The 144,179-nt window shown below is 41.4% G+C and overlaps 3 protein-coding genes and 1 pseudogene across 8 annotated transcripts; all 4 read left to right on the top strand.

The window, feature by feature from the left end:
* Positions 1-53,647: 53,647 nt before the first annotated feature.
* LOC147633888 (uncharacterized) lies at positions 53,648-97,287 on the top strand. Its single transcript, XM_086805601.1, has 4 exons — positions 53,648-53,845; positions 53,936-53,947; positions 54,011-54,510; positions 97,077-97,287. The coding sequence occupies exons 1-3, from the start codon at positions 53,648-53,650 to the stop codon at positions 54,485-54,487; spliced, it is 687 nt and encodes a 228-aa protein (XP_086661727.1). The 3' UTR covers positions 54,488-54,510; positions 97,077-97,287.
* On the top strand, positions 74,127-76,010 carry LOC147633889 (uncharacterized; annotated as a pseudogene).
* A 3,697-nt stretch (positions 97,288-100,984) lies between the features above and the next one.
* On the top strand, positions 100,985-103,836 carry LOC147633887 (uncharacterized). Its single transcript, XM_086804505.1, has 2 exons — positions 100,985-101,107; positions 101,234-103,836. The coding sequence occupies exons 1-2, from the start codon at positions 101,036-101,038 to the stop codon at positions 102,785-102,787; spliced, it is 1,626 nt and encodes a 541-aa protein (XP_086660631.1). The 5' UTR covers positions 100,985-101,035; the 3' UTR covers positions 102,788-103,836.
* A 9,351-nt stretch (positions 103,837-113,187) lies between these two features.
* LOC147633886 (glutamate--cysteine ligase A, chloroplastic-like) lies at positions 113,188-132,091 on the top strand. Of its 6 annotated transcripts, none has more exons than XM_086804953.1 (16): positions 113,188-113,301; positions 113,460-113,901; positions 114,867-115,017; positions 115,136-115,243; positions 115,327-115,419; positions 115,528-115,611; positions 124,521-124,589; positions 124,685-124,755; positions 125,319-125,387; positions 127,816-127,909; positions 128,035-128,124; positions 128,237-128,317; positions 128,440-128,532; positions 129,933-130,013; positions 130,134-130,203; positions 131,441-132,091. In XM_086804953.1, exons 2-16 carry the CDS (start codon positions 113,582-113,584, stop codon positions 131,527-131,529), a joined length of 1,563 nt encoding a protein of 520 aa, XP_086661079.1. In that variant the 5' UTR covers positions 113,188-113,301; positions 113,460-113,581; the 3' UTR covers positions 131,530-132,091. The 6 variants fall into 6 exon arrangements, 5 of the variants coding, with proteins under 5 accessions (XP_086661079.1, XP_086661078.1, XP_086661080.1 ...); XR_015266944.1 differs by lacking the exon at positions 131,441-132,091 and adding an exon at positions 130,690-131,063 and having other exon boundaries at positions 113,288-113,425; positions 113,538-113,901; positions 130,134-130,553; XM_086804952.1 differs by having other exon boundaries at positions 113,288-113,425; positions 113,538-113,901.
* Positions 132,092-144,179: the final 12,088 nt, after the last annotated feature.

Below are 144,179 nucleotides of genomic sequence, written 5' to 3'. Positions count from 1 at the left end.
CTTTTCATGTGACGCCATTAAGGGTCTATAATGGTAATCTTGGCATGGATTGGTTAGAAACAAATAACGACAACTTGAGAATCAAAAAATCTCGAGAAGCAGTAACCGTAGGGAGAATCGGCAGACCTAAGTCACATTTAATAAAAATAGGCAAATTGTAAAAGGGCCTTAGGAAAAAGCAAAGGGTGTTCGTAATTAAACTCATTGAATTCAATGATGATATTAAAAAGAGGTACCCAAACTAACAACAAGAGTTCCTAGAAGAGCGGGAAATTGACCATGAGACATGGCTTCTTCAAGAAGCACACGAGCATATAAAATGTTAGTATTTGAGTGCATAGAACTCAAAGAACATATCTAACAAATGTTGAAGCAAGGATTCATTAGGTTGAGTGTATCACCTTAGGGAATTTTTATCGTCTTTTAGAAGGAGAAGGATGAAACCTTTCGATTATGCATTGCTGATAGGGTCTTAATCAACTCACAGTGAAGAACAAGTATCCTATTTCTAGGATTAATAAACTTCTAGATGACTTCATAGAGCTAAAGTCTTCTAAAAGTTGACCTAAAGTTAGGTTATTAAAATAAATTAGAGTCAAGTAGAGTGATATTCCAAAGATGAGATTCAATTCTAGGTAGGGACTATCATGCCAATTGGATTGACAAATCTCCTAGCCACTTTCAACAAACTCAAGCAGGATATACTCAGGGAGCAACTTGTTGAAATATGGCGGGAACAAGCCCTTAGCAAGAGACTGTAAAAGGGAGTATGCAATTGAGTGGGTAGCAGTGAAAAGGTGAGAGGTATCTACTGATGAGAGAATCAAGGGTAGCATGAGTGAATATAGGGGTGTGGAAAGATTCTAGGAAAAGGTATCCCCAGATGTAGGGAAGGTGGCACAAATCAAGGAGATTTTTAAGTAATTTTAAATAGCTTCTGTACCCCTAGCTGGTGGAGGAGCTCTCTCTCCCTTCACACACCCATTTCCCAAGACCTTTTAGAGGCACATACTAGACTCGAGGCCCTCCACGTAGCTCCAAGGAATTGGCCAATTTCAGTGCAGAACGGGACTGTAGCGTGATTTGCAGCGCAATAAATTTGGGGAAAAAGCTCCATGACGCACCCGCTTCAAATTTGTCTAATTGCAGCTAGGCTTGGGGGGTTTCAAGCATGCTCTACAAGATGGTGAAGAAAGCTTTTGATTTCATCAAGTCTGTACAGTGAGATCTAGCACTGTGCACAGTCAGGGAAGTGTCCCTGTTAATCACTTGATTAATTCTTCATTAAAGCTTCAATCTTGATGGTTGTGGGCTTAAAACATATCTAGACACATTTATCTACTACCATATTGAAGCATTTTGAGATTAGATTTTTGCAAGTGGATCAATTGAAGACTCCAAGTTGGGACAGTCTTCTGCACATGAACAGTGAATTATCTTGGTAAATTGCTTAATTAATTCACCTAATCAAGGTGTTAATTAGGCATTGGTGGATCTAATCCAACATTGGGAAGGTGCTACACATGTCTATGTTTTAAATTGAATTTTTAGTCACAATCCAATTAATCCCTTCAAATTAGTGTCTTTTTTGCACAAAACAGGAGACTATTTCACTAATCAATGATTAATTAGCACTAATCACTAGTTTTTGGTGCAATTGATGGTTCAAATTTACCATTGGTATCTGATACAGATCCCTATCACTTCAAATTGCAATTTGGAGATGGTTTGATACTCCAACCATTCAGTATACAGATCAGTTACCCTTGGCTTTATGTAATTTTTGGTGAATTTATGCTGATAAATTTGTTGTAATCATCATTTAACACCAGATTTGAGTTGTAAAAGGGTAGGCACTGCCCTTGAATCTTGAATTAGATCAAGAGGTAAGGTCCCCTTCACATCATCATGAGCACGGCACAAGAAATAGCTAAATTTAACGGGGAGCAGTTTCATACATGGCAAACAAAGACCATGTATTTGGCATTTGTACAAGCATGGACAGTATACAGCCGTGAGACTTCCTATGTCTTTGGGTTCTTTGGAGATTGAGGGTTCTCTCCCTAGGTGTGTGACTTGCATTCATCCATAGGGAAGGAATGGATGGACTCAGCCAATGCATTTTCCTCAAACATTCTAGACATTGTTTTCGCTTGGGATCCTTCTTTTGTTTCTTCTGGAATTGGAGTAGGTATGCCCAATTCCCTTTCCCTTGTTGGCTCATTTCGTGGATACATTGTATCCCTTTGCTTGGCTTCATGAAGCCATTGGCATTCTTCGACTAAGGCCCTGGCATCTTTGAGCTTTCGCATTTCCTCATCAGCATTGGACTCCTTTAGAAGTTGTTGCTTGCTCCCTTTGCTCCTCTAGGTCCGACCCTTTGTGGGGTTGATCCTTTGATCCCCCTCTTCTCTCAATTGGGTGGATCCGGTGTCGATTGTATCTTCTTTGGATCCATCTTGGATTGTGACCCTTGTGTCACTCTTACCCACTTTCTTCACTCTTCTCCTGCGGCCAGTTCTGGAAATATGCTCGGTTCTTTCCCTTGTCTCCTAATTGAGCTTGGGCTCGTGTTAGGACATTGAGTGGTGTGACATTTTGTTGAGATATCGAGCTCATCTAGTGAGGCGGTGGACACTGATGACCCGCCTGCTGGGGGATAGACCCCATACTTACACCACTCGCATGGTTGGTGAGATCATGGGTGATATGCGGCCAGTGGGATGACAGGATTGAGTACCTTTTCATATTGTGTGTACTCTTATCTTTGTATATGGTGTGCTGAGTGTTGTGTGAAGAAGAAGAAGATTTTCAGCCTCTCACCTTGTGTGTTCTCTTTTAGGCTTTTGTGAGTGTGTGTGTGCTTGCAAAAGCTCAAGCTCTCTTCTCCCCTGTATCTTTTCAATGGTATCAGAGCCTGGTTCATGCTAAGGGCTGAGCTGCAAGCAAGAGAAGCACAAGGAGAGGTACGAGGGTAAGAGCTTCATCTACTCTTCCCTATTTGTGTTGGCGACTACACCCTTGTCGGGAGCTCTATGGGAGGCACCGGCAAACGATCTCTGATGATTGAGGAGCTTTCTTCATGGGAGTAAAGCTATAGGGCAACTATATAGTCCTATCAGATAGAGTTTTTTGGGCCAAAAACACATTTCGGCGCGTTAGGACCTCCGTTTTTTGAAAAGCAGGCGATTTCGAGCACTGCGGCGGGTAAGTCATCGATTCTATGCAAAACTCTGTTTTAAGAACTGCAGGAAGACAGATTGGTTGTGCAGACATTGTGTGTGCTACAAGGAGGTCAAAGAGTTGCCATTGGGTGTATGTATACACATTGAGGTCACTGGTTGTGACATTTGAGTGTAGTACAGTACCGCTATAGAAAATATAGCAGTTTATGCAAGACAAACCAAATGTCATTGGTTGTGACATTTGAGTGTAGTACAGTACCGCTGTAGAAAATATAGCAGTTTATGCAAGACAAACCAAAGTGTTGTTTCTGGTAAATTTATGTGTTTAGCAAGATGTCAAATGATGGCATAAACCAGATTGTTGCTGAGAAGCTTGACAAGAACAATTTCCATGCTTAGAGGTTTAGGTTGACAAACTTCCTGATGGGAAAGGGTTACTGTTGGGACTACATAGAAGGTGAGCATGAAGAGGCACCAGAGATATCAGAGATCAATTCGACTGCTGCTGTGCAGATATGAAAGAGTTCAAGGATTGGAACCAAGGAGCCAGAAAAGTTATGTATTGGCTCAGGACACCATGATTGGGCACATAGGATGCCAAGTCCCCCAAGGAGGCATGGTGGGACACCTTGGTAAAACTCTATGAGAAACGAATACCAAGGCACGAAAGATATAGTTGAAGAATGAACTTCATACTGTGGAGAAAAAAGAGTATGTCTGTGAATGAATATGCATTGAAGATCAAGGGTATTGTGGAATCCCTTGCATCTATTGGTGTTTCAATAGATGATGATGATAAGGTGGAAGTCTGCCTATGTGGTCTCGGGCCACAATACAAGGCATTCAAGACGTCTATTCAGACTCGGGAAAACATTCCCAATTTCACAGATTTGGTGTCTATGTTGATTATAGAAGAGAAGAGCTTGGGTGAAGACCAACAGTCTTTGGTCTTCACAAAACAAAAACAGTTCAGAGCAACATGCCTTCTACACAAGTTCAGGAAGAGGACGAGGTAGAGGAGGCCGTGGACACAGGCAAGGAGGTGGCCGAACAGGTAATCAGAATTATGGCCAGCGCAGCAGCAACAACAACAGTCCCAGAATTCACAACAACAACAACACGCAGGTGGAAGAGGCCAATTCAGAGGCAGGGGGAGTCAAAGAGGTTGTGGAAATTGGTAAAGGCAATATAATGATACACGTGGATGCTTTTATTGTGGTAAGCCTGGACATGTGCAGGCAGATTGTTATAAGAAGCGGGCTGACATGCAAAATGGAAAATTGCAGTAAAACAACTATGCATCCTCGAGTAGAAACAATGATGATAATGAAAGGTTATTTGTTATGCAGCATATCGTTAATACCATGTCTGAAAATGTTGAAGCAGCACATAAAGATGATGTATGGTACGTTGATTCAGGTGCTTCAAACCACATGACAAGTCATGGGGAGTGGTTCAAGGAGATGAAAATGTTGAAGCAGCACATAAAGATGATGTATGGTACGTTGATTCAGGTGCTTCGAACCATGTGACAAGTTATGGGGAGTGGTTCAAGGAGATGAAAACCCTTGAAAGACCAAGTTTTGTGGAAACAGGGGATGACACTGCTCATCCAATTGTCCATGTTGTTGGAGATGTGCCATTGTCTATGCAGGATGGCAAAGTGAAGTACCTTGCAGATGTACTTCATGTTCCGAACATAACAAAGAATCTAGTTTCAGTTGGCTAGATGATTGAGCAAGGTGTTGAGAGCTTTGATAGCCCAAGCTCATCTACATCTTCATCTATGGCAGTACATCATGAGCTTGAGAGGGGCTGTTGAGATTCAAGCTCGATGTCAGTGTGTGCCAGCTGTGATATGTGCTGGCATGTTAGGTAGCAGCATGTGTGAGACATAAATGACCGTGTCCAGCTGGTCATAGTGTGTGGACATTAGCTAGGGTTAGTAGTGTGTGGACACAACACAGTGTGTCTTGTGTATTATGGATTATGGCTTTATGCATTGTGTGAGAAGGGAGTTGGCTTCCCTCTATGGTTAGGGTTTGCTCCTGTGTGTGTGTCTCCTCTCCCTGTACCTGGTTTTCATCATGGTATGAGAGCCTGGTGCTCTCTATTAGGGTTTATGAGTGAGTGAGAGAAGAGGGAGAAGAAGCTATGAAGCTTGCCATTGATATTGTGAAGCTTGGAGCACACCAATTTCTATTAGATCTGAGAGCTTGGCCTACCGGGTAAGGTCTACTAAACACCCTTGAGCAAATTGCAGGGGGTGATTCAAGCAGAAACAAAGCAAATTAGGGTTGCCCGAAAGCAAAAGAAAATTTTGGTTTTTTGGAAGCTTTCCATTGGAGCTTGGAAGCGGTGATGTATGGTGAAAATAGATGCAATCTGGTAAAGAAACATGTATGTGACAAGGAAGAATGTATTGGCAGCTCATGTGCAAGCCCTACACTGAATTTGGAGCAAATATGATGCATTTAAGTGATTGAAAATTACTAGTTTTGAAGCTCTCACAAAATAGAGAAAAAGAGTCACTTGGTGGATGAAATTAGAGCAAGTTTTTCGTAAAAATCAGACAATTGATGGGTTACACACATGCCTTGCAGTGTTAGGCAACTACACATGCTTTCAATTGACACTATAATCAACCCAAATCCCCTCTACAGCAGCAGGCGACGCAGCTCATACAGAGAAAACAGAGTATTTTTGTTGAAATTTTGCAAGAGGAGGTCAATTACAAGCTATTTAATTGGTTAACTTCAAAATTGGCTTAGCAAATTTGTGATTCACACTAGTGAGGAGGTTGCTATATGATTGGTTGGAGAAATTATGATCTATGGAGCTGGAAATGAGCTGATTAAACATGCTGTCTAGTGTCATTAGTGAAACAGAGTGTGATTAATCGGCTAATTACTCTCTCATCTTAAATAATTGGTCTAATTCCTTTTACATGGAGTTAGTGGACATCATTGCTAAGCTAATGAATGCCTGGTCTCTCAATTTGGACAAGCATTGAAGAAATTAGAGCAATTCTACTACTAGTTTTACTGGTTTTTTTGGTTTTTCTCAAAACAAAGAAGGGGGTTTGACAAAATTGGTATGTACACACCTTGGTTGGTGTTGATATGCAACATTGAGCTTGTTTAGGTGTCAATGCAAGCTATCCACACTTGATTGAACCACTACATTGCAATTTGGAGCCTTGGAAAGCATGCCAAAACAGGGTACCTTGGACTGCGTATGCCAGTTCATTTTGGATGAAATCAGTTTGATTTTCTACATCAAAAGTGAAGTTTGTTGACTACTTTGGAGTATCTGGAACACTTGTTAGAGTGTGGTTGAGCTGAGGAAGGCTCATTTACAGATTTGGACGTGTGCGGAAGGTGCATTTGCATTGAGCAAATATGTCAGATAATCCAGTAAAAATTATGGGTGAAAAATTGGATAGGAAGAACTTCCAGGCATGGAAGTACAGGATTAAAAGTTTTCTGAAGGAAAAAGGTTTTTGGAACCTTATTACAGGTGCGGAGCCAGAGCTGGAACTACCCCAACAACCTACACAGCAGCAGGTTGTAGCTCATAAGATGGTCAGAAAGCGCATACAAAGTTTTGCATTATCTGTCTATATGTATCTCGGATGCTATACTGATACACATACATGATGCTAAGAATTGTTGAAATTAGAGGAATGTGATGAGCTATGGTGGATCAAATACTAGAATCAACATCATTAACAAAGTGATTAGACAAGATGCAAATAGCTTAATGTAGGCATGGATAATCAAAAACCATTAGGCCAATGCCTCAATTTATAGTGTTTACATCCAAGCATCAAATCCCACTGATTTCTCCTTGATTCACTCCCCCTCTCCCAGAATATCTCCACCTCTTTTGCTTGATTCTCTCCACCTCTTCACTTTTCCCAGAATATCTCCACACTTCCTAAATCTTCTCATGCTACCCTTTATTCTCTCCCAGTAGATTCTTCTTACCTTTTCACAGGTTCTTTTACATTTACACATTCTCTTTTAAAGCCTCTAACCAAGGGCTTATTCCTGCACACACCCTATTCACTTGTATATTTCAACCTCCCCTCAAGTGAATACTCCTAGAACACCTAGACCCTATACCAAGTTTCCATCCTTACTTGATAGTCTGCAACTAGTGTCTAGCACACCTCCCCTCAAGTTATCTTAGCACACCTGGACCCTATACCAAGTTTCTCTCTTACTTGATAGCCTGTGAGGCCAGCGCCTCAAGTCCCTAAACTCATAGTCCTTGACACTCTCTCTCTCTATGTGTCCAAGGCTTACTATAGTTGCCCGCGACCTTGACTAAAGTGCTCACACATACATCTACCACGTGGGCTACATAATCGGTGGCTCCTCAGAGGTGGTTATGTTGTAGGGTCTCTCTCTCTCTCTCTCTCTCTCTCTCTCTCTCTCTCTCTCTCTCTCTCTCTCTCTCTCTCTCTCTCTCTCAGAGATTTTCACATGGCTCCTCACTCTTTGGAGCCTCACATCTTCTCTTGTCTTCAGTCTTCTTGTCGTGGTGGTAGCTTCTCTCCACGCGTCCGTCTCTTCTTTCAGTCTTCTTGGGGCAGCTTCTCTTCTCATGTCCATGTCTTCCTTTAGATCTTCTTGGTGTGGATCTTCTTCTTGGAAGGAGATGTTCTTCTTCTTTCATGGCTGGGGCCATGAGCTTGTCCGTCCAGCTCTTATTGCTTCATGTGAGCAACATGTTCAAATGTTTTGCTGACAGTTCCTTTGGGCTTTTGATGTTTATCTTGTATCATTATGCAATGCAAACCCAAATTTATGCGGGAGGTCTTACCTCTTGCCTTATTCTGGACAAGGGCAATGTCTGATCCCATATTTACACTGATGCAATGTGCCCAATACATAATGCATATAGCATTCATTCTTATGCATATTCCCAAATGCAACTCTGGCTATGAATAATCTTGATTTTGAGTGAGATTTACAGTCATTAACTAAGGGTTAAATGCAAAATGATGATTATCACAAAATTATCAGCACAGAAATTATATTAAATCAAGGGTAACCAATTTGTACAGGATGGTTGGAGTATCAAACCAACTCCGAATTGCAATCTGAAGTTATAGGGATCTGTATCAGATACCTAATGGTTAATTTGAACCCTCAATTGCACTAAAATATAGTGATTAGCATTGATTAATCATTGTGATTAGCAAATTAATCCATTATTTTGTGTGCAAAAAATAAAGTATGCGGGGAGTCCAGATCTGGTGCCTTAGACTTCAAATGAGCTCAAATGCTTTCAAGGCCATCAATAGCAATGAGTCTAGTAGAGGATTAAGCCAAGAAACACAAGATTTGACCAAATATTGAATGCTTAATCTCTGTTTTACCAAAGTCACCTGTAGATTTGATGAAGAGCTTGGATCTCACTATAGACTTGATCAAATTGAATTCTGACTTCACCAACTTGTAGAGCATGCTTGAAAACCCTTGGAGCTATGAGGAATTAGAGCCATTGCAACTGAGCAAGAAGAAATCTCAATTTTCCTTATGAAAAATGGCACCTGCAAATCGGGCTGCCCTGCCGGCGTTCTGTCCTGAATGGGTTCAATTCCCTTGGGCTGTGTGTAGCCCCTTGAGTCTACTATGAGTACCTAAAAGGGCTTGGGCTAATGTTGAGTATGCAAGGAGATAGAGCTCCTCCACCAGCTGGGGGTACAGAGACTAGTTGAAAATAACTAAAATTTTTAATTATTTCTTAATTATCTCTACTAATCCTAATTAACTAGATAATGGGCTCATAAACTTGATGGATTCTAGGCATGGCTCTGATACCATGTTGAAATTAGAGGAATGTGATGAGCTATGGTGGATCAAATACTAGAATCAACATCATTAACAAAGTGATTAGATAATAATTAAGACATAATTAAGATGTGATTAGATGTATTTAAGATATAATTAGTGAGTAATTAGCAAATAGCTTAATGTAGGCATGGATAATCAAAAACCAGCAAATTCTCATTAGGCCAATGCCTCAATTTATAGTGTTTACATCCAAGCATCAAATCCCATTGATTTCTCCTTGATTCACTCCACCTCTCCCAGAATATCTCCACCTCTTTTGCTTGATTCTCTCCACCTCTTCACTTTTTCCAGAATATCTCTCAGAATATCTCCACACTTCCTAAATCTTCTCATGCTACCCTTTATTCTCTCCCAGTAGATTCTTCTCACCTTTTCACAGGTTCTTTCACATTTACACATTCTCTTTTACAGCCTCTAACCAAGGGCTTGTTCCTGCACACACCCTATTCACTTGTATATTTCAACAAGAATCCCAAGGATGCATGGGATACATTGGTAAAGCTGTTTGATACACTAGTGCTGCTCGCAAGTCTCAATTGCGAGACAACAGGTTCATAATGTGAAACGGAATAGAAGGAGCATCCATGATTATGTTCAAGAGATAAAGAAGTATGCAGATGCATTGGCAACAATCAATGCCCCCATGCCTAATGATGATTTGGTAGACATTACCTTGCGTGGTCTTGGCAAGGAGTATAAGTCTTTTGATACATCCATCTCGGTTCGGAGTACAGGTTTACCAGATTTTGATGAGTTGGTTTCACTCTTGCTTGTTTGAGGAAATCAAACTCAGTGACTCCTCTCATGATGCATCTACTAGCCATGATGATAATTGGCAAAAATCAGGCTTTCTACTCACAAAGAGGATTTAGAGGCAAGGGGAGATTTGCATCACGTGGCCGTGGTAATGGTCGTGGATGGCAGGACAGGTCACCACAACAGAATTTTCAGCCTACATATGGTCCTAGAGGTGGTTGTGGATATACACCTCAGAGAGGCAGAGGTAATCCTCGTGGTAGAGGACGTTGGCAAGGCCAACAAACATCTATGCAAAATGTGGAATGCCATTACTGTGGGAAATTTGGTCATATGGCACGTGATTGTTTCTGCAAACAAAATGATTTGAGAGGGAGTAGAGCACAACATGGTGGACATTATGCACAACATGGTGGTGGAAATTATACATCAAGCAGTAATGATGGCAGTGCAAATCACTTGTTTGCCCCATAAAACATGTTGTGGGATCTACGATGTCGAATGGTGAAAGTGATGACACATGGTATATGGACTCTGGAGCATCAAACCATATGACTTATCATGGTGAATGGTTTCAGCATATGAAGCCTATGGATGTGAAAGGCTATGTGGAGACAGGAGATGATACCCAACATGCCATTACACATGTTGGAAGTGTACCATTGGTTATGCATAATGGTGAAACAAAATCTATGTGGCAGATGTCTTGTATGTGCCTTCTATTACAAAAAGTTTGGCTTCAGTTGGTCAAATGGTGGAACAGGGCTTACAGGTTCATTTCAACGAGCATGGTTGCTTCGTTGAGGATTTCAAAAATGGGTGTAGAGTCATTGCCAAAGGGGCAAGAAAGAAGGCAAGTTATTTAAGCTGGATGAGCTGGGATTCCTGAGTTGAAATCAGCCATGTTCTCTAAAAGCCGAAATGTGGTACAGGACATTGACATGTGGCGTAAGAGGATTGGACATGTGAATATACAAAGGTTAAAGAACATGCAGGCAAGAGGCATTGTTAGTGGGCTGCCTAGATTCAAGTATGATGGGAATATGCATGTTTGTGATGCTTATCAGTTTGGAAAGTAGGCGAGGTTGCCATTTCCTAGAGAAGGCAACATGAGTGGCAGGCCACTTGAAATAGTTGTATGGGGTCCTGCACAAAACCCATCCATTAAAGGCAGTTTATATTATGTGACATTCATTGATGATTTCAGTAGAATGACTTGAATTTACTTTCTCAGAGAGAAAAGTGAAGTGTTGGAAAAGTTTATGGATTTCAAAGATTTTGCAGAGAAGTAATGTGGCTCTTGGATAAAATGTTTGAGGACAGATGGAGGTGGTGAATACACCTCACATGCTTTTGAGCATTTCTTGAGAAAGCATGGCATAAGAAGGCAGTTAACTTGCAGGTGTACAGCTTAGCAAAATGGTGTTGCTGAGAGGAAGAATAGAGTCATTTGTGAAGTGGCCAGGGTGATGCTCACTGAAAAGAGCATGCCAGACTATTATTGGGTAGAAACATGTGCCACTGCAGTGTATATACTTATTAATAAGACACCCACAGCAGCCATACATGGAAGTACGCTAGAGATGCGGCTTACAGGTTTTAGGCTAGACATTGGACACCTCAAAGTGTTTGGATGCATAGCTTATGTACATGTGCTTGATGAGAGAAGGAGGAAGTTGGATCCTAAGGCAGAAAAGTGTGTGTTTGTTGGATATACACAGGATCGCAAGGCATATAAATGTTACAATCCACAAACTAGGCAAGTGGTTATCTCATGAGATGTGGTGTTTGATGAACTTGCTAGTTGGTACAAAGCAAAGGATGAGGGTGTCATTGATTCTCTTGATGCTGATGTGCATGTGAACTTGCCACAAGCAAGTTCTATTTCTATGTCTGGGCAGCAGAGTCTGAGAGTAGCACTATACGTCCATGGTCAAGATGCTTGAGACATGAGAGTGTGAGCACTGGGAGTAGTGCTGTGGATAAAGGGAAAAAGAAAGCTGAAGGAATTGGAATTACAGGTTATGAGTCATCAAGTTCAGAGAGTTTGGATGAGGAACTTGGGGCATACCCGTTTTACGCACACCTAGTGCAAGGCAGGATAGATATGTGCCTCCACATGCTAGAGTGACAGGTGTTCAGAGTGATCCACATGCATTGTGGAGATCCCAAAGAATCAGATATCCAGTTGACAGGTTGACATATCATGATTTTGCTATGCATTACGCATATATGACCTCTTTGGTGAAGCATGTGGAACCTACATGCTATACAGAAGCTATTGGAAAGCATGTATGGGAGAAGGCAATGGATGTTGAGATGGACGCTTTGGTTCATGAAACATGGGACTTGGTTGCATTACCACAAGACAAAAATGTCATTGGTTGTAAATGGGTTTACAAGGTGAAATGCAAGTCAGATGGTTCCATTGAACATCATAAAGCGAGATTGGTAGCTAAGGGTTATGCACAAACACAAGGCTTGGACTATGATGAAACATTTAGTCCAGTTGCAAAGATGGGAACAGTGAGAGCATTCATTGATATGGCTGCAGCAAATGGTTGGAAAAAGCATGAAAATGGATGTGAAAAATGCATTTCTAAATGGTGATCTACAAGAAGAAGTGTATATATGGCACAGCCAGAAGGATATATACACCCAAAGTACCCCACTCATGTATACAGATTAAAGAATGCATTTCTAAATGGTGATCTACAAGAAGAAGTGTATATATGGCACAGCCAGAAGGATATGTACACCCAAAGTACCCCACTCATGTATACAGATTAAAGAAAGCATTATATGGTCTAAAGCAAGCACCTCGTGCTTGGAGTGATAAGATGAGCTGATATCTTATCTCCCTTGGATTTCAAGTTTCTACAGCAAATTCTTCATTCTATGTGAAGAAAACAGATCATGGGATTGTCTTACTTGTCATCTATGTGGATAACTTGATTGTCACAGGAGATCATGCTACAGATGTTATGCATGTCAAGAAGGCATTAAGTGGGCAGTTTGACATGAAAGATGGGTGAATTAAGATATTTTCTTGGAATTGAAGTGATCAAAGACCATGCAGGTACATGGTTAGTGCAATGCCAATATGCATTGGATATGTTGGCAAAATATGGGATGATAGGGTGTAAGCCAATGAGAATACCTTTGGAGTAGCTTTGGAGTAGAATGTAAAGCTGCGGGCGGATTTTGATGAAGAGTTAGATGATCCATCTATGTAAAGAAAGATGGTTGGAAGTCTCATTTATATGACTATCACATGTCCAGATCTCAATTATGTTGTGGGGCTAGTAAGCCAATTTATGCAGAGCCCCAGAAAACCTCATTTGGATACAGTGAGACGCATTATGCGATATGTAAAGACCACTGCACATTATGGTCTTCTTTATGAGCATGGTAAAGGCTTGGATATACATGGCTACATAGATGCAGATTGGGCAGGTAGCTCATATGACAGGAAGTCTACTAGTGGTTATGCCTTTACACTTGGAAGTGCTGTGGTGAGTCGGAGTAGCAAGAAGCAACCTACTGTTGCTTTATCTAGTACAGAGGCTGAATACAGGGGTGCAACCATTGCTATATGTGAAGGAGTATGGTTAAAGAATCTCTTGGCTGATTTGGGTGAGCCTATTGATGGCAAGGTTGTCATCCATTGTGACAACATGGGCAACATACAGTTGGCCAAGAATCCAGTTTTTCATGCGCGGACCTAACACATAGAGGTCCATTATCACTTTGTCAGAGAGAAAGTGTGATGGTACAGTGGATCTGCAATATGTGAACACTGAAGAGCAGGTGGCCGACATCTTTACAAAGCCACTTAGCAGGGAGAAGTTTTAGTACTTCCGTACTATGTTGGGAGTACATGGGATGAGCTTGAGGGGGAGTGTTGAGAGCTTTGATAGCCCAAGCTCATCTACATCTTCATCTATGGCAGTACATCATGAGCTTGAAAGGGGCTGTTGAGATTCAAGCTCGATGTCAGCGTGTGCTAGCTGTGCTATGTGCTGGCATGTTAGGTAGCAGCATGTGTGAGACATAAATGACCGCGTCCAGCTGGTCATAGTGTGTGGACATTAGCTAGGGTTAGTAGTGTGTGGATTCAACACATAGTGTGTCTTGTGTATTATGGATTATGGCTTTATGCATTGTGTGAGAAGGGAGATGGCTTCCCTCTATGGTTAAGGTTTGCAATATACATTAGGGTTTGCTCCTGTGTGTGTGTCTCCTCTCCCTCTACCTGTTTTTCATCACAAGGTTTGCAGGTTTGGTTTAACCCTAATGGTTGTTATGTTGAAGACTTTAAAGACAAGTGCAGGTTGGTTGCAAAAGGCAACAAAGTGGGCAGAATGTTTACATTGAATGTAAACATGCCTGAAGTGAGTGCTGTGATGTTTGCAAATGGTTCAGGAATTGTTGCAGACATAGACATTTGGCATAAAAGAATTGGACATGTGAATGTGCACAGAGATTGAAGTCTATGCAGACTAAAGGAATTGTGACAGGGCTGCCAAAGTTTAAAGTTGAAGGTATGCAGAAAATATGTGAAGCATGCCAATTTGGAAAGCAAACAAAGCATGTATTTCCACGTGACAGAAATGTGAGCAGAAATGTACTAGATGTTGTACATTTAGATGTATGGGGTCCTATGAAGACCATGTCTATGGGAGGCTGCAGGTATTATGTGACATTTATTGATGACCACACAAGGAAAGTGTGGGTATAATTCATGATGGAGAAGAGTGAGGTGTTCACTCATTTTCAAAATTTCAGAGTTATGTGGTTGAAAAGCAAACAGGGAAACATGTAAAGTGCCTAAGGTCAGATGGAGGGGGAGAGTACTTCTCCAATGAGTTCTCTGAATTTTTACAGAAGAATGGTTTTCAGAGAGACAGTTTACATGCAGATATACTCCGCAGCAAAATGGAGTTGCTGAGCAGAAAAATAGGCACATTGCTGAGATTGCGCGAGCATTGATGGGAGAGAAAAATATGCCGCATAGCTATTGGGCTGAGGCTGTTTCTACAATAGTTTACATCATGAATAGGACTCCAACTGCAACCATACATGATGTAACTCCAGAGGAGAGGTTTATTGGTAGAAAACCTGATTTGTCTCATCTGAAAGTCTTTGAATGCATTGCATATGTGCATGTGCCAGATGAGCTAAGAACTAAGCTGGATACAAAAGCTGAAAAATATGTGTTTATTGGGTATTCCTTTAAGAAAAAGGGATATAGGTGTTATAACCCTGCTACACATGAGTTGAGGGTAAGCAGGGATGTTGTTTTTGATGAGATGAGCAGCTGGTATGCTGCTGAAAAAGAAGCTGTTGGGGCTGATGTGAGTGGAAATGTGGAAATGAGTAGCTGGTATGCTGCTGAAAAAGAAGCTGTTGGGGTTGATGTGAGTGGAAATGTGTTTTTGATGAGATGAGCAGTTGGTATGCTGCTGAAAAAGAAGCTGTTGGGGCTGATGTGAGTGGTTGCACAGAATGCAAGTCAATCACAGTCTTTGAGTGGACCAGGAGAGTCCTCATCTAGTGGTTCAATTGATAGACCATGGAGTGGCAGGCTGCGTCATAATACTAGTCCTGCAAATGTGATTAGTACATCACATAAAGGTAAAGAGAAAGTGGTTGAGCCCCTTAGTATGCTTGACATTTTTGTAGGGCATTCTCATGTTGATGTGGAGAGTCTAGTGGCTCAGAGATGAGCCTTGATGAGGATCTTGGGATACCAGCTATGAGAACACCTAGTGTAAAGAAGGCTATGGAAGCCATGAATGCAAAGCTGCGAAGATCTGGGAGAGCGAAGAATCCTATGCTACAGAGGTTACCTATGATGGTTATGTGGCACATCACTATGCATACATGGAAAAAGTTGTGCAGGTTGTAGAGCTCACATGCATTGATGAGGCTGTTGGAAATGTGTGTTGGGAGAAAGCTATGGATGAGGAGATGGATGCACTATATGGAAATGAGACTTGGGATTTAGTGCAATTGCCTGAAGGCAAGAAAGCCATTGATGCAAGTGGGTGTACAAAGTAAAACATAACAGTGATGGAAGCATAAGCAGGTACAAGGCTAGATTGGTAGCCAAAGGATATGCACAGACATATGGCATTGATTATGAGGAAACTTTCAGCCCAGTTGCCAAGATGGCAACAGTGAGAGTTGTGATAACAGTGACTGCGTCAAAGCAATGGTCTTTACATCAGATGGATGTAAAGAATGCGTTCTTGCATGGGGATTTGCAGGAAGAGGTATATATGTTACAGCCACCTGGTTATGAGGATGTGAGCCACCCCGAGCATGTTTGCAGGTTGAAGAAAGCCTTGTATGGCTTAAAACAAGCACCAAGAGCATGGTCTGACAAGATTTCTGAATATCTTGTTACTATTGGCTTTCATGTAGCCAATGCAGATTTCTCGCTGTATGTGAGACACAATCATAGAGGGGGTGCTTGTTGTCATCTATGTAGATGACCTGATCATTACGGGGGACCATGATGCAGAGATCTTTGGTGTAAATATCTTGCTTAGACATTATTGGATTACTGCAGAGACAGTATGGCTTGGACATGTTGTCCAAGTATGGTATGACAGGCTGTAAGCCTATCTCAGTGCCATTGGATCAGAATGGCAAGTTGAGTGCAGATTCATGAGAGATTTTGGAGGATCCTACTATGTATAGGCGCATAGTAGGAAGCTTGATCTACATGACGATCACCAGGCCAGATTTGAGCTATGCTGTTGGGTTGGTGAGTCACTTTATGCAGGTTCCTCGAAAGCCACATTTGGATGCATTCAGATGCATACTGAGGTATGTGAGGTCTACTTTGCATTGTGGACTATTTTATGAAATTGGGACAGAGATATGTACACAGATGCTGATTGGGCTCGTAATGTCTCAGATAGAAGATCTACTAGTGGCTTCATGTTTTCTTTGGGGAGTGCTGCTTTGACTTGGAGATTGCACACAACGAAGCTATGGCAAAAAATTTTAGAAAAAAGAAAAATCTTATTTTTATGAATAATTTCAATTATACAAAAAGAGAAATTCCCATCATATTATAGGCATAGATATTTTTATGCTAGAAGAATAATTTTTATCATATTTATAGAAAATACTTTTATAGTATTTATGCATAATTGTTTAAATAATGAAAAGAGAAATTTTTGTTATATTTATTTTTACATGCATAAAAATTTAGATGCAAAAAGAGGAATTCCCACGATATTCTAGATACAAATATTTTAAATATTAAAAGAGGAATTTTTGGCATATTTCAAATATGGATATTTTTATTTATTTAAAAGAGGAATTTTCATCGTTCTTTAATTAGAAAATGCATAAATTAATTTCAGTGTTAAAAGAGAAGGTTTCACCATAATTTCATGTAGAAAATTATGGTATATTAATGTTGAGGATCAAAATGGAGAAAAGAATATCTTAAGATATTTCTATACGAATAAACCAATAAAAGGATGTATACATATTCACAAATGGATTATTGGAAGGAGAGTTATCTTTATAAAAATCCATTATTCTCGAATAGAGCTATTTATAATTATATTATGACCAGGAAAGAATAAAATTTCATAATTTTGGATTTTAACATTTTCGATTGAAATCGCCGTGATAAATTATCAAATAAATAGAAGCAAAATCCTTAGGAATCAAGCTAGGATCAAATCCAAATAATTTATAGTTGTGGACCACGACCACGTTGAGAAAGGTAGACCAGTAAGATGCTTAACCATCTCTCAAATTAGAAACTAAGTAAAACCTTGTGACCATTCCCATCACTTCAGTACTAAGAATGGATTTCGGTTGATTTAGAGAAGTTTTTCCTAAGACCAAAATCGTCGAGAAATAAGTTAGAGATTCATTAAAATTAATGGGTGGATTACCCTGATCGAGATTCGTGATATTCTCATTATAAGAAAATATGGATTTTGAGAAAAATGGTCTTGTGGAATCAAACTCAAGGACTAGGAAATTCTTACTTACATAGAAACTCTGTTTTTCTAAAAAGGACTATCTTATGCCAGAATGCTGGAGGAAGAATTTGGCCTATGGTTTAAACTAAGGAGAGTTTCGTTACCAACAGCAGCTGGCGGGGAGTCATCAAAGGATGTTGCTCGATAAAGCTTGCCAAGGTCTTGACCAGCCTCGGTATGGTTAAAATGGTGTGCTCCGGTACGATGGGCGAGAGCCGATGAAGCGCTCCCTGAGTGAAGTGCTAGGACACCTAAGGAGGATTATAGAGGGTTCTGACTAGGCGATGCACGGGCTCGCAGTTGCTACTAGGACACCCATGCGTATGTCAAGGAAGATATGGAAGGACTAACAAAGAATTATCTATGTGAATTAGAACTTGAATTTGGATCTTGTTGGTTGACTAGCTGGTCTTCAACGGAGAGTCCCGATGATATTTTGATTGTAAAACAATGGATTGGATATTTTGGAGAATTATGATTTGAAATTCTATAGTTTCATTTCAAGTCTGCTTTAAAGACAACTGAATCTATAAAAGGCAATTTCATATTGGGTGCGTAAGTGGTGTGTCTAAATTGTATTTTGCATGAGTGCCGGCTAGGGGGCTTGGGAACTCTTTTCCCTGGTACCCGGGACAAAACTCAACCAAATTTTTATATAAAGGGATCCCACCAATACAATGGTTGGTGGGCGGTTGGCTAACCCATGGGCCGGTTGGGGTTAGTAGGTTGGATTGGTGGATTCCTGCAATACAGTTAGATATGTTGGTTAGAATAAGTCCCAGGAAGATTCTTGTTCTATGGAAAAGAATCAGCACGGTTGTGCCTCGCTTAAGGGGGAAAAAAGCGATGATTTCTATGAACCAAGTGCAAGTCTCTTCCTTGATCTGGCCATGTGACCTACGGGTTTGGTCGGATTAGAAAGGATAGTTAAGGCTTGACCCGTTAGATAAATCTTCTATGAACCAAGTGCAAGTCTCTTCCTTGATCTGGCCATGTGACCTATGGGTTTGGTCGGATTAGAAAGGATAGTTAAGGCCTTGACCCGTTAGATAAATCTTCCCTTAGATGATTTTCCTAGTGGAATCGCCTGTGCCTTCCAGGCGAGGGAAGTTTTTTCGGTCTCGGTTTCGGAACCGCCGAATTAGTCTCTTGTCCGGACATTCAAGTGGGAATCCCTGCCCTACGTGAGAGGCTGCTACTTCCACTACCAGCGAAGGAGGCCATGTGGAGGGGGTAGGGGTCTCACAGCTGTGCTGGTATCAAAGCTTTGTTGAAAGCTTAAGAAGGAAAAATAAATTTTATTAAAATTTTATAATAAAAAAACTTAGAAAGATGCATTTTCATGTTGTATTCTCATTCCTTAGCCTCATTAAATAAAGACTTTTAATCTATTAATTGGATTTTATAGATTGACGTTCCGTGTTTATCTAGTATTCCGGATCTTACTCAATCTCAAGATATGACTGCTTTCGCTTTTGAGCATATCCTCTCCTCTGCTAATGACTCGAACGAGCAGAGCAAGACTCGCAAATTATTTCGAGGAATGATATTTTCCAGACCTGGCTGAGAGATGATAGCATAAGTGGCATGCATGGCAGTATGTCCATGCCTCTTACAACCAACGCCTAATGATGAGGAAGAATATCTCTTTAGCCATGGTCCTGTTAGGCTAAAGGTGGTTTGCAGTGTTATCCTGTATCACCCCACACCTCGAGATTTTAGGCTTTCTTGTCATATTTATAGACTTCTTAGATGTTTTATCCCGAGTAGTAAGATTGTAGCACCTTTAGCGGTAAGGGAACAATTGTATCGCGGCATGCCAGTAGCCCAGTATCACCGTCTCATGCATATACCCCACGAAGGTTTTGATTTTTTGGAGCCATGTTGCTCTATGTATATATTGCAAACCTTATGTAAATAAAGAATGTTTTGTGAAAAATTTCCAGTTATCTAAGTGATTTGACTATCAGATATCGAGTTTAAAGAAATAAGATCTGTTTTCTCAGACGTATGTTGTAGTTCTTTAATAAGATCAAGTATCTTGTTTAAAGTCATTATTTCTGAACTTCTTAAGTCTTAGGATCTCGATGACGAAATCAAATAGAAATTTAACGATGTATCATTTTGGTAGAATCATGAGACATGCAAATCAGGCAGATAGCCAGATCCTCTCTCAGATGAGGAAGAACTTGACCCCGATGTTCGCAAAGCCCTTCACAGATCTCAATCAGGTCCCTTTAAGGGTGAAGGGAAAAACTTGGGCGAGGCTATGGAAAAGTGGATCGAAGCAATGGAAGAATACTTTGATGTCACTGGATACAATGAGAAAAGTAAAGTAGCTCTTGTAAGGCTGAAGATAGTAGAAACAGCCAGAGTAGCATGGAGAAACCACTGTGAGATAAACCATCCGGATCAGAACACCTAGACATGGAATGATCTCAAGACATACCTAAGGAAGAGATTCTATCCTCCCAGCTTCTTGGAAGCTAAGATGAATGAATTCTTGGCAGGGGAGCAGAACTATTGAAGAGTATCACCAAGCGTTCGCTCTTCTCCTCAAGCACTCGCCCCCGCTTGACGAAGAGAAACTCATGGCCAGGTTCATTCGAGGAATGAACGAGCCTTTGGACACCCTAGTAAAAAATGCCAAGCCAGTTTCCATGGCTGAAGCAGTACGGATGGCAAAGGACTTTTTCAGGGCCTTTGTTGTTAAGGTCCTGCCAAAGCTAGCTTCATCATCGTCCTTTAAAAGGCTCCAAACACCGGGAAGTAATTCCAACCTTCCGCCTCCAAAAAGACACCAAAGTCCTAATCAAAACCAGGAGACGGGAAGCTTGAGAATGGAAGGAAGGCCTTTTCCTCGAAGCTCTTTTTCAAGAACTTTGGCTCTTTCCAGAATGCAGAAGGAAGAGCTTCGAAGTGAAAACAGGTGTTTCGGTTGTCAAGGTTTTGGGCACTAGCTCAAGGATTGCCCAACTCCTTCTATGTCAATGGGCCAAGGAAGCCAAGGTCCCAGAATTCAGAAACCGACTCCTTTGTATCAATCCAATTAGGGTTCCCCTCGCCAAAATCAGGGCAACCCCAAAAGAGTGCCAGTTCAGCTGGCAACCTCAATGCAAAGTAGTCTTAAAACTCCTTCCCAAAATTGGGGAAACCAAAGAGAGAGAGTTCCACCTTAGACTGCAGCAATTAGAGCTGCCACAACAGCTGAGGAAGTGGAGGAAGAAAGAGGACAGATTTATGCCGCCATTGAGCATCAAGGGTAGAATCGTCAGTTCTCAATCCTCCAGACTCTAGCAGATTACAAGGGTAAGCATTTCAAGCTTTTGATTGATTCAAGCAATACACATTCTTTTATTTCCCTAGAATGTCTGCGTAAGTTAGTCCTAAATCAAAAATCAGGGAAACCTATACAAGTGGAATTGGCGAGTGGAAAGATTCTTTTCACACACCTTGAGACAGACCATATTCAATTTAATCTAGATGGGAACATAACAGACTGCCAGTTCAAAGTCTTACCCTTGGGAATCTACGATGGAATCCTTGGAATGGATTGGCTCCATAAGAATAAGGCTGACATTCACTGTCACAATGGAACCATTTCTTTCCTCGACCTGCACGGGAATTGTCAGATCCCCAGTTCTTCAATTAGTCAAAGCTTCTAAATTGTTGAAGGGACTCAGAAAGAGGCAAGCTGTCTGTGTCGTTAAAATGAATCCAGTAGACAAAAAATGCAAGGCTAAGGAACCAGAATGGCTAAGTGAGATGAGATAGAGCTAACCCCTGGCGCTCAGCCAGTAGCCCAGCGTGCATACAAAATGCCAGTTCCTGAAGCCATAGAACTTTAGGAGTAGTTAAGGCAATTGCTAGAGCAAGGATTCGTAAGACCCATTGTTTCAGCTTGGGGTGCACCCGTTCTCTTTCAGAAAAAGAAAGATGGAACGTTAAGAGGATTAAATTAGTTAACAATTAAAAATAAGTGTCCTATTCCCAGGATTGATGAACTTCTGAAGGATCGGTTAAGTGGAACCCAAATGTTTACAAAGATAGATCTCAAATCTGGGTATTACCAGATCAGAATCAAGGAACAAGATATCCCAAAGACAACCTTCAATACTCGCTATATGAGAATTATGAAGGACGACTTTCTCCTTGTGCCTTCCCTCCCAGTGATATTATGTAAGTGCCCAACTTTTGTAAGCTTGGGTGTTTCTAGCTCTTGAAGGATGACTTTCTCCTTGTGCCTTCCCTCTAGTGATATCTTACTCAACTCCTTACCCCAATCTTTTGAGAACTCATCGTGTACCTTAGTGGCCTCAAGGTATCTCAGCCCCACTGGGCATCCATGGGTTTTCTTTGTATAATAGGGCATTTCATCGGGCTATATATCATTTGTGCTTTTGCCACCGTCTGAGCCGTTGAGCACTGGTACAGCTTTGTGCTATGGTACCTTCTGTACTTGATGTCTCATCTTCTGATTCCTCATCAATGGTTTGCCAATTAACCATACAGATAGAGGTCATTTTGGGGATGGTTCCAGATTCCACATACTGGGTCCCCCTAGGTTGCATCACATCAATGGTGGTGGCCAACACATGCATCCAGTTTCCAGTGAAGTCCAAAGGAGGAAGTGACACATACATTTCTATTTCCTCTTTATCCTTGGGATCTCCCACCGAGGGCTGGCATATCTGTATAGAGGTGGTCCGTTCCGTTGTTGTGACCAAATCGTTATTAAACAATTGCCCTTCCATGGGGTGTGCTTTCAATGTTCTCAAATTAATCTTTAAGATTTGTGCATCCCTACGTACATAACATGATCTAAGTCCCAATCATGCACCAATTTGGATTCCCTCATGAAGGGTCTCCCTAATATTATGTCATATGAATCAGGTTGGCATAGGAAGTCCATAACCACAAATGTATGATGGTAGAGCGAAACATAAAGAGTTTGAATTTAACATTCTCCATAAGACATTCGGTCAGCCATTTTAACAATTAGATCTGCCTTTTTTAGATCAGGTTTCCCCCAATTTTCCCAGTAACTTTTTGTGAGTGATGATGCTAACCCCTGCCCCACCATCCAAGATAGCAAGTGCCTAGTACCCATTATGATGAACCGGTATTGTAGCATTTGTGTCGTCGCTTTCATAATAGCATCCTAGTTGATTAATTGGTATCTTAATGACTCGGGTTTTCCTTGTATGTCTCAAGGTTCTTTCTGCCAAATGTGGCAGAGCCTAATCTATAGTATCAGGTCGCTTTGTCCACCTTCTACCCATTCTTTTATGTCTGTCCCATAGGGTTGGTGAATTGCATAATAGTTTCCCTAATGTCATTTGTACAGGCGTGGACAGCACAGCTCACAAGACTTCCTATGTCTCTAGGTTCTTTGGAGATAGAGGGATCTTCCCATGTATGTGTCTCGTATTCCTCCATAGGGAAGGAATGGATGGACTCCCCCAACCCATTTTCCTCAGACATTCTGCAAAGTGTGTTTGCTTGGGACTCCTCTTCTGTTTCTTCTGGAATTGGGGTAGGCACGTCCAATTCCCTATCCCTCGTTGGCTCGTTTTGTGGATAAACTGTATCCCTGACCCGGTTGGCCCTTAGCTAAAGCCGTTGGCACTCTTCGACTAAGGCCCTGGCATCTTCAAGCTTTCTTATCCCCTCGTCAGCATTGGGATATTTACCAACCCCCTTAGGAGTTGTTGGTTGCTCTCTTTGCTCTTCTTGGTCCGACCCCTTGTGAGATTGATCCTTTGATCCCCCTCTTCCTTCAATTGGGTGGATCCGGTGTCGATTTTATCTTCTTCGGATCGTGACCCTTGTGTCACCCTTACCCACTTTTTTCACTCTTCTCCTGTGGCTAGTTCTGGAAATAGTCGCATCCGCTTGGTTCTTTCCCTTGCCTCCTAATTGAGCTTGAGCTCTTGTTAGGACATTAAGTGGTGTGATATTTCCCTTTGATCCCCCTCTTCCTTCAATTGGGTGGATCCGGTGTCGATTTTATCTTCTTCGGATCCATCTTGGATTGTGACCCTTGTGTCACCCTTACCCACTTTTTTCACTCTTCTCCTGTGGCCAGTTCTGGAAATAGTCGCATCCGCTCGGTTCTTTCCCTTGTCTCCTAATTAAGCTTGAGCTCTTGTTAGAACATTAAGTGGTGTGATATTTTTAGGCTGTACACTAATGGTCTGGATGGTGGCCTGATTGGGCAGCAGAAGTCGAACCACTTGCACGGTATGGATAATCCTTGATCGATTGATTAATCTCACATTTAGTACAGGTGAGTATTGACGTGTCATTGGGCAGAGCCGCCACTTGTTGGGGTTGGTGTCTATGAACCATATTCTTGTTTGGGCACTCCATGACTCGATACGGCCCTCTGCAGCAGCAGCAGCAAAAGCATTGTAGTGGTCTGATGAAAAACAGGTAGAGAGAGAGGAGACACACACACAGGAGCAAACCCTAACCAAAGAGGGAAGCCATCTCCTTTCTCACACAATGCATAAAGCCATAATCCATAATACACACAAGACACACACTGAGTTGTGTCCACACACTACTAACCCTAGCTAATGTCCACACACTATGACCAGCTGGACACGGTCATTTATGTCTCACACATGCTGCTACCTAACATGCCAGCACATAGCACAACTGGCACACACTGACATTGAGCTTGAATCTCAACCATTATACCCCTTTAGATATCGCATAATGCATCTCACTACATCCAAATGAGGTTTTCTGGGACTCTGCATAAATTGGCTTACTAGCCCCACAGCATAACTGAGATCCGGGCGTGTGATAGTCATGTAAATGAGACTTCCAACCATCTTTCTATACATAGATGGATCATCCAACTCTTCACCAAAATCAGCCCGCAACTTCACATTCTGCTCCAAAGGTGTACTCATTGGCTTACACCGTCATGCCATATTTTGCCAACATATCCAATGCATATTGGCGTTGCACTAACCATGTATCTGCATGGTCTTTGATTACTTCAATTCCAAGAAAATATCTCAATTCACCCAAGTCTTTCATGTCAAACTGCCCACTCAATGCCTTCTTCACATGCATCACATCTGTAGCATGATCTCCTGTGACAATCAAGTCATCCACATAGATGACAAGTAAGACAATACCATGATCTGTTTTCTTCACATAGAGTGAAGAATCTACTGTAGAAACCTGAAATCCAAGGGAGATAGATATCTGCTCATCTTATCACTCCAAGCACGAGGTGCTTGCTTTAAACCATATAAAGCTTTCTTCAATCTACATACATGAGTGGGATATCTTGGATGTACATATCCTTCTGGCTGTGCCATATACAATTCTTCTTGTAGATCACCATTTAGAAATTCATAGCTGCCAACTGACCATCATGCATGAGGTCCACCGAATATGCCTCAGCCGCTTCTTGAAGAGCTAGCAATGCTTGGGCTGACCATTGCTACACATTGTTGACTATAGAACTAAGTCTTGCATAGAACCTATTACGAGACATTTGCTGGAGATCTTGCAATATCTCTCTCACCAATCTCGCAAATGGTGTCCTAGGTATGATTAAGTTTGTACTTTTCTGATACTTCCTTATTTCTCGAAGAGCAGCAGTGCCTGGTCTCCATCTACATTTCTTGTGATGTGGTGGTGGATGTGGATGCATTGTACTTGTAGTAGTGTCTCTCGGATTGTCAGATTGAGTGCGCTCACTATATTAGTCTCCGTTTTGGTATATTGACCTGGGGCTGTGTTGGGCGAGTCTTAGTAGGGTTCCTCTTAGCAGTTTGCTTGGTGCGTGCCATGCCTTGAAAGCTAGAAGACTATAAAATGTAAATGTCTCACCACTTATAAGCACTTATAAGTAATAGTTTAGTCAACTTTAAAAATAACATAACTGTTCACACATAAGTATGCAAATACTCTCGCACACAAAATCATTTAATATTATGGTTATAGTTAGTGAGATTATGGGTGATATATCACATTGGTTTACAAGCTCTATGTGAAAGCCATTTTGGTTTAGTAGAGTAATACTTGCATCAACAAAAAATTACAGAGTTTCAACTTGCATTTGCTCATTTGAAACACTTGACTCTCGGGTTTTCCACTTGCTTCCATCTCTTTCTTGAGTTCTCAACCATTCATCATGTTTCTCTCTACCTGATAAATTCTCAAATCGTGCCTTTCTAACCTCACATATGACTCTATGTATTGCCTGTGGTCCATTGGGCATAGGTTTCTTCTCCTCTAACCTTATTACTATCTTTCTATACCACCATAGAAGTAATTGTTTCATTGGATTGTTAACCCATGACGGACATTGAGACATACTATGTTTTACGTCATTAATTTAAATATTCTGAGTCATGGGCCGGGCTTGTCGGCACCATATGTTAAGGATAAAGGGATTGGGTGATCGCCGATGAGAGGCGCACCTTGAATATCAGTAGGATAAGGGTTAGGATCGGTCGGCCATGTATGGGCGCCCAAGTGTGAACGGCCAAGTCACCTATAAGAGTCAATTGTAACCCTAAAATCCTCATTCTCATGTGTTGTGAATACAAGAGTGCTCTTGCCTTATCTCCTTGGTTTCCTTCTCCTGCGTGTGTGAGAGAGAGAGAGAGAGTGAGAGAGCGATCGAGCACTGTGTAGCGGCACGGCGGCGAAGAGGCGGTAGAGCGGCGACGGCGGCTCCTTCTTCACGGCTGCGACGCGGGAATCCTTTAAGGCAGCGGTTGAGCGGTGAGTGACACACCCTTTGGCATTCTGTTTGAGCTTCCTTCCCTGGTTGTATGCTTGCAGCCATTCGTGGCTCGCATACGGTGTCCGGCAAGTCCCCAGCTATACGACCTGTGCTGCAAAAGCGCACATTTTTGGCGCCGCTGTCGGGGAGTTGCCCTGCACCAAGCTCCAGTTTGCAGCTCGGCTGCTGTGTGAAGTTTAATCTACACTGTAGGAAAGCGACTGTGTGTTTGTTGTTGAGGTGTTTCTGTGGTTTGCAATCTCTGTTTCTGCATATTGTCTTCTGCATTTCAGTTTCTTTTGTTATTTCTCCGCTCCGCGTGTGGGCGCACGGTCGGTTATCTGGTTTTCTGCGTGTGAGGGGGATTTCTGAATCCCCAGATCTGTGCTGTGTGCGCGAACTGCGCCGCGGGCAAGGCTAGGAACCCTAGAAAACTTATCTCAAAACAAAAAAAAACAGAAAATAAAAATTTCAAAAAAATTCAAAAAATAAAAAACAAAAAAATTAAATTAAAGAAAGAACCAAACGTGTGGAGAGGAAGAGAGGAAAGATTTTCTAATTGGAGAAAAAAATTTAGAAAAGAAAGAACCCCAATTGACCCACGACCCCGGCCTTGGTCTCGGTCTTTGTCTTTTGATATATATATATAGGAGAGTGAGCCTCCATAGCTTTCTCTCAAGTGAGAGCTTATGGGAAGTCGTGCCCTATATGTAGCCCACTCCCCAAGGAGTAAAGTGAGCATGTGGGATAAAGCCCTCACCCTTTCCTCCACAAGCAAATAGGCTTTTGCCCCTTTCCCCCAAGGGAAACAGACTGTTTTGAGGACTACAGGAGCTCTAGATAGGCGAACACGGTGCTGTAAAGCACACTAGGACCCTTTGAACGATACGCTCGTTTCGAGCTATCACACGCCCTAGTCCAAGTTCGACCGTAAGTAAGGGGGTCAAAAACGGGTTAAAAACAACACAAAAACAAGTAAAAACGGGATGCGAAATACCTAAGAAACCACTTGTGTGAGTTTCAAGGGTAGTTACCAACGCACGTAGGGTATCCACGTCACATGCATCTACGCTCTGGTCGGGTGCTGGAGTCTGAGCCACTAGAAAGCGTTTCAGTCTACGCAGACTCACACCATCCCTCCACGTTAGCATCTTGGCCTTCGGCTGGAACCCAAGGGAGTGCAACCCAAGATCCACGAATAGTGGATAGTGACTCATCTTCTGACTCAGAAGCCATGGAAGGACACCCTACCAAGAACCCTGAGGAGACAAGCCAAAACATGCCAGTGTGGGCCCCACAACCTGGATCTAGCATGTTTAGTCGTCTAATTGAGACTTTTAGTAGAGCTACACGCTCTGAACATGCGACAAGCGAAGTAAATGAAGAAGGAGGGGTAGTGGATTCGCCATTCACATCTTATGTAGACCCTACCCTCCCAAAGAGTGTCCATGTGGATATTCTACCCACTTCCTTTAATGAGGGCCCTACTGAGCTACCACATTCCGATGCTCTTCCTAAAGTAGAGGTCCCTAGAAGCCAATCCATAAGAAGTGACATTGCGTCCACTTCAAGAGAACCATTTGGCACACCAAGTCTAGATGGGATATTTCTCAATGAAAATTGGGAATATGATCTACACACAGAGACTCTAACTAACCTATACACAGGTTACACATACCATGTAGGTTGGTTAGAAGTCCTACGATCTACATCTAGCGCCACTAATCTAGAGGAGCAACAACACATGATATGTGAGGTGATTCATAGAATTATCCAAATTGAGAGGCAAAATAGGGGAGTGAACTTAGTTTCCACTGGCCCTATGAGATTTTTGGATACGGGCAAGGCCAAACAACCAACCCTATCACAATTGGAGACTCCCTCGGTGAGTCCCATAGACCCTTCGTATGTTGTTTCGCCTGGAGTCTCAATGCAGGATGAGCCTACGAGCAGTAACTTTAGTTTTCCAACCTTGGCTCAACTTTCCATTAAGGAACCCACAATGCCTACCCCAATGATGAGCATGACAGAAAGCGCACCTGTTACCACTGTAGTTAGTACAACACCGCTACCTAGTGGAACAGTACCTACAGCAGTGCGTGCCCGTGCCTATCGACCCTATGTACCTATCTCAACTCATGCTCATGTAGCTCCTACGCCTCTTAGTATGCCAATGGCGTATGCTCCACGACCGCCTTATCACCACCCTTATCCAATAGGAGCTAGGCCTAGTAACATATCATATCCTACGTCATTTGCCAACATACTCAGACCAATGCCAACTCCTATCAGCCAGGCTATCCCAGACGTACCTTCACCAACTATGCCTGCTCACTTAGGTGATCTCGCAGCATTTGCTCAGACGATCGGACGATCCATTGCAGAAAACATGCAGGGTATTCCTGAGAGAGAACCTAGAAGCAAGGCAGTACAAGTGGCTAAGCTCACTCAAAACTTCAGTGGTAACGAGGATGTTAGGAAGCACATTGAAGTCTTTGAACACGTGTGTGATTCCTTGGAAGAGCACAATGAGTTGCATAAGTGTAAAGCCTTAGGCTTAACCTTGAGTGGGAAGGCCGGAGATTGGTATCGAACCTTAAGGGTTGAAGAGCGCACTCACTACCCCACTCTCAAGAGATTGTTCTTAAAAGAATACATACGTGAGGGTGTGCTTTGGGGGGTAGCATCTCAACGACCTCCTGCAGTTCATCCGAAAGTGAAGATCGACCAAGTGAGTCCGAATCTGATAAAAACAAAAATCAGAAACTTGGTAAGAAGAATACGAGACATAAGCGTCAACGCTATCGAGCCAATGTACGCACTGCAATAAACAAGGAAAGATCCACTGCAGAATGGCTTAGTTATGTAGGAGCCATTGATGCTCATCGGAAGATAGCGGATAATTGGGGACAATACCTCCAAAGTGTCATGTGGTGTATTCCGCAACCTCATGATATCGCCCAATTAGAAATTGATGAGAAGCCAAAACTAAGTTGTACTGCAAGGAGGCGGCAAAACCAAGAGTTGGCTCAGCAACAAAAGGAAGCGAAATTGAAAGGAAAAAGCCTGGCACAACAAGAACCAGTAGACTTACACCCCGCACTTGAGCATTTCAAATCATTCACCACAGGAGAACGTAAAGTGGTCTACACAAAAGCCCAACGAACGCCTACCAATGGGAGTAGCGGTGTCTACAATGGCCCTGCGGTAGTTAAGGAGATAGACTTAGCAGATCCGGGTGAGGAGTCTAAACCAGTTTTTATTGCTCAAGACCTCACCAAGGCGGAAGAAGCTGCACTTACGAAGCTTCTTAAAGAATTCAAGGATATATTTGCTTGGACATATCATGATATGAAGGGTGTTCCACCCTCGGTGGTGCAACACACAATTCCAATGATTAGCACTGCTAAACCAGTCCAACAACGTCCCTACCCAATGAATCCTAAGTACGCAAAGATTGTACAAGAGGAAATTGAAAAGCTTATAAAATGTGGATTCATATATCCTATTGAGCACTCAGAATGGGTTTCTCCGATAGTCATCGTACCAAAAAAGAATGGGAAACTCAGAGTGTGTGTTGATCTCAAAAAGGTTAATGCAGCCACCAGAAGGGATCATTACCCCTTGCCATATTCTGAACATGTGCTTGAAAGAGTGGCAGGCAAGGAGGCATATAGCTTTTTAGATGGGTACTCGGGTTACAATCAGATCACAATTGCAGTCGAGGACCAAGCTAAAACAGCATTTATCACGGAGTTTGGAGTGTTTGCCTTTCGCGTCATGGCTTTTGGCTTGACCAATGCACCTGCAACATTCCAACGATTGATAAACACGGCCTTTAAGGAATATCTAAGGGACTTCTGTGAAGCTTTCTTAGATGATCTTTGTGTTCATTCCTCTTGGGACGAGCACTTGATGTGTTTACGAAAAATATTTGAAAGGTGTAGATTATATCGCATCTCCTTGAATTCTTTCAAATGCCAATTCTGGGTTAAACACGGAGTTATCTTAGGGCATATAGTGTCCAAAAATGGGATTTCACGGACGAGAGTAAAATCAAGGTCATTCTGGAACTGCCACCACCCACCAACTACAAGGGAGTCCAACGCTGTATAGGCCACGTTGGTTATTATCGAAGGTTTATTCTCTTCTTCGCCGAGATAGCTCGACCATTGTATAAGCTTCTCATCGAGTTTATTTGGACCGAAGAATGTGACCGTGCCTATGAGCTATTAAAGAAGGCCTTGGCGAGTGCTCCAATCTTGAGAATGCCTAACTGGGATTTACTCTTCCATGTGCATATTGATGCATCAAACTTTGCTATTGGGTGTGTGTTGACTCAACCTGGAGAACACAAGCTAGACTACCCCATTAGCTTTGCCAGTCGCCAGTTGAACGATGCTGAGATGAACTACACCACTACGGAGCGAGAAGGGTTGGCAATGATATATGCAGTAAGGAAATTTCGTTATTACCTCCTTGCCACCAAGTTTGTTTTCTATGTAGATCATCAAGCATTGTTGTATCTGGTAAACAAACCATGCTCCACAGGACGAATCACACGATGGCTATTGATTCTTCTTGAGTTTGATTTCACGGTTGTTGTGAGACCTGGCAAGAAACATGTTATGGCTGATCATTTGTCTCGCATACCCAATGGTGAGGCTCCTACAGGGGTTGATGATGACTTACCTGACACTTCCCTGTTCATGGTGGAGACAATGCCTGAATGGAGTGAGAAGATTGTTAACTTTTTGGTTAATGGCTTTCCACCCAAGGAGCTTCGTAAAGATCTAGCTCGAAAGCTGATCAAAGAATGCGAACCCTATTGCCTGATAGCCGGGACTCTTTATAGAAGAGGAAAGGATGACGTTCTTAGGCGTTGTGCCCGAGAGGATGAGTATCTATACATTTTGCAAGAGGCACATATGGGCGTAGCCGGTGGTCACTTCTCAGGAGACTTAACTGCGCGAAAGATCTTACAATCAGGGTATTGGTGGCCCACTATGTTTCAAGACGCATCACTCTTTGTGAAGGGTTGTGATGAATGCCAACGATACAAGAAACCCCAGAGGAAAGATCAGATGCCCCTACATCCAATCAAAGTAAACCAACCATTTGAAAAGTGGGGTTTAGACTTTGTAGGTCCGATTAGCCCAGCGGCCCAAAACACACAATCTCGCTATATTATTGTGGCCACTGACTATATGACCAAATGGGCTGAAGCGAAAGCGACACATAAGGCAGATGCAAGGACAACAGCCAAGTTCCTCTTTGAAAATATAATCACACGATTTGGTTGTCCTTTTGAACTTGTGAGTGACAATGGTACGCATTTTATAAATGAAGTGATTAAGGAGCTCACAACAAATTTCATGATATCCCATCATAAATCTACTCCTTACTATCCGCAAGCGAATGGCCAAGCTGAGAGTACCAACAAGATTTTAATCTCTGTTTTGACAAAGACAGTTGAAGCTCATCGCACGGATTGGGATCTAAAGCTTACAACAGCTTTATGGGCCTATCGTACTGCGTACAAAGTGGCTATTAATTGCACACCATTCAAAATGGTATATGGCCAAGAAGCAGTCATGCCGTGGGAATTTGTCATTCCAAGTCTTCGTGTTGCTACTCAAGAGGGTTGGGATGGTAATCCCTTAGCAGGGCGTCTGTATATCCTTGAGCGGCTAAATGAAGAAAGACAATTGGCTGTGTACAATGCCCTTGTGGAGAAGGATAGAAGGAAAAAATGGTTTGATCGCCACCTAAAGGACAAGGACATCAAGGTTGGGGATAAAGTCCTGATGTATGGAGTGCGAAACGAAAAGAAAAAGCTCAAATATGCTGGTAAGGGACCGTATAGAGTATGTGAAATTACCCCACAAGGTACCATCAGAGTGGAGACTCTCGACGGAGTTGAAACCATTGGATTCCTTAATGGGAGTAAATTCAAAAGATACTATGACCCCCTAAGCCAAGAGGAGTTACATGCAATCCATCAAAAGAAGGCAGCTAAAGAACAAGCTGAGCTTAAAAAGATACAAGCGAGAGTCGAAGCCAAAGAACGTCAACAGCGTGCTAGGCGACAACGAGAAGCCAACTTGGGAATTACGCAAGTATTTTTCGAGGAAGCAAAGGAGGATGCACTGGAATCTGACCCACCTCTAAGATACCCAATTGAGTTACAGAGTCCTTACGGGGAGGTGCTGTATAATGCATTATTGGATACAGGAGCTCAACATAATTTGCTATCATATGGCGTGTGGTGTCAACTGGGAAAACCACCTTTAACCAAGAGTTCTATCCAAGTTCAAGGAATCAACAAGAAGAAAACCCCTGTCTCAGGAATTCTGCACACTCCGGTTGCTTATGACAAGGGAACCATAATTCAAAGCTTTTTGGTTATGCCTGCTGGTACCATGGAAGGGACTGTGATCTTAGGGCGCAAATGGATGATGGCCACCAAGTGCAATATCGATTGGGCAACCAGACAAGTCACAACGCAAGAACCAACACTAGGTCTGACCGCTCAAAATCCCGCACCTAAGTCATCCACTCAAATATTAGATAATGAAAAATCACAAAGTCCAGTGGCAAAACCATCTTCGATTGTTGGCCACCCCTCTAATGCTTCAACGCCAAGAGTGGAAACAGGCAAGGTGGTCCCTAAAGCTTCGCTTACTATGCCAAAGAGTACATACAAATGGGTCCCCAAAGCTTCGTTAACAGCTACTTCCCCTGCTCAATCTCGTTCAGCCACCAAGAAGCCTCGTAAAAGGAAAGCAGCTACCCACCAGAGAAAGGGCAATGTAACATCGCGATGGATCCCTAAAAAATTATTAGTAGCCCAAGGGTACTACGAGGGGAATAACCAGATTTGGGTCCCTAAACATAAGTTGAATCCCTCTACATCATCTGTAAAACCTTGCAAACCAATTGTTGCCACCCCAATGACAATTCAAGACCGTGGTAAGGGAAAGGTAATAGAGTGCTCCGCACCACTTCTTCCAGAGTTAGTTTGGATTCCCAAACGATATCGATCATTACCACCTAGCTCAGGAAGGGGGGAGCCACATGAAGCTTCTAGCTCCTCATGCCAGGCACACACTCATATAGAAGTTTCTACATGCTCTACACCTACTCTTGTCAACACCCAACAAAAAACCGATGAGTCTATGTCTCCCCTTGTAATAGTATCGTCAAAAACCATTTTCTCCATTCGTCAATGGGAGCGTACACTACCATCTCTGCAATTGGATGTGGCCACAAGGGTCATAAAAAGCTATCTGCCCACATCACAACCTATGACCCGCTGGACAAATTGGTTCCAAGAGGCTGCAACATCATTGCAAATAATATGATCTACCCAAGGAAAGGGGGAGCATGTACTCACGCTCGACATTCTAATGCTTCCTCCTTAACCTTCTCCCCTGACCATGTAATTGCCAAATTCAAGGGGATGTATATATATAGCTTCATACATTTAAAAAAAAAACAAAGAAAAGAAAAACAAAAAATAGTAAAAAGAGCAAGAGCACAAAAACAAGAGAAATATCCGTATACAATCAAGAACTAGATTGACCTGTCATAAACCTACTGATGCTATATCTGTGTTTGCAGATATGGCAGATGCCCGATCATCATACACTTCATCCACTCCTACCTTTGGTGAGAGGTATCATCTGTACCTTTCTCAGATATTCCACATGTGCTATCCTGTAATTGAAACTGAATGGGATCATATAGATGTACTAGCCAGAGAGGAAAATGTTGAGGAATTAGAATGGCTAATTCGCCTATTGACCATGACTGACCCCTACTCCGTAGAGGACATATCCCCGATAGCCCAATGCTTTCCTTTTCCACAAGATGACTATCCTCGCATGGTTACATTTTTGATGAGTTTATGTGGATGGAAAAATGAAAAGGAAATATCTGACAATGATGAATGGACGGATGAAACTCATGGCACTACTGAGGTTGACTTTATTTGTTTGGATGATGCGGATAGAGGCTTAGCCTTAGGGCTAGAGCCAGGACTCTACAACATCCTCTTACCGTATCCTTAGTAGTAGTGTGATGACTGGTAGGTAGGTTAGTGTTTTTAAGTTTTTTCTAGTTTAGATTCCTTAAACAAGTCTTGAAATTTTCACACTGATGTGCCTCTCGAGGTATAGTGCTTGTTAGTTGGTTGTACAGGTTGAAAAGTTTGAGGTGGGTTCGCTTTCAAGTCCTGAGACTGCCGCAACGTTCATCAAAATATATCTACATCAAATTGCAAGCTGTCTCGTCAAATCAAGGAGATCTCCAATTACAGGTGTAATTCTTCCATACCCACTCTCTTTCGTTTTTACTGTTCAATCAATTGCATAAACTATAATGAATGACCACATGGAAATTGTCAATATACTACTTAGTTTTTGAAGTTGCTTGCATGCTAGTGTAAATCATTAATGAGCTTAACTTTATTGGAAATATTCCTAGGCAGCATGACGTCTTTAGTTAACCTTGGAATACGATTGTCTTAGGTCTAGGGTCAAACCATCTTAATGTTTGACACCTGGCCATGTGTGTGTTGACCTCTAGGACATAGCTATTACCCCTTTGTCGAAAGGATGCAAGACAAATTATAGTTCAGGAGCGAAGATCGAAAGAAATAGATTAAAAACAAAAAAGCCTACAATAAATGGCAATGCAAGTATATGATGTGCTTTAATGTTGGCCTATCGCCTTATTGATACTTGGTAGGCGAGGAGTATTCTACTCCAGACCGATGCCTTGGTTGGTAGGGGGTAGCCTTGCCTAAGGTGAACTAATAGATTCCTGGATAATGCCTTGTGTTAAACATGGTACCAGGATCGATGTTAGTTTTACCTTAGGAAGGTCGCCATTGTGTATAAAAATTGTCACGTGCGTGAAGAAATAAAGGTAAAAGGCTCCTGTCACTCTAATGTTTCTTGTGTCCCTAGGCTCGTGGTATTAACTTGTTCTTAGAGTAGACACAGTGTGGTCATGTGTTTATTTATTAAGCTTGGTTATTTTCCTTGACTTAGGCCAGTTATAAACCTTGATTAACCTTTGACACCTTGCTTACTCTTGATTTACTTTCAATAATTTTAAACTCCTGTTAATTTGCTACACTAGCTCATTCATGTGACCCTTAAACTAAGTTCTCATAGCAACATCCATTGTGGTCTAACATGCTTGAATTTATACACTTTATATCTTTTGAATTCCAGCATACCTTCACTCTACTTCCCTGTTTTGCAGACGGTCTACCACAACAACCCTCTCGAGCTTACCATACCATAGCTTCCGAGGACGAAATCTACACCACGAAGGGGGGCATGTTAACCCATGACGGACATTGAGACATACTATGTTTTACGTCATTAATTTAAATATTCTGAGTCATGGGCCGGGCTTGTCGGCACCATATGTTAAGGATAAAGGGATTGGGTGATCGCCGATGAGAGGCGCACCTTGAATATCAGTAGGATAAGGGTTAGGATCGGTCGGCCATGTATGGGCGCCCAAGTGTGAACGGCCAAGTCACCTATAAGAGTCAATTGTAACCCTAAAATCCTCATTCTCATGTGTTGTGAATACAAGAGTGCTCTTGCCTTATCTCCTTGGTTTCCTTCTCCTGCGTGTGTGAGAGAGAGAGAGAGAGTGAGAGAGCGATCGAGCACTGTGTAGCGGCACGGCGGCGGAGAGGCGGTAGAGCGGCGACGGCGGCTCCTTCTTCACGGCTGCGACGCGGGAATCCTTCAAGGCAGCGGTTGAGCGGTGAGTGACACACCCTTTGGCATTCTGTTTGAGCTTCCTTCCCTGGTTGTATGCTTGCAGCCATTCGTGGCTCGCATACGGTGTCCGGCAAGTCCCCAGCTACGACCTGTGCTGCAAAAGCGCACATGGATTGACATCATAGATTCCACCTCCATGAGCAATTGTCTTTTAGAAACCACATCATGCTTGCCAATGAGATCGCTCCATGCCCTGTGTAGACCATATCGCTAAACTTCCTTCATTTGCAAAGTAAGGACCATAAGCATGCAATATATGCTACATCAATAAACAACGTAATCATAGTTAGTCTCTAGAACCATATAAATTAATTGTAATGTCACACTTACCATGTAATGTGTTATACTACTTGAATTCTAGGCTTCAACAACCGATGCATAGAATATACCCCTTAAACTTCTTGGAATCATCTGGTCCAAATGTCATCTTCTACAAAAGCACTGCCAATTTGTCAAGAGAAATCCACACATTTTCTTTTGCTACTCTGGTATTTCCTCCATTGCTTCAATCAGGAACGACCATATGTAACTTTTTTCGTGCTTCATATTTCTTTGGTTGTTGTACTAGTAGTTCTCCATTTTCATTTTGTGGTGTGCAGAGAGGAATTTTCTTGCTTTTGACGCAAGGCTTGCATGGTACATTTCCGCTTGCTCCAAACTTTTTTTCATCCTTCTTTATTTCTACCTAGCCTCGATGTAAACCCATCCTAGATAATACTTCTTCCACCCTTTTACATGTTTCTTGGGCATCAGAAGCTGGCTGCATTTTATAAGCAAAACACACATATTCATAAACCAATTTGTCTATGATTCTCACTAGTGCATGTAAAGTGCAAAAGTGTACTCTTGTCAACAAGGGGATGTCAAGAATAGGATCCCACTTAGGATCTACTCGTACCATTTGGCTCCCACGGCAAACAAATTGATCACGTGTAGGACACCTTTCTCTTCCTATTTCTTCCCATTCTTACCTTTCTTTCTAGACCACATACAATATATGCAAGGAAACTCTGCATTTGTTGCATTTGACACACCAAACATGCACTTCAAAGTTTTGAGATCTCCAGCAAGGTACCATTCCACTTGATACTCATGAATAGAGCATTGGATCCTAACATCTCATGAATAGAGCATTGGATGACCAGGCAAGATGTTAGGATCCAATGCTCTATTCATGAGAGTTAGACTAACATGTTCTAACTTCTGACCTTTGATAACCTCTCTTTCATCACGCTTCAAAACAAATTTTAGCTTGCCTCCACATTCTGAAACAAATATACTGTAAAATTTTACCATTAGAGATTGTAGCTTGCATACATTTAATACAAAATTATTATTTGTGTGCAAGACAAATGTCACTTCCTTTGACCCATACTTGCATACATGTCTGTGACATAAGTACATTGGCTCACTAATTAATTGTTCCACCTTACTATTTAATGATTGTCGTGCTTGCACCACATGAAATGGTTTAGGACGAGGCAATATCCTTTTCTTTTGCAACACTTTTTTAAACCTTGTATCTAAATGTTTGTATATCATGCCATAAGACCGAGAACTTATTCCTACCTTATCACATATTCCCTGCATATCATTTGATGTGAAGGAATCACTTACCTCTTGTAAGCATTGTATGATAACTTCATCCACAACTGACTTAAACTTTGGGCATTGAAGCACGGACTTCACCATATCTTTAGTGAGTACCTTTTCAATTCCTTGATTCACTTCATTTTCTAGATTGCTAAACATCTTTTGCATGTTATCACGTTGTGCATAGATCCTTCGCCTGTATCGCGTCCACACTGCCAGCATGTGCATAGGTTTATATGACCTTTGGCGTTCACATACCTCTCGTGTCATTGTGGGCCCATAAGTGACAGTCTTCTCTAGCATTATCTTCATCTTCTTATTATGCTAGCCTGTAAATCATTAACCTGGTTAATCAAACTGGCATTTTGTATTACCATGTCATGCATAGCATCTTACAAAACATTCTTCTCTTCTTGTTTTGCCAACAATGATCTATTAAGTTTCATGATCTATTGTGCAAAAACATGGGTTTGGGTTGCAAGTCTCCAAGTATAACCCTGTAACCCTGCATTACCCTCATAGACATACTTGACAAATGATGTTAGTCCTGAGAATTAGAGAGATTGTTGTGTAATAGGATCAGGTGGATATATAGACCCATCAACCCAAAGATCTATATGTTCTTTCCCTGCTATTTTGTGTAATTACATCACCGATGGATTCATCATTGAAAGCTCAATTCTCTTGTACAATGGGGCATACTCTTCATCTAGCTGGAAATGTATACTTTTCTTCTTAGAGCTTCTTGCTTCCTAAAACATCAAAAAAACTAGAAACACTTAGATACATCACTATCTCCTGATTATTAACACATATGTGTAACTTAACACCAACTTTAACACATATTATTATTTTTAACCAATAGTAATGCACATATTATTATTATGAACCAATAATAAAACATATCTTACTATTAACTTTATTATTTATGAATATTAATACACATAACCAATAGGAAAACATAACTTATAGAACTCAATTGAATATATAACCAACATCAAAACATTGCTAACCTCCATTTTTGTTCTCTGTTGCTTCTCTGTGTTGGCTCTGTATTGTCTCTTTGTTGCTTCTTTCCTTGATAGCAAGATTAATGAAGAGGGAAATGGTTTGTTAGCTACAAGAAAATGGCACCAAAAAATCAAATCACTCTTCATTCTCTAGCTTTGTACTGAACAAGTGCAATAGAACAAGAGGGAAATACAAACTGTTTGGAGATGCAAATTTAAAAGTAGAAGAAGAAATGAGCTAAGAAGAAGAAGCTCTATCACAAAAAAAGAAAAATTCATAATGCACTATTCTCTAAAATAATAAATCTAAACACATTCTTAAAATCTTAAAAAATGTCTATTCTCTTCAAATCTCTATAAAAAAAACATAAAAATGCACTAGAATGTAGATAAAGCATGGATTTACGTACTTGTAAAAAGAAATTATGAAATACAAAGTACAAATAAAGATATTCCATTTTTAAGATAAAATCTTTCTAGAATCACGAAATGATTGTTTCTTCAGTAATCTGGGCATTTAAGAATGTCATATCTTTTGGGACAGTCAATAAAATAATAAGTGAATCTATTATAAAACTAATATTTTGAGATGTACAAGATTCAAAAAGAGAAGAGAGATGAGAAATATTATAACATTATTTTTACACTTTTCCTTGATTCATGGAAGAGAGAGAAAGCCCTTAGAGGGTCAGTTTGTGAGTCCAAATTTTTCCTAATGGGTGGTGACAATAAAGGCAAGGGACGGAGAGCTTGAAGAGCACTAATGATGGTGGGTGAGGTCAGAGAGCACCCATGATGGCCATAGCCAGTTACATCGGGAGCTCGGTGAAGATGGAAGAGATGAGGATAGAGTGTGGAGGACATGGCTAGCCATCTACCATGTTAGCTACAGATGACTCCACTACTCTCATCTCTCACAAAAGGAAGAGAAGAAGATGAAGAGGGAGTTGGGGTCCCGCTGGGGGGAAGTATACCCACCAAGGACTAGTCTCTCTCGGTACCTAGACTTGTAAGTTGTAAGCCTTCATCTTAACACCTAATATGCTATTAGAGTTGCGAAACCCTTGGAGTCGGCCACACTCTTGCTCATGCCACACCACTCTTAACAACTCATGGTTGAAACATAGATAAAAGGCAAGCCAATAATAAATTCATTCCTTAAGAGCTTCTACAATACACAAACTATCTTCCTCCCAAATTAAAGAGGAGATGTAAACCACACAACATGCTATTTCTGTCTCTAGGGTTGGATTCCTCTCTTACAATAATATACACATTATGTACTATATAGGTTACAACTTCCTGGTAACACTTCTTGTTGAGGGCTGCCTTAATATCCACACCTATCATGATATCTTACAAGAAAGATCTTTTGATGTAGAGTCCAATGCCAACCAAGTTTTCATATTGCTTCCTATGTGGGAGAATTTGTGAGACATACAATTAGTGAGCCTCCTCCAAGACATGGGGTGAGAATGTCTACAAATGGCTCCACATCGAAGATATATTTTATCTCTTCTATAAGCAAAGTATGTTTATGTGGACCATAAGAACATATTTTCTATATTTATCCCAGAAGTCCATACATTGAAGACCCAACATTGTTTTGGAGAGCAGATAGGCTTGACTTGGGATTCTATTTTTATAAAGATGTTTGGGAAAATTGATTCATCCCATGTGAAGAACCTGAAGCCGACCTACTTATGAAAGAGTTTAGCAGACGAAGTGAGTCTTATCTAATTTCTAACCTACATCCACATTTATCTGGCTTGGTTCTACCTCAGTGGGGGATGTGGATGAGAATGAAGCCATCTCCAAGGTTACATGTAATATTAGAGTCTCCAATGGGTCCCTAGAATGCACATTTCACATTGTTGCGTTAGAGACAAGTAGGGCTTTAACACATCCTCTTCATGGATTTACACTAGCCAATCTCCCTCATGATGGGACATATGATGAAGGGTATTGAGGCCATAATCCATATCCATATGTTAATATGATGCTTTCACATGAACTCACTTATGCATATCCTTGGGCTGTGTGAGTACATTGATGATATCAACAATGGTTTCTACTCCCATGGGACCAATGCACACAGAGCTGGAGGTCCTAGACTAATGGAAATATTGCATCACTTAGCACCCACCTACACGCCAAGAGTACATGCAATATGCTATATGCTAGTAGATGGGGAAGATACCATGGGACTTTCAGTGATAACATTAATGAGAAGAGTGGCTCATGAAGAGCACCCAACCCATCCTACACCACCTACAAGGGCTACCATGGGAATTCTAGTGATAACATTAAAGATAAGACCCACTCATGATGAAGAGCACGCAACCCATCCTACAAGGGCATCCACGGGAATTCTAGTGATAACATTAAAGATAAGACCCACTCATGAAGAGCACCCACCAACCCGTCCTACCTATACGGATGGTCTCTATTGTTGATGCCATGAGAATTTAAGCTATTGCAAGCATTGTTGTTGCAATGAGAGGGTCTATTACTACCCCTCTAGCTCTCAGGGAAAGAGGCATACCCTCTGCACCCAGCCCCTTGCGGCGGGTGGTGGTCCACATAGTCTAGCCCACCACAACCTTAGTGAATCAAAACCATCATCACCCGAGACATCGTAAGAATCCTCTGCAAGCTCCCAAAATGTTTCCCAAGCTGCTGATAGAAAGTTGAACCATTATCCAAATCCTTAAAACATGACAGAAGAAATTCTAGGGTGTGGCCATGAACGAGTTTAGTGGTTCACCATGACCATCTAGAAACCCTTGAACAAACAAATTTGTGAATCCTTGCAAGAATGATACTCCCGCCGCAAGGATTGGCCCTCTAGAGTACAAAGGTGCTAAATGGTTTCGAACACTAGAACCCAAAGGGCCAAGCAACGTACGAAGATTTGAAAATTTAATTTTTGATTGCTTATGCTAAAAAATGGTACCAAGTGGACTTCACTTAAACAAAAAGATGCTTTACTAGCACCCACAATTGCGACTTCAAATCTAGCTATGATAGGATGAGGAATGAGACTAGTGGAAATGCCTCCACCTATATTGCCACCCCAGCCTATACCACCAAGTATCATTCCCCTATCCATCAAATAGGAGCAAAGGAGGATAAGGACATAAACACATTGACTAGGAGAGCTCCACTCTCTTGTTATGCATGTGGAGGGCCTCACATAGAGGTAGATTTGCCGAATAGAGCTCAAGTATGCCCCAACTGTGGTCAATTCTATTCCCTTATAAAGATAACATCTGAGATGCGGTGTTAAGCATTTGCTCAAAGACTGCTCCTATAGGCCACAACAATCTACAAGTGGAGGACCACTTGGACCGATTGTGGCTCTGAACATGGGTGGTGTTGTGCATAACCAAAAACCTGACAGGCACATTCTTAGTCCCATTAATGATGAGATCCTAGGCTAAAGATTCCCATTTGAAGGGGGACAACGGTTCTCATGGCCTCAATGCTTCTACTTCAAAGAGTGCCATACCTAAGCAAAAGAGGAGAGTAGTCATTGTTGGGAGAAGGACAAACAAAGATTAAAGATGGGTATGATACCTAATCTTCTAGATCATTGCCATTCTATTTAAGCCAACAAAACCTTGCACTATGTTCGTACAACTATTGAGAGAAGCCTAGAAGCGAATCCTTAAGAGCTAGCCAGAAAGTTGCTCAATACCCAAATCCAATGGAGGAAAAAGAGTGTCTCACAACATGCAAGTTGAGATTCCTAGATTTCTCCACCTGGCTGAAAGAGGGTGATTTTATTATGTGTTTGACACATGCTTATAGACAAGTCTTCTAGCAGCTAGAAACCATAGGCATGTGCAATATGCAACCATTTATCTTTGAGTTTGGCTCACACGAGAGTGCTTTTTTGTTTTCCATGCCTATTCAAGGAGGACCTAGATATTCTTTGATTGCAAAGGGATTTTACATACAAGTTTCTAGAGGTCTAGACTACACCTGTCAAATCTTGTCCAATTCTTTTAGCATCTGGCATGCTACTAGGAGCCGTCAACAATAGGGGCCTCATTTTCCCATGACGTGAATAATAAATTGGGTAACCCAAAGTGGTGAGATTCCTACTAAAACTTACATGGATCCTCAACTCATCAAGGACTATCAATATTTTAACTTGCACCCAGTTCCAACCATAGTGGAAGTGGTACCGCTAAAAATAGCCCCAAAAAGTCAACTAGTTAAAGATAGTGTATCTCCACTTATCAGTTATGGATATGATTTTGTAGTTACTCTTAAGAGGTTAGTTTTAACAATAATATCACTCCTTAGAGAATTTTAATTAGTGAAAAATTCCCTCTTAAATGAAGGAAATTTATGGGCTCTCAAAAATTATAAAATAAGCCAAATGACGATGAATTCCCATGATTTTTGACTTTGGAATCCAATGGCAACGGAGTTTTGTACGTGTTAATGGAGAGCACATGAAGCCACAAGTCCAACCCCAATATTTTTGGTGCTCTTTTGCTATTTTTCGTATCATTAGACTCATCAATTAAAACTCCAAACCATGGACTAGTTGCAACCTTCTTTATGGTAAAATCCATAAGACACTTTGCCATACAAAATATCATCTCAGTACATGCTTTATCATCATTATATAGAGTAGTAGTGTATGGAGCATGAAAATCTTGCACATATTTTATGATATGGGGAAAATCTGCAAATGCCATGTTTCTCTTTGCAATGAGATATGCACCTCTAAACAAACATAATAAAGCTTGATCTTTTATCTCTACTACTTTTTGCATACTATTTTGAATGCAATCTTTATTCTCAATAAGCACGCCATTCATAGCTACCTTATGACAATCAGTTTGTGCATGAGACTTAAAATTACTTACCTTGAAGTTTATCGATCCACCTTTGGAATACACAGAATGTGGATGAGGATACTTTAAGCAAAATTTGCAAAATAATTTCACCTCCTTATCATCATACTCGAGCCACTTATAATCATCTAGCCATTCTTTTTGAAAGAGTGCACGCCTTTCATTTTTTCGATCATACTCGGCCCTCCCTTCAAGAGACATACACTTCAAGGCTTCATCTCAGAGTAACATTAGCAACACTCACACAAGCTGATGATGGACCAGATTCATTCTCAACAACCTTTTTAGCCTTTTTAGAAATGTTAGTTACATCAATGCTAGCCCAAGTAAGAAGTGTACCTTGTCTTTTATCTTTTGATTTAGGTGCCATGATGAAGCATAAACCTTACCTCAAAATAGACACCTTTTCTACAATTTACCTGTGTGAATGGCTCCTTCAAGTGGGTTTTAATTTCTTTGTGTTGGATACTGAATCTTCTTTTGAACAATTCGAAAAGCTTTAATTTCATGCAAATATACAAAAGTTTCTTGAGACTTGAGCGCTAGCACTAACCCGACTCTGCTGGAGGCTTGTGCGTTGAATAGTTGGAGGCTTGCCACTTTAGCTACAACGAAATTTGGTAATGTAACTTTTGAGGCCCTTAAAAGTCCTGAATACCCAACATGATGCCGCACACATGTTCTAAGTGCTCTACAGTGGTACAAGGATTGACTTGACTCTTCTAGGGGGACCCCTAATATTTTTAGCACTTTTTGGATGAAATTGATAAATAATATTTTTAAGTGCCTTAATGCATCATTGCTTCCCTAGATTTTAAATAGATGTTCCCTATGGTGGTCCAAGAAGCCCTCTATCCAAAATCAAACAACTTGTCGAACGCTCGCTTATTATTATAGCACAGCCGATAACCAAATCCACCTCGGTCGTAACCAAATATGTCATTCATTACTTAAATAAGAATGAATCTTTTAGCATTAGAATTTAAATCCTAATTCACTGTTGTTATGTGTAAAAGTGGATAGCATAAGGGGCAAGAGTTTGAGTTGTGGAATGGCGACATATTTTTTTCTTGCACACAACACATGCACACACACAATGAAAACCATAAAAAGACTTCGTGCATAGAGTCAACAATGGTCTTACCATGCATAGGCTTAGTCTTGCATTTGCATTGATTTTAGCCAAAAATAATAATAAAATCATAGCCCAACTACATCATCAAAGCATTGCATGGTAGAGAGTTGCTAGACCATGGCCATGGCATAAGAGTCAAAAGTCACCCGAGATTTTTCAATCAATGACATAGTCTTGGTTTTGAGTCTTACATAGCATATCCTATACAACATATCATTCTTCATAAAGCCATAAATCGCCAGACCATGGCCATGGCATAAGAGTCAAAATTCACCCGAGATTTTTCAATCAATGACATAGTCTTGGTTTTGAGTCTTACATAGCATATCCTATACAACATATCATTCTTCATAAAGCCATAAATCGCTAGACCATGGCCATGGCATAAGAGTCAAAATTCACCCAACTTTGTAATCAACGACATAGTCTTGGTTTTGAGTCTTACATAGCATATCCTATACAACATATCATTCCTCATAAATCCATAAAGACAATCCTTACTTTGGCATCTACATAAACACACTATGCATAATTTTTTTTGCATAGATGCCTTGATAGTAAAAATCATCCATAAAGACAATCCTTACTTCGGCATATCATTTTTCATAAAGCAATAAAGACAATCCTTACTTCATTATCTACATAAACACATTTATGCATAATTTTTCTTGCATAGATGCCTCGATAATAAAAACCATCCAGGTATGTTTTTGGATGGGGGAATCTTGGTGGGGGCAACATTGATCCAAGGTACAACCCATCACCTACATTACCCTGCAATGCTTCGCCACATGTTCTTTTTATGTGGAGCATATAGGCACATGCATCTTTTAAGTGCATTCATTAGGCACTCTTTTATTTGTTTTTACATGTGCACATGCATTGCATCAACATAAAGATACTCAACATCAATAATCATGTTACCTTAAATAACTTTTGATAATGTCCCCATTAGTTGCTACTACAAAGTAGCACAGGCTGAAGATGACCCTCTACTTGGAATGCTTCTTCACCAGCACCATAAATCTTCCAACCTTTTTATGAGTATTGCATATTTTCACCAAGTTCTATACTACACTTGAATAACAATAAAGGATATCTTCTCTCAATATTCCTTTGCTTATCTTCCTTCATCAATAGGAACCACCCCTCTCAACTTTGCACTTCACCATAGGTCTGAGGATTGACCTATCATGCGGGGGAGATGTTAACCACTTTACACAAGTAATGAGAATGGACATTACCTTGAGAAAATATTGAGATATCTTTCTTCCTTGCTTGCCTATCTATGTGGCTCTCCGTACGTGCTTCTATAGAGTAAGTGAGAGTGTGAACTAGGGTTCGCTTATTACAGGTTATCTTTCTTCTCTCCACCATTGTTACTGCTTACAGCTTTGAAGGGTTTGACCTAGTGAGAGTGTGAGATAGAGTTTGCTTATAGGTTATCTGTCTTCTCTCCACCATTTTTACTTCTTGTTGTAGCTTTGAGGGGTTTACCCTAGTGTGCTACTATAACAATTGGTGTGACACCATTGGAGCTTCACCTTGTTGTTGCTTACTACTTTACTATTTGGAGGAGAGTCTTGTTAGGTAACACTTTTCTCTTTTCCTTGGTTTCCACATGCTATTGTGCTAGATGATCTGCACCCTTAAGTGTATGTTAGGGATCATGGGTGGATGGGTTAATAGATTGTGAACCTCCTTCAACTTTGAAAGGTGACTATACGGTGGTCATGGAAGAATTTGAACATGCCATAGAATTCAATTTGTTGTGGAAAAATTTGGCCCTTCATTGAGGTCAAAGACGAGGCTTTCTTTCCTAGACCATTTGTTCTTTTGGCACCAACTCAAGGATGATGATAATGAGGTTGAAGAAGTAGCACATGGCTACTAACACCGGTTATATAGTTGGTTGTGGCTCATTATTAGAGGGTTCTTTTATACGACTTAGTAGGAGAGGGGCCTCTAAATCTACCTAGCTATTAGGTAAACTTGGCCCACTAGCTATTTACAATGTAAACTTGGCTCAAGAGTGGCTTAAAATTGTATTTAGTTTGAAGCCTCTATGGTTGGGTGGCAAGTGCTAGCCAAATTCACGTATTGTCCTCTTAATTATGTTGTTGTGTTGGTGACCATGAATTAGAGGTACTTGGATAACTTCATGATTATGCTTACATGTATAGGGGATAAGAATTTTACGAGCTTCTCATTTACAACTTTTCACATGTTTTAGAGCTTTCTCACATGTTTTATAGCAAAAGAACATGATACCAACCTTGACCAGAGAAGTAGCAAGAGATGACAATAGTGAGAAGACGAGGGCATCAAGTTGAGGAAACCTACCTTGAGTGAAACGTAGCCTGTGAAGTGGTGGGGGCATCAATTTGAGCAGAGAAATAAGAGAAGATGTCAACCTTTAGTAGCTAAAGGAGACGACAAACTTTTTCACTAGCAAGACGATGTCAAGACGGTTGTTAAAGTCTCCATGGTTAGTACATTCATTGCATCTAATTACACCAGGGAAAACTAGATTACACATGATGGAGTCTCTCTATCCTTATACCTCTATATTTCTCTATCTTTATATTACACATGATGGAGTCTCTCTATTTCTCTATCTCTATATTTCTCTATCTTTATATTACACATGATGGAGTCTCTCTATTTCTCTATCTCTATATTTCTCTATCTCTATATTACACATGATGGAGTCTCTCAATCTCTCTATTACACATGATAGATATTTTTATATAATTTTTACAAAATATAACTAAATTTGAGGATTGATTTCTATCCCCCCCACATATTTTAGCAAGCTTTTCACAAATTTGAACAATAGCAAGCATTCCTTTCCCGAACCAATAAATATGCTTCCATCACATACTCAACCACTAAAAACTTGCAAGTGAGGGGGTTAGTTTCAATATACATTGTATGTTCAAAGTACCCCAAACATGGCTTGTTCAAGTCTTGTATAAAGGTAATCCTTTCAGGATGTGCCGTGAGTGTTGTTTGACCTAATAAATCCCATAGCTCGAGAGTCATGAGATTGTGTTCTCGTGTGTTGAATAAAGCTGTGCTTGAGCTGTGGTGATTTTATTTGAAATTTCCAATCCAACCAAAATCTTAGTGATTTTTTCAGTAAGATATGTTAGGAGTTCCAGCTCCTACAAGGTTTCTTCCTCCCATAATAGCAATTGTACATTGCCTGCATGAGTGTTCAAGGTAACTGTTTGCATGGATTCATCTAGTGAATACAATGATTCACTTATCCAAGTTCCACCAAGGACGACATCATACTCAAGGGAATCTAATGTAACATGGAATGTAAATTCCATATCACCATCAATTGTTTGAGTAGTGTATCTAAAGGAACCTAGAACTTCAATGTTTTATCTATTGGCTCCTCTTGCAAGACTATTGCTTGTCGGGGTGAGTTTAGGTTGTCCCAATGACACCCAAGTGTCTATTGTCATGATGTTATGACTTGCTGGCTAATCAATGCACGTTTGCACTGAACATCATTGCCTATAGGAAAATCCAACCATACCATGATAGAATCTTCCAAAGAAGCCATGGGTGATTCGGTTATTGTTTCAGCCTCAGATCCTGTGTTTGTTTCATATTCCCATTCAGTTTCATCCTCTGTTTAGGTCTCAACTTTTTCAAGAGTACCCAATGCGTACAATGGCACACTTGGCCCTCTGACAATTCTTAATGAGGGCTGTTTGGAAACTTGCAAATCCTGACATTCCTATTTTATGTAGTTCATTATGTCCTTGTATAACTTAGGTTGAGCCATTAAAGGTGCAAGTGTTGATGTGATGCTAGCTTTATCATGAGAGAAGAGCATGTGAGAGACTGTTTTAATCTTGTAAGGGAATTATCGAATTCCTCACGTGCTTTCTCAAGCCTATAGTTCGTACAGTCTGTTTCAAATGACTCTTCTGTAGAGAGCATGTCTTTCTCTTGAAAGGGAAAGCGGTATTCCTCCAGGCTTTGTATCTTGGTTGCTGTTTTAGGTTTGACATTACGAGGTTCAATCACAACCGGTGACCCTGTAAGACATTCAACCAAGCTAAGCATGCTCTCCTGAGCTTGCTTTTTGCGTTCCGCGTATGTCATGTGATCATTATTATCCATTTGGGGTGGTTAGGTGGGTTCTAGTTTCTTGATTGGTCTATGTGGTGCATTGAGTAAAGAGCAAGAACTTGTTTCATCCTCACTTAGTGATGTACTAGAACTTGTTTCATTCTCTGACTTTATTTGGTTTGTCAGTTTTTCACTATGTTTACCCATGCGACGAGATCGAAATTTCTGATCGAATTTTCTTTTGGGTTTTTGTATCATGTGTCGTACATATGGGTGTTGAGGTTTGTGTGGTGGTCTTTGAGGTGGATGCTTCTGCATCCTGTATAGCTTTTGGCTCTTTCGTGTTTATGTCCCTTTTTGGGTTTATGTCCTCTACATACTCCTTTTCCTTGTTTTTTAATTCGACCTTGGTTTTGACAGCTTTTCATCTGTTGTCTTTCTTGGTTTTAGAAGGTTTTTTTTTCTCTTTTAGGTTTTGTTTTAAAACATGTTCTTCTACCCATGTTGAGGTATTGTCTTTTACGTTCTTTTTGACTGTTTGTCGTGCCTTGTCTTGTAAGCACATTTAAGGGCACCATGGACAATTGCCTGTTTTGTACACTTAAGATGTTAAGAGTTGTATTTTGTGAGAGAAGTTGCATTGAAGCAATTCGTCTTGGGCAATCTTGGAACATGTGATCAATGCCACATCATTCACACATTGGTCGCAAGGTGTCAGTGACTATGGGCATGGAAGTATTCCAAACTGTGCAGTCTGTCACCTTGTGAGGTCCATGACAATAGAAACACTGAAGTGTTTGATTAATTGTTTTCTGAGTAGTTTCTATCCTTTGGACTATTTTTGTTTGGTGCACGGGAGATGAAGGTTTTGATTCCATTGTAGATGAAGCAGGGCACTTTTTAGTATCATGGTCAAAGGTTTTACAATATATGCAGTATAGTAGAACAGGTGCCTTGTATGCACAATGAGGATTGGGGTGGTCGTATTGATTACATTTAACATAAGGCATTTCGCTCCATCACTTTTATAGGAATTAAGGATGTTTGGTTTTGAAGGTTTACATCCTCTCTTATAGATGTCTACTGCTATAAGGTTTTAAGCAAGGCTGCATAAAATTCGAGGAATGTCAATTTCGAGATCGATCTTTCTTTTTCCATTGCTTCACGGAACACCTCGTAGCATGCTCATCTTCTAGCATGTTGTCATCTAAACGTATTGCTTCTTTACAACATTGATCGAATGTTTCCAGATTGGATACAATGATCAAGTTGTGTAAGCTGTTATTCTTCAAGCCCATCATGAAACATCTCCTCAATTGAACATCGTTTAATTTTTCCCATGACTCACAACGTGAGTCCAAGAGTTTTATCCGAAGGGAGGATAAAGTCTCTAATGGATTCATTTGGTTGACGCTCAATTGAATAGAGTTCTATTATTGCACTCCATCGATCACCTTGTTTGGAAAAGCCATGTATAGGCTCATTTCAAGGTTTTGAAGTTGGTCTTGATCGCCGGCATCAATGCGATGAACCATCGACCAGCTTTTCCCTCTAATCATAAGTTCAACACATGTACCTTAGTGGGGTAGTTGGGATTTCCAAAGGCTTCACATCTCTGTTCAAACATTTGAATGAATTGAGAATAGGGTCGGTAATGCATATACAAGACTAAAGAAACAATATTCTCAGGACTTTAATGGGCGTGATGATATCTTTGATAACGACGATGGCATGTCTGATTTTATTGAGGATTGGTATCAAAATAATAGTGCGAGCGATATTCCTAATAACAACGAGAAGTATCTTCGAGAAGAAGCTCTAAAGCATATCTACGCAGGAAGCCAATTGACACGACTCAGTGCAAGCTTACTTATTCTTAATCTTCAAAACCATTTTGGATGGAGTAATCTATCCATTTCAGCACTTTTGAAGTATGTAACAATCTAACGTATTTTTTTGTTACATTCTAAACATGGTTGCTTCTTATTGATCATATTTTTAATGAACTTGCAGGCTACTCTCTCAGAAGTTCTTGCCGACAAGCAATTCCCTTCCTGCATCACATGATGAGGTGAAGAAGATGATAAGTAGTCTTGGACTTGACTATTCTTCTATACATGCATGTCCCAACGATTGTATTTTATATAGAGGTCAGTACGAGGATGGTGTGACGTGTCCAAAATGTCAAACGCCTCGTTATAAAGAGGAGAAAGGTAAGGTCCCTAGAAAGGTATTGAGACATTTTCCCCTGGCTCCACGTATAAAACATATGTTCCAAAGTCCCGAATTAGCTAAGCTTATGACATGGGGAGCGGAGCACAAGAGCAAAGATGGAGTAATGCGAATTCCATCAGATAGTCCTGCATTTGAGCATATTGATTTGCGATGGCCAGATTTTGCAAAAGAACCATGCAATTTAAAGATGGGTGTAGCATTAGATGGCGTGAATCCATTTTCAATGAGATCAAGTAAATAGTCTACATGGCCAGTGGTAGTTATTTATTAACTATAATCTGCCCCCGTATCTCAGCATTAAGAAAGAGCATTTAATGCTCTCACTCTTAATTCCGAGAAAACGACAAGTTAAAGATCTGAATGTTTATTTGGCCCGTCTCATCGACAATCTTCAAGATTTGTGGAGAGGGATTGATGTCATGGATATGTCCAGAAGCATCGATCAAAGACAGTTCATTGTTCTTGGAATTTTAGCATGGACTATCCACGACTTTCCAGGATATGGTTTTTGCTTAGGTAAATGGTTTAAATATATACATTGTCTCATACGTTTGTCGATGTTCATTGCGCTAATCATCTTTGTTATGTTTTCCATGCAGGGATATGTACCAAGGGTTATAAAGCTTGTCCAATTTGTGGTGATTGGTTGAGATCGACTTATAGCAAAAACCTCAACAAAAATATATATCTTCGACATAGATAATTTTTATCTGAAGATCATTATCTACGAGACAAAAGGCAAGCCATACATTTTAATGGAAAGGTAGAAGAAGGGAGATGTCCAATACCAATGACACCAAAGGATTGGGATCTAAAGTGACCCGATATCGATCCGGAGTCGGAGATCATAAGCGGCGATGATGATGACGTTGTAAAGAAGCGAGCGAGAAGAAAACATGCTCTAGATCAAAGTCCTTCGATATGGTATACTTTGGAATATTGGGAGGATTTGAGGATATGTCATCTTCTTGATCCTATGCACATATTCAAGAACGTTGGTCATTCGTTATGGCAACACCTCGTTGGCTTGAAAGACACAGCGGCAGCAAGAAATGACTTAAAGGAACAAAACTCAAAGCCCAATCTATGGCCACTTTATGATGAAACTCGATGTGAGACAACCTACAAGCCTGCCCCATGGGTGCTCAAGATAGAAGAGCTAGAGACTATCAAAACAGGAAGATTCAGTCAATTCGTACGCCTACAGGATATGGAGCAGCTTGTCGAAACATGTTCACTCTAGATGACAAGAGCTTGTCTGGTTTAAAAACACATGATTGGCACAATTTTGTGAAGGTAAATCTATCCAGATCTTTGTAAGTATTTATTTTCTTGCATGTTTTGTTGATTGGATTAATCATGTATGCAGCATGTTCTACCCCTTGTTTTATTGATGGATGTACTACAAGAGGAGTCCGAGATGTAATATATCGCCTTGGATCGCTTGCAAGGTATTTATCGGTCATTAATTTTTAGTATAAAATTTTATTTGATATCTTCTTAATTCACAAAAATATCTCTAATATCTTCTTTCTTTTACTGATAGATGGATTACATCTAAAGAGATTGCCAAAGGGTCAATTCCACAAAAGAAGCGTGAATGAATAGAGCTTCTTTGTTTAATGGAAAAGGAATTTCCAACCTCCTTTTTTGATATCCAGGTTCATCTTCTAATCCATCTAGTGGACGAGATAGAGCTCGCTGGTGTTGTGAGCACTCTATGGATGTTTTGGGTCGAGAGATTTATGGGAGTATTGAAAGGTTATGTACATTAAAAAGCAAGACTAGAGGGTTCTAGCGGAGGGATGGATGCTTGAAGAATGCATGTATTACGTTTGTGAATACCTTGAGAAAACCGATTCTGAAGCTCCACGCGTATGGACAAATGAGTCATCTTCTACCATGTCAGACGAGGTATTGTCCGGTAAGGGAGTCCCTTTTCGACTTAAGGTCCACAATAAATTGGATATTTCTACTTTCATTGTCTATAATAGTGAATACATGCAACAATTCGTTGATGAGTAGTACGAGAAGGAACTTCCAAGCAAACGAGTTGGCAAACGTAAAAAGAGGAGAGCCAGACGTCAAACCAATGTAAATAACGACGGGGACGTACCTACTTTCATAGATTGGTTATACACTCGTATGCAACGGGCGGTTAGTGATCATGAGCCAATTTCAACGGAACAAAGAGAGTTTATGATCGAGTGTGAAAGACAGGTAACTTGTTGGGTTTTGAAAACTCTGAACTAAACAAATGAATCTCATTTTTTTTAATAATTTATTTATTGGTCTAGGCTCGAATGTATACCAACATGTGGGCTTATGGACAACATCTTCAGATAAAATCTATTGATGACGACTTACGTCTAACTCAAGATTCTTGCATTGTTGCCTCTTTCAAGCAATTATCACGTGCAAGTTCAAGAGACACGAATCTTATCGAAAGTGAACTTGGTTACGTGGGAACCATAGTCGGCATTTATGAAGTATCATATCGTATCTTCAAGCAGGTAAATGACATCTCTCTTCATGTAACAATGACATGTAGATTTCTTGAAGCTATACATAATTCTAAAGTTTTGATTCGTGTATTTTGACAGGTGGTTTTGAAGGTGGATTGGTTTCGTGCCGAGTATAAAGGCAATAATGCCACAATGAAAAGAGTATTTTGACAGGTGGTTTTGAAGGTGGATTGGTCCGTCGACTCCTCGAAGTTATTGCGTGCAACAAAAGAGCCTTACATTTTGCCAACTCATGTTGAGCAAGCGCTCTTTTACAAGAATACAGATGCTCATCCCTGGTGGCAAGTTGTGCATGTCCAACCTAGAGGTCGACACTTGTTTGATAGCGTTAACTCTGAGAAAGCGGATCAGGATGGATTGATTACGTCCTCGAATCTAGACACATCGACGTCAAAGAGGTGTAGAATTCTTCTTTCCGATCATGATGACATTGTAGATGATGAGAACGACAACGATCCAGACTCTGACACTACAGACACCGAAGAGGAAGAAACAATGGATGTCGAGCCTACGGAGGAAATGAACGTCAATACAGATTTAACGATGGAGGAGTTCGAAGAAGTCAACAAGGATAATGAAGATGAAATTTTAATGACGGTTAATCTCAGACATGACGATGAGGACTATTAGTCTCACGGATCAACCTATGTTCGGTAAGATTTAATCTCCTCTACCAAGGCTTCTATCTCGCGTTTCAACCCCAGTATCAGCATCTCAACCTTCAGTACCCGCAATCAAGCATTGTTCCCTGGATCGACTTGGCCTAGCAGTAAACCATCGAAGCCAGCAGTCTTCTAGCATTTTGTGGCAATAGTTCTAGCAGCACCCTCAGTGAGTACCTGTAGTACCTTTCTTGTCATCCTCAAGTTGAATTGCAAAATAAAGTCAGTTAGTAATTCAAATAAAAAACTGTAATTCATATTCTTTATGTTAAATAATACTTACTACCATGGTATATGAACTCGCTGTAGATAAGACATGCAAAGGTCTCTCATCCGACGTCTGAAGGCGATGCCGGCTCTGACCTAAAGGATACTCCCATCAGGCGTGATGTCGCATGTGACACCCAAAGTGCCAGTGCACGTGCGCATCGGCACTGGTGGGGGCACTGGTGGTGTGCTACTCTGTCGCGTCGCTGACGCCTATGTGCAATACAAACATACGATATATTGAGATGTGAGTTCTTAAAAAGTACTTGATATTTAATCCGTAATCGCATAAAAGATATACCTACGGGACGAACGGCCACTAGCCTGTGAATCAGGTGTCACTGAGTACTAGGAGGTACATCAGGAGTAAGCTGCTGACTCTCGTGGTGTGATGTACCTGGCATAGGAGTCCTAAGCAAACAAAGACATCAAAAGGATATATATATTAAGAATTCTATATGTAAAAAAAGGATGACATTACTATTTTATCAATCGAGAAGCTTATCGATGCACTGTAGTGTGTGCATGAGAAGAAGTCTCCACTCCTGCATGTGGCTGGGAGGATGTACTCTCTCCAAGTCGTACAGGCATACTGAATCTCCCAAGAATCTCGATGGTGCCGTCTAAACCCGCATCATCAATCTCCACATAATCTGCCATGGCCTCTGACAGTGTATCTCCAGAAAGTCCAACCAGTGCCTCGTAGCAAAGTCTTGATGATCGCCAGCTTCACTTTATGGGTGTGGTCACTCATCGTATCTATATATTTAAAACAACTATATGTCAGACTAGAGATACATTGTTAGAGGAGAGCTCAATCTATCTAATCAAAAACATTGACTAAATTACTCCAAGCAAGATGCGTCCACATCTCAAAGTTTCTGTACAAGTGGATGTCACATGCATCCCGCACTTGGATGCCACGTAGACATTTCTGTACAGAAGGTGCAGGACCTGGGATGGTGAACTGGTCCCATGTGAGCATAGTCTGGGACGAGTCAGCCAGGGATCCATCTCAGCCGTCCGAGGTCAGGTGTGCATTGTCAGGTGTGCATTGTCCTGCACATGAGTCCAAGGCAGATGTGCACTGTCCTGCACATGAAACAGTGCCAGTCCGCACTGCGAGTCTCCTTCTAGAATGATGTCAGTGGTTCTATGTATCAGGTACGGTACCAGATGCCAGATCACTGAGTAGAGTATGTTTAGGACAACGGGCCAGCCCATAGGGCTACCGCGGAGCTTAATATGGGCATGGGAATGGTGTGAAACCATCCCCATGTGGGCCAGTAAGGCCTAGGCTAGGACCCACCAGCCATGGAAGGGCTGTGGGACAGCCCTAAGGCAAGAATAAGGCCATTTTCAGGAGGTTACAACCTTCATAGGGCTGTAGGGCAAGTATGGGGTGGCCCATACAGGCTACCTAGCCCATGGATTGTGGGCAAAGGCTATGCCCAGCCTTCTAGAAGCAAGCGCCAGCCTCCCCAGCTTGCTAGGGAATTTACGCAGCATTTATTATAGGATTTTTGGAGCATTTTATGCTGATTTTGCTCAGTCGTGGGAATATGCTGCTGGCCGCCTGCTCTTATGCTGGCCGACTCCCCCTGAAGGGTAGTATAAATAGTAGAGGTCCACAATCCCATCATTTATCTCATTTTTCACCAAGTGCTCAAGCAAACCAAGGGGCCAAGACAGCCAAGGGCTTGCTAACGCAAAGGGGTGAAGGATTCAGGTCAAGGGCAGGATTTTCCAGCCAAGAAAGGTCAAGTTTTCTGTATTTGTTTTCAGATTTACATCATTCTAATAAAGCAAATACACCATCCATGGTGGGGGCCCTACAGAGGGTAATTGGGACCCAATACTATGTCCTCTCCATCTCCCCCTTCTCTCTCTATTTTTTGCACATCTCCTTTCAGTTTGTGCGTTGATTTCCGTCTCACGAAAAGAGTGCTGATTTTTTAGTTTTGAAGTACCGATCCTTCTTTGAAGATTCCGCATACTACAGTGGTATCAAAGCCTAATTCAAGGACAAAGATTCAGCAAAGAAAACCAAAAAAAAATCTCGCTCGTGTGGTTGGTTTTTAGACGCCGGTGGACTACCCCTTTTCGAGTGACTCCTGTCGCTCCAAGGACTATTGGTTTTTAGCCTCCGGAAGTCTCCCACACAGATAGTGGATGGTCAGATTGTGTTTTGAGAAGGAATTGCATTTTCCTGCTATGGCGAGCTTTGGCGACGAGAGAGGACCAAAACCTTGGGACCAGAGTGCACCAGGCAGCCCAGCTAGGGCACCCGACTTGAGTGTCATAGACATGTTCCAGCAGATGATGCGAGCACTCGCAGAATAGACAGCCAAGTTGGATGAGCAAAAGGCGCGGATCTTGGCTCTGGAGGAGCGTTCCCACTCTCCAGCATCGCGTTTTCCACCCACAGACAGATGGCCAGATAGAGATATACAACCAGTTGGCCTTTGATGTGCTGAAGTGTTATGTCCACGATCAGCAAGGTAAGTGGGAATCGTTTTTGCCTTTAGTTCAAGCTGTTTTAAATGACTCTTTTTCTTCAGCCTATTGGCAGGACTCCATATGAGGCAGCGTTTGGAAGACCTTTCCAGTCGTCGTTTTTTGTGGACTAGGACTTCGTCTTCAGTACCGGAGGCGAACAGAGTGACGAAGTCTTACCAAGAGATCCTAGAGTCAGTAAAAGACAAATTGGCTAAAGCACAAGAGGCCTACACTTGACACGCCAATAAAGACCGAAGGGATATGACATTTTCGGAAGGAGATTGGGTGTATCTTTGGATTATGAAGCAAAGGTTGAAGCAGGTGAGCAAGCGATGCCCAAAGTTGTCTTTCAGAAGCTTCGGACCATTTCCCATCTGGAAAAAGATTAATGAGGTGTCTATGCAGTTAAAGCTACCTCCAAGTTGGACTATGCACAATGTATTTCATGTCAGTTGGTTAAAGCCATATGCAGGTCCACCCCCTTCAGAGGTCAAAGACAAAGCGAAACCAGACATTGTGGGGATGAAGCAGAAGTAATGGTTCTAGAACAGATCCTTCTGCACCGTTTCAAGCATGGCTCAGGCCGAAGACTACGCCAATTCCTCACGAAGTTTCAGGACCGAGGAACTCATGAAGCGGTATGGCTTGACAGAGAATTTTTCGAAGACTATCCCGGCGTTATTGACGGATTATTTGGAGGCTATGCACCTTCCGTCAAGTTAAGTTAAGCAGAAGGGGATGTCACGTGCATCCCGCACTTGGATTCCACGTAGACATTTCTGTACAGAAGGTGCAGGACCTGGGATGGTGAACTGGTCCCATGTGAGCAGTCCGGGACGAGTCAGTCAGGGATCCATCTCATCCGTTTGAGGTCAGGTGTGCATTGTCCTACACATGAGTCCAAGGTCAGATGTGCACTGTCTTGGACATGAAATAGTGCCAGTCCGCGCTGTGAGTCTCCCTCTAGAATGATGTCAGTGGTTCTGTGTATCAGGAAGCTTAGTATGGGCATGGGAATGGTGTGAAACCATCCCCATGTGGGCCAGTAAGGCCTAGGCTGGGACCCACCAACCATGGAAGGGCTGTGGACAGCCCTAAGGCAAGAATAAGGCCATTTTTAGGAGGTTACAGCCTTCATAGGGCTGTAGGGCAAGTATGGGGCAGCCCATACAAGCTGCCCAGCCCATGGATTGTGGGCAAAGGCTATGCCCAGCCTTCTAGAAGCAAGCGCCAGCCTCCCCAGCTTGCCAGGGACTTTACGTAGCATTTATTAGAATTTTTGGAGCATTTTATGCTGATTTTGCTCAGTCGTGGGAATATGCTGCTGGCTGCCTGCTCTTATGCTGGCCGACTCCCCCTGAAGGGTAGTATGAATAGTAGAGGTCCACAATCCCATCATTCATCTCATTTTTCACACACCAAGTGCTCAAGCAAACCAAGGGGCCAAGACAGCCGAGGGCTTGCTAACGCAAAGGGGTGAAGGATTCAGGTCAAGGGCAGGATTTTCAGCCAAGAAAGGTCAAGTTTTTTGTATTTGTTTTCAGATTTACATCATTCTAATAAAGCAAATACACCATCCGTGGTGGGGGCCCTATAGAGGGTAATTGGGACCCAATACTATGTCCTCTCCATATCCCCCTTCTCTCTCTATTTTCTGCACATCTCCTTTCAGTTTGTGATCCTTCTCCAAAGCTTCCGCATACTACAATGGTATCAGAGCCTAATTCAAGGACAAAGATTCAGCAAAGAAAACACTACAAGGGATCGGGCTCATACCCGCGCTCCTAGCCGCTAAAAATGACTTGTGAAAAAAAGTAGCGGGCCCGTGTATCAGCGCGTGTATCATCGCGGCCAGAGACATGCGTGTAAAAGCGCATGTATAGCACCTCTTAGACGCGCGTATACACGGGTGTGTAGCCGCGTTCTTTTCACAGACGCGTTGATACATGCGGCTATACACGCTTTTTCTTATTTTAGACGCGCTTATACACGGGTGTATAGCCGCGTCCTGTTCAGTTCAAATGTCCCAAACGCGTTTATACCTGCGTCTATACACGTGTTTCTTTAATTTAGATGCGCTTATACACGCGTAATTACCAGTTTTGACGCATTAATACACGTGTATTTTCCAGGGTATCCGCGTAGATACACGCGAGTTTTAGCAGTTCTGACGCGTTTATACATGCAAACAGAGAGCAAAAAAAAAAATCCAGAGAGTGCTATTTGGTGCCTGAATACTGTTCCAGCATTCCAGCACCCAATAGCACTCTCTGGTTTTTTTTTTTTGTGCATTAGACCATCCCATTAGACCATCCACGAAGAACATATGCACGAGGGAGATTAAGACAAGAACGACATGAATGCATACATTGTCAATACACGATTCAAGACAGACATGAATGTAATACTATCGATCAATCAATTCAATATTACTATCAAAATTTCATACATGTATACAAGGGAGTCCATATCTCGAAGTAGCCCATGGCTTGAGTTTACAAAAAAATATATACAATCACATCCTCAATATGGAATGTGATACTATAAGTCTGAGTACTACTCAGACCCAGATGATGACTCGGTGCTCCCTCCATGCTCAGATGAGCTCACATCGGTCGGAATGTCCGAGGAGTAGTGCTCACGTCCACCCTCTGCAGCGGCGGCCGGTGGATCATCAGCAGCTTGTGCCTGTTCAAGTAATATATAGTATATAAGTATATATATATGCAATTCAATAAACCAAAACCATTCGTTTAGAATTTTCAAGTACCTATCGACCGTATGGTCTCATGGCCATCTCAAACTGCGCGTCCGTAATACGTCCCTCGGCTCTGAAGATGGCCCACGTGTCACGTCTGCTATGCCGGCAAGCATACGCAGTATCGTGGGTTGTGGGCTTCCTCCCCGTAACCCGTCGCTGTATCATAATCAACACAATTTGTAAGATTAAAACAATCATAGAATCAATGAATTAAGTAAACAATCAAATAAAGTGGCAGGATACTTACGAACTCTGCCTCCCATGACTCGACGCTGCCAGATCCGAAATGCGAAGATCCAATGGTCTCCATCTAGATCCGTCGTGCCTCCACATGCTGCCTGCTCTTCACGCCACCCTCTGCTCGTTTCTTTGCCTCCTTCCACTCGCGTTTGTGCGCAGTGGGGCAGGTTTCTCGGCAGGATAGCCACCCGCAGCTACATTTAGCCGGTCATCATACGCGAGTTTTTTAAGGTGAGATCTTTTATTACTTAAGATCTCCCTTATTCGCGTCCTTCCCCATACATCCGAGAATGTAGCATGTGGGGGATTGGGGTACCGACTATGTACAGCCTCTATCACCTCCCCAACTAATCGGCTATTTTGATCTTTAAATTTAATAAAACAATTTCTATATAAGTTTGATACTACCCCACGCATGTACTCCATTACCTCCCTCCCCCTCGCATCCATCACTATCCCGCCCCTATCCGTCACATCATAGCAGACCACTCTCTCTATCTCTCTCATCTCCTCCTCTTTCGAACTGTCTCCTCTAACTCTTCTCTCTCTATCTCCTCTCTCACCGCGTGCCCTACTACCTCCCCCACCTCCCCCACCAAAGCACCCGCCGCATCCTCCACTCCCACTCTTCCTACTGCTGCGGGTGGAGTCACGACTGGGGGATTGTCTACGTGACGGGGTGGCTGTGAGCCCTGACGTGACGGTGGCTCTGAGGGAGCACGTGATGGTGGCTGTGAGGGTGTACGTGAGTGTGTCTGGGACGAGGTATGTCTCCTCGGTGGACGTGGAAGAGGAGAAGCTGCATGCCGTCTCGTCGGACTCGGAGGAATAGACGGCACTGGAGTGCCCTGGATACTCGCGGTAGGGGTATAGACACCAGGCAGGGAAGGAGGGGGATGGGCATACATATACTCTGTAAGCTCAATCGGACCAGGTTGGTGCCCAAAATGATTCAGCATCTCCATCAGCCAATTGCTGTACGCAAATGGATCGGATAAAGAACCTGGAATATCCATAAAGAACCTGCAACAAACATCTTCATGTACATCATGGGCTGTCTCTTGACTCACACAAATATCATCATTCAAGTCAGTTGTGTTGCCTGCAAATCATGAAATCTGAAACGCCGCAGTCTCGTGCAGAAACGCGTGTATACACCCGTCAAAAAACGCGTGTATAAACCCGTCCAGAAACGCGTGTATATCCGCGTGAACAGACTCTGCAGACAGGTTACACGCGCTTTTACACGCATTTCTACACGCGACCTGCGAAAAAAAAAATCGAAAAGACCGACCCCCGACAAAGACAGAGTGTCCTTATAAAAGGACCAACCATTGTCGCCCCTGTCAGGATGCAGTAACCCAATCGTGTGCAAAAGGACAAACCCAAAGAGCAAAGAGCAAAATAAACAAATCTGACGAAAGAGACAAGGCACAGGACAAAGTGACTCACCTCTGAAAAAGTGAGTCTTCTTTGCTCCTTCTCTACTCCCTCCTTCTCCCGTGTGTGTGCTCCTTTCTCTGCTCCCTCCTTGCTGTTGGAAGAGGCAAAAACAGGCGAAAACTGCTCCTTTCTCTGCTCCCTCCTTGCTGTTGGAAGAGGCAAAAACAGGCGAAAACGCATGCAGAGTCGATTTCTTAGTTCAAAATCTATATTTGGGGAAGGCGGGCTATTTTTAGTTTAAACATACCGTCGCGTTTATATTCGCGTTTATAAACGCGTGTATATTCGCGTGTATGATATTTTAGCTGCGTTTATACACGCGTTTTGCAGGAATTACCCGCGTTAATACACGCGATTTTTAGGAAATAGCCGCGTCAATACACGCAATTTTTAGGAAATAGCCGCGTCAATACACGCGATTTTTGTGCTTTCATTAAAAACATATAATGATTTTGTGTTTTCTGATTTGTACACAGGATGTCATCAACCTCTTCAAGCAGTTCTGGGGAAGATGAGACAATGCGTCATCGTAATCGCGATGTGTGGTTGGGACAACGGATCAAATGTATGTGTAATCGATGTCAAGGATGCATTGTACGAGCACGTCGAATTACCTTGAATCACATCTCCATGTATGGAGAATGGAATCAAACAGGTTTAGAGGTGAGTAGATGTAAATTGATGGTATTCAAATGACTCATGGTATCCAAATTAAATTAATAGAGTTGTAACATATAATTTGATAAATTGAAGCAGGATGCAGTACCACACCCTAACATGGTACCCTACGCGCGACGAGAGCACGTAAAGCGTCGACGAGATGATGCTGGAGCTTCGGGATCTATTGTCAGAGATGAGTGGGAAAGGGATGACAATAGCCCTGCACCCCACAAAGTTGTGGAAGAGGAGGTGCTTGATGGTATGGTGCGAAATCTTTTTAAGGATGATCCCAAAGGTATGGACGACGATGATATGGAACAAGAGCATCTTTATAAGGCTTCATCGACACCGGTGTTTGAAGGGTGCACATTCTCTGTTTTACGTGCTTCACTTGAACTACTTAATATACAAACAGTTTATGGATGGAGCAATGCAAGTCTTGACGCATTGTTGAAGTAAGCATTCTAACTTACAAATTTGAATTAGTGGTTTAAGGTTTAGGATTTAAGACTAATTATAATTGATGATATTGGATGCAGGCTATTATCAAACATGCTTCCAAAGGAAAATAGACTACCCACCTCAAGAGACATAGCGAGGCGCTATGTGACATCTCTTGGAGGACTGGATTATGATAAAATACATGCATGCGTCAATGATTGCATTCTCTTTCGTGGGACGCATAAGGAGGCTCTACATTGTCCCACTTGTGGTGAAGCAAGGTACAGAACAGATATGAAGAGTTTTGATGTACCTCGTAAAGTCTTGCGACACTTTCCTATAATTCCTCGCATCAAACACATGTTCAAGTGCATATCCATAGCAGAGCTCATGTCATGGCATTCCTCACATCGATCGGATGATGGCATGTGGAGAATTCCCGCAGACACTCCTGCTTGGAAGCATATTGAAGATGAGTGGCCCAGCTTTAAAACAGAGCCCAGAAACTTGAGACTTGGCCTGGGTATGGATGGAGTGAATCCATTTGGTTTCAAAAGCACCGCATACAGCGTGTGGCCAGTTGTGTTGGTGAATTACAACCTTCCACCATCAATGGCGATCAAGAAGGGACATCTTATGTTATCCCTTCTAATTCCAGGGAAACATAAAGTCAAGCATATGGATGTTTATCTTGAACCACTGATTGATGAGTTGGAGGAACTATGGAGAGGTGTTGCGGTGGTGGACATTAGTAGGCCTCCCTCCTCTCGACACTTCGACTTAAAAGCAGTGTTGATGTGGACAATGCATGACTTTCCAGGATACAGCGATTGTTCTGGTAAGAATTCTAATTACCTCCCTACTCTATTACTATTGGCTATATATATTAATTAGACGGTTTGACTTTATTATTCTAACTTTTATTTATATTTTAACAGGTTTGAAAACATCGGGTAAACATGCATGTCCTGTTTGTGGCCCTTCGTTAGTACATGAGTACGCTGATGGTTTGTGTAAGACTATATTCGATAATCATCATCGATTTCTCCCCTCAGATCATCCTAAATATGTTGCTAGTAAGAGTAACATTCCTCCACAAACACTTCGTGCAAAAGATTGGAAGCGTATTTGGGAGTCTACAACTATTCTTCCTCCAGATGGCATGAACAGGTATAGTGATGTTTTTTCAATCTTGTTTTGTGTAGTCTCTAATTGGATTAAAGGTCACATAGAGCAATCCCTTGTGCAGGTACTCCATTTTTTTCCGGCTTCCATATTGGACCCATCTTAAGATCAACCATCTTCTTGATCCCATGCACATCTTCAAGAATGTAGGATCTGGTATTTGGGAACATATTACTGGTAAACGAGACAATGTTAGCGTACGTGAGGACTTGCGGGTCGCAGGACGTATGCGTCAAGCTTGGCCACGAGAGGTGGATGGGCACGTTCGTCTTCCGCCTGCACCATGGATTATATCAAAGAAAGAGGAGAAGCAGGTAAAGCAGGCCATCACCACTTTGCGTACTCCCACTGGATGCATGAGATCATTGAAGGGAGCCTTTACAACCACTAAGAAAAGAGGCGTTGAGCAACTATATGGGTTGAAGTCCCACGATTGGCACAAGATGCTTCAAGTAAGTGTTTTCCAAGTCTTGTACGTACGTTGAAATTAAATTTTGTAATGCCATAAACCATAAATGTGCTCTTATGTGCGCAGTTCATACTACCTACTAGCATCGACCATTGTGCAAATAAGAGTTTGAAAAAATGTATTTATAAGATGGGCGAGCTTGTGAGGTATGTAAAACCCATGCTCAGATCACCCTTCATTATACCTTGCAAAATGAACGTGCATGAGGTATAACGTACTATTTATTTATTTTTCAGATATGTTAGTTCCAAAGCAATTGATCCAGCCACGTTGGATGATGCGCGTGTTATGGCAGTGGAGGTGGTTTGTTTGGTAGAGGAGACTTTTCCGCGAACCATTCTCACAAGTCAACTACATCTCATTGTGCATTCAGTGGACGAAATTGCTTTACGCTGGATGTTCTTCCTAGAGCGCTTCATGAAGACCTTAAAAGACTTTGTGAGGCAAAGTGCAAGGCCTGAAGGAAGCATGGCCGAGGGTTGGTTGATACAAGAGTCTCTTGTATATATTTCAGAATTTCTTGGTCAGGTGGACAGCTCTTTGCCACGACTATGGAGCAATGAAGAGGACTTGAGGATGACCTCTATTGTGCCTCAAGGAAAAGGACATAGTAAAGTAATTGACAGAACATTGATTGATGATCTCAATTTCACTTGTATCCTTAATAGTGATGTGATGAGCAGATGGGTTACAAGATATGAGGATGCAAAGACAAAAAGGCAAGCAGAAAGAGCTCTCTTTCGGAGGCAACATGGCTCTCGGAAGGCGTACCCTAAGCATCTAGCAACACTTCCGAATGATATCCATGTTGATTGGTTGCATGAGGAAATGGAGAGAGCAGAGAGCGACGAGGGGCTGCATATCACGGCGGAAGAATGGGAGTATGCACGAGGATGCATGTCAAAGGTACATAGAACTAATGTTTTGCATTAGTTGTAAGTGATTTGCTTTTAATATTTATTCACATTGCTTACACAAATATTGCTTCTATTTTGGTCCAGTGCACTATGTTCAATGCTATATGGTGTGAAGGCAAGCATTTTCGAACACAAAGAATTGATGAAAAGAGAAATACACAAGATTGCGGTGTCATTAGTAGCTTTGAGGGAGCTAATGGAAAAATGGATGATTATTGTGGCATAATCCAAGACATATTTAGGCTTGACTTTCGTCGCTTCTTTGTGTATGTTTTGGATGTCAAATGGCAAATGAACGTGGTGGAAAAAGGGCCTGATGCAACGATAAAACGCCATGCAAGTGGATATGTAACTATTGACTCTACAAAGTTCTGGCAAACAAAGAAAGATAGGCTCGTATTGCCACAACAATGTGAGCAGGTATGCATTTTTTTACTAATGTGTTTCATGTACATATATATCTAAGCTCGCGTACCCCTTGACTTTTGATATGCTAATTAATTACTGTACTGTGTGTATTTGAGTAGGTTATCTATCTACCAACGGTGCATGACATCAAATGGTGGTACGTCATCCCTATTGCACCACGTTCCAAAGTGATGTATAATACATTCACTGATATGGAGCATATGGAGGATGTAACAAGCCGCAATGAAGATGATGTCGAACATGCCATTGAAGATGTTGTGATCGATGATCAAGAAATAAGAGATAATCATGATAATGAGGATGAGCATGCCATTTCTCATGATCATGAGAATGACCCTACCATTGAGGATGATGGTGATGTTGATGAGGATGATCAGGACATCGATACCATTATCAATGGAGTACAGAATATCGATAGTGGAATAAATTTAATCGTAGCCTTACCAATTGATCAAATGGATATTGATGTTGATCGTTTGGCAAGGATGGATCTTATTGAAGATGAGATCGAACCCTAACCAATCCGTCACTGTATGTTCTAAATTAATGACATTTCTATCATCTCATATGCATGATTTATTTTTGAATATATTTCATTGTTGTAAATGCATGTAGTGGGATTGTGTAATGATGTATACTGTAATGTACTATGAGATGGTTTAAGGAAAATAGTTTTTAATTTTGTAAAGGAATTCAGTTTTTCTTTAGTTTTTCTCTGCCATGCGTGTATTAATCCGTGTATAGTAGCGTGTATTTATCCGTGTATAATAGCGAGTATTACCCCGTGAATATTATCGTGTATAGATGCGTGTATTACTGCGTGTATATAAACGCGTTTATACACGCGTTGATAAATGCAAACATACACGCGAACTTAAATGCTAAAATACACGCGCCCGATTCTATTCAAATACAGGCGCGACCATACACGCGTTCGTAATTTATCGCGTGTATGAAACGCGTGTATGGCAGCATTGTCTTGTAGTGAAACCGAAAAATTTTTCTCGCTCGTGTGGTTGGTTTTTAGATGCCGGTGGACTACCCCTTTTGGAGTGACTGCTGTCCCTCGAAGGACGGTTGGTTTTTAGCCTCCGGAAGCCTCCAGAAGTCTCCCACATAGATAGTGGATGGTCAGATTGCGTTCCGAAAAGGAATTGCATTTTCGTGCTATAGCGAGCTTCGACGACAAGAGAGAACCAGAGTATGGGACCAGAGTGCACCAGGCAGCCCCGGCTTGAGTGTCACAGACATGTTCCAGCAGATGATGCGAGCACTCGCAGAACAGACAGCCAAGTTGGATGAGCAGAAGGCGCGGATCTTGGCTCTGGGAGGAGCGTTCTCGCTCTCCAACGTCGTGTTTTCCACCCACAGACAGATGGCCAGACAGAGATATAAAAACAATTGGCCTTTGATGTGCTGCAGTGTTACGTCCATGATCAGCAAGGTAAGTGGGAATCGTTTTTGCCTTTAGTTCAAGCTGTTTTGAATGACTCTTTTTCTTCAGCTATTGGCAGGACTCCATATGAGGCAGCGTTTGGAAGACCTTTCCAGTCGTTGTGAACCAGGACTTCGTCTTCAGTACCGGAGACGAACAGAGTGACGGAGTCTTACCACCAGGAGATCCTAGAGTCAGTAAAAGACAGATTGGCTAAAGCACAAGATGCCTACACTCGACAGGCCAATAAAGACCGAAGGGATATGACATTTTCGGGGGAAGGAGATTGGATGTATCTTTGGATTATGAAGCAAAGATTGAAGCAGGTGGGCAAGTGATGCCCAAAGTTGTCTTTCAAGAGCTTCGGACCATTTCCCATCCAGAAAAAGATTAATGAGGTGTCTATGCAGTTAAAGCTACCTCCAAGTTGGACTATGCACGATGTATTTCATGTCAGTTAGTTAAAGCCATATGCAGGTCCACCCCCTTCAGAGGTCAAAGACAAAGCGAAACCAGACATTGTGGATGAAGCAGAAGTAATTGTTCCAGAATAGATCCTTCTGCACCGTTTCAAGCATGGCTCAGGCTGCTAGTTCCTCACGAAGTTTCAGGACCGAGGAACTCATGAAGCGGTATGGCTTGACAGAGAATTTTTCGAAGACTATCTGGCATTATTGACGGATTATCTGGAGGCTATGCAGCTTCCGTCAAGTTAAGCAGAAGGGGATGTCACGTTGGATGCCACGTAGACATTTCTGTACAGAAGGTGCAGGACCTGGGATGGTGAACTGGACCCATGTGAGCCACTCTGGGATGAGTCAGCCAAGGATCCATCTCATCCGTCCGAGGTCAGGTGTGCATTGTCCTGCACATGAGTCCAAGGTCAGATGTGCACTGTCCTGCACATGAAACAGTGCCAGTCCGCGCTGTGAGTCTCCCTCTAGAATGATGTCAGTGGTTCTGTGTATCAGGTATGGTACCGGATGCCAGATCACTGAGTAGAGTATGTTTAGGACAAGGGGCCAGCCCATAGGGCTACCCCGGAGCTTAGTATGGGCATGGGAATGGTGTGAAACCATCCCCATGTGGGCCAGTAAGGCCTAGGCTAGACCCACCAGCCATGGAAGGGCTGTGGGACAGCCCTAAGGCAAGAATAAGGCCATTTTCAGGAGGTTACAGCCTTCATAGGGCTATAGGGCAAGTATGGGGCAGCCCATATAGGCTACCCAACCCATGGATTATGGGCAAAGGCTATGCCCAGCCTTCTACAAGCAAGCGCCAGCCTCCCCAGCTTGCTAGGGAATTTACGCAGCATTTATTAGGATTTTTGGAGCATTTTATGCTGATTTTGCTCAGTCGTGGGAATATGATGCTGGCCGCCTGCTCTTATGCTGGCCGACTCCCCCTGAAGGGTAGTATAAATAGTAGAGGTCCACAATCCCATCATTCATCTTATTTTTCACCAAGTGTTCAAGCAAACCAAGGGGCCAAGACAGCCAAGGGCTTGCTAATGCAAAGGGGTGAAGGATTCAGGTCAAGGGCAGGATATCCCGGCCAAGAAAGGGCAAGTTTTCTGTATTTGTTTTCAGATTTACATGATTCTAATAAAGCAAATACACCATCCATGGTGGGGGCCCTACAGAGGGTAATTGGGACCCAATACTGTGTCCTCTCCATCTCCCCCTTCTCTCTCTATTTTCTGCACATCTCCTTTCAGTTTGTGCGTTAATTTCCGTCTCGCGAAAAGAGTGCTGATTTTTTAGTTTTGAAGTACCAATCCTTCTGCAAAGCTTCCGCATACTACAGTGGTATCAGAGCCTAATTCAAAGCCTAATTCAAGGACAAAGATTCAGCAAAGAAAACCAGAAAATTTTTCTCGCTCGTGTGGTTGGTTTTTAGACGTCGATGGACTACCTCTTTCGGAGTGAGTCCTGTCCCTTGAAGGACGGTTGGTTTTTAGCCTCCGGAAGCCTCCGGAATTCTCCCACACAGATAGTGGATGGTCAGATTGCGTTCCGGAAAGGAATTGCATTTTCCTACTATGGCAAGGTTCGGCAACGAGAGAGAACCAGAACCATGGGACCAGAGTGCACCAGGCAGCCCAGCTAGGGCACCCGGCTTGAGTGTCACAGACATGTTCCAGCAGATGATGCGAGCACTCGTCTCGCAGAACAGACAGCCAAGTTAGATGAGCAAAAGGCACGGATCTTGGCTCTGAAGGAGCATTCTCGCTCTCCAGCGTCGCGTTTTCCACCCACAGACAGATGGCCAGACAGAGATATACAAACAATTGGCCTTTGATGTGCTGCAGTGTTATGTCCACGATCAGCAACTCTTTTTCTTCAGCTATTGGCAGGACTCCATATGAGGCAACATTTGGAAGACCTTTCCACTCATTGTGAACCAAGACTTCGTCTTCAGTACCGGAGGCGAACAGAGTGACGGAGTCTTACCAGGAGATCCTAGAGTCAGTAAAAGACAGATTGGCTAAAGCACAAGAGGCCTACACTCGACAGGCCAATAAAGACCGAAGGGATATGACATTTTCGGAAGGAGATTGGGTGTATCTTCGGATTATGAAGCAAAGATTGAATCAGGTGGGCAAGCGATGCCCAAAGTTGTCTTTCAGGAGCTTTGGACCATTTCCCATCCGGAAAAAGATTAATGAGGTGTCTATGCAGTTAAAGCTACCTCCAAGGTTGACTATGCACGATGTATTTCATGTTAGTTGGTTAAAGCCATATGCAGGTCCACCCCCTTCAGAGGTCAAAGATGAAGCGGAACCAAACATTGTGGATGAAGTAGAAGTAATGGTTCCAGAATAGATCCTTCTGCACCGTTTCAAGCATGGCTCGGGCCGAAGACTATGCCAGTTCCTCACGAAGTTTCAGGACCGAGGTTCTCATGAAGCAGTATGGCTTAACAGAGAATTTTTTGAAGACTATCCGGCGTTATTGATGGATTATCTGGAGGCTATGCAGCTTCCATCAAGTTAAGCAGAAGGGGATGTCACGTGCATCCCGCACTTGGATGCCACGTAGACATTTCTGTACAGAAGGTGCAGGACCTGGGATGGTGAACTGGTCCCATGTGATCCAGTCCGGGACGAGTCAGCCAGGGATCCATCTCAACCGTCCGAGGTCAGGTGTGCATTGTCCTGCACATGAGTCCAAGGTCAAATGTGCACTCACCTGCACATGAAACAGTGCCAGTCCGCGCTGTGAGTCTCCCTCTAGAATGATGTCAATGGTTCTGTGTATCAGGTATGGTACCGGATGCCAGATCACTGAGTAGAGTATGTTTAGGACAAGGGGCCAGCCCATAGGGCTACCCCGAAGCTTAGTATGGGCATGGGAATGGTGTGAAACCATCCCCATGTGGGCCAGTAAGGCCTAGGCTAGACCCACCAGCCATGGAAGGGCTGTGGGACAGCCCTAAGGCAAGAATAAGGCCATTTTCAGGAGGTTACAGCCTTCATAGGGCTGTAGGGCAAGTATGGGGCAACCCATACAGGCTGCCCAGCCCATGGATTGTGGGCAAAGGCTATGCCCAGCCTTCTAGAAGCACGCCAACCTCCCCAGCTTGCTAGGGAATTTACGCAACATTTATTAGGATTTTTGGAGCATTTTATGCTGATTTTGCTCAGTCGTGGGAATATGCTGCTGGCCGCCTGCTCTTATGCTGGCCGACTCCCCCTGAAGGGTAGTATAAATAGTAGAGGTCCACAATCCCATCATTCATCTCATTTTTCACCAAGTGCTCAAGCAAACCAAGGGGCCAAGACAGCCAAGGGCTTGGTAACGCAAAGGGGTGAAGGATTCAGGTCAAGGGCAAGATTTTCCAGCCAAGAAAGGTCAAGTTTTTTGTATTTGTTTTCATATTTACATCATTCTAATAAAGCAAATACACCATTCGTGGTGTATTTGTTTTCAGATTTACATCATTCTAATAAAGCAAATACACCATTCATGGTGGGGGCCCTACAGAGGGTAATTGGGACCCAATACTATGTCCTCTCCATCTCCCCCTTCTCTCTCTATTTTTTGCACATCTCCTTTCAGTTTGTGCGTTAATTTCCGTCATGAAAAGAGTGCTGATTTCTGAGTTTTGAAGTATCGATCCTTCTCCGAAGCTTCCGCATACTACAGAGGCATTAAAAATTAATCGGTGCACGAGGAACGTCAAGGGAATCAAAGATAAAAAGAAAAACACTGCTTTTTGGGGCTTAGTCAAAGAGTGGGCTCTATCCATTTTGGCTATTCAAGTGCATAATTTATACGGGTCTAAAATTTTGAGGAAAGATAAATTTAAGGATTGGGTAGTGATGTTGTATGGGGGTGTGAATGGAGGGTATAGTGGAGTTATGATTATTGTTAAAAGCAGTTTGAAACCTAACATCATAGCTAATCATCCTAATGGTAGAATTTCGGTTGTAGAAATACTTCTAGAAGGGGAGAGAGTTTGGGTAATAAATGCTTATGGGGCTCATAATCATAAAGTCAGAAGTTGGATGTGGGAATGGATAGTTAACCTAAATATTCAGGGTCATTGCATCCTTATGGGGTATTTTAACATGGTTGAGAAACATAGGGATAGGTGTGGGGGTAGAATTGTTTTGATGGGATAGTAGAAGATCAAGTGGGAGGGTCTGAGAGGGAGAATGGGTTTAAGGGATGGGTGGGATATGGGTGAATGGGGATCGGATCTTGGGCATACTTATTTTAGTCTTGAATATTTTGGGTCATCTTCAAGATTAGATAGGGTCTTTTTCAGTCAACAAGATGTGTGGGTTCCTCACACTCTCAAACTAAATGTGGATTCCAGTACTGCACTGTATGACCATATGCCTCTAAAATGGGGATAACACGTAATGGGTTGTGAAGAAGCTGAGTTAAACAAGTTTCCTACTAGGAAACTAAGGGTAAACAATTTATTACTCAAGGATGAACTATTTATTAGACAAACAGAAAACGCAATTGAGAGACTCAAGAGGAGGCACTATACAAGAATCATGGAAGATTTTTTCCAATGCAATGCAAGATATAATTAGAGGGGTTGGGAAATTGAGAGTTGAGGAAAAAAGACAGGAAAGAAGGAGATGGGGTGATCTTAAAGAAACTCTATAGAAAAAGACGGAGATTGGGAAATTTACTAATGAGGAGGCTACTTGGTATTTCAAATGTCAAGCTGGGTTGAGGAGTGAAGATGAGAAATGTAGTAGCAGGGAGGAAATTAGAAACAAGTGGAAAACCTTTAATAACAAAAGGAAGTCTGATGGGTATCTATTTAAGTTGACTGAGGGGAAGAGGGGTAAGGAGATTATGGGGAGGTTTTTGGATGAAAATGATTAAGAGATAGAGGGGATTAGGTTAAAGCCAAAAATATTAAGATATAGGACTGTTGGGATGCCCTTTTAAAGATGGGAAGAGAGAAATCACCTGGGTGGGATGGTTTATCTGTAGAATCCTTCATTGCCTTCTTCTGACCATCCTTAAAGGAATTTGTTTTGAAAATTTGTAGGACAAGCAAGTCAATTTTTTATTGGTTATTTTGACCCATGTGAGAAAAAAGATGGATATAGTTTTCATTTTTGAGTGTAGCGATGTCTTTTTGTAGGCAGCCAAAATGATGGACTAATACACCTTTTTTGTCCCCCTCATTTCAACCAGTTTCTAAATAAGTGGGAGTGTGCTGCTACATATTTCCACACATAGAGAAAAGTCAGTTGAAAGTGTGATCTAAGTACAAAGGCCATGGTGACCTCATTTATATCGAGCCGCTTTCATCAAACACTTTCTTTTGAAAATTTTAAAAAACATTGATGTTCATTTCTTTCACTTTTTATACATATTTTTTTTCTTTTGTGATGCATGTACCTCATGACGTGGACATACATTCAAACACAAAGATGACCTTCACAAATACAAGGGTCATATAAACAAATATGTGGTTCTTAATTAATCAATTTAAAAATTAAGTCTCTGTAAACCTATGCTCTTGTATGTTCACCAAACCCATAGGGAAGATGGGTCGTGTTAACACATATGACCATGCTTAGTATTGAAGATGTGTTAACATGACCATGCTTAGTATTGAAGATGTGTTAACATGACCGTGCTTAGTATTAAATTGTGATGTTCTCTTGCCATTGTGATTTTCTTTAAAGTTGTGTTTATGAGTTAGTAATATTGATCAAAGTTTGTGATTTTCTTCAAAGTTAATGTTGATCAAAGTTTGTGATTTTTTAATGAGTTGATCAAAGGTTAATATGCTTTGTGTCCAATTAAAAGACATATCGTAAATCCCCATTTGCAATCCGTGTCTTGCCTTTTAAAAAGGTACAAAATTCCAAAGTTGTAAATGTTTTTATTATCCATTGAGGCATTGAAACTTTCTAGCCATTTGTTTTAATGTTCCAAGAGAAAAGGCTTGAGTTGTATCATGGCCAATGAGTGCATGATGTCTACATGTGAAAGTTTGATTGCTAACACCATCTCCAACCCTCCCTTCTTGCTCATCAAGTGGCCAAGCCAAGTGGTGCATTTTTTAAATTTTTACATGTGGTCATATATACCAGCGTATCGACGTGCGAACATTTTAGTTTCGTGTGAATGGGTCCTTAGAATAGGCCCTTAGATGAGAGTGGAATCTCAAGACTCATGGTACCCAAGGTGGAAGAAGTTTGGCCTATGTTGAAGGCATCTAGGTTGGATAAACAAACACCCTTGCCCATTAGAGGGGCCCAACCCATTAATTACCTTGTCAAGGAATGCTTTTATGGGTCCCAAATTTTCATTCGCATTAATTAATTGATATGTTGAAGTATGTTTTTTTTAAGCTTAGGAAAGGATGGTGAATTAAATGGCTCGCATGCTTGACGTGTGTAGGGTGGAGGTGATGTTTTCGGTCGTCTCAGTCGGTGAGTCTTCTTTCTTATTCATTCGTCTTCTCTCTCTCTCTCTCTCTCTCTCTCTCTCTCTCTCTCTCTCTCTCTCTCTCTCTCTCTCTCTCTCTCTCTCTCTCTCTCTCTCTCTCTCTCTCTCTCTCTCTAAGTCAGTCGGTGCTTGACGTGTGTAAGGTGGAGGTTATGTTTTTGGTCGTCTCAGTCGGTGACTCTTTTTTCTTATTCATTCGTCTTCTCTCTCTCTCTCTCTCTCTCTCTCTCTCTCTCTCTCTCTCTCTCTCTCTCTCTCTCTCTCTCTCTCTCTCTCTCTAAGTCAGTCGGTGCCAAGAGAGGTTGCATGAGAGACTAGAGACGGAGAGAGGGAGGTCGACAGGTGGTTGAGGAGGGCTGGGCGGGCTGGACAGGTGGTCGAGGAGGGCTAGGTGGCTTGTGCCAGAAGAGGGAAGACCTCGACATAGGGTCTTCAGGCACTGAGGGTTAGCATTGTAAGGGTGGAAGGCGAGAGACGACCGGACCTTAGCGTAGGCTAAGGTGTTGAATAATTAATTGGGTGCGACAATAATTATTTACCAATAAGTGTATTTTTTGCATTGAGTGAAGTTAAAAAAAACCACTTGAATGTGCATGAGTCTTTACCTTGGGTAGCCTAACACCCTTGCACAAAAGCAAGCAAGGGTGTGAGGCCACGTCGAAGGGAAAAAAAACGCTAGAAAAGAAGTTGACACTAAAAAAAAATCACGCTTGTGAGGCCACATCTAAGGTAAAAAACATTGAAAAAAGGCCACATCTAAGATAAAAAACATTGAAAAAAACACTGATAATGCTAAACGACACTGAAAAAAAGCTGTCGCTAAAAAAAGCGCCACACACGTTAGAAAAAAATCCTTAAAAAGTGATAAATTCATCGCCACATCCAAGATTTGCGTGATGATGAATTTACCATAGCAGAAAAGTTTACTCAACACCTTGGGGAAGAGTTGCGTTACCTTTCTCTCCTCGATAATCTATAGGTGAAGTTTGATTGAACGATGGTGAGCCTTGAGCTCAACAAAAAGGACACCGTTGAGTTCCACAAAGCAATGGGGTACTTGAGAACGTGCAAGGTAGGGACGACTAAAGTGCCTACAATTATCCTAGATGAGGCCATGCTTTTCAATGCTGGCAAAGTGATGAGACTAGTCAGAAGGCAGTACTTAGCTTCCTTGATTTCTTTGTCAAGATCAACACCAAGCAAGACCATCTTGCAAATGTAATTATGGCGACTTCTGAGGCTACTACTTTGGGTACTGGTTGGAGGATCGCAATGGTGCATCCAAAGTTTCGAAGAAGACTATTGTGGTGACTTCACTGAAGAGGACACACGTGGCTTCTTGAATCTCAAGCTAGGGTACCATTGTTCAGATGCGATGTGGAAAGATGTCTACAAGATGTGTGGAGGAAGAGCTTATCTTTTGGAGAAAGTCGCTGCTTATAGTGATGTTGATGATTGGGCTGACTATTGAGGAGCTCAAAGGTAATGCAAATCAGGAGGTGTACAAGTGGATGGAGCCAGAGAATCTCTCTCTCAAGGATGCCCCTCTTGTTGGGATCGCAATGCCTACTTTTACAGATTATGAAGGCATTGTGTGAGTATCGATATAGGGTGATGACATGTGGCTTTGCCTTTTTGCAGCACCAAGATTGCATAAACACTCATTTGCTACAATTTGTTGCATTGTTAGGCCAAGTCCAAGCTAGCTGGAGATCTTAGGTGGTACAAGGGGAGCTAGCCTGTTGTGATGCCATTATCACGAGTCCATCTAGCTACCATGAAGGATTTGGTTGCCTGCTGGTCTAGTTAAAGTCGTGTTAGCTGCCACACTTGCAAGGCGCTTAGAAGTGATGGTGAGCATTTTGGTCCTTTATGTTGATTATATGTATATTTCTTTTCTTCTCGTCATGGACAGGGCTCGATAGAGGGAGGAACTGCACTGTCGATTTGAGGAGCTCTAAATTTCAGAATTTGAATCCGATGCACTTGCATGTCACCATCCCTTCTCACTGTGTTAGAGGTGTCCACACCAAGAGGCACGAGCTATCGCCATCCCTTTCCAACCACTACTGATGTGTACGACTGAGCACTCGCGCTTGTCACCATCAACTAATCTAGCCGTTGAAAAGGGTGAAAATCCATTGGTTGAGCTCTACCTCCCCCTAAGACTCACGAAAGTCGGCTTTGCCACGTGAGTTTGTGAGGAGGCAGCGCTTAGGTACGTATGTTCTATTTTTGGTCTATGTTCATTTAACATATGCAAAGGAGTAGGGAAAATTTTGCAAAGCCAGAACGCAAAATCTAAGATTGCAATGTATGCTCAGAAGGGGCATGGTTAGGATGCGCTAAACTGTTTTTGAACAGATGTGGCATGGGAGCCACTCTTCGAATGCAATGACCTTTGCTTGCATCAAGAAAGCTTGTGGTAGCATAAAGGCAGTTGACAAAGAGAAACAAATTCATGATAAGATTGCTAGACAAGGGTTGTTGGAAATGATATGGTGCTTGACAGGACTGCGCTTGATATATATGCCAAGTGTGGTGCTCTCGCCAAAGCACCACTCTTGGCGATGTACATATCTTGCAATCAGTGCACTCCAAGAGATGACATCTTGAGAATGAAGCTCCTCAAGCATGCCCTCTTTAGGCTTAGCTATTTGATCAAGCTGCCTCGATAGCCACTTGCAGGAGAAGCTTTGCCTACATCTTAATTTTGTTCCTGATTTGGATGTTTTTTTGCAAATTGCGGCTTTGGTCACGAGGTCGAAGATAACTCATGCACACCGACAACGGTTATAGCTCTACATTAATCAGCGATCGTGGAATATCACATGAGACTCGTCGCATCATCACTTTAGTATCGCAGGTTGACAAAGGTATTCCTATTTTTCTCTCTTTTATATTGGAACAAACTAATGGCCACTTTCAACACTGAAGGTGTATCTTTGGTCCACTTTTGATACTGCGAGTGTTATTTGGGAAACGCGGGAAGGGCACGTTTCCTCATGTTTATAAAATTTTGGGGAGGACTGTGCCAACTCCTCGCAATACTTAATGTATGGTTTTTTTTTACTCGCACAAACAAGCACAAAATTTGTATGACTTGAACAACAACATGCAACTCAAATTCAGATGTGCTAACCAATTTGAAATTATTGTTTTTGCGAGGTACTTCAAGATCTCGATCGATCATAAGCATAGTTGTGCACTTCATCAATAGCAGACGTGGCTCTAGCACCCTTTCCAAGTATGTTTACATATTCAAGTTCCTAGAGCATGCGGGAGGTGCTGAAGGCAGAAAAAATAACGAGTATATGAGGCCATAGATCCAACTTTGCCAAGGTTTATGGAGGTGCTTGCAAGAAATAAAAGCGTCGAAGTGCTGGCACAAGAAGGACACCTTCTTGGAGCATCTGTAGGATGTGTATCGATGTCAGGACTATGGTCCTACGGAAGTCGAACCCTAGCATAAGTTAATAGCTTTCGGAGTCTCGAGAGTATTATTAGTGCTAGCGGGGTTCAGGGGTTAATGGGCGTTAGGGTTTGGTCGATGTGTGTACATATCTAAGTTAGCACAGCTCTTAAGTAAGATGGGCGGCCGGGCTAGGAGGTGTGGACACAGGCCAAGGTTTTGGTATAAAACCCAACGAGAAACCCTAACTCGTCATTATATGGTTGGGAGGTGAACCGACTTCCACCCTCTCTTCTTCTCCACGCCTAGGCTATGGCGGCTTGAGGAAGGCGCAGCCGTAGCGGAGGCGTTACACTGGTATCAGAGCTAGCGGCGACCGGCGTGACCTGCACGAGAAAGAGCTCAACGCTGCAGCAAAAGAAACGAGCGCAGCTGTCGCCTGTACGGTGACCTACACGAGCGCAGCCGCAACATACCGCGCCTGCGTGAACAGTCCACAGCGAGCACCGCCGCCGCCTACCCGTCGTCCGTACGGCCACCTAAGGCGGCGACCAAGGCAAACCGGCAGTCCTCGAAGGCGATCGGTGAGCGATCGTTGGCGCGCCGTTGGCGAGCGCGCGAGAATTCTCCCTTACTTGAGTGGCACAAGGGGGAGGCTTCACCATCCAAGGAGTGGGGTTTTGAACCCACAACCTCAAGCTCCAAGGCAAGTGTGCTAGCCACTTCACCTTTTCACTTGTGTTGTTCTTCTCTTCAAAAGAGCTCTACTTATTCTTTCAAGGGAGGACACAAACTACAAGGAAAGTGACCTTTTCACCTTCAACTTTCCTTCTTTCAATTTGTGAGAGGAGTTTTCTATGCTCCAAGTTTGGAAGTTTTTGGTGGACGGATCTTCAACGACATGCTACATGCAACACACTTTTTTGCATGCATGTGTTGATTGACGACTCGAGTGGTGATTTCTTCTCGATTTCCGTGCATGCAAGAGGAATTCTTCTACGACGCTTCAATTAGAGTTTGCTTTTGAAGGTAATCCGTTCTCTATTTGTAAGCACGTGCATACCATGGCCTCAGCGGAACCGTCTCATGTTCACTTCGATTTTGAGAATGATATGCATGATGTTAGTGAGGCACACCCTTTGGGTGGTGGTGTGGGTGATTCGCGACAGGCCGTTGCGCCTGATCGGGATGACAACATGACCGATGCCGAAGGGGGTGCGAGTCCAATAGATGATTATGGTTTGGTAGACACGGTAGAGTTTGGGCGTCTCACTTCAAGGGTAGTTGCACTTGAGCGCACTATAACAAATGTCAATACCAATCTCACAAACATGAGCACGCTTTTTACTGAATTTATGGCACGTTTTGCTGGTGGATCGGCGGCAAGTGGAGGGCCTATTCCGATAGTTATGCCTCCTCTTGTTCCAAATCCTACAGTAGAATCTATTGCACCCTCTGCAACGCAGGAAGGGGCTATGTTGAAAAGCATGAAGCCGCTTGTGTTTAAGGGAGAGGAGCGCGATCGTAACAAGGATGCGGTCCATACATTTTTATACAAGTGGACGGACTTGCATCGCTTACGCCGCACTCCCGCTGCTGTTATGGTCAGTGAGACGAGTCTCACACTTGAAGGTAAAGCCTACAAGTGGTGGATGAGTCTACCTATTGAAACTCGCCCTAAGACTTGGGAGGAGTTTGCGGTAGCTTTTAAAAAGGAGTTCTTACCGCAAAACGAGAAAGATCGGAGTTGGACAGCCTGGGACAAGTGCAAGATGGAAGGTCTTACACTTAATCAGTATGTGTCCAAATACCGTGAAGTCATTCTCAAGCTAGATGGTTTGGACGACTTTCAAAAGGTTCATGGGTTTGTTAGAGGCCTTGATAAAGAATATCAGGCAAAGGTTAAAACCCAGTATCCTAAAACTTTGGAAGCGGCTATCCAAAGTGCCCTTATCTTTGATGACACCATGGATAAGAAGGGCATGGATAAACCGGCCAAATTCAATGGCTCGCAATTTAATGCTAATAAGCGTAAACTTGCCAGCAATTCTACTGAAAACACAAAGAAGTCTAAAGGGTCAAGTGGTCCGTTGTCTCCACAAGACTATGAACGGGCCAAGAAGGAGAAACTATGTTATCATTGCTTAGGTAGTGATCATGAGAAGAAAAATTGTCCACAGTTGCCTCGCAAGAATAAGGATAAGGTCAAGGAGAAGGCTGTACACATGGTGCAAACGCTTCCCTTGGATGCTGATCCTAAGTATTCTGCGGTAGAGGTTTCGCACACTGCCGAGATACATGAGTGTAATCTCACTGCATCTATGTGGTAAGAGACAGTTGGACCACATGATTTGGTCCATATGCATGGCTCCATTTATGGTCATCGAGTACGTATTCTCATTGACGATGGTGCCACGCACAATTTCTTGAACTATGCATTAGTTAAGAAATTAAAGTTGCCGGAGACAAAGAGTTCTCATCGTTATGTGGTGTCCACCATTCAGGGGGATGATCACGATGTGTGGGATACTCTAGTACGGCAAGTGCCTGTGTTTGTGCAAGAACATACTATGGTTCTTGACTTCCAAGTGATGAATATGTCTCATGCGGATGTCATCTTAGGACGGGAGTGGTTGTATGGGTTAGGGTCATCACTCAAAAGGAGTTATGAACATAATACGTTTACGTTTGAGGCCAATGGTAAGCATGTTTTACTTATTGGGGAACGTGATGTACCCCCAACACCACTCATATGTAATGCCGAACTCTCTTTTTTGGAGCATAGTAATCAAATAGAAGAAGTCTATTTTTGTTATTGTGTGTCTCAAACTAGTGGGTTTGATGTGCATGATGTTTCTTCTTCAAATGAATCTTCCTTAGCGATGCCTTCTTTCTCTTTACCTTCTTCTAAAATCTCTTTAAATAATCTTAAGCAACCAGTTAATGCTTTGTTTTTGCAACAACTGTTACAAGAATTTAAAGATATTTTTCCTAATGATTTACCAGAGGGTTTGCCACCCGAACGAGCTTTGCCTCATCGCATTGATGTCGTTCCGGGCACCAAACCAATTAGTAAGCCGTCGTACAGGCTTAGTGCGACTGAAGCAGCTGAGGTGGAACGTCAGCTTGCTGATTACCTTAGTAAGGGCTTCATTCGCCATAGTGCTTCACCATGGGCATCGCCCATTCTTTTGGTGAAGAAAAAGGATGGATCCATGCGCATGTGTGTGGATTATCGCGGTAACCATTAAGAACAAATACCCGCTACCTAAGATAGATGAGTTGTTTGATCAACTCAAAGGTGCGAAGTATTTTTCTAAAATTGATTTACGTTCAGGATATCATCAAGTGCGTATTAACGCTGATGATATAACCAAGACTGCGTTCCGGACTCGCTTTGGACACTATGAGTTTTTGGTTATGCCGTTTGGGCTTACTAATGCCCCGGCAACGTTTATGACGCTTATGGATAGCGTACTAAGGCCGTACTTAGGCAAATTTGTCATTGTCTTTCTTGATGACATTTTGGTCTATAGTTCGACTTTAGAAGAGCATTTGGAACACTTACGAAAAGTTTTTCAGTTACTACGCGAGAATGCACTTTACGCGAAAGAAAGTACGTGCGAATTTCTCAAGGATAGCATACAATACCTAGGTCATGTAATTTCTGCAGACGGAATTACTATGGATGCTAGTAAGGTTGATGCTATTATGCGATGGCCAACACCTCGAAGTAAGGAAGAACTTCAAATCTTCTTGGGAATGGCAGGATTTTATCGCAAATATGTGAACGGTTATGCAAAGATTGCCGCTCCCATGACTGATCAATTGAAAGGTGCGGCAATTACCTTTCAATGGCGTGAGGAGCAACAACGTAGCTTTGATAAGCTTAAAGTTGCTTTGGCTACAGCTCCCATCTTGGCAATTGTGGATCCTCAAAAACCATTTGTGATTGAAACGGATGCCAGTGCTAAGGCAGTGGGTGCGGTTCTCATTCAAGATGGTCATCCTGTTGCCTATGAGAGCAAGAAGCTCAATCGTGCTCAACAAAACTACTCAGCTTACGAGCGTGAGCTCTTTGCCATCATATATGCCTTACGAAAATGGCGACATTACTTATATGGTGCACAATTCGAGCTTGTTTTTGATCACGAAAGCATAAAGTGGTTTATGAACCAAACAGATTTGCAGGGTCGAAAGGCCAGATGGGCTGAGATCCTTCAAGAGTATGATTGCAAGCTACGCTATCGCAAAGGACGTTACAATATTGTAGCTGATGCTTTGAGTCGTATGCCGGAGATTAATTCGCTGCTATTCACAGAGTTGAAAAGCGAATTGTTAGAATCTTTACGAGGCAAATGCAAGCAGGATTCAACATACTCAAAGGTGTGGAATCATGTTCAAATGAGGGGTCCCTCTCACTCAAACAGTAGTGTTCCCAGTTCTTCCACACATGGTTCTTCTTTATCACAAGATGAACTACAGCGATGGAAAAACTTTTCCATCGATGATGGATACTTACTCCACAAGGGAAGAGTTTGTGTTCCATTGGACTTAGACACTAGGCGCCAAATTCTTTTTGAGTGTCATGATAGTCCAAGTGCAGGTCATGCGGGCATTCGCAAAACGTATGCTCTCGTAAGAAAGCATTTCTATTGGCCTGGACTTCACAAGGATGTTACTGACTATGTTCTGCAGTGTCAGAAGTGTCAAGTGAACAAAGCAGAACGTCTTAAAGCTGGCGGGTTACTGCATCCATTAGAGATTCCTGATGGAAAGTGGGAAAGTATCTCTATGGATTTTATAACGGGCTTGCCCACAACAAATCGTGGACATGATGCCATTTGGGTAATCGTGGATCGATTAACCAAGCTTTGTCGGTTTGTGCCTACTAAGAAAATAGTTACAACTCCAGAATTAGGACGCCTTTTCGTGGAGAATGTTTACCGACTTTACGGCTTACCGTCCAATATTGTCAGTGATCGCGATCGCAAGTTTAACAGCCATTTTTGGCGAGCAGTATTCAGTAAGCTGGGTACTATGTTGAATCTTAGTACAGCTGATCATCCGCAGACAGATGGTCAGACTGAACGGGTTAATCAAGTGCTGGAAGATATGCTTAGGGCATATGTCAGCAAAAAACAATCTGATTGGGAGTCTTATTTGCCTATTCTTGAGTTTGCTTACAATAGTGCAAAGCATGTCTCGACAGGCTTTAGCCCTTTCATGTTGATGTATGGTTTTCAGCCACGTTCACCAGTGTCGGTGGGACTGGCGAATGAGAAAATCAGTCAGGTTAAGGATTTTATCCAAGACCATATGGATATGTTGCGCCTTGCACGATTAAATGTTCGTCAAGCGCAAGATCGTTACAAGAAGTTTGCGGACCAGAAACGTAGGCCACTTCACTTTCAAGAAGGTGATTGGGTGTTTCTGAAGGTACCAGAAAACTCCACCAGTTTAAAAACGGGTCCCATACCAAAATTGTCGCCCCGATTTTGTGGACCGTTTAAGATACTCAAGAAGGTGGGCCCAGTAGCCTATAAACTTGAGTTACCAGCACATTCCAAGGTTCATCCCATCTTTCACGTAAGCCGTTTGAGGAAACGCCTTATGGGTCATGAAAGGCCGGTGGATGATTCTTTCTTGGTAGAATATGTGGAACCCCCAATACTGCCTCATGAACCAGAAAGAGTATTGGATTACCACATGTTACGTACTCGCCACCAAGTTCGGAAACAAGCTCTTATCAAGTGGAAGGACCGTCCAGAGGAAGGCTCCACTTGGGAAAACATTAGTGTGATGAGGAAACGTTTCCCCACTTTTGTTTTCTCGAGGACGAAAACTCTTTTCGAAGGGGGGAGTAATGTCAGGACTATGGTCCTACGGAAGTCGAACCCTAGCATAAGTTAATAGCTTTCGGAGTCTCGAGAGTATTATTAGTGCTAGCGGGGTTCAGGGGTTAATGGGCGTTAGGGTTTGTTTGATGTGTGTACATATCTAAGTTAGCACGGCTCTTAAGTAAGATGGGCGGCCGGGCTAGGAGGTGTGGACACAAGCCAGGGTTTTGGTATAAAACCCAACGAGAAACCCTAACTCGTCATTATATGGTTGGGAGGTGAACCGACTTCCACCCTCTCTTCTTCTCCACGCCTAGGCTATGGCGGCTTGAGGAAGACGCAGCCGTAGCGGAGGCGTTACAATCGAATTCTCAAGCTTTGGAGGGCGCCAGACTTCGGCAATGTAGAGCAGTGAAGGTATGGTGTCCACCTTCAACACTGAAGGTGTCGAAAGTGTTATTTTGGAAATGGAGGAAGGGCACGTTCCCCTATCTTTATTATTTTTTTGGGAGGAGGACTTTGCCAACTCCGCACCATACTTTATGTATGGTTTTTTTTTCCCTCACTCACACAAACAAGCACAAAAGTCCTATGACTTAACTGATGACATAGAACTCAAATTCAAATGTGGTAATGAATTTGTAACGTTTTGTCTTGCAAGGTACTTTGAGATCTCCGGGAAATATAAGCATAGACTTGAGGTTCATCAATTGTGGATCTCGCTCTAGCATCCTTTCCAGGTATGCTTTCAAATTCAAGTTCATTCTAGAGCTTCAAGATGACACATGCTCTTTTAAAGCATGTTGACAATGCACAAGAGTAAGCAATGAAGTGACCCAAGCATTCTAGTTGAAAGGATTGATAATTTTTTATTTAAGAGCATGTTGACAACGCACAAGAGTAAGCAATGAAGTGGATAAGCTACCCAAGCATTCTAGTTGAAAGGATTGATAATTTTTTATTTAGTGATAAAACTGGCAAATTATAAGAATTTAATTATCCAACCTTGTCTTTTTTGGAGCATGCTCCCACGGACTTGGACTTTCTCGACTCTCACCCATGAAATGTGGTCTCACTTGTGTTGGCCAGCCTTACCGTGTGTCTGACCTCTTGTGGGGAGTAGCTTGCCATGCATTAAATACACATATTCCAAAAAAAAGACACTGAAGTCGCCACTCCGATATTATATTATATATAAATTTTCCTGAAATCGCTTAGCTCTCAGCACGTGAGTGCCGCATAAAAAGCAAATTATTATGATATATTATAAAATGCTAAAGAGTGTAAAGTTGGTCTTTTTTTCATTTTTTCGTCTTCTGTTTCTAATATAAAAGCCGCCCTAAAAAATTTAAAAAAAAAGCTTCGAAGTGCATGCAGTGCCAGCGCGCACATGCAAGGCGGCCCACACTAGGCCGCCCACTTCTGATCAAATCTCATGGTTGAGGCTCATGCAAGGCTGCCCACACTAGGCCGCCCACTTGTAATCATCATGGTTGAGAATGAGCCTTTGACTTATGCAAAATTATGGCAATACTCATGGCGCAGGCTTGATTTTTGATGGGCATCCTTGCCCTTCAAGTTCGGTGAAATATAGTAAAATTTTTTAGTATAATTTTTTACATACATTTTAAAATTTATAAATATTTTATAGCCAAAATCTCAAAAACGGGCATGACACCACCCATTAAAAAGGCGAGTATGCATGGATTGTATTGGGGTTGGTTAAGGGAGAATAAAGCATTAATGATGGGTTCGTTAAGGGAGAATGTTAAGAATGCAGAGGTCCAATTCTTGCCCACCACACCTGCTAGTTGCAAAGCCTACATAAGAAGTCCTAGCCCCTGGGTGTTCAATCCCTGCTCACCATAATGCTCGAAAAAAAACATACTTTTTAACCAATCAAAATAAGGACAACTCTTTAATCTATCTGCTTTTTGTTGCAAAATCTCTACAATATACCGGTTTTATAACTAAAATATATGAGAAATCATTCCTTAAATTAAGGGCTACTTAAAATCTTAGTCAATTTTTCTTAATTCTGACCGATTAAAATACACTAGAATGTTGTTTATTCCGAGCTCCCGTTTACTTCAAGCTTTGCACCACACCCACTAGATGCAAAACATATATATGACATTTCTTTCTAAGTGCAAAACCTATATTACATTTCTTTAATTACCCTCTCCTCCACTAATGCAACACTTTCCTCCGATAGTGCAATACTTACATGCTCAACACATTTTTAAAAAAACTAGGACTTAAAACCCAAACCCTAAGTAAGTAGATATAAGGGTTGACTTGATCACTCTTGCAAGCCAGAAATTGGTTTACCACTTTATGTTCACTCTCCATTGCCATATAGCCTTGCCTTTTGTGTATAAGGATTCAATTCAAGCCAAAGTTATCCTTTAAATAAATCGTCCTAATTATAAACTCTATGCTAAAGCTAATGGAGGTGGAAAAGAATTTTTTTTGGAACAATAATAATTATTTATATATATAAGCAGAAAAGGCCCAAATACACTACATGACAAAAGACTATTCACAGTGATGCTCCTACAGTCCCCTACACTTCACATTTTACTTCATTTAAAAGTTTACACAACAAATTCCATCTCTCCTCCTCTAACAAGAAGCTGGAGTGCTCCCAAGAGACCTGGTAACCAAGAATAATGCAGGCTTCCCATCATAGCTTCTGTGCGGGACTGTTTTTCCAGCTTTCCCCCTTTCTTTGACCTTATCTTCACTTTGGGTCTGGTGCCCACAGGATTCTCTATAAAAGCAACAAAAGTATGGTCCACCTATTTCTCCTTAAGGTACCACCTTTTAGTTCTAGGTCCAAACCTGGGTAGTCTTCTTTTCAAATCTTCATACCTTCTAACCTACAGCAGTAAACCAGAGGTTAGGAACCTTCTCCTAGTATGTTTGAAGCCACAAGGCAGAAACCATACCATATGAATCCTAAATATGCAGCAATTGTAAAGGAGGAAATTGATAAACTCATTGCTGTGAACTTCATCTATAAGATAGAACACATGGATTAGTTATCACCAATCGTTATAGTGCCAAAGAAGAATGAGAAACTTAGGGTCTATGTAGATCTCAAAAAGGTCCATGCAGCTACTAGGAAGAACCATTACCTACTGCCTTATACAGAACACATTTTGGAAAGAGTAGCTGGTGAAGAAGCTTATAGCATCTTAGACGGATTTTCAGGTGTTACAATCAGGTGTTTATAGCACCCGAAGACCAGCATAAAACAGCCTTCAACACAATGTGGGAGACTTTTGCTTACGAAGTTATGCCTTTCGGTCTCACCAATGTCCCAGCAATGTTTCAACGGTTAATGTACACAACCTTCAAAGACTACTTGTTGCAAAAGTGGTTGGAGGTATTCATTGATGATCTATGTGCACAACCTTCAAAGACTACCTGTTGTTGCAAAAGTGGTTGGAGATATTCATTGATGATCTATGTGCACACTCCTGATGGTCAGACCATTTGGATTGCTTAAAAAAAGTGTTTAAGAGATGTCAATTGTATCGTATATCCTTAAACCCTTTAAAATGCCAATTTGGGTCAAACACGGTGTGATCTTGGGACACACTGTCTTTAAGAATGGTATCTCCACTAACAAAGGCAAAGTCAAATTGATCTTGGAACTGCCCCACCCACTAATTACAAAGGTGTACAGAGGTTTATGGGCCACGTTGGGTACTATCAATGCTTTATAGTATTTTATGCTGAAATTGCCAGACCATTATATAGGCTACTCATTGTCTTTGAATGGACAGAAGAATGCCGCTAAGGGCTGAGCTGCAAGGAAGAGAAGCACAAGAAGCGATACGAGGGTAAGAGCTTCATCTACTCTTCCCTATTTGTGTTGGCGACTACACCCTTGTCGAGAGCTCTACGGGAGGCACCGGCAAACGATCTCTGATTGAGGAACTTTCTTCGCACGAGTAAAGCTATAGGGCAACTATACTGTACTATTGGACAATAATTTTTTGGGCCGAAAACGTATCTCGGGCACGTTACGACCTTCGTTTTTCAGAAAGCAGGCGATTTCAAGCACTGCGGGTAAGTCATCGATTCTCTGCAGAACTCTATTTTAAGAACTGTAGGAAGACAGATTGGTTGTGCAGACATTGTGTGTGCTGCAAGGAGGTCAACAGTTGCCATTGGGTGTATGTATGCACATTGAGGTCATTGGTTGTGACATTTGAGTGTAGTACAGTACCGCTGTAAAAAATACAGCAGTTCGTGCAGGACAAACGAGAGTGCTGTTTCTGGTAAATTTGTGTGTCTGGCAAGATGTCAAATGATGGCATAAACCAAATATTTGCTGAGAAGCTTGATAAGAACAACTTCCATGCTTGGAGGTTCAAGAGGCTGACAAATTTCCTGATGGGAAAGGGTTACTGGGACTATATAGAAGGTGAGCATGAAGAGGCACCGGAGATCCCAGAGATCAATCCGACTACTGTAGATGTGAAAGAGTTCAAGGACTGGAACCAAGGAGCCAGAAAAGTTATGTATTGGCTCTCTATCAGTATATAGGACACCATGATTATACAGGATGCCAAGTCCCCCAAGGAGGCGTGGGACACCTTGGTAAAACTCTATGAAACGAATACCAAGGTACGAAAGATACAGTTGAAGAATGAACTTCATACTATGGAGAAAAAGAGCATGTCTGTGAATGACTATGCATTGAAGATCAAGGGTATTGTGGAATCCCTTGCATCTATTAGCGTTTCAGTATGATAAGGTGGAAGTCTGTCTACGTGGTCTCGGACCACAATACAAGGCATTCAAGACGTCTATTCAGACTCGAGAAAACATTCCCAATTTCACAGATTTGGTGTCTATGTTGATTATAGAAGAGAAGAGCTTGGGTGAAGATCAATATGGAGGGGGAGAGTACTTCTCCAATGAATTCTCTGAATTTTTGAAGAAGAATGGTATTCGGAGACAGTTTACATGCAGATACACTCCGCAGCAAAATGGAGTTGCTGAGCAAAAAAATAGGCACATTGCTGAGATTGCGCGAGCATTGATGGGAGAGAAGAATATGTCGCATAGCTATTGGGCTTAGGCTGTTTCTACAGCAGTTTACATCATGAACAGGACTCCAACTGCAACCATACATGATGTAACTCCAGAGGAGAGGTTTACTGGCAGAAAACCTGATTTGTCTCATCTGAAAGTCTTTGGATGCATTGCATATGTGCACGTGCCAGATGAGCTGAGAATTAAGCTGGATCCAAAAGCTGAAAAATGTGTGTTTATTGGGTATTCCCTTGAGCAAAAGGGATACGGGTGTTATAACCCTGCTACACGTGAGTTGAGGGTAAGCAGGGATGTTATTTTTGATGAGATGAGCAGCTGGTATACTGCTAAAAAAGAAGCTGTTGGGGCTGATGTGAGTGGAAATGTGGTTGCACAGAATGCAAGTTAGCAATCACAGTCTTTGAGTGGACCAGGAGAGTCCTCATCTAGTGGTTCAATTCATAGACCATGGAGTGGCAGGCTGCATCATAATACCAGTCCTGCAAATGTGGTTAGTACATCACATAAAGGCAAAGAGAAAGTGGGTGAGCCCCTTAGTATGCCTGACATTTCTGCAGGGCATTCTCATGTTGATGGAGAGTCTAGTGGCTCAGAGATGAACCTTGATGAGGATCTTGGGATACCGTCTATGAGAACACCTGGTGTAAAGAAGGCTATGGAAGCCATGAATGCAAAGCTGCGAAGATCTGGGAGAGTGAAGAATCATGTGCAGAGGTTTACCTATGATGGTTATGTGGCACATCACTATGCATACATGGCAAAAGTTGTATAGGTTGTAGAGCCCACATGCATTGATGAGGCTGTTGGAAATGTGTGTTGGGAGAAAGCTATGGATGAGGAGACGGATGCACTATATGGAAATGAGACTTGGGATTTAGTGCCATTGCCTGAAGGCAAGAAAGCCATTGGATGCAAGTGGGTGTACAAAGTAAAACATAGCAGTGATGGAAGCATAAGCAGGTACAAGGCTAGATTGGTAGCCAAAGGATATGCGCAGACATATGGCATTAATTATGAGGAAACTTTTAGCCTAGTTGCCAAGATGGCAACAGTGAGAGTTGTGATAGCAGTGGCTGCATCAAAGCAATGGTCTTTATATCATATGGCAACAGTGAGAGTTGTGATAGCAGTGGCTACATCAAAGCAATGGTCTTTATATCATATGGATGTAAAGAATGCATTCTTGCATGGGGATTTGCAGGAAGAGGTGTATATGTTGCAGCCACCTGGTTATAAGGATGTGAGTCACCCCGAGCATGTTTGCAGGTTGAAGAAAGCCTTGTATGGCTTAAAACAAGCACCAAGAGTATAATCTGACAAGATTTTTGAATATCTTGTCACTATTGGCTTTCATGTAGCCAATGCAAATTTCTCGCTGTATGCAGGTTCCTCGGAAGTCGCATTTGGATGCATTGAGACGCATACTGAGGTATGTGAGGTCCACTTTGCATTGTGGACTATTTTATGAAGCTGGGACAGAGATATGTGTACATTGGTACACAGATGCTGATTGAGCTGGTAGTATCTCAGATAGAAGATCTCCTAGTGGCTCATGTTTTCTTTGGGGAGTGCTGCTGTGACTTGGAGGAGCAGCAACGAAGCAGGCTACGGTTGCTCTATCCAATACAGAGGCCGAGTACAGAGGTGCTGCTATGTGAGGTAGCTTGGTTGAGAAAGCTACTTGCATATTTGGGTCTATCAGTGGGATAGACAAGTTGTCATTTTCTATGACAACATTATCAGTATACAGTTGGCCAGGAACCCAGTTTTTCATGCTCGCACGAAGCATATAGAGGTCCACTACCATTTTGTCAGAGAGAAGGTTTTGGCAGGAGACATTGACCTTGTTTATGTCAGCATACAGGATCAAGTCGCTGACATCTTCACCAAAGCATTGGGTACAGAGAAGCTCCCCAGATTCAGAGCTTCGCTTGGTGTACATGAGATGGAGTTGAGCTCGAGGAAGAGTGTTGAGATATCGAGCTCATCTAGTGAGGCGGTGGACACTGATGACTCGCCTGGGGGATAGGCCCCACACTTACACCACTGGCATGGTTGGTGAGATCATGGGTGATATGTGGCCCAGTGGGATGACAGGCTGTGTGACAGCCATTCTAGAGATTGGCATAGTTATAGCGCCAGCTCATTTAGTTGGGTTCACACTATAGAGAACCCTAGTATGTATTTGGTTGAGTACCTTTTCATATTGTGTGTACTCTTATCTTTGTATATGGTGTGCTGAGTGTTGAGTGAAGAAGAAGAAGACTTTTAGCCTCTCACCTTGTGTGTTCTCTTTTAGGGTTTTGTGAGTGTGTGTGTGCTTGCAAGAGCTCAAGCTCTCTTCTTCCCTGCATCTTTTCATGCACCACCTCACATCCCCATCTATGCATATCAAAGTCATTTTCTTCTGTTAGGCTAATAATTCTGGATTTTTGTATCTTGCACTTAGAGCCACATGCATTAGCAAATTCTTGTACTAGATCTAAAGCCAACATTTTTATTCTCAGCTTTTAGAAAGAGCAAAGAGTCATCAAAACATTGTATAATCAATTGATCACTATATTTCAGTTTTAGACCAATGATTCTCCTAGTTGTGCAAGCATTCTCAAGTGACTCCACCAGAGGGTGAGAAGCAATGGCAAATAAGAGAGGGGCCAGAGGACAGTCTTGTCTAACAAATCTGTTAATCTCAAACCCTCCTACAATTCTTCCATTTAATAGCACATTAGAAACTCCACCCCAGGACAAAGTGTAAATACAGGTTGCCTTTTTTGTCCCAAACCCAAGTTTTTCCATGATTTTTGCAACAAAGGAACAATGCACTCTACCAAGTTGTCGCATAATGCATTTTTCTAAGGCTTTTTCTAAGTCAAGTTGTAGCATAATGCATTTTTGTTGAGTGTTAATAGCCACATCTCTTCCTAGCAAGGCAGCAAAGATGTTGTCATAAATTGACCTGCCCTTAATAAAGCCATATTGTTTTTTGGATACTCTTCTTGCAAGATAGGGGTAATTTTGAGGAAAATCACTTTAGCCAAGATTTTGTAGATCACAGTTTGCAAGGTGATAGGTCTCCAGTGACCAAACCTATTACAAGTAGTTTGTTTTGGAATCAGTTTCACCAACCCTTCTTTAAAATCCATGTGCATATTACCGGTGTTGAAAGCTTTCCTACAGATTTCTCCCACAATATCTTTTAAGGAAGGCCAAAAGGCCATCCCATCCCGGAGCTTTGTCTCTCCCCAACTTCACGCGACTCCACAAATGTTTCGAATTGCAAAGAGTTCAAAAGTAGTCTTTCATGACCAGGATCCCACCGAGCCAATAGTAGAACTTCATGCCAAGAAAGGAGAATATGCGATAAAATGTGAGATGAGCGAATACGGACAGGATGAGCCGCATTCACAATGTCCCACCATGAAGCCTGCACACGCGTCCGTCCATGTGACAATCCCTCCAACTCAATCAAGTCACGAGCCATGAATACCCAAGGCTGCTCCTGCAAACACATATCCTGAAAAAGCGCCCACCTACACGCCACCATATGCAAGCGGACATCCAGTACAGCAGCTCCACCCATTCTTTTGGGCGTCGTAATGTGATTCCAAGCTATCCATGTTTGACCCATAATATTTCCTTGCCTCTTCCACAGCATAAACCAAATGGGAGCAACCAAATGGAGAAGAGATTTGTGCGTCCAAGGTAGCAAAGGCAAAAAATAAGAAATCATGCTAAGCATAATAACCTGAGCTACCTTAACCCTCATGTGCATAGGCCACCCTTGAGCTTTCCAATACATAAATTTATCCGAGATCCGAGCAGAAATCCAAGCAAGAAGCGCTTGGGGGTCCACATCCACACCCACCGAATACCCAAGATGACAAACAATGTCTCCTGTATGCACCACATGGCCTTGCCACCCTAATGCCTCAAGATCAAATTCCATGCATACAATGAGGGGGTTGATTTTGTTGAATTTATTTTCAACCCAGAAGCCAATGCAAAATTATTCCAAGCTTCCATTGCTCGATCTATATTGGCTTTTTCGGCCCTGAGAAACATAAAAGTGTCATCCGCAAGGGCTTGAGCAACCAATTGCTTGCCATGAGGGAGATGCAAACCAACCACTTCACCATGCGATGCCATAGCATCTAGGCGAGATAACATAGGATGAGTGGCAATGGCAAAGAAAAGAGGGCTAAGAGGACAGCCCTGTCGAAGAGAACGGGTGAGAGAAATACCATCCGCGGAAAGTCCTCCATTGAGCATAATCCGCGTGATAGAGCCAGAGCCAAGTAAATGCACCAAATTAGCCATTTTGGGACCAAAGCCCATGGCTGTCATTAACTGAGAAAGGAAAGACTAGGTGACATGATCAAAAGCTTTTTCAAGATCCAGCTACACCATCACAATCTCTTGCTTCTTTGCCTTGGCATAATCCACTCCAATTTGAACATTAAGAATATTATGCAAAATATTCCTGCCACGCACAAATCCATATTGATATGGATGAATAAGAGTAGGAAGCACCTTCTGCAAAGCAATTGGCAAAAATCTTTGTAAAGATTTTATACATAATACCCATAAGTAAGATCAGGCGCCATTGAGCCAAAGAAGTAGGCGAAGGGACTTTGGGCAACAAACGAAGTATGCCCAACTTCCAATCGGTAGGCATATATCCCTCATCCCAAACTTCCAATCGGTAGGCATATATGCCCAACTTCCAATCGGTAGGCATATATCCCTCATCCCAAACCCTTTGACAAATAAGCATCAAAGGCTCTACAAGCTGATCAGTATATTTTCGGAAAAACTCATTTGTCAAACCATCCCAACCAGGGCTCTTTCCCATGGGAAGTTTGGAGAGAACAGCTTCCACTTCCCCTTGAGTAACAGGAGCATCAAGCTAAACCGCCACATCAGGGTCAACTTGATATCGTACTTCAGCAAACAATGACCCCTTGCAGCCAAGACAGCCGGCGAGACATCCTCTCGAGGGGCAAGCAAATCTTCATAAAACCTGATGCAATGCAGAATAACCTCAGAAGGTTGAGTAACAAGGTTGCCTTGGGCATCCATCAGCCTAACAATATTCTCATGCATATGTTTTTGATGCAACTTATCATAAAAGCGATGAGATTGACAGTTAGCATCCCGCAAAGCATCAAGACGTGCAAGTAGTTTAAAGCGAATATATTGTGCTTCCTGCACCCTAGATAGCTCCTTTTTCAGCCATTCTATGGCATCCACAACTTCAGCATCCATAGAGTCAGTAAACATGAACGCCTGTGCAAGCCCTTTAAAAGCGACTCAAGAAGAGCCACATGCTATTTTTGTATAGAGGCATTAGCAAGACCATAATGCCGCGCTAATTTCCGAGTGTTGGTAAGGAACACTGGCCAAGCATGATAATCAGCCATGGACACTCTTGTGGAGAAATGTCCTATCAACTGACGCATATAAACATCAAAAACTTCATGCTCCAAAAAAGTGTGATTTAAGCGCAAAGGCAAGCGTCCCAACAAGCCTTTATATGCATCTACAGGATGATAGACCATTTCAAACACAAGCGGCCAATGATCCGAGAAAACTTGTTTGCAATAAGAACCTCTGGCAAAAAGAGATCTTGATGTAAAATATACATCCTATCCAATCTAGCATAAGTACCCCAAAACTGTTGTGAGGCATAAGTGTAACCCCTTTCATCTGGATGCAACCAAGACCACATGTCTTGTTTTAGCGCCTTTCATCTGGATGCAACCAAGACCACATGTCTTGTTTTGCTCTGCAAAAGCTTCTCATGCCATTCTCTCCGGGCCATCCATTACAGAATGAGGCGACGTGGCTTGCTCCCTGGAGACACACATATTAAAGTCTCCCATCACAAAGCCAGGATGAGAGATTGAAAGAGCACACAAGTCATTCCACAGCAAACGGCGTGCACGAGCATTATTTGGAGCATACACCCCTAACAACCATAAAGGCGTATCATCCCAAACAATCTGTATCACTAGAAATCTTCCATGAACATCTTGAATCACAAGAGAAGGCTGAAACTGCGAACGAACAGCAAACATAACACCTGACTGCGAAGCAGGATGTCCGCTATAGAAAACATGAAACCCCTTATATACATAGGCTTTGCCAGCCAACTTATGCTGCTTATGTTCAACTGCACACAAACATCCCAACCATGACAAAAAGTTGTACGCCAAAGTCTGAACTGCTTTTGGCGCTAAGAAATACCCTTTACATTCCATTGTACAATTTTCATAAGCCTTCCCAGAAAAGGAATCAACAAGGCCATGTACTAGGCCCAGGACAATCTGCCAAATCACGAACCTTTTGAAGCATTGCATTTTTAGACATGGTATTTGTGATCTCAGACTGCCCTTGGAGTTCCCGAGCACGTGGCGAAGGGTAATGACCATCCCATGGCAAGATGACCTTACCCTTCGAACCAAACACAAGAGGCAATTGTTGTTGTGCTTCTTTTGTTAGGCGACTTCTAATAGGATAGTGTTCTACTCTATCCACCCCAAGAGCCCCTATACCCTGAGAAAATTGGCCTCCTGGCCTCTCAATCATGGTCTGTTGCTGGGCACCTAAACCCAAAGGGCGACGAGCATATGTATGTAAGGGCCCCTGATGAGTACGCAAAGGCCCCCGCCAAACAGCATCTGAGAAATCCCCCCGCGGGGCAACAAATCGTGTCTTTTTACCACGTACTTCCACCCATGGCTGCTCAACCTCATTCTGAACATCCACATGTACATCCATGTGCTGGGCATCATGTAAAGGAGCATCATGCTCATCTTCCACGGCAACGATATCCTTGGTAGCAACAACTTGTTCTTTCTTAGGACATTCGGAGACAAAGTGGCCCATCTCACCAGATTTGAAACAGTGGCCAGCAAATGTATCCCACCTCAATTCATACATTAAAGGTTGCAGCCCAATCATATTGACACGCAAATGTGTCGGCCTAGGTCTCCCAGTATCCCACAACATGCATAGACGATTTCGGTTTCTAGATGTCATTCGAGGCACCACCAAGACATCACCGATACCTCGCATGAGACCTAGTAAAACACGCCAAAACATTGGTGGGAATTGTTTCACTTCAACCCAAACTGGGCAAGCCTGGTGCAACATATCTTGGTACTCTGCCATAAGCTTCCACATAACCACATGAACCAACTGCCCATCCAAAAAGAGTGGCACCTGCTCCAAGACTACCCTGCGGGCTTCCGAAGTGCGAAAAAGTATTTCATAAAAGCCTCTCGGACCATCATAAATCTCCTCAAGTGCCTCAAGCGACACCAAGCGGCCCAACCATGCTCTAAGATGAGGCAACAACGGAATACGCCCAGTAAAGAAGAAGATAGCAGCACGATCATGAAAATCTGCTAGCTGTTGTAGCAACAAAGGAGTCTCCATGCATTTATCAGCCACACCACCATTATCTACTGCAGCCATTTGCACGCTATTTGCCTTCACATATTCTTGCAGAAGCTCACCAGTGATCTGCAGCAAACGTGCAAACTCCGGAGAAGGTACTTGAGAACTTTCCTCTGCATTTTCTCCAACATTCACCGGAGTGTAGCTTGCATCAACAAGCCTTTGACATTTTTGTTGCTCCGAGGCATCCAAAGCATAACCCACATCCTTCTCGATCGTCTCCTCAATAAGATCCATGTTAAGGCTATTGGCAGCCATGCCACCAACAGCAGCAGCCGGGTCATCCAAATCCATGTACAAAAGCAAAGAAAACCCAGTCTCTCTCTCTCTCTCTCTCTCTCTCTCTCTCTCTCTCTCTCTCTCTCTCTCTCTCTCTCTCTCTCTCTCTCTCTCTCTCTGTGCTGCAAGGAAAACCCTAAAACAGTAGCTTTGTTGTAGGCAAAACCCTAAAATAGCAGTTGTAAACCCCAGACAGCAACAAAACCTCTGTTTGAAACCCTAAAAAAAGTTGTTTTACTGTAGGAAAAACCCTAAAAAAGCACATGTAAACCCTAAAACAGCAGCAAAATTTCTGATTGAAACCCTAAAATAGCATCTTTGTTGCAAACGAAAACCTAAAACAGCAGCTATGTTGCAGACAAAACCCTAAAACAGCAATTCTGTTTACAGACAAAACCCTAAAACAGCAGCTGTGTTGCAGACGAAACCCTAAAACATGTACAAGAAACCAAGATTCGCCATTGCCATGCTCCTCGTCTCTCTCTCTCTCTCTCTCTCTCTCTCTCTCTCTCTCTCTCTCTCTCTCTCTCTCTCTCTCTCTCTCTCTCTCTCTCTCTCTCTCTCTCTCTCTCTCTCTCTCTCTCTCTCTCTCACACACACACACACACAGTCGAGCGGCGTAAGCCCATGCGTACATCCCCACACATGTATGCATGTTTGTGAGGAACCTGTCGTGTTCCTTCTTCCACTTCTTCTAAGAACTTGAAAGGTCTTTCCCAACATATTTTATTCAGGATTTGTGATCATTGGCCTAACATACAATTAGGCTTAACAGTTGCCTCATGAATATCTGTTTTTGTTGGGTGTTCAGGTGGGTTCTGCGTCAGATGAGAGAATGTTAAGCTTGTTGGATTCTGCTCTTCAAGCAGACAACATTAACACAGTCCGAAGGGCAAGAGAGCTGGTAGATTCGGGTGTAGAGCCACTCTCTTTGATGTCACGTCTGGCCACTCTAATTACCGACATTCTAGTGGGCAACATCAAGTTCACAAACAAACAAAGAAAAGGGTTTTTCTGGAAGCAAGTCCGTAAGTACCCTTGCCCCACAATCTATTATGGCATAATATGCAGCTAGATTGATCTCTATCTACTCTTGTTTAGTATGTTACTGCCATATTAATTATAGTCTCACTGTATTTGGGCCAGTATCTGTACAAAAGTTGGAGCAGCTGCGCATGGCAATGAGGACCCTGTCAGAGGCCGAGAAGCAGCCAGGCCGGAAATTTGACTCCCAATTTGGGCTTCAAGAGCCAATTTGGGTGTCAAAATATGCCTATAGATTAACGAAAAGGTGTCAAAGTGAAATCTTTAAATAGAAGCTAAGGTGTCAAATGACACCCTATTTTTGACCCTTAGGGGTCAAGGGTATATAACATATACATATATATAATAATCACATAAACTTAGGGAGTATTGCAAGACTTCTTGGAAACTTAGCCAATAACATGGATAAAACATGTCAAGCCTTGCAAAAACCCTTGCAAAAACCATTCAAAAATTGCAAGGGTTATATTGAGGCTTATAACAAGGTTTACGCAAAGACTATTACCATGGATATTGCAAGGATTATTGTAGCTCTTAGGAATGGCAAGGATTTTTTTAGACAAAAAAACATTTATTTGAATTCTGTTTCATCTTATTATGCAAATCAAACTAGTTTTATTCTATTTTAGACTTCATGATTATCAAATATTAAATAGTGCTAGTGAAGTTGAGAAAAAGGCAAAATAAAAGATTAAGCCACGTTTAAAAAATTGATCTTAACTTTATGGATTTCTCTTTTTAGTATAGGTTGATGATCATAAAGGTATTCAATGGCTTCGTCTTAAATTTCCACATTCATACTATGGAAGATGGATGACTTGATTCATGTTGATGCCCTCATCATCCATAGTTGGAAATGGTTGGCAATGGCCCATTTGGCATGTCCTCTCATTAGCATGTCCTCAAGCTCCTTTAGAGACATGAAAAACATACCACCAACTTGGATCATTTTATGTGATAAGGATGAAATAAAGTCTAATGTATACACATTGTGAATATCATCATATGCTATTTGTGTGTTTATTATTAGTTGTGCATACCATCATTATATGAATACCATCCTATGCTAAATGTTTATTAGGTGTGCATGCCCATATGTGTGTGTGTGTGTGTGTGTGTGTGTGTGAGACCATACCTATACTATGGTCATCCATTAAGATGACAAAGAAAGAGAACCTTTGGTAGAGGTACATGCATGCATGGGTGTGCATACGCGAGCACTAGCACTTATGTGCACTTAGTGTAAAATAAAAAAAAACCATTATCTCCACAAGGGAGAAGAATACATTGCTTATTTTAAGGATCTACATATAGAGGAAAGGCCCAAACATGTTGGGCGGCCATTACAGTTGGGCGGACACAAACAAGCCGGAATCGACCGGTTTAGGGTTCACAACCTTCCAATAATCCTGCACTGGGGAGAAAGCAGCGAGGTGAGCCGTGATTGTCCTAAAACAGCAGGTATCGCGCGCCGCTCTTGAACTCAAGGGAGCCGAGGCCTGAAAGCAGAAGAGAACATATGCATGCTTTTCAAGCAATATAGAAGATCTGCGGGAGCAAAAAAAAGAAAAGAAAAGGCAGCACCGCCTGCACGTCCAGAGCAGGTCTAGCGGGTACGTGGAGTCTGCAGCACCGCCTGCACTGCAGCCTGCACAGTGCAGGACCGCGGGTTCTCACATTGGCCTATTTGGCATTTGAATTTTGAGGTGTGAAAATTTACATTTGCTATTTATATTTTACACTGTGTATGTGTATGCGTGGAGAGATAGAGAGACAAAGACATTGGAAGCACATTGATGGCTCATCTTACTTGTTTGCAGTTCCCAATATGTTTGTGTCTACTACTTTTGGTGCACCCTCAACATCCAAGGGCATGGCTAATAGCAGCAAATGTGAAAAGGTAAGTTGACATGCTATTAGTTTTAGTTGACAAGTTGTGTTGATTGATTTTGATATGCTTTTGTGCTAATCATTAGTATTTGGGTTTTATGTTGGTCATTAATGTACAATGTTAAAATATTTGCAGGTGTTTCAACCTACTCTTGTGCAATTCTTTGGCAACAAGAGAGTGAATAACATTATGAATGTAGAGAGACCGAAAAAGAAAAAGATAACGGAAGAAGTCATGGAGGAGCTATTTGGTTCCAGTGGAGACTCTGAGGATGATGATGAGCTAAGGTGTCAAATGACACCCTATTTTTGACCCTTAGGGGTCAAGGGTATATAACATATACATATATATAATAATCACATAAACTTAGGGAGTATTGCAAGACTTCTTGGAAACTTAGCCAATAACATGGATAAAACATGTCAAGCCTTGCAAAAACCCTTGCAAAAACCATTCAAAAATTGCAAGGGTTATATTGAGGCTTATAACAAGGTTTACGCAAAGACTATTACCATGGATATTGCAAGGATTATTGTAGCTCTTAGGAATGGCAAGGATTTTTTTAGACAAAAAAACATTTATTTGAATTCTGTTTCATCTTATTATGCAAATCAAACTAGTTTTATTCTATTTTAGACTTCATGATTATCAAATATTAAATAGTGCTAGTGAAGTTGAGAAAAAGGCAAAATAAAAGATTAAGCCACGTTTAAAAAATTGATCTTAACTTTATGGATTTCTCTTTTTAGTATAGGTTGATGATCATAAAGGTATTCAATGGCTTCGTCTTAAATTTCCACATTCATACTATGGAAGATGGATGACTTGATTCATGTTGATGCCCTCATCATCCATAGTTGGAAATGGTTGGCAATGGCCCATTTGGCATGTCCTCTCATTAGCATGTCCTCAAGCTCCTTTAGAGACATGAAAAACATACCACCAACTTGGATCATTTTATGTGATAAGGATGAAATAAAGTCTAATGTATACACATTGTGAATATCATCATATGCTATTTGTGTGTTTATTATTAGTTGTGCATACCATCATTATATGAATACCATCCTATGCTAAATGTTTATTAGGTGTGCATGCCCATATGTGTGTGTGTGTGTGTGTGTGTGTGTGTGAGACCATACCTATACTATGGTCATCCATTAAGATGACAAAGAAAGAGAACCTTTGGTAGAGGTACATGCATGCATGGGTGTGCATACGCGAGCACTAGCACTTATGTGCACTTAGTGTAAAATAAAAAAAAACCATTATCTCCACAAGGGAGAAGAATACATTGCTTATTTTAAGGATCTACATATAGAGGAAAGGCCCAAACATGTTGGGCGGCCATTACAGTTGGGCGGACACAAACAAGCCGGAATCGACCGGTTTAGGGTTCACAACCTTCCAATAATCCTGCACTGGGGAGAAAGCAGCGAGGTGAGCCGTGATTGTCCTAAAACAGCAGGTATCGCGCGCCGCTCTTGAACTCAAGGGAGCCGAGGCCTGAAAGCAGAAGAGAACATATGCATGCTTTTCAAGCAATATAGAAGATCTGCGGGAGCAAAAAAAAGAAAAGAAAAGGCAGCACCGCCTGCACGTCCAGAGCAGGTCTAGCGGGTACGTGGAGTCTGCAGCACCGCCTGCACTGCAGCCTGCACAGTGCAGGACCGCGGGTTCTCACATTGGCCTATTTGGCATTTGAATTTTGAGGTGTGAAAATTTACATTTGCTATTTATATTTTACACTGTGTATGTGTATGCGTGGAGAGATAGAGAGACAAAGACATTGGAAGCACATTGATGGCTCATCTTACTTGTTTGCAGTTCCCAATATGTTTGTGTCTACTACTTTTGGTGCACCCTCAACATCCAAGGGCATGGCTAATAGCAGCAAATGTGAAAAGGTAAGTTGACATGCTATTAGTTTTAGTTGACAAGTTGTGTTGATTGATTTTGATATGCTTTTGTGCTAATCATTAGTATTTGGGTTTTATGTTGGTCATTAATGTACAATGTTAAAATATTTGCAGGTGTTTCAACCTACTCTTGTGCAATTCTTTGGCAACAAGAGAGTGAATAACATTATGAATGTAGAGAGACCGAAAAAGAAAAAGATAACGGAAGAAGTCATGGAGGAGCTATTTGGTTCCAGTGGAGACTCTGAGGATGATGATGAGTATGATGATCCAGAAGTAAAGGAGTTTGAGGATGAGCTTGGTATAGATTTGGAGATTTTGGGAGAAAGCACTCAAGAGGAAGCTCTCAATGCGACTTCGATAGGCACGGAAGAGAGCAAAGCAACACAAACCGAGAAGAAAGGTTCAATACGTAAGTTTCGGCAAGAGTGGACACGTAAGTATGCTTTTCTTAAGCACATAGTCCGTGGTAGACAGGAGTTTATGAAATGCCTTTGGTGTGAGCAGTACAAACTAAAAGGTCCTTGGGGTAGAGGTAATGGCTGCAAGACGATTATGTTGAGTGCAATTAGAAAGCATAGAAAGTCTAAAGCACATGCATGGGCTGCATCACGATTTCGTAGTGAGAGTGGCGTACAATTGCCTGCACACATGGAAGTGATGACATGTAGAAATACCTCTAGAGTAATAACAGTTATGAAACTTGCATACTTCAATGCAAGAGAAGACCTGGCCTTGAGGAAGTATGAGAAACTATGCGACCTTGCTTATGCCTTGGGTTTGGAAAGCATGCCTAAACGAAATGACTACTCTTCTTACACAAATAGAGTAGCCGGAAAAGACTTCATGTTTTGCATTTCTGAATACATAAAAAATCGTCATCTTGCTGAATTGCTACAGAGTCCTTTTTATGGTGTTACACTAGATGAATCAACAGACAAAGGTATGGAGAAACATTTGATTGTATATTTTTGCTTTATACCATTGAATGGAAAGGGATTGAGCAAAATAGAGTTTGCACGTCTGCTTCCTGTATCTGATGGTTGTGCACAAACCAAGTATGATGAATTGAGTAAAGTGTTGGCTGAATTTGGACTTGAGAAGCATTGCATGGTGGGCATTGCTACTGATGGCGATAGCTCCATGCTTGGTTGTAATGAAGGTTTGGTAGCAAAGTTGAAGCGTGATATTCCCCATCTTACAAGCATTCATTGTATTGCACATAGGGAAGCTCTTGCTGTTGCAGATGCAGCAAAACATTTTCGTTGTCTTTCATATATTGATAAGGTTGCTAACAAGGTTTATTCTTGGATAGCTGCTTCTAGCATACGACATTCAAAGTTTCAAGATTTGCTTAAGGAGATGAATCTGCAAGCTCTTGAGGTGCTTCAAATACATGATGTAAGATGGTTAGCAAGAGGTAATGTCATGATTAGATTGACACAGCTGATGCCTACAATTCTTAGCGTTTGGCAAGAAGGTGCACCTGATTGGTATGCAAAGCTGAAAACATATAAGATTGTTTTTTGCATTCACATGCTTGCCGATGTTTTGCATGACATGAACATGTTGAGCCAGCAATTCCAGGCAGATATTGTTGACATGTCTTCCATTAGTACATGCATTGATGTATGTATAGCTTCGTTGAGGAGAAAGTTTTTGCTGTAAGAGTTTGGAAAAGGTAGTCTGTACCTCAAGAAGTTCATGTCTGACACCGAAAGTGGAATTTTGCAACATGTAAATGAGGAGGGAAAAATATATGCACATGCGCTTTCTTATGTGAGAATTCTAGGTAAGGATAAAAAAGGGATTGCCTTAGATCCCTTTGCAGGTGATGTAATGACTTGTGTTGATCTTGCGAAGAGTTTTTGTGCAAAAGGTCATTGATTGCATAAATGAAAGATTTCCAGATGTATTTTTGTTCAATGCTGTGAAGTTGTTTAGCCCACAATATTATCCTCGTGATGCAAAAAGGCCGCGTGATACTTCAGAAAGGGAGGAGAAGGTAACCAAATGGCTTGATGAATTGTTGAACAGATTTGGAGGGTTTCTTGTGGATAAGCAGGCTTGCAAGAATGAGTTATTGTCATTTACAGATGTGTTGTATTATGGTTGTGAGGGTATGAATATGATGGATGCTTGGCATGTCTTTTCTACCAATATGGAATGGCAAAACACGTATCCAAACATGATGAAGCTCTGGCAAATCATGTTGGTGATACCAGCCTCATCAGTTTCATGTGAGCGAGGATTCTCTAAGCAAAATGTCATTAAGACATATCAACGCCAATGTTTAGATGTAAAGACTCTTGAGGCATTGATGAGAATTTCACTTCTTGGACCAGATGTCAATGATGTGGATTGGGCATGTGTTCATGACATGTGGAAAGATATGAAAGCAAGGAGAGTATGTGATGGATTATGATCATTTTGCATAAGTATGCTGGTCTTTGCAATTCGTATTTTAGTTGTTGATGGTTTGATGATTTGTTGGACAGCATTGAAAACATCTTGGAAAAAGTAATTGCTTCAGCCAATCTGTTGTTCTATACCTCTTGGCTCAAACTCGATATTTTCATAATGAAAAGCTTGGCAAGATTTTCACTAATTTGTTGGATTTCGACACATTTGTTGTTGTTTCTTTTATTGTCAGCATGTTTATGCTTTTGCCTCTTGGCAAGATTATTAATTGTTTTGCGAGCTGTTGTACTGGTTTGTTTTTGCAGGTTTGAGAGCTGTTGTGCTGGTGTTTTTTGGGCCTATGGACCTAGTAGTGATAATGTCGATGGCATCGCGAAAATGGCAGGAATGAGCCACAGAAATCATGAGCGAACTGATGCCCTGGATGCTGTAGGAAATACAGTAGCTGCTATTGGAAAGGTGTGTGAAACTGGCTGTCCTGTTTGGTGGTAACTGACCTTCTCAACTAATGGCATTACAACTGCTTCTCTGCTGGCTGGTGCAGCTCAGCTGTCCGACTACCTTATCGTATTCCTGGATGCATCTCTCCTTGCTCGAGGTTGTTACACGCTCGTGCTAAATTCCTTGTTTCATCTCTAAACAGGTGCGAGATGAAATTTGTATTACTAGAAAATGGTCGCTAAGTTCATCATGGGTTTAAAGGCACAAAACTTTCAAATTCGATGCTTCTGCTCTTGAACTCTAATACAATTCTGTCCATCGTAGTTGTTATGTTCATGCTTAGGCATCGTTGCTCATAATACCAACACCTTTCCATTCCCCTTTAGCAGGAATGGATGTGCCACATAATGTATGCTACTAAGCAATGAAAGAAATTCAATGCGTGCATTGATATAGTTATCTGCAGTCCATTATTTACATTGTTGGCACATTAATTCAAGGCACGTAGTCTCAAGCATGTTCTCTTTACATATTCTTTTTCTGATAGCTCAAATTTAGAATCGAGAATTGTGTACGTAATCGAAAGTGACTCGAAGCCCGTCTAGGTTCCCGAAGGCGTCATTTGATGCCTAGTATAGGTTGCTAAGGTGTCATTAAAATTTTTATGATGCCTAGCATAGGGAGTCAAATTTCCGGCCTGGCTGGAGCTACAGCAGGTTTGAAGGGTGGTTTGAGAAGCTATAGCCAAGGATGATTGAATCCATGAAAGTCGATTGTGTGAAGAGGTAGAGAAATCAAGAAAACCGTAAGTTTATGCAAAAGGTGGGTTTAGAAGGTGGTTTTTGCTCCCCGCGTTCTTGAAACCCCTCAACAAGGGTGCTTGATGGATAGAGGGTGAGCCCTTGAATGCGTTTATGAAGTCGGAAGAGGATTTTGGCAAGGCTAGGAGGAGGATGAGGCAAATTGAAACAGCTCTCTCTCTCTTTAGCATGGCGCAGGTTTACAAAGAAGAAGCTCTTCTTTATAAATTAAAATAAGGCTTTTCAAAGAGTATTAAAATAAAGGTTTTTTGATGTTTGATATATGGATATTATTGTGTGGGAAACGGTGGATATAGGCTATATATAGATATTAAGGCCGAAACCTGGTTCTCAAGCTGAAGCAATAGCATATAGATGATGGAAAACCCTGGGTTCCAAGAAGCTTGATAGAAGAAATGTTCAGTCAATAGAAAGCTTCCACAAATTTCAAGGAAGAAAGACCACTGGTTAATAGCTTCGTCTTGAGGGTAGAGGAAAATGACGACTCCATCAATTGACCTCCATGATGAGATGTGGCTGAGTATGCATGGGCATGAGAAGGCTTTGTACGATGTGACAAGCTAGCCAATAGAATCTGAGCTTTGATACCAATGTTATAAATTAACCTCCATCACCATAGCATAAACTTGGAAAATAAACAAGACGAGCATAAAAAGCAAGATATGCACAACAAAAGAATGGGTTAAATCTCCCCCGTGCATGAGTGAGCACACTTCCTCATGCATGTATTTATATATTAGCAAAAAGCAAGTGCTCAAGATAGCTTGATACATTCCACTTTGGGCTATTAATATCAAAAAGTAACTTGGTCTCCAAGCTTGGCTATTTACATTCAAATTGTAGCAATTTAATTAAATGAAACTATGGGCGGCGACCATCGGCGCATACCAAAACCTGACGGCCGCGCACCAACCAAAATCCATCACACCCACGCTACTCCGTGCACTGATCTTCTCACCAAAAAACACAAGACACATTAAATCTCGTTTATCTGCCCATCATGATGCAACCACCATTGCTCCACGCTCTCGCGCGTAGCCAGTCACAACCGTGCGGCAAATGAGCATACCATAAATACCACATAAAATATCAAAGAATTCCACAACTCACATTTCCATAACAAAACCAACCTGGTTTTCACACCCTTGAGACACCAGACTGGTTCAGCAATCTTAAATGAAAGAGCAAATGCTCTAGAAGGTATTTCTAATGATTTCATTATATAATTTTTAACATCTCTGGTATTAATGCCTATGAAAAACCCTAATTGGTTATTCACGCTAGAATCGAGAACTATCAAAAAAGCCACTTCTCATCTCTAAAAACTCTTACTAACTTCATCTTTCACCATTAAATGTACTATTCTTAGTCATCATGAATTTCTTCATTAAAATCACACGTGAGAAACCATCCTAGCTAGGGCTCAAGATGTATCAATACAAAGCTTCATAGTGAGGCCATAGGGGGCATATGGAGCTCCTCATGATGCACCATGATGTGGTCCAAGTGATGCGGATATAGCAGATGTGTGTGACACTATTAAAACCCATATGACCTTGAGCAATGGGGCAATGCAAGGAGCCCCGGTAAGGGAAGCTCCTCTTAGGGCTCAAGATGTGTCGATACAAAGCTCGATGGTTGGGCCATAGGGGGCATGTGGAGCTCTATGCACCATGATGTGATCAAAGTGATACTAGTAGCCGATGTGTGACACTATTAAAACCTGCATGACCTCGAGTGATGGGATGATGCAAGGCTTAAAACAAAATAAGTCAATGCGAAGATGTGCGTGGAAAAAACCCACATGACCTTGCAATATAAAAATATGTGGAATGCCATAAAATGCAAGGAATGTTGGTACATCATCTCATAGTGAGATGACCATGGCTTGCTCATCATAACATAAGCTAAATCCTCCCATGAATGAAAAAACACCCCATCAATCCTTGTACCACCTAAGTAAGTGCATGACGCTCATGGCGTTGAAACACTCACATGGTGGTGGAATGGTGTCAAGAATGTGCATTAATGGACATGCCATGATGCAAAAAGATGCATGTGGAGTAAATTAAGGCATGAAAACACGTAAAAAGATAGGGTTTAGGTGTGTAAAAATAAACTCCTCTTTCCTTCTTTTTTGGAGTTTGAATTTTTAAAAATTCACTTTTTCTTATTCTGCTTTTTTGTTTACTTTTAAAAATTTAGAAAATAAAACAAAAGAGTTACAAGAAGGAGAATAAACACAAAAATGTTAGTGAAATGGGAAATAAACACAAAAATTTAAAATATAATAAAAAGGAGAAAAGTTAGTTTAAAAAAGTTATAGGGAAAGGGGTAAGGGAGTTAGTTAGAAGGGGCGGTTAGTTATAATATATATATATATATATATATATATATATATATACTTATTACTTTTTATATTTCTTTGTAAAAAGGGAGGGGGTTAGTTTTTAAAAAAATAGAAGTTTAAGGGGGAATTTTTTGTGAATTTAGAGAAAGAAAGGGGGGGTGTTTATGAGTGTGTAAGAAGGATGGGGGTTGTCAATGAGTTTGTAAGAAGGGGGATGGTGCTTTTATGAATGTGTAAGAGGAGAGGCGGAGAGGCTTTAATGGTAATAAAAAAAGATAGGGAAAGTTTTGCAAGATTTGAAGTGTGTGAGAGGGGGGGAGGAAAGTGTTTAATGGCTATAAAAAGGGGTATTTTTTTAAAAGAAGACTTTAATGCTTTTTTTGGGGGGTGGGGGGAACTCTTGTAAACATTTGAGGAGGGGAGATTTTTATTTTGTTATTTAAAAAGAATATCCCTTCATATATTCCACATGGCTATAGCTTGCCGTCCCCCTCCAGTTTCTGTAAAGTTATACTACCAGACACCTCCCCTCCTTACTTATTGTTTGTTGAGCAACACTAGTACGGCCACCTCTCTCTTTCTTTGCTATGCCTCCTCTCTAGGCTACACTCTGCTACATCACCCACTACCTCTCTTTGCTTTCTACTTTTCTTCATCCTCTGCCACCCCGCGATAGCTCCCCTTCTTTACTTAACGCTACTCATGAATTTTTTGACTATTTTCTCTTTTCCTTATTCTACTTTTTTGCTTTAAAAAAAAAAGAATCAAACAAAGGAGGTTTAAGGGCGGGTTAGTAAAAAGGAGGAGAATAAACACAAAGAGTCTCAGTGAGATGGGGAATAAACACAAAAAAGCTTTTAAAAAAAGAGAAAAGTTAGTTTTTAAAAGTTAGAGGGGTGTTTAGTTTTTTTGGATTTTTTTTGTAATTTAAGGGAGGGGAGGGGGCGTTTATGAGTGTGTAAGAAGGATGGGGGCTATTAATGAGTTTTTAAGAAGGGGGATGGTGGTTTTATGGATGTGTGTTTTTTTGGATTTTTTTCGTAAAAAGGAAGGGGAGGGGGTGTTTATGAGTGTGTAAGAAGGATGGGGGCTATTAATGAGTTTATAAGAAGGGGGATAGTGGTTTTTATGGATGTGTAAGAAGGATGGGAGGGTTTTAATGGCAATAAAAAAGAGGGGGCAAGTTTTGCAAGATTTGCAGTGTGTGAAAGAGGGGAGGAAGGAGAGTTTTAATATTAGATCAAAATTACTTTGGAATCACTCACAAAAATAATACTGATAAGTGGAAATCAATATCTAAATTCACTACCATGCATCACACATAATTAATCGAATTCACTCCCGCATATTGGATTCACTCACAATGTCTTCACATAATTAATTGGATTCACTTCCACATTGGATTCACTCACAATGCCTTTGCATAATTAATTAGATTCACTCCCACATTGGATTCACTCACAATGCCTTTGTATGCATCGCACGTATTCATAGAGTTGATCAAATTCACTCACAATCGAACTCACACCACACGTCTCACACGTTACTATTGATCGGATTCACTCACAATCAACTTAGCTTGGGCACGTCTCATACGTGTTACTGTTGATTAGATTCATTCACAATCAATTTAAACCAAGGTATTCTTTTCACTTGTTGGATCACCCAACAATTAATAAATTAATTATTGTAACACATAGCTATAAGTTAACCTTTTTATAATTAAATAAGTAGCCACCCTTAAGTTTTATTTGAGATTAGCACTTTATAAGTGGGATTTGACCTTAGAATATGACCCTTAAAGTTTAGAATATGCGAAAAAATGAACATTGAATCTTAGTCTAGGGTTGGCAATTTTTGACTAGGATGTCTTGAACCATAGTGGCATATAATCATAGCTAGATTTAAAACCTTAATCAAAGTTAGAAAAATTCTTAGAGCTAGTGTTTAAGGACAAAGAATTGGGTTGAGAAAATGAAGTGTACATTTATATGCACATATGTGCTAACAGTACAATGTATTGGATACCTTCTAAGTTAAGGGTCTTCCTTGTTGAAACCCTTAAGAAGGCTACATTTATGTGCACATATGTGCTAACATTACACCGTATGAGATACCTTATAAGTTAAGGGTCTTCCTTATTGAAACCCTTAAGAAGTGCTAATAACTGGTCAAATTTCCATAAACTCTCCAATAAATATGACTCTAACCCTAGAAAAATATAGTTAGTTGTAGAGAGAGGATGCCATTACTAGTGGGGTTTTCTCTTAGGGAGATTAAGTGTAGAAGTGTCATTGAGGGTCTAAATTTAGAACAAGTGTTGATGAAAGGAAATTCCTGATGAAATCGTACAAAGAAGTAGCATTCCTGATGAAATCTAGAGAGAGAGAAGGGAAAAATTAGAGAGAAGACAACTAGAGGTCCAGTAAATTAAGGCCACAGGAGGTCTAAACTAGAATAGTAGTTTGACTACATCAAATCAAGGAAGAGCTAAAATTAAGATTTGATAAAGGCTTAAATCATACATGAGATGATTCAAGAAAAAAAGGTACTTGGTTGAAACATGAATACGACCTATCTTAAATTTAGATGAAACTCTTATATGGCTAAGAGTAACCTTATAAAAAAGAGAAGAAGAAACCTTAAATTTTTACCTTGGAAAAACTACTTAAAGTAGTAAGTTTATCTGAGATACTCGTGCTATGACCAAAATCTTAATATAAGGCTAGGTGTATGACTTAAAGTTTAGTTATGACTCTAAAAAGGATGAGTGGAGTTGCAATGCCTTGACCTTAAGGAAAGTGTTTTTAGTCTAAACTAAGAGTATGTGTCCTTTGGAAACCTGATATTATCAATCTAACTAAAGGATAGGCTTGGAAATTGAGAAATTAAAGGATCGAATAAGTTGACCCTTAGAGACTCCACATCTTAAGGGAAGGATGGATTCATCTGCTTACTCAAAGGACCCTGAAGTTTTGGAATAAGATTATTAGATCGGGAAACAAGTTCGGAGATTCAATGGAGGACTGAGATTATCTCATCGGAACTTGTAATAGTTTACCATGTTTCACAATGCATGCGTAATGCATGGTTTCTTGATCATGTTTGATAATTGTATGGATACTGTTTGTAAAATACTTAGTGGAATTATTGAAATACTTAGCGAAACTTATGAAGGCACCTTACAAATTAATACAATGCTAAGCGAATGTCATCCAAGTGGTGAGTCCTATCGTGAAGACAATCGTCTAAGACCTTGATCCAACTCAGCAAGTGTGGGTGTGCTCCTGGCACGTCTAGTGTGAGGATAGAGACAGCTCCGATGTGTACTATGCTAGATAGGTCTAGGCTAGGCACATGCGTGTTCACAAGACTCTGGTGCAAAGATAACCTAGAATGCTCATGCCTTACGAAAGATATGGTCATCAAAAGCAGCTCTTTGCTGATTTGGGATGCGATACTTGTAGGCTTCTTACTGGATAATAGCACAAGTTGGAGTACTTGGTCTAAGTGGTGCATATCTTCTTGGTTTGAGGAGCAGGTGCATGCTGCTAGGAGACACTTATGGATACATGTGATATTACTTTTATTTATTAGTTCTAGAGTTTATAGTATGATTTTCAATATGTATGTTTTTTGTACTTTTTAATGTATAAAAGCTTTAAGTTTAAATGTAAAAAGGAATGTTTGCCGTGTAAATGAGGAATATTGATTGTGGGTGTGTGAATTCACACTGGCTCCATAGGCCTAGTGATAGGGCGGCAAGCTAGACCTAGGGATTAGATGGGGTCTAGGTTGTGCCGATGGATCTGGTCGAAGTAGAAATTGGATACACCACTGGGAAGCGAGTGGTGGCAAGGTTGTCTTGAAAACAGGTGCTTTCCAAAGGAATCCCAAATTCTATTTGAAAAAGTTTTAAAAATGGGAAAAACCAGAAATCAGACTCTAGGAAATAATGGACTCAATCTAAATAAGTAGAGACTATCTCCTTCATGATCGAGGAGTAAGATGTTGGAGAGTGTTGTACGCATTGTATGAAGTTGCCAATCGTCTCTTACTTGTGAAAATCATGAAGAGACCTCATAGAAGGATTCATATGCATTTCCTGGTGTAAGATCTTTGCGGCATGGAACACATGCTGCTAGTTAGTCGAACACTAGGATAGTGTGTATGACATCCTCATGTGGGACTCTCTACCTAATATGTGTATACATCATCGTCATGCTTTGGGAAGACATATTGTATAGAATATATGGGGTAGGGATACTCACAATAACATTCAATGTAGGGTGATTAACACATAAATTGGATACATGATATCTAGCTTGTGTACTAATGATTAAGGTAGAGAAGAATCTTGACATATTTATGAGTGCCAATATCGATGATGTTCTAGAAGCTTTGTCTTCCAATGTACTAGAGCCTTGGTCTCCTCATTGATGTGATAACGTTTTTATTGTGTCAATTTGATTGGTTAAACATTGATTGGGGTGCTGGTTGGCGCTCTAGTTTACTTCCCATGGCCTAAAGCTCATCCACATCTATGCTTATTAATTTTTCATTTGTATTATGCATTTTCACTATTATTATAATTGACCTTTAATAAGGAATTGTTTGCATTTCTTTCGTAAAGTTTATAGACCTCTCCATTGTACCTTGAAACATTTATAGACCTCTCTATTGTAACTTAAACCATGAGACGTCAAATATGAAGTTGCTAAACTCTTTAAAATTCACCCAAATGATATTATGGATTTTCACTATTAATATAGTTGACCTTTAATGAGATAAGTATCGCTACTGCTAGTTTTTGAAGCTTGGATGTAGCTTAAGGCTATAATATATAGTGTAAGTGCGGTGTCTAAGGAGCTTCAGACCATATTAATGCCATTGGCGATCTAATTTCTTGGGCGAATTAAGCATTTAAGCCTCACAAGCTATTTGCTTGTGCAGACTGTTATAGATCACATGTAGCAAAGAAAGAGGCATCAAGAGGACCTGCCATTAACTTCCATAAGATGGTTTGCATGATTTGGGGAGGGTGTTGCCGCTAGAGGTTGTTAGCCACTTTCATCATATGCTTGGGTGTTGCTGCTAGAGGTTGTTAGCCTCACAAGCCATTTGCTTGTGCAGAGTGTTATAGATCACATGTAGCAAAGAAAGAGACATCAAGAGGACCTGCCATTAACTTCCATAGGATGGTTTGCATGATTTAGGGAGGGTGTCACCGCTAGAGGTTGTTAGCCACTTTCATCATATGCTTGGGTGTGATTGGGCATGCCACATTATAAAACTAGCCATTTGAATGATGTGGTAAAGTCATGGATACTTGGGCCCCAATCTAAAAGTGTTATTGTAGACATGCATTATACCGATGCGTCTTTATATGAATCGAGCAAGCTACGATACACGAAACACCCCTAAGGCATCATACAATTTGGGCTTAATGGTGGTCAAGTACTTGAATGGTTCTTTTCTTCCATTAAACAAATAGGCCAACAATGACTTAAGAATCTTTGATGGGTCAAAATTATATAAAACTAGTGGGTTGACCTGTTCTTCTTCGTATGTCTTTTCAAGCCTCCAAATTCCAATTCTACCCTAACCTCCTCAAACCTCCTCCTCTCTTCGCAAACCTCCAAATTGTTGCCAAGTGGCAGCTTTGTGAAACTCTTCTTCTCTTCTCTATCTCTATATTATCTTAAGGAAGAGTTTCACAAAGCTGCCACAAGTGGTAAGAATTTAGAGGTTCAAGAAGGGAAGGAGGAGGTTTGGGTAGCAATTGATTTTGGAAGCCTCAAAAAACGTGGGAAGCACTGGTTCCCAACTAGTTTATATAATATAGAGATATAGAGATAGTAGTGTTCTTGTTTTGAGTAAACCTCAATACTTTACAAGCAATTAAGAAAATGTAAAAAATGATTACCAAAATAATTATAGCCGACAATGATTTAAATCGTTTAATCCATTTAAATAGTATAATATTCTAACCTCTAAACTCCATATTATAAACCCAAAAAAAGAGAAAAAAACCTTCTTCCTCCGCCCATCAACTTTAAGGAAAACTGAACGGGATGAAGCGAACCCATATTTTCTCGATCCCTGAGCTTAGTCTCGTGAGAATCTCGTCACGTTTTTGTTCTGTAAAGGTAAGCTGATGTCGACTGGAGTCCAGAGCTATCGTTTTCTTCAATTTTCTGCTTTTGCGGGTTGAAGGCGATTCAGGGTTTACTTTGCACACGCAGAAGCCTTCGCGGCTCGGCTAGGTTGCTGGCAGGTTTGTTTTTTGTGTTTTTCTGCTTTTTAGGGTAACGCGGATGCATCGGTCAACTTAGTTCAGGGAGGACTGTGAAGCGGTCAGGGCTAATCTTTGGTGGATTATCAGGGTTCATCTCTGTAAGCGGCCATATTCTTCTTATTCAGCCAGAGATGGTCCCTGTTCTAGAGGTGTGCCATGGCCAGCACTGTCTCGGGGCAGCAGATGGACCTTTGAAGAGCAGCCGTGGCTATCTCAACAGCAGCTATGGTTATGTGAGCAGCAGCTATAGCTCTTTTTCTTGGAGATCTTCTGCCATTGCCAATAGAAGCAGCTTCTCTACCTTAGCTCCAGACAGATGTAGGAGAAGAAGCCTGCTTCAGATCAGAGCTAGCGCTCCTGCTGAAGAGATGGTTGCAGCCACAGAGCCATTGACCAAGAAAGACCTCGTCGAGTTTATTTCTTCTGGATGCAAGCCCAAACACAAATGGAGGTATGAAACTCTCAATCTGGATTGGACTCTGTTAACACTAATTGTTATGGTGAATTCTAAACTTTTTGATGCCCACAAACATTCGCACACCATGGATCTTTTGCAATCTTGCCCCTTCCACACACACACAAACACACACATTTGCCACCCATCATTTGACTTCAACATGAGAGGGTCTGCCCTACCATGGATCTTTTGCAATCTTGCCCCTTCCACACACACACAAACACACATTTGCCACCCATCACTTGACTCCAACATGAGAGGGTCTGCCCTTTCTTATATTTGCCAACTATCATTTTACCACAGCACGGGACAAATTACACCCAGTTTCCAGTTAAAGAGCAACCTCTCAAGGAAGCACAAATATCCCACATAAAAGCTGACGCTTGGGCCTATGAAGCTGAGTTGAGGGGCCATCTAGTTACTGGCTAGTGATGGCAGGAAGGATTAAGGGTAGACTTGAAGGATTTGATGTGCAAAGCATGGTGTGCTCCAGCCTAACCATTTCACATACACAATTCAGATCAGACAGATTTTGATGGTTTATCTATGAGTATTTGTCTACTAGGGTGGACATATCTTTATGCATGAACCTGCACCTACTTCTGGGCGGTGATGATGTGAGTGAGGACCATAGCATGCAGTCTATGCCATGCATGATGGAGTTGATGATTTGAAGCTTTATGAGTACACTCTCATGGGTTAAGATCACGCATGTTTTGTGGGTTTGGGAAATTACCTAAACTTTCCATTAGTATACTCATTACTGTCTTCTTTGAGGCATTTGTTACTGTCTTTTTTCCTGCAGATCTAGTCTCTCACTTCAATCTAGGGCAAAAGACTAATGAATTAAGCTAAATTAGAGACCTTAACTAGAATCAGCGTGGAGGGGCCAACTTAATTTTAGTATCTGAAGACTTTAGTGATGACAAAAAGGCTTTTTTCTGTGTTTATAACCGCAGGATAGGAACAGAGCATGAAAAGTTCGGTTTTGAGTTAGGAACTTTAAAACCCATGAACTATGAACAAATTGCGCAGCTGCTAGAGGGCATTGCAGAGCGGTTCAATTGGGAAAGTCTAACAGAGGATGGCCTTATAATTGGATTAAAACAGGTACCTGCAATTGTTTCTTACCTCTGATTTATGTGTAATTAATGTACCAAGGGATGCTGTTGGTGTCAGGAAATTTGGCAACAAGGGCTAATTGGGTCTCTTACTCTGTGAGAAATAGGATGGACAGAGTGTGTCTCTGGAGCCAGGTGGGCAATTTGAACTTAGCGGTGCTCCCCTTGAGACTTTGCACCAAACATGTGCAGAAGTGAACTCCCATTTATATCAGGTAGCATGATCAAAGATTAAGGTGCTTTACACACGAGTGTTCTACATGTGCAGGTTGACTCTGTTGATGTATTGTGCATATAGGTCAAAGCAGTAGCAGAAGAAATGGGACTTGGCTTTCTAGGTATTGGTTTTCATCCAAAGTGGCCCATCAAGGCCATTCCGATCATGCCCAAGGTTTACCCTTTGCTATGTTGAGCCCTCTTATGGCATGATATATTTTCCCAAGTTTGTGGTTCAAATGTAGGGATGATAAAATATAGCATTACCTTCATTGTTTTGCAGGGTAGATATGAGATCATGCGGAATTATATGCCTAAAGTAGGCACTCATGGGCATGACATGATGTTTCGGACATGCACAGTCCAGGTACCAATCTAAACTCGCCATGCACACAAAAAGTTCAAAGAACACGCACAGAGGGGTTTGCAGGCATTGTCTTTACAAACCTCTGGACTTTCTGGCTTTATATTTTGAAGTGTTAGTCACCAAGATGCCAACATCCTGTTTGCGAAATCTGACCTGCTATAGCATCCAAGATGGCAACATGCTGTTAACCTCGAGTGTCCACAGGGGGAAAGTGGTCCTAGTAGGTGAAGTTGGCAATCAAAAAATACTTTAATGTTGGACCAACTTCCCAAGATCTTAGGTAGGTGCAGCTATGGAGCCCAGCCCTTTCTCCAGCTTGGAGCACAGAGATTGGCCTTGAGTGGATCTGTAGGCACATAACTGTCCCAAATGTCCGGCTGGAATGCAAGTGATGATGCTTCAAGCAGAGCAGCAGCTAGCGCCCATTCTTGCAAGCAAGGGGCAAGAAACCTATTGGACCACTGTCCACCTTTCCCTGGCTAGTTAGGTGGTGGTGGGTCAACTAGGTGGTTGTAATGAAGGGGAACACATTAATTGGGCAATTAACCATGGGCGCCCGGACATGTAAATAAATAATGGATCCTAAGGCCATGTGAACACACCATGGGCCATATAAGTGAGTTAGGGGAGATGGACAATTATTTTTTTGACAATCATTAATACACATCTTGAGCCCAAGCTCTTGGCTATGGTGGTACCCCCATTGAGTGCATATGTGTGGTACTCCACTTGAGTGCATCTCTAATCATAACCCTAATATCTTTCTTGCATTGGCACAGAGCCTAGCTTTTGATCCATCTTCATCTTCATTTCAATTCACTTTTTGCAAAAAATATGCATGATTCTTGAGTTTCTTGATTTTTTTGATCTTTCTTGAGTTTCTTGTTTTTTTTCAATATTTTCTTGAGGAAATTGGTGACAAGAATCAAGGCAATGGTGATCTTGAGTGATGGCCATGGCATTATGACATGATTTGGTCTCAATTTTGAGCAAGTTGGACCAAATTTTGATAGCCGGACATGGTGTGGCCAAGTTTTGGTGTGTAATGGGCAAAGTTTTCATGGTGTGGACTTGTAGCTTCTTCCCCTTCATCCCTCTTTTGAATCTAGGGTGGATTTGGAGCAAGCATCAACACCATTGAAGCTTGGGATGGCACCGGGGAGGCTATTAACAATGATTGAAGCCTCAATGGAGCAAAACGGTGGCAATTTTCGCGTTGTTCTCTCCACGGCCAGTTCGTGAGTGTGCCGCTTGCTTCTTGGTTCATTCTCCAAACCCTAGCCACCATTGTTATCAAATCTTGCTTTTTTATGTTTTTTCTTCATGATTGATAGCTTACGAGGGCTGCAATATGTGTGATGGCAATGTTTCTTGCTCAAAGGGGGGAAAACGGATTGCGTTGTTTTTTCTAGAGTTTCACGAGGGGATGGTTGCATAGTCAAGCTCTTCTTGCTATATCTTCTCTTAATTGATACTTCCACTTACTAATCTCATTGAGTTTGGCATGAATCACCATTTCTTGCATCAAGAATAGGGGTTTGGGGTTTCTCATGAACTTAAGCCTTTTCACTCTTTTAATCATGGATTAACTTCACTAATGAACCATCAAACCACAAATTATATGCATTTTTTCTCATAGCCATTCCCTTTTGTGCAAGTTTTGGGATTTTCATGAAAATTTGGATTTCTTGGCTTATTCCATCCTTGAATGGAGTTCTTCCACATTGCTTTGCTTCAAATGCAAGCTTATTAAGCTTTACAGATCTCCATTCAACTTCATTACAAATATAAAGATCATTCTCACATCTTCATGCATAAGATTGGGCATTTTCGTGGAATTTGAGCTTCATGGCTTTTCCTTTCTCATATCTATATGTCTTGTGGACTTCATTGCATGAGGGTTTGAGCATTGGACACCACTACATGAAGATTAATGTCATTAATCATGCTTAGACCTTGATTCAAATAACATAAGACATGTCATATGCTTATGTGAAGAGGCACATGCATTGAGGAATGTACAAGGTAATTACTTGGAGTTGTATATTGACAAACAACCATTTGGAGCTCACCATTGGCATTAAAATCTTGTATTGAGATGGATTGTTTGGCAAGCATAAAGCTCTTCTCTAACATCACCTTCTTCGATATCATATTCGATTGGGCAAGATAAAGGTCATATACATGAAAATGGATATGGCAATCAATTGAAATTGAGACAAAGGTCACGGCAATGGTTTGGACAATATGATTTATTGCATTTTGAGCTAAGTTGAGATTGAGATTTTTTGCAAATGCTTTAAGGTTATGGCAAAATTTATGCAAATTGAGAATAAATTCTGAGGGCAATTGAACAAAAGTGGTGCATTGGATGTGCAAGTGCTTTGGGGAATGAGGTTTGGTGGTTTGGATACCAAGGTCATGACAAATTTTCACCAAATTCCTCTTTGACTATTTTTTGAAAAATCCTATTTCAGTCAAAAATCTAATTGCTGATTTAAAACCAAGCTTAGAATCTTATTCCTTACACTTGGGGCGACTCTTCTAGCTATCAAGTATGCAAATCGGAGGTTGAAGACTTGGTCAAACCTTAGCGGTTGATCTTTTTTGAGAAGTCAACTTTGGTCAACAAGGGGTTGACTTTTTTAAAACTATTTTTGAAGATTCCTAATCTACTCATTAAGACTTACACAGCAACATAAAGAATGCACAAATCGGACTTCGTTTGAATATTGTACTGAAAAGTGGGCGTGTGGTACGGGATCCAAAACAGAGAGATATAGCACTTGTTAAAATTGAGATCTAGATGTTCGTCTCAACATTACTGACGTGTCGAGCTATAGCATGTCGAATTTTGACTCTGTTTGAGCCATTTACATGCAAATTAGTGTTTTTCACCCTTTTTAAAGCTGCAAATGAACATGGGGAATAGAGGAAGGCCGAGCAAAGCATCTCAAGATCCAAGGCAAATGGAGGATTATACTAGTGATTAATGAGGATGGTTAAGTGTAAGGTGAATTATCACATAAGAAGTCAACTTTGCCAAACTTTGCTTTTGATCATCACATGCTTCAAATGACTTGCAAGCTATGCAAAACATGATCGAAGGCACGTTTCCAAGGCAAATGGAGAATCATGCTAATACAAGTGCCAATGAAGTCGAGGTGGCTCAAGTGATTAATGAGGATGATCAAGTTTAAGGTGAAGTATCACATGAGAAGCTGACTTTCTCAAATTTTGCTTTTGATCATACACATGCTTCAAACAACTTGCAAGCTATGCAAAACATGATCGAAGGCATGTTTGATCGATTTGATAAGAGGCAAGAGTATACCTGCACAAGAAATCAAGGGTGGATTTGCTTATGCTAGGGTGAGAAATTCGACAAGGTTAAAGTACCTCCTCCAATTGTGTCTCCAATTGTACATGGCAAAGGCAAAGGGATGATGATTGAAGAATCAATGGCCAATGGTACTTAGGATAGAAGACCAACCAATGCCTACGTGAATTTGGGTAACTAAAGGGACACTAACCCAAGGGACAATGATGAATTCAAAGGAGTGAAAGACAAAGTTAACTTCACTAAGTTTGACGGTGAGAGCATGTCCAATGAGCATTTTGAAGAATGGGCCAACAAATTGGACATATACTTCGAGATTAGTCTAAGAAGTGAGAAGGCCAAAGTCTACTTCGTGACCTACATTTGGAAGATTATGCCCATGCTTGGTGGCGAGAATTGTAAAGTGATGGTTATGTGGTCACTTCTTGGGAGGCCTTTAAGGAAGAGATGAGAGCAGCCATTGTATGATTCAGAACAATAGAGACGGCTACAACGAAGGCTTATGCTTCAACGTTGGTGTTGATGAAGATGATGAACTCCAAGCTTTGATGTTGGTTGCCACGCTTCGATGATCTAGCTCATGAAGCTATAAGAGGGATTCAAGCCTTTTTATTCACCTTGCTTTTTGCCAGAAAGCTAAGCTTTTGCTTTCACCTTTTTGCCTTTGCTTTTCTCTTTTGCTTTTTATAATAAAATACTTTATACAATAAATATTACTCAAATTTGACCAGCTTTTCCAAAGTTCTTGTGCTTTGCTTTTACCTATCTTTAGAGCCTTCCTTTTTGGCCCTAGAGCTGCGTTTTGAAAAAGCAGTTTTTTGCTTTTTGGTCCGACTTAGTCTCCTCTTGCTAGTGGTGCTCTTGGCTCGCAGTCAACCTGGTTTGACTTTTTGCTTTTCTCTACTTTTTGACCAAGATTGGTGCTTTTTCTTGAGCAAACCTTATGGTCCTTGTCTCCACGCTTTCTTCCACTTGTTTGGTGTCCGGACAAGGGTTCCATCATGTGAAATAGAGCTAGGAGGGCCAAATAGTTACAACCCATGATCCACCATGTCCATGGTAGGAGTAAGCCTCATGGTCATGGTCCAGGTCCAAACCAAAATGAATCAATAATAACCCAAGAGTCACTTATAGTGCTTATGGTTGCTATAAATAACAGTCCAATCATAAATAGCCAATAACCTTGGATTTAGTATTATTGAACCTTAGCCATCCAAATCCGCTCACTTTTTCTAATCCCAGGGCTCCCCTACCCCTACTAGATTAGTCCCTAACCCCAAGGGTTAGTGCTAGGTACACAACATTCCTCCCAACTTAGAACATAACCACTCTTGGAAATAAATGAAGAAGAAACCAACTAAGTGTATCAACTATCTTCAAATTTAGGCTTATATCTTTCTATCAAATCCACATAGCCACGTATCAACTGAAGCTGTTGTTCTTCCAACATATGACTGTGGAAACAATACAAAACAAAACCTTCTCAGCAGGTCCTTGAATAATATAAACCATCCTTCAATTCTCCAACTCCTCATGGAATTGGAAACCTGAAATCGCTGAGACAACTATCTACTAGCTGCAGCATAATACTCATGCTTTCCAAGATCCCGTAAATCCTCATACCTAGGGAATATCGTACCTCCCTCTCAGAGACTCCTAACTATCAGGCACCACATCGGCGTCTCCTTCAAGCTATCAAAGTGTGAGGGAATCTAAGGTTTAACCCAACTCCTACCAAACATATTCTAGCTATTGCCAGAACCATATGCTTAGTAGTACTATAGGGAAACTTGACCATAGGGATGTACCTCTCCCAATGCAATGGTTGCTTGGAGTCGTATGCACAAAGCATAACTCCAAAACCCGTCCTCTCTGTATGCCCATCGGACTAGGATGATCATAAACACAAGTCCGTCGAATCTCTAGATGACTTGCCATTGCAAGAGTGTTGCAACAATCATAAGAGATCTATCCCCTAGTCTCAACACAATCCGGTGCACAGAATCTTATCATCAGGGAACAACAATTGGTTCCGAATATGGTACTAACTACCTTTCACCATAACAAGTGGAATGATCCTTGAGTCTTGGGTCTAAATCAATGGAGCTCCCTGCCTGCCAATACCGAATGAAATGCCCATCAGTCTGACATAGCCCTCTCAAGTAATCATATGAGTCAACACAAAATTGGGTAAAAGATTCACCCACCCAAACCGGAAGTAGTGGGCGCAGGCGTGTAGGTAGCCAGGCCTACGCAGGCGGCCAGGCGTGTAGCTGGCCAGGCCTACGCAGGGGTGTAGCCGGCCAAGCCTATGTAGGCGCCCATGCTGGCAGGCGCCTAGGCCTACGTAGGCAGCCAGGCTGGTGGGCGCCTAGGCCTACGTAGCCAGGCGGCCAAGCCCAGGCGTAGGCTGGCGCAGATTGGCGTAGGCCACTTGAGCGAAGGGGCGCCGGCAGAAACGCAGGCAACAACAGCAGGTGGGCGACGGCAGCCACGCAGGCGCCGGCAACGCTAATTCCAGAAAAAAAAACCAGTAAAAGCATTCCGCCGAATAGGTTGCTTTCGTTTTTTTTAAGATTCAACTTTTTTTTAAAAGAGTTTAAAGTCCCTAATGATTAAAGGTGTTTTTTTAAATTAGGATAATGTTGCAGATCTATTCACAAAGGCTTTACCTCGAGAAAAGTTTGAAGCTTTCCGCAAAGCTTTGGGCTTACTCTCATACAGAGAGTGATCTGCTACCTTGTACAGGTTCACACTTCCACTAAGGGGAGATTTGTAGGCATATGCTCACTTATGGTAGTGCTATGTGTGAACAGGGCTTAACCAAGGGCACTTTTTCCCATGTGGTTTTTTCCCTTGGACATCAAGTGTGAAAGGACACTAACATATAATATTTTGTACTTCTATATGATATGGATGTGGCACACATGCAAGGGTTGACTTGCATTTTGTGGATACCACACTTTTGGCTCTCCCTCTCTCTCTCTCATTTCTGTGTGTGAGCTTCTCTACCCTGCACCTAACCCTAATGTGCAGGTTTGTGTGTGTGAGTGTGTGAGTCTAGTTATCCTCTTCAGGACTACCTCTGAGATCAGCCAGTGCATGTCTTGCACATGACACTTGGGCTACACAATTGGAGTATCTTCTCATGCACAAGAAGCTATGGAAATTAATTAAGGTGAATGCACCTGCTAATCCAACTGATGATTAGAATGAGAGATGTGAACAAGCATTGTCATTAATTGGATTGTACTTGGGCACCAACCTCATTTATCACATTGCATTCAAAACCATGGCAAAACAAGCATGGGATGAGTTAAATTTAATATTTGTTTCCAAGGCCAAGAATCAAGAAATCCATTTGAAAATAGAATTCTATGGCTTAGAGATGAAATATCATGAGTCGCTAGTACAATTCATAAGCAAAATGAAAAGCATCATGACTCAACTAGATGGCATTGATGCAAAGATAGGTAAAAAGGATGCACTTGCTATACTTCTAAAGAGTATGCGTGAGGAATATAGTATACTAGTGACCACTCTAAAGAATTTACTTGAACCAACATTTGAGGGTTGTATTTCATCCCTACTTGAAGAAGAGAAGCGGCTAAAGAATGGAACACAAGGAACCATAAGGGACCAATCATTCAACACCACCAAGGGCACAAAAGAATGTTACCATCACGGAAGGAAAGCACATTTGAGAAGTGAATGTATATGGAAGGACAAGCCAAAGTGTGACCATTGCAAGAAGCTGGGACATAAAGAAGAGGAATGCAGGTTCAAAAATCAAGAAGCTAACTACATGGAGTGGTCATCGAGCAAAGAAGAGATTCCCACCGACAAACTCTTCTAGTAACTACATCAACAATCTCACTAACCGAGTCTACATGTTGTAAAAGGGATCACCATATGAGTAGACATCCCGTTTCTATTATATGTATCGCACCTTACCACCTTAAGTAGCTATGTTCACACTAAGGAGGGGGTGATGGCATATTGAAGTCCAACCTTACGGCTTGAGAGTAGCAATTATGCACCCAAGGAGGGTATTGGAGTTGTAATCCACACAGCCAACCACCTTGCAATAGCCTAAAAATATGGCACCAAGGCGGGGTGTTGAGAAATGTGGTGTCAGAGAGTACATGAGTTAGTAGAGAGCGAGTAGAAAAATCAAGCAACCTAGCATGTTGCCACATGAGCAAACTAGATTTATCCCACATGAGCTATCAAGTCAAATTGTACCTCCCTCATATAAAAGGGGTCATTTCCAAGCAATAAGATCAAGCAAGCTCTTAAGCCTCTATATGAGTACAAGTCTCAATCTTGTAACCTAATTGTGCTTAAGTCTCCTACTTAATTAATTTAGCAGTTTGTCATTATGAGTATGCTTAGGTACCACCCACCTTAGGTTAGCTTAATCACACCATAGCTTGATGTGTTGTGTTTTTCAACAATTTCATGGATGAGAAAAAAGCAGTCGACGGTGGCGCTTTCATCGATTGAGACAGAGTATCGAGCGGCATGTTTGGCTACTTGTGAGGTGATTTGGTTGTGGCAGCTACTTGAGAAGACCGGTTTTCGAGATTAGCAGCCTACCCTCATCTCATGCGACAACTAGAGTTGCTTGGCTATTGCTAAGAATCCGGTATTTCATGCGTGGACCAAACATATAGAGATCCAATACCACTTTGTGCAGGAGTGAATCTTGGAGAGACATTATCCTTGAATATTGTCCTACCGAGGACAACGGTGCAAACCTATTCACCAAAGGATTATCTCCGTCAGCTATTGGCATTCATGGCAGCTCCTTGGGCCTTGGGTCACCCCCAAGCCTTGAGAGGGGTGTTAGTATATATTATCTTCTGTTGGTGGCTATTTTGGTGTTTACAGGTGCCCTTTCCATGCTCAGGCACCCCCCATATTTTTCTCTATTTAATTGGGCCTTTGATGTGGGTTGCCATCCTTTTCTATGGCTTACAAAGAGAAACACCTCCAAGTTGGAGGACACCACCTCCCCATCTCGATCTCTGTGGCTTGAGCCTCCCAGCTTCATTCGAGCCAACGGCCTAAGGTGGGTGAGCTCATTGGTGATGCGTAGATCATGTAGATGATGAGAGAGCTCAACTGCTGCCCCTGGATGGTGGCAGACACTGACTCCGTGTCCCAATCCGTCCTTGGGGCTGCACTCAAGGGGAAGGGGAAGAACATCGCGCCACTCTCTGGTGTGGAGCATCCTCCCCTTTTATGCATCTTGACTCTTGCCTTCCATTTGGGGACGAGTTTGTACTCAGCCACTTTGGCTGTTTTCTCGGTAACTAATAGAAGGATCTTCTCTCCCCCCCCCCCCCCCCCCCCCCCCCCCCCCCCCCCCGCGGCCGCCCTCCCTGCGAAAAAAAAAAACGAAAAAATATTTGGCTTGGTAAGTGTCCGTAGCTTATCTTTAATCCAAGTTAATGTACTTTTCTTAAACCATGTTAATGGCTTCATGAAATTTTACAGTTTGTTGATACTTGGCATTGATACCACTTGCCTAGATTAAATGATTTGGTAAAATCCTATTGGACAGGTGAACTTGGATTTCAGTTCTGAGGAAGATATGGTGAACAAATTTCGAGTTGGACTTGCATTACAGCCTGTGAGTCATTTTCCATCAATTTAACTAGTGGATTTGTCTGTCGTAAGTATTTCTGGTTTTGTAAAGCCTTCTCACTTTTCTGAATGAATCCATAGATTGCAACAGCTCTCTTTGCAAACTCTCCTTTCACAGAAGGGAAGCCCAATGGGTTCTTAAGCTTCAGAAGGTTAGCCAGCCTGACATGCACAGCCATATTTTCTGTTCATCTTTTGATACATTATGTCAACAATTTGAGGCTGTTTGAGTAGATTCCAAGGAAATGCTCAATCTAGTTTAATTCAAAACTTAGGCTGGCTTCACAAGTTCCGGATGGCCAAGCCTCAAGGTATTGCAAATGAGGTGGCTATAATCTCCATGGTCAGATACCTATGGATATCCAGTGGCAAGCCTTCCTTTTCTCACGTTCCTTGCCAGGAAGAGTTTTCTTTGTATGTCATGTCCTGTATGCTGCACCCCTCTTTCACATGCTATTTTCTCCAATCAGCTACTTTGCTGCAGCTGGCCCAGCCGTTTTCTCTTCAAAGAATGTTGTGTCCGCTGTATGCTGGTGTGTGAAGCAACAATGCTGCCGACCACCTGCTTTGAAGCTTTGCAAGCAGCTGGGCAAACCCAAAGACTGCACACCTGGCTGCCGTCCGGTTCTTGTGAAGTCATCTGGACATGTATATAATGAAAACGCTTTTTTAGTGCTGCTTATATTTGTGGCTTACAGCCATACTTGGTTTGCAGTGAAATCTGGAAAGATGTAGATAATAATCGAACTGGCATGCTACCATTTGTTTTCGATGACGATTTTGGGTAAGTCCTGGCCAGCTCCTTTAGCTTGCATGGTATATTCTGCTTAATTTACTTTACCCTTTTCCATTTCTTTCCTCTGCTATTGAAGTGCCACAGTGTAGAATGATTAGTCTTTACAAGAGTAATACCCTTGTCTAGAGATTTAGGACTAACCTGCATCTAAAAGCACCGCACATGCACACATGCGTGAAAAGAACACAAGGAAAGCAACTGTTGGACTCACCAACCCAACCATATGCCCGACAGCTCTGGACCATCCCCCTGAGTGTAGGACAGGTGTGATACACTTGCTCCAGGACATACAGTGGTCACATACCACCTTGCTTGGGGATGATGCGTCACATACCATGCAAGAAATTACCAAATTTCGGCAATCCCAAATTCCCCTCTGGGGTAGACCAGATCTGAACCCACATTTAAATTACAATAAGCGTAGTTATGTGCATATCTTGTATAGGCTCCATGCCCTATGAGCACTAGCCCTGTATTTAAGTCATAAAGTGGCTTTAGCCAAAAAAAAAAAAGTCTAAGGTTGATTTGTAAATTTTGAAGAAATACATAGGCAAATAAACTCAAAAAGCAGAAAAATTGCTTGCAATCTGTGGTTGTGTAGGTGAACTGGTAAGGTAGTTGGATTCTTGAACAGAGTTCAATTCCCATTTCCTGCCTATCGATCGAGGGACATCTGTCCGCTTCTTGCAGGCCCGGACCCTCCGCATTCCCTGTAGGTTGAGCTTGGAGAGGAGCTTATTGTCAATTGAATAGCAGGATCTCTACCCAGGAAAAATAAATCACTCGGCAAGAGTTTTGCAAAGAAATCATATACCTAGCAAATTTGCAATTTTCAAGAATACTTAAAATGGTAAAAAATAATGTAATAATGCTTTCAAGGGAAAGTAATGTCTTTAATTAATGGAAAGTACATCTCAATGTTTTACATATATAGAAGCATTAGAATTAGGGAGGATTAGCAAGCTTATGGAGGATAGAAGTGAGGATTATCCATACGGATTAAGCATGGCACAAACTATGTAAAAGTGATTAATATTAATTACTAGATTAATAGGGCATAATCAAGTGTTTCAATTAAGCAATTTGGGCCTCTTAAATAGGCATTCGGATACATCCAGATGCTGATAGAAATTCATGTGCATGAAATGAGGAAGGAACCCCTATGATCTAGCCTACACCTCCTCAATAAAGCCTAGAATCATAGTTTTTCCATATGGCAAACGCATACGGGTATGGAAGTACGAAAAAAGTACGGTTCACACTTCCAAGAAATTCCATACATTGGATACCATACGGCACCCTAAATTTAAGGAAAAACATGCTACATATGACACAAAAAACCAAAGAAACTTGAAACTGCAAAGATTTTGGGATTAGAAAAAACATAAATGATGTAGAGCCAGAATCCAAACTCTGGACTTTATATTACTGTAACTTGTTGACATCATACATGTATGATGATCATGTATCATGTAACCTGTTACATAAGTAGGGACTAGGGAGTGTGGAGTGGGCAAATGCCAAAACCTGTCACTTGTAGGCATAGTTTTTTCATACGGCAACCATACGACATACGTGTATGAGCCTGGAACTATGAAATAAGTATGGTTCAAACCTTGGAGAAATTCCATACGTGGGATTTCATGCTTGATTCTTAAATTAAAGGGTAGACATGCCATTTTCAAAGAAGTGAACCATGAGAGACTTAAAGTATGTGAAAACCATGATAGATGGTCTATCATGGTTTTCACAAATTGACCATGTTTCATCCGTCATGACTTTCACACATTGACAACTAATCTCTATGTCTAGAGAAGATGCAAAACATTTTCTTTTTTGGCTGGAGTATGAATTTTTTTTCCATACGTGACCATACGCATACGGGTATGGAAGTATGGAATATTTTCCATACGAGTATGAAAAAAACTATGCCTAGAATCACTCCACCTCTCCACTGAATGAGGGTGGTGACCCTTTTACATATTACTGAGCTTTCACATGGAGAAATAACCTTAGATCAATGTAGACCTTAGCCCCTTAACCCCTTGGGTACTACTCTCATATCGAGAGCATTTTTCTAGAAGAAATTTCTTTGAATACTTAAGAGAATTTAATTTTATATAAAGTCTCTATAAGTTACAGTAATTGCTTTTTAAAATAAGACAAATGTTAACAATCATGGATTTATGGGATTTTTAACTCAATTTACAATGGGTAAATGCTAAACCATGTTACACCTTGCATGATCCATAAAGTAACAACTTCTTTCCCCGGCAATGAAGGGAAATCAGAGCACATTTATCAGCATTTGTCAATGTTTTGGTGGTGCTAGAAAATACCTTAAATGTGACGTGAGTTGCTACTTCATGTAAATCAAAGAGGTTTCTAAAGCACTCCTTGTGTTGAAATTTTGCAGGTTTGAGAAATATGTAGATTATGCCTTGGATGTTCCCATGTATTTTGCTTATCGCAATAAGCGATACGTGGATTGTTCTGGCATGTCTTTTAAAGTATGTGCTCTGGTTTTAAACTTCTATTGAATTTGACTGCTGGATGGAATCCCTATGTAATAACAACACATATATTCAGCCTTCTGCCTATTATGGTCCAATTGTGGCTTGTACATTCCTTGTAGGACTTTATGGTGGGGAAACTTCCTAACTTGCCCGGTGATAAGGCTACAATCAATGACTGGGAGAATCATTTGACAACAATATTTCCAGAGGTTGTCCTCACCAAGTATCCTTCTTATTTGAACAAATGTAAGGCATTACACCAGTGTTGAGTGCCTTGCAGGTCTTTTACATAACTATGCTGGTGCGTATGTCTTTCTCTAGGTGAGGCTTAAAAAGTTTTTGGAAATGAGAGGAGCTGATGGGGGTCCATGGAGAAAACTCTGTGCATTGCCAGCATTTTGGGTAAATGTTTTCATAAAAAAAATCTCATGTACAATTGTTACTATGGCGAGCGGTTAAAGTCGTATTAAAAAAAAAAAGGGTAAAACAAAATCTTTTTTTTTATTTTTTTAATTTTGGCACAGGTAGGCCTGCTCTATGATGATACATCACTTCAAACAGCTTTGGAGATGATAAGGGATTGGACCCCAGAGGAACGTCTGATGCTGAGAAACAAGGTGATTTGAGTTTTTTCCTTCTTTCCCTTTTTCCCTCATCTCTCTCACACGAGGATCGCATATGTAGAGTATGCACCACAAGACAGAGTATCCCCAACCCTCTCTCTCTCTCTCCCACACACACACACACACACACACACACACACACACACACACACATACAGGAGGATCACATATGTAGAGTAAGGCTTATCGGCGTGCTGAAGCCATTGTCCACCTCCTTCTCCACCTTGAGTCACTGCCAGCATGGCTGCATTTTCCACATGTGGATTCACTGACTAGCAAAATCTGGGCTTGCATCAAAAACAAAGCTGTGTGATTCTTGTGACAAACTTGAGGTATGGACCGTTGGTTTGCAAGGAAACTTTACTTCTCATGAGGGACCCACCCCCCCCCCCCCCCCCCCCCCCCCCCGCCCCCCCCCGTGTGCGTAGCTTGCTGCTGTCAAAGGGCCCACCCCCTTAGCCCTTTCACCTACGCACGTCCCCTCGCTCTCCTCGCTCTCCTTGCCCACTTGCCCTGCAACCGCCGCCTCCTCGCCTTCTCTTTCACAACCTCCCTCTCTCTCCTACACGTTTCCCCTCTCCTCCCGTTTTCCTTGCATCTGGCTCTCCCAGTCCTCCTCTTTCACTGTGCTTGTGTGTGGGCACCTCCCGCCTCTACTCGGCCCCTCTTTCGACTAGCTCTGCCTGTGAGGTCTCCACAAACCACACCCAAGGATAAACTGACCTAGAACCGATCCCTGAACAGGGTTTCAGAAACCGACATCGGACACATTGCATGACCACGATAGATTGGGGCTAGCGACTCACCATCCAACCTTAGAGTCCTCCAGGCTCACTCCCGAGCCTGAGGTCCGATTGCCACCATGAGCATGCCTCGTACCGATGGCCCCAACCTAGTGTCCCATACCACTAGGCCGAACCATCCAGTGTCTCTCCGAATCTAGGATGGAGGAGGATGAGATTAGTCCCCAACCTAGTGTCCCATACGACTAGGCTGAACCATCCAGTGTCTCTCCGAATCTAGTATGGAGGAGGATGAGATTAGTGTTGCAGCAGTTCGCATGGCAGAGATTCTGGTGAAGATACCATTGGAAGCAGAGCAAGAGAGTTTGGAGCAGAGTCTACAGTTGGATGGGGACAGAAGTGGAGGGAAGGTGCATTATGACTGCAGGTACTCTCAAACTAACAAAGGGTGGGTGGCAGCAGTGAGTGGAAAGCAAGGAAGGAGACAACAGCAGGAGAGGTGTGGCAAACAAGGGCAGAAGTCTGAAGCAGCAGTAGCAGAAGACATGATGGGAGGTAGGCCAATGGGGCAGCATGGGGATGCAGTGTATCTTAATGCAGTCGTATATGTTCTACCAAATTCTCACTCTTTGTAACAAGCGTTTTCTGTAGGTACCAAGCTTGGGGTTGAAGACGCCCTTTAGAGATGCATTCCTAAAGCACGTGGCACAAGATGTTGTGGACCTTGCAAAGGTTGGTTCACATGCATAGCTGTTTTGGTTTGGGCCTTCTTTGCTATGCACTATAATCTAAGATCAAAAGTGATTAGCTTGGTGGTATTAATCTTGTTCTCCTTTCTTACTGAAACAAAAGGAAGGGTTGCAAAGAAGAGGCTACAAGGAGGCAGGATTTCTGAACGAAATTGTTGAAGTTGTTACTACAGGTGATTTCTACTTGTTGCACTCACAGCATGGTTCACTGCTGCTTTGTTTTTGTTTGCTTTTGTTATTGTGCTGTGTATCATAGGCGTGCCATGGATTTATTCCTGCTTTTGACTGACCACCGTTTTGTATGTGAGTATTTTTACTGACACTAATGGTGGTGGGCCCGTGCTCTTCACAGTCCCTCTCTTTCTCACGCGCACACATCCCCAAAGTGCCATACATCTCTCTTCCCCTCCTGTCTCTCTCCAGTGTCCACAAACAGGTGGCAACTCTCTCTGTCTCTCTGTCTCTGTAATTCCATCATGCTTTGACGTTTACAGCACCATTTGTGACCATCGCTATCTGCAAGGTACACTTTCAGTTTCCACTTTTCCTTTACAAGATGTTTTGTCTACTTCTTAGGGATGCCCTGTTTGGTCTCATGGGCCATGGACAGACATTTGTAAACCTCTCTCTCTCTCTCTCTCTCTCTCTCTCTCTCTCAGATTGCCTCAGCCTGTGACAGAGGAGGCCACTCAAGCTCCACATGAATAGAGGGATTGCATAGGCCATTGCTATACCAGCATGCCCAATCCTCTAGCCCCATGGACTGGCGGAGTCACTAGAGAGAGAGTCTGATCCCTTTTGAGGGCCTGACGTTTCCGCCGCAAAGATCCGGACCTTCCACCGGTCAGTTGCAGATCCAGGACATACTCCGGAGACAAGGACCACAGGAGGTGGACTTCATCACAGCCCTGGGCTCTGTCATGGAGGAGGAGGATACTATTACTGGATGAGGATATCACAGTTCCAGTTGGGTCGATCACATTGCACATGCAAGACTCACGTAGCACACGAGCACGTGAGTCCTGCTTCCTTGGTAGGTAGTTATATTTTGCTGGCAAACATTTACCCACAGACCACATGTATTACGTTTGGTCTCATAGACCCTTTGGTCTTTCATAGTTGTGAAGATATTTTTCTCTCTTTCTTCTGTGTGTGTGTGTGTGTGGGTGTGCTCGTTTGTGTGTATGATGTGGGCATCTTGGATAGACTGCTAGAAGGGCAGACAGGTGTGCAGGCTGGGAAAATAGCAGTCCTCCTCAGATTGTGATATAATAGATTTTTATTAACAATCTTTAATTGTCTTGCTTCTGAAAACAAACCTTTATAATGGTTTGCAAACATGGTGGGTCTTTTAAGGGACTGGATGATTTTGAATTTCAGGTCGATGAATTGAATTTTTTGTGTTTACAGGGATAACACCTGCAGAGAAACTTTTGGAAATGTACAAAGGTGATTGGAGGGAGAGTGTAGACCCTGTTTTTGAAGAACTTCTATACTGAACAGGTAAAACATCCACCAGTACTAATTCGAAGGTGATGGCATGGACAAGCTGATACAAAGACATTGAAGATTGTGTCCTAGATGTTACCCAGTTAGCATCCATTTTGCATCTGTGTCCACACCTGCTCAAGCTTGGCTTTCCAACCATGCCACCATTCTTCTGAAAAAAAATAAAATATTATCAATTCGAACAGTTACACATATAGAGGGATAAATAATAAATAATCCACTCAGTGCTGAGTACATGGATTGGAGAACTAAAAGAAGAGAGGAAGAGTTGCTAAAAGAAGAGAGGAAGAGTTGTTTTATTTGCAAATAAGCCACCAGGAAGCAGGCAGGTAGATTAAATTTACCTAGTGAACTAATTGTAAATTTTTAGGCTTATCTTCATAATTCCAGCTTTCTAGAGCTGCTGTAATTTTGAGTAGGAGAATAAGAGTCTTCCAGACTGTGTATGCAAGAGATTTAAGTGGGCTTTGAGCATGACTGTGACTTATTTACTATTATGGGCTGCAAATTTGTACATGTACAATCATTCAAGCATGGTGGTGTGTTTCTTGATGCTCTTTGCATATCCTCGTCATTACCACAGCGCAAAGGTCTCTTTGCCTTTTCATATAAACATTGGAGTTAAAGCTCCCATATCTTTTTCGAACTTTGCATCGAGGCAAACTCTTTTTTTTCCACTAGTAAACCTCCCCATGGACGGTAGTGGAACCCCAACCTTAAGGTGATGCATGGCTCCTATGAGTCCATAAGACACGTAGGTCTCTATTTTTTTAATTATCATTTCGGGAAATATCATCCTTACTACACTCTATGCTCAAATATATAAAACCGCAAATATCAACTATCCATCCTAAGGTTATCTGTGTCCTATCTAATTCAGAAGGGCATATATCAAGGAATCTAATGTTATTACATTAACGTAAAAGCGTGGTGTTTGCATGTGTTTAATGCTGCCACTTGAACCCCTCATCAAGTGGCTTGTTACACAAGGAAACACCAAACCCAGATCTTGACAAACGCTTATCGTGTGTATAAGATGCAACTAATAAGATTAGGTAATGCCTCGTGTGTTGCGTCACTGATAATGCCTTCCTAACATGTGCTTCCACCTTCATTTTGACCACTTCACGAGCAATTTTTACCCTTGGGTTTTTCCATTATCATTTTTCATATTTTTCCCCTTGGATCTTTTCATTTGATGCTTTCCCTTTGGTCTCTTCATCAGTTCCTATTTGTGTAAAGCTACATGTACATGTTTGTTATCTCTCGGTAAGGAGCATCAATATGCTTATTAAAAATAAGGGGGGCCTTCTTCATACAAATTATCTTTCATATTTGTTAACCACTCCATGGGTTAACATGGTTTCACCTCCCAATATAGCGTAAAGTACTTTGCTATCTTACCACTTGAACATGCACTTATCATCTGTAAGATGGCATTAGAATATATAAAGAGAACTTACCTTGTGCTTAATGTCAAAAAGAGAAAGTCTAAGGTTTTACACAACTACATATCTTTTCACCTTGGTAGCAGCTTCATCACCAACTTAGATGACATGAGAAGGTGGTCACCATTAGGAAGGGTGTATGTTAACTAGTCTGTAGCTTAACATGGTTTCATCCACCTAGCCTACAGTAAGACGCTTTGACACATTCAAACGTACACTTATCTTTTGTAAGTTAATCATGGAACATATAAAGCGATCTTATCTTGTGCTTAATGTCAAATAGGAAAGGTGTAAGGACTTCATATACGTACTTGCTTTAAACTAGTAATAGAGATTGAATTGTTCTCAAGTGTGATAGGCTTAGTGTGAAATCTAGTCACTTGTATATTAGTTATTTTTTATAATAAGCAATACATAATTTGTTGGAAATTGGGGAGAGATCACCCATCCCAGTAGTGTTTATGCCGCTGCACGCTTAACCTCTACCATTTTAATCCCTTCCAAGCCACAAAAATGGGTGGAGGGGAGATGAGAATGACTCTAGTTTCCTATTACTTATAGATAATCTCATTGCTTGGGACTCTATGCATGTGGGATGTAGGCAGCCAAGCCACAACACCCTCTCTCGGTGGCCAAGATGTAGGATGCCTAGAGGCTTTGATGATACAAGGCTAAGAGGCTTCTCGCACTGTCATGGTGATGTCACGGTTGGTACCCTTAGAATCTACACACAATCTTCTTTTTGGCCTGTGATCATACCCGGCATGTCAACAAGCTTGTGTATCTACTCGTACATGCATTTGGCCTTCGTTTAGCTCTATAGAGAGGAATTGGCAAGTCAACCAGCTCCGTTAACAACATCCCAACATGCTTTCCTTGGCTTTGATACTATGTTGAAAATTGGGGGCCACTTCTCAGGAGGTCACCCATTCCAGTAGTGTTCACACCACTATGCGCTTAACCTACATCACTCTAATCCCTTTTGAGTTACGAAAATTAGTGGAGGAGGGATGTGAATGGTCCTAGTCTTATATTATTTAAAGGTGATTCCATTGCTTGGGACTCTATGCATGTGGGATATAGACGGCCATGCCATGACCTTCCAACACAATCATTCCTTTGCAATAGTTTACTTGTGAGCTCTTCTTTTTATCCTACTTGATCGCATGTATACTATGGAATTTTGCATGTTTGATGAATGCTTGCTAGATAGGATTGGTTGTAGGTTTTTTGCTTGCATTAGTTTCTCTTTAATCCCTCGTCTTTTGTGAGAGAGAACCACCACAAAGGATCATCTCTTGTTGTCTCCATCTAGGTGTAGAGAGCTCTCCCTCCATCTTATTTACAAAGAAGCATTCCACTGTGACAACACAGTGAAGACACAACAAACAAGCTAGTGTACGGACATTGAAAAGCTACAATTATGACTCTAATGTAAGACCCAACAATACATGCTTTGGCAAGGCTAAGGTAAGCTCTCGACTTGAATGGTATTTTTGGAAAAACAATCTTTCAACTTCTGTACAAGATGCTAAGTTATCCCTTTCTATTAAGCAAATGATCGGCATGCCACCTTCCCAAATGGCCCTAATCCTTAAATATGTTATTTCTCTAATTCTCAAATGTTTTGAAGTTCTTTCAATAATCAAGAAAAGACAATCAAAAAAAGATTTAATAAATCGACCATCATAAATGCTTGTATACTACTTTTAACAAATGCCCTTTGAAGGTAAATAAAAGTTTAAATGGTAGAGAGCAACTAGTATTGTGATTTCTTTTTCCATTATAGGAAACATTCGTTTATTTAAAAGAAATTCTAGCTTGTGTAGATGAGCATTTTGAAGGAACTTAATGTCAAATGTTCAGTCCTCTCTCTCTCTCTCTCTCTCTCTCTCTCTCACTCTCTCTCTCTCTCTCTCTCACACACACACACACACACACACACACACACACGTCTATTGTTATACAAAACTTTATGATTTTCTTATCATAGCATTTAGTTGACTATGCTTAGGCATCCTTTCCATAATCCCTTTTTTTTACACTCACTTTAAGGACCCGCAAACATGACTCTCTTGCCAAAGGAGCTATCCGTTCATTGAAGAGAATTGACAATGTGCACAAGTGTAATTAGTGTGTGATTATGAGAATTAGACTTCTTTTCAATAAATATTCAATCTTTTAAATGATCATTACATGTTTGTAGCTTATTCTACATGATCATCTCTAATTGTAATTAGTGAGTGTAATTTATACGCATGTGAATTTGGTTTATCTTCAAGGTAGTTTGAATATAGTCCATTAAATAAATATAAAGATCAATAACATTTTAAATGTCTTGATCATATGAATCAATTTATTGTGAACATACATGTTAACCTAATCAATGCCATTGATTAACTCAAAGACATTCCATCATATTGAAGGATGTTGTTTAACTTGGCTCTCTACATGTCACTCATGATTTGTGAGAGAGAAGCTTCACCTATGGTTCATGGGATAGAAACTTTAAACTTGTAAGGGAAGGTTTCCAAGAAGTTGGACATCAATTTTTCGTATATAACCATAGCATAGAGTCCATTAAGGGCATGTCCATTAATGTGCCTAGGTTAACATGTTTTGCTCATTAGTGTAAGTGCATGATAAAGTTAGGGAATAGGCTAAGGTGTACGTGATTTATATGAGCTAGGATCATGTGTGAAAGTTCCCTCACCATATCATTTTATTTAAGTTGGATTCTCTCCATTCTAATGTACCTTCACTTCCTTAAGTTTATACTGAGAGGTAACCTCATGCTTTCCATTTTATTGTTGTTGATTCATGTTTCTCCCAATTGTGGCATGCTCTTCTTCTTTGTAGGTTCCATAGTCTTTGGGATTTCTCTAGCTCTTACATGATCTCTTGGTTGTTGCTTTTAAAATAAGATAATTATTGCTATGGCTTGTTGAGGTTGAAGCATTATGTCATGTGTGAGAAGCATACACAGTTTCTATTTAGTAGTAGAGTAAACCCTCTTGCTTAAAGCCTCTATTCTAAGGGAGTGAATCTTCTATCTTAAGTGGAGTGAAGCATGGGCTTGGAAAGTGAGAGGAATCAATAAGTTATGGGAGATAAGCCTTAGAAAGTGATTTAAAAAAGTAAAGGAATTGAATAGTAGGATTATGTGCTTGAAATTAAGAGTCCAAGTGAGGATTAATCACTCATTGATTCTTTATTTGAAGGGATTATGTCCTAGGAAGCATTCCATTTAAGATGTATGAGTCTAAGTTGAGAGAGTTAATCACTCATTGAGTCTTTATTCCATTTAAGATGGATACTTGGAAAAAAAAAAGTATAGTGAAAATACTTTCATTGGATGGAGTTGGTAGTCTACAAAGACAAGAATTTAGAGAGTGAATTTTAGGAGTAGAAATAGGTAGTATTATTATGGTGGAATTATCAATTATATCTTTGCATGGCTCTTTCAGGGGAAAGTTTTAAAAAATAGAGTAGGTAGTATTATTATGGTGGAATTATCAATTATATCTTTGCATGGCTCTTTTAGGCGAAAGTTTTAGAAATGATGTGGTAGCCCAACGGAGGTCTTGTCTAAGCCTTACCATAACACTAAAGCCTCTCATGTGGCTATAAATGGTAATCCATGGGAAAGGTATTGATGTGTTTGTAACAACCAACTAAACAAAAGTCATTAATCATTGCAAAGAACTACCATTGTGAGGCTAAGGCCACTTAACTACCTACTACAAGAGTAGGCCAAGGGTGAAAATATCTCCAAAAGAGGCACCAATTTCAATTGGTGCCAAATTGATAAATAAGTAATTCAAAACATCTATTATATTATGCATAATGTTGAGGTCTAGAGTGGTAACTCTTTAAATACCTCAAAATTTGATTTGGATTTTCTAGCCTACCCCTCAATATGTGAAGAAGAAGAACAATAGGGACGATCATGATCGCCATCAAAAAATTAAAATGACGTGAGTTCACAACTACTAGATTTGGCAATAAACAAAGAGTCCATTAAAGAAGAATAAATGGCTAGAAATTCACCCGACATTGACAACTTCCAAACACTTACACATGGCATTTTGCGTAGTGGTGGTTGACATATTTACCACTATTTTCATGGATAATAAGGACACTTTGAGTTGTGTAGTGGTAGTTGACATATTTACCACCATTTTCATGGATAAGAAGGACATAGAACGATTAATATACTATCAAGGATCAAGATAAAAATGTCTTGTATTACACGGTAGTATGCTCCAAGGAGTGCTTTTGGTGCAAAGATAATCACATAATCATTGAGTCTCCTATTGTTGGAGGCAAAATCACACAACTAGGTGGGGAGTGACACCTGGGCTGGAAGGTGGCATGGTTGTCCCACACGTAAAGAAGTGTGAAAGATTAAGAGAATATAAAGGCTAGGTTGGCACCTTTCTAGGTTCATCTCCTTGTGCCCTTATTTTAAGGGAGGGGTAATGGTGGGCACAAGGAGGGAGCCTTGCCCCTCCCATTGCTGTTAGTTGTGCTAGCTCTTGTTGGTGCAGGCTATGCAGTGGTGAAGGAGCTTACTATGTATTTTGACTTGGTATCATAGTGGGTTCTAAGTTGATCCTTGGATTGCTTCTCTTGTGATTTACATGGCAATATATCGGAGGGGGTGTTAGAGGAAAAGTCACATGGCCAAGTGCCACATAGACTAGAAGGTGGCCATGGTTGTTTCACATGCAAACAAAAGTGGAAGGTGAAGAGTCTATAAAGGCTAGGTTGGCACCTTGCTATGTTCATCTCCTTGGGCCCATTTTTTAGGGGAGGGATGATGGTAAGTAGTAGGATACGGGAGCCTACTACTTACATTGTGTTTCAACATGTTCTTGGATAAGATCAATGGAGTGCTTTGCAATTCACATGTGGTGGTGCACACGCTTACATTGTATTTCAACATGTGCTTGGATAAGATTGATGGAGTGCTTTAGCTGGGATGCAATTACAAAGTTCTTAAATGTCCAAATAATATTACTCAAAGGTTATTCCAACCATTATGCAAGAATTATGGAGTAGGCTATCTCTATAGGGATTTTTGCGTTAGGGTATCTTCTTCAAATGAAGCTTCACAAACCCCAAATCAAAGACTTGGACCATCTACATTGCTCAACATTCTTGGAGTAGATACCAAGCACAACATAAAGACATAAGAAGTGAAGGACAACATAGATACACCACCAAAGCTATAAGAAGAAATAATTTGGAACTAACCTACAAGCAAGTATAGAAGGATACCTTGGTCAACTCTATTTTCTTTCATAATTAGAAAGGGTTGGAGGTTCCAAAGCATGTAGTTTCTTAGATGAGTTTAGAAGAGGGTTGTAGATTTCAAGGTATGCAGTTTCTTAAATGAATTGAGTAGGTACAATCTACTCCTCATTACACTAGAGATAAGCACAAGACATCTTATACAACAAAATGAGAGAATGTAGATGTGCATGTACTTGGAAATATTTATTGATTGTGCATACATTATAAGGGGTCTTAATACTATGAAAATTTTAAAGAGGTGTTAGACCACACTTATTGTACAAAATGTTGCTTAACCTTCTTAATAAGTGCTAATACATAGGTTTTGTAAAATTTTATTGAATCTTCTTGAGTGCCAATATATCATCACCCATTCAGTGGTATTAGGGCATGTGGATTTTAGGGATGGCATTATGATAAGTGAAAGAAAAGGTTAAAGTAATCATTGATCTTCCACTACCTAGGACGGGAGTGGAAGTTTTTTATGGGTCACGTGGGTTACTATCATCATCTCATCATGGAGTGTGTACGATGACTAGGCCACTTTATAGTCTTCTTGTAGTATTTTTGTGGACCAAGGAGTGTAAGTAAACCTTCAAATGACCTTAGTCAATGCATCAATTCTTAGACCACCCAATTAGGAGAGGCAAAATTTCATGTCTACTTCCACGCATCGAAGTCTTTGATTGTGGCTATATGTTATAAGGAGTAATTCATAGAATTTATATTCCCATTTCTTTCATAAATAAGATATCTCCTAGATAAGTTTAGATTGCGACGTCTTTCTAAATTTGGGCGGTCATAGCCTACTTTGAGCATACATGGGTACAAGGGTGACTCCATGTATATATGATAGTATTGGTTGCATGGCCTCGATTAGTTGGATTTTATGTGGTTATTTGTATAATGCAAAACATGGGAATATAGATTCCATGAACTACTCCTCATAATAGTATGCTTTACTGAATTTAGGGAGCACAACTTGGATTATCCAATCTATTTCTCCTTGAGATAGATGAAAAGTGTTAATAGAAATGTTCATCCCTTGAGAAAGGTGGATTGGCCATGGTAATTAACACAACCACTTTACCTTTTTTTGTTGATCATTAAGCACTTTGGTACTTCATCAACAAGCCATATCTTAGTGGTAGAATATCAAGGTGGAATTTATCGCTTATTATTATGATTTCAAGTACTTAGACAAGGAAAGCTCTTAACACTACATGACCAACCACATTTATGAACAATCACCACTAGAGAGATACTAATGAGAGAAGATGATGATATTATTATGATTTCAAGTTGTTAGATAGGGAAAGCTCTTAACACTACATGACCAACCACATTCATGAACAATCACCACTAGAGAGACAGTAACGAGAGTAGATGATGAGATCACTGCTCCCTTGTTTGTAATGAATAAAAAAGGTACTATGAGGATACACTTTTAAGCTTAATTAAGTGTTGAAATAATAATGATTTTTTTTTTCCAAAATACAGATTTGATTGAATACTTGATAACGAGATGTGCCAATTTTACTATGGGAGTAGTTGCTTATTCGTTGATTAAAGGTCAATTAATATGAAAAAGATGAAATCCCTCCGAGATGTGCTAGAAATGATGAGAAAAAGGATATTAATAGGAAGTGAAAATGAGAATAATAGTTCATAAGCCTTTATCCTTCCATTAACTTGCTTGCATCAGCTTTCTAGTAGAACCACTAGTAGCCTCTGGCACATGGAGGTGAAGCTCTACCGAGAGCTTGGCATTTGGTAAGTCATTGACTACCCCCCTTACACACATGAGGGTAAAGATATATGGTGCCATTGCTAAGGAATACCATCACACTTGCCTGAAATGATGAGAAAATGATATTGTTAACCACATTTTTGGTGGTTACATCACAAATTATCTTTATTACCATAGTTCTGTAAAAAGTGCCTAAGTTTTTGGTACTTTGTAATAATGTCTGGCCAAGGTAGACACTAGCCACTTAATAGTGGTTAATGAGACGGATGGATTCGATGGGTTCAACACATTTTTATTAAAGTCTGAGTTATTACAAGTGATCGACATCAACAAATCTATTCATTTGGGTTACTTTATAATTTTTCCCACCCAAGTGGTTTTTTAGCACACTTCATGTAAATCTATCAAATTTTTTGCTCTAATGTGCTCATAATGATGTAAACAAGGGATGACTGAGCTAAGTGTAATGCTAAAGGGATGTACATTAGATAGCCTAAGACACACATATGTGTAGTTTAGACTAAGACTGAGCACCTAGGTCTAGGTGTAATGCTGAAGGGATGTACATTAGATAGCCTAGGACACACATATGCGTGGTTTAGACTTAGGCAAAGTGCCCAAGTCTAGATGCACGTGCACTTAGTAGGTTGTATAAAAGATAACTTCTATAATGAGAATAGAAACTTCCATTATATGAGATTTACCACTAGCTTCTATACTCTACCTTATCTCTTGTGTGTGTGTGTGTGTGTGGTGAGAGTGAGTGTGAGTGTGAGTGTGAGTGAGTGTGAGAGTGAGAGTGAGAGTGAGAGCTTGCAGGTTATTAGTCTCATGCCACCATAGTTTCTTGCTCTGTGAGGGGTTTGTCCAAGGAGTTCTACATACAACACCGTGGGTGATAATGGTGGAAGATGCTTCAAGGGTTAGTTGCAACAAAAGTGGCTGGAGAGCCTCCCTTGGAAAGATCTAAATGGGTAGCACCTATATCCCCATGACACAAAGGTAAGCATTCCTCACTTTGTTATGGTGATAACACTATGGAGAGGGTACATTTCCCAGTGACCCACTGCTTTGTTTAGGTTTAACATTGGTACTGCCATGGAGGAGGCATTATGGCCTTGTTAGCCTGTGCATGGAAATTTCTATGGTTTTCCTTGCTTTTCTTTCATCTTCATTTTTTCTCTCAACACATTTTGTGTAGAGAAGATAAGATGTGTGGAAGGAAAGGAAAAAAGGAGTTTATTTGTATTTTTTATATTTTTCATGTTTACTATTTTTAACATCGATTTATTTGTGTGTGATTTAATCTAATGGTTTAAGAAAAAAATGAAAAAAGCATGTGTTTTTAGGTCTTTGTTATGTTCTTATAAGCCTTTTAATTATCTCTAAGGTTAGAGATTTATTAGATTTAGTTAGTTTTTATTACGTATTAAGCATTTGCCTACTAAGACTTTACATTCCATTGTTGTAGGCATTTTACATCTTAATTTTTATATTAATTAATTATTGATTCTCTTTGTTAACTCTACAAAGAATAACAAAGAAAGTGTAGCAATTTATATGGTAGTAAGGTGTGGATATCGGCTAATAATGGGCTACGACACTTTTTCCCTCTTGAGGAGGTTTTTTTCCCCAAGCGTATGTACACACTCTTAAGAGTGTATGTAAGTGACCTTATCATGTCCCTTCACACACTCTTATGAGTGTGTGTAAGTGACCTTGTCATGTCACTTTACTTGTACTTCACTCATTCTTATCAATCTACAAGTGAAGTGACCTTATCATGTCACTCATCTATCCTCTTCTGCATCTATGTGTGTTTGTTGCTACTTTGATTTTGACTCTAACAATTGGTATCAGAGCAAGTTCTCTTGGCTCTCACCCCCTTGTCATCTTCCATCTATCCTCTCACCCCCTTGGTATCTTCCATCTATCCTCTTCTACATCGATGTGTTTTTTTGCTACTTTGATTTTCACTCTAACAACTGGTATCAGAGCAGGTTCTCTTGGCTCTCACCCCCTTGTCATCTTCTCCTTGAGTTACTCTTTTAATTATCTCAGATTGAGCTGTCCTCTTCTACATCGATGTGTTTTTTTGCTACTTTGATTTTCACTCTAACAACTGGTATCAGAGCAGGTTCTCTTGTCTCTCACCCCCTTGTCATCTTCTCCTTGAGTTACTCTTTTAATTATCTCAGATTGAGCTATCCTCTTAAGTGGAGAAGGTATACCCTATAGTGTGATATCAACATTTTTACACATTTTGGAGCGTTTCAAACACGTCAAGGCTTGTTCGCACGTGCTGAAAGGTTTTCATAGGCATCATGGGGGCGTGCCTTTCTATTTTTTGTTTTTATTTTGGATATTCTTCACAGAAAAAGCAACATTTTGAGTGCAAATAAGGTCATTGTCATCTTTGACATCACATCTTTGAGTTCATTCTTCAATAGCTTAAATAACATCATCAATTTTTGCATTCTTATCAAGTGTCATTTTCACACACTACACGCTGCAAATTTTTACACTATAGGTTTCCTTCATCGTCATTAGTGATCTATTGGAAACCATATCAGTTGCATTCAGTGGGCATTGATAATACCTACAACGGCGGTAGTTGGGATATTTACATTCTGTGTTATAGATGAGTTTTTAAAGGCTAATTGTTGGTAGCAAGTAGTGATGTATTTCGGATGCTTTTCGTTGAGGATAAGCTTGACAAGACCAACTATCCATTGTGGTCTTATATGATGCGTCATTTATTAGGGTCGCCCAAAGGGCTTTCTTTAGAAAGCTATTATTGGTATTCAGGCACGCCCTATCTTACCAACATAATAGCATAGTATAGGTACTTTGGATGGTGATACGAGTTCTAAAGTAATTGTGGCATCCACCTTTGCACCTCCCACAGTGGAAAAAGCTAGGTGGGATAGCATGGATGCTAGATAAGCACACGAATTAGTGGCACTATTCCTTAATGTAAAATTGTGAAGCATGCTTGGGATACACATGCTGCACTTTACCATAGGTGCATAGTAACGAGGCGGCACGAGTGGCCTACTTAACGCAAGAAGTTAGAGTCCAAACATATGAATGAGGGAGATTTAATGGATGAATTTATCTCATAAGGATTAAAGATCTCATGGAGCAGTTGGCATATATTGATGAGGCCTATCCGAACAGTTCTTTGGTGTCTACTCTTCTCATAGCTCTACTAGATTCATACTAGGGTTTTACATATACACTTTGGCTCATGATGAAGGGTAACCCCAATGCCCTTAATTTTGATGAAATGGTACATTGCTCTTACAAGAAAAGCAATCTTACAAAATCAAATTAATATGTGTGGGAGATTAGGCATTTTTGCTACTAGTCAAAAAGGTAAAGGTAACGCCTTTTCTCATGGTGGCTATAAGCCAAAGGCAAAATCAGCCTAGTCTTCTAGAAAGGATGTCAAGAAAGGGGGTGATAAGCCTAAGAATAAAGAAAAACATAACTACTATCGAAAGCCATGCCATTACATCAATGATTAGCTGAAAAAGGCTAGACAAGGAGAAGAAGAAAGAGTTGAGCATGGCTATGGTGTGGCTGATGATTAGCACTAAGTGTTTAAAAGGAGGAGTCAACAAACTATGCATAGGATGATTGGCCATTCATTGTACACTGTAGCTATGACCCTTTTATCCATGATGTATGTATGTTAATGAACATATCAACATGTGTAGTACTTTGATAATGGTGCTAGCAATAAGCACATTACTTCTTGATGTGATTTATTTTCCTCCCTTGAGTCTGCTACTTAAGGAGACAAAATCACATGTGAAAACAACTCCTCGTATCCAATAAAAGGAGTTGGTAAGGTTGTTCTTACTGTTGCAACAAATGGTGGGACAATCACTCTCTCAACAAAAGTCTTGTTTATGCCAGGCATTAAAAATAAATTGAAGTGACCTAGTGGTTAGATTTATTGATAACTGTGTGTACAGTTCATGACCAGAGTGATGGAGACATCACTATGGCATCCGGTACTCTAAGCCTTGGACTTAACAGGTTGGACAAGTGTAGTACGAGAGATTGACATATAATGCATTTTTAATTATTACTACCACACATGATATAACTAATGTGGAGCTATGGCATGCCCTAT

The sequence above is a fragment of the Cibotium barometz genome, chromosome 11 (genome assembly GCF_041138505.1).
Source record: "Cibotium barometz isolate CiBa-2024 chromosome 11, ASM4113850v1, whole genome shotgun sequence".
NCBI classification, from domain to species: domain Eukaryota; kingdom Viridiplantae; phylum Streptophyta; class Polypodiopsida; order Cyatheales; family Cibotiaceae; genus Cibotium; species Cibotium barometz.
This window is presented reverse-complemented; position numbering and strand designations above follow the sequence as displayed.

Excerpts from the sequence above, each read along its gene's own strand:
- LOC147633886 (XM_086804953.1), top strand. The coding sequence starts at position 113,582 with ATGGTCCCTGTTCTAGAGGTGTGCCATGGCCAGCACTGTCTCGGGGCA. Across the intron at positions 124,590-124,684 it reads TTGGACTTGCATTACAGCCT|ATTGCAACAGCTCTCTTTGC; the intron begins GTGAGTCATTTT and ends ATGAATCCATAG. Across the intron at positions 130,204-131,440 it reads TGTTGAAGTTGTTACTACAG|GGATAACACCTGCAGAGAAA; the intron begins GTGATTTCTACT and ends TTGTGTTTACAG.
- LOC147633888 (XM_086805601.1), top strand. The coding sequence starts at position 53,648 with ATGTGGGCTTATGGACAACATCTTCAGATAAAATCTATTGATGACGAC.
- LOC147633887 (XM_086804505.1), top strand. The coding sequence starts at position 101,036 with ATGTTTGTGTCTACTACTTTTGGTGCACCCTCAACATCCAAGGGCATG. Across the intron at positions 101,108-101,233 it reads ATAGCAGCAAATGTGAAAAG|GTGTTTCAACCTACTCTTGT; the intron begins GTAAGTTGACAT and ends AAATATTTGCAG.